At 39.5% G+C, this 105,629-nt stretch overlaps 2 protein-coding genes across 13 annotated transcripts; one reads left to right on the top strand and one right to left on the bottom strand.

The window, feature by feature from the left end:
* Window positions 1–7,203: 7,203 nt before the first annotated feature.
* LOC122656726 (probable inactive patatin-like protein 9) lies at window positions 7,204–8,579 on the bottom strand. Its single transcript, XM_043851356.1, has 2 exons — window positions 7,623–8,579; window positions 7,204–7,508 (listed from the first exon to the last, which is right to left on the bottom strand). Exons 1-2 carry the CDS (start codon window positions 8,562–8,564, stop codon window positions 7,284–7,286), a joined length of 1,167 nt encoding a protein of 388 aa, XP_043707291.1. The 5' UTR covers window positions 8,565–8,579; the 3' UTR covers window positions 7,204–7,283.
* A 10,774-nt stretch (window positions 8,580–19,353) lies between these two features.
* Window positions 19,354–91,628, top strand: LOC122671883 (chloride channel protein CLC-d-like). Of its 12 annotated transcripts, none has more exons than XR_006334412.1 (25): window positions 19,354–19,617; window positions 19,723–19,795; window positions 23,958–24,179; window positions 24,259–24,305; window positions 24,395–24,493; window positions 39,597–39,671; window positions 40,939–41,027; window positions 41,136–41,276; window positions 41,405–41,475; window positions 41,632–41,711; window positions 41,886–42,035; window positions 42,947–43,006; window positions 43,114–43,188; window positions 61,351–61,502; window positions 62,559–62,694; window positions 69,691–69,822; window positions 69,925–70,002; window positions 70,140–70,195; window positions 70,326–70,412; window positions 70,490–70,646; window positions 70,750–70,851; window positions 70,934–70,980; window positions 86,557–86,609; window positions 86,668–86,723; window positions 91,340–91,489. XR_006334412.1 is itself a non-coding variant. In XM_043869358.1 (23 exons), the coding sequence occupies exons 1-23, from the start codon at window positions 19,438–19,440 to the stop codon at window positions 91,422–91,424; spliced, it is 2,394 nt and encodes a 797-aa protein (XP_043725293.1). In that variant the 5' UTR covers window positions 19,354–19,437; the 3' UTR covers window positions 91,425–91,628. The 12 variants fall into 12 exon arrangements, 7 of the variants coding, with proteins under 7 accessions (XP_043725293.1, XP_043725324.1, XP_043725309.1 ...); XR_006334410.1 differs by lacking the exon at window positions 91,340–91,489 and adding an exon at window positions 89,426–89,575; XR_006334416.1 differs by lacking the exon at window positions 91,340–91,489 and adding an exon at window positions 89,426–89,575 and having other exon boundaries at window positions 70,934–70,975.
* Window positions 91,629–105,629: the final 14,001 nt, after the last annotated feature.

Consider the following 105,629-nt stretch of genomic DNA (forward strand, 5'->3'; position numbering starts at 1 on the left):
CCTTTCATGATATAAAATTCTCGTACATATGTACATTGGATGCATTAAAATTTAAACCATGGTCATTTATTGGACGGCCTTTGATAGAGGATCAAAAATAAATAAATAAATAAATAAATTTTATTTGTCATACCAAATTTAAAGGTCAGATTTTATTTTATTTTATTATTATTATTATTATTTTTTGGGTAAAGAGAATTTCGCCATTAAGGTGTCAATATTATACCCTTACTATGCAAAGATATCTTTGAAACTGTTGGTGAAATCATATTTAACTATCAGAATTTATGAATTAAGAGATTTTCTTTTCACCAAGTCCGAAGGAAAACTCGATTTGATTGAAAATCCTTCATATATAATGAAGGAAATTATCTTTTTTCCATCATTGGTTGTATCTTATGCATGAGGGTGTGGTGACAAGTGTCAGAATTGCGGAGGGTCATTATAATGAATTTTCAATTACAATTGGGTTATACCAAGGATCAGTTCTAAGCCCTTATTTGTTTGCACTAATCATGGATGATTTAACCAGGCAGAACCAAGATGAGGTCCCTTGGTGTATGTTTTTCATTGATGATATTGTTTTGATAGACAAGACAATAGAAGGGATTAATGTGAAGCTAGAGTTTTGGAGATCATGCTTGAAATCAAGAGGTTTTAAGTGAAACAAAACAATGACAGAATATATGATGTGTAACTTTAGTCAAACCAGGAGAGGCGATGAAGTGGTGAAACTCGAGGAGTGAGAACGATCACAAAGTGAATGTTTTAAATATCTGGGGTCAACCATTAACAAAAAGGGTGAATGCTATGGATGAAGTGGAGGTCATTAGGAGTTTTATGTGACAAACGCATGCTTATTAAGCTTAAGGGGAAATTCTACAAGACAATAATAAGACCAACGATGATTTATATGACAAAATGTTGGACCATTAAGAAGAATAATATAGATAAGATACGTGTAGTGGAGATGAGGATGTTGAAGAGGATGTACGGCAAGACCAGGAGAGGTAGAGTAAAGAATGATTGTATTATAACCGAATTGAGAGTTGCACCAATCCAGGACAAGCTCCATGAGAGCCACTTGAGGTGGTATGGTCATGTCCAACGGAGACCCATGGATGCACCAATAAGAAAGAGTGACCAGATTCAGTTTAAATGAGCAAAAAGAGGTAGGGGCAGACCTAAAATGACTATTGAAAAAGTGGTAAGAAAGGATATACATGTGGTAGCGCTCGATCCTAGTATGACCGCGAATAGAGTTGTTTAGAGGATGAAGACTCGTGTAGCCAACCCCTTGTAGGGGGATGTTCCTGAGATGCTGTTTTGACTACTGCTTAGACTTATTTTTTTAGTAATTTTATTTTATCTTTTTTACTTCTTTTTATTTTTTTTTTGCTTTTGTTACTTGTTTTACTCTCTTCTACTTCGATTATTTCTATTACCGTTATGACCTCTTTGGATCCATGTAGTCGATCCCATTTGATTGGGATAATGTTATGGTTGTTGTTATAAAAATTTCATTTCGAATAGAGCCCAGAATGATGGACTTGGTGTACATGTAAGTTAGTAGACAAAGGCAGTTTTAATCTCTCTGAACTGTGTTATCTGTTATAAGCTTATTTTAGTTTCATCAAAAAAAAGGGGGGAAATTTCTAAGAATCACTAGATAATTAAGAGCGAAAATTACAAGATAAGTACGTTTCAAATTTGTTTTACATCCAATACATCTATTTTATAAAGATTTACTTAATAAAGTTGGTTATCTTATACATTTAAGCTGCATGGATACTTTGTCCACTTGACTCTCTTCTCATATATCAAGTTTCAATAAGCCCAAATTATACATGTTGTATTTAAGTAATGACCTTAAATATGATTATAAAGTAAATTTGTTTGAAAAATATTGACAGTTTAAAATAATGCAAATGTTTTTTTTCTAGAGATACTTCTCGACTTGTCAAACTAGGAAAATATCTCTCTAAAATAAAAATTAAATTTTTGCCTACATTGCTAGCCTTACAGTTGCCATATTCCACTAAAAAAAATCACATATGACTAATCGAAAAAATATACTGCATATTCAATAGTCAAAATGACCAAATCAACCATAATGTGAAAGAGACACCAACGATGAAGAGAACCTCTCTCTCTCTCTCTCTCTCTTATTATACCCACCCTTTCGTTTGTGATTCTCTATTGAACCATATCTCCTTAATTTTTCTTTGAATAACAATTTTTAGTATGTCTACACGGACTAATATTCATTGGATACCCTAACCATTCACCATTGTTTTGTTTCAATTGTTCACACCTTGTCACCATTTAAGCCAAGAACATCTAATGCCAAAAAATCTTAGTGTTACTTCTTCTGTGTAGTTTTCACTTTAGTGCTCTTACATTCCCACATTGTGGTTTGAAATATGAACACTTTCATTTTATTGTAGTAGTATCTTTAGTAAGACTCCATTTGTTTCCGAGTAAAAATCATGAAAGAAGAAAATACCTACGTAAAATTAATATAGAATACACGATTTTACTTGAATTTTTTTCCTTTTCACAAGGTTTATACTTTGAAATGAAATGGATCTAAGGAGAACCTAGCTTGGAGAGGGGTTGTTTTGTTTTTAGTTTTAGGAGAACTTCATGGGGAAAAAAAGCCCCTACTTCCATGATGATGCTTATAAGTCTGACCGTTGGATAGATAGCTAGGTCAAAGTCTAAATTGGTCATATTTCAAATTTCAGCCTCAAGCCAAATTTCAATCATACACACCCTTTAACTGCATCATATTTTAGATCCGGATTCTTTTAGTGGTCTGTTTTGTTCTCCAATCAATTTGAATTGGGGTAAAACTTGATATGTGGGCATAGAAACTTGGGATCAACTTATTCATAAAATTTAGGGTCGAGTTTCCCTCCACACATGGTGAATGGGATCTCATTCACGAGGGACGGGAGAGGGCAAGAATGGATATCCAGAGGGTATTTTGGAGCATAATAAAACCCTAGGATGGTGGATGAACCGTCCTCTATGGGTGGAGGATTTTGTCCTAAAATTTAAACCGATCCAGGTGTGTCCCATAACAAGATTCTTATATTCTTATATTTTATTTTTGTAGAAAAAGGGCAATTTAAAGCATGCATTTTACATGAGAGGTCACACCGTTATAGGGATTGGTATATGACCAACTGAATCGTCCAATCTGTATTGGTATTGGCGGTCGATGATACCAATTCTGGGACGATCCCATATCAGTGGATTAGTATAGACCCAAGGTAAAAACATTTTTTTATTAAAATCAAGGGCAAATTTGTTCAATATCCATACCTAAAACGAGTAGGAATCAACTCCTCACATGAGAAGCAATGAGGACAGATCTGAACCTTCCATGGGATGTGGGACCCATGCCCCATGTAAGGTTCAGATCTGTCCCCCTCTTCTCCAAGTAGGGAGCAGATCTGGACTCACCCAATGACTCAGAATCTAACTTCTTAGGCTTTGATAGCATTCCATCATTCGCCTTCCCATAGGATCGTCCTCTCGTTCAGTGGTTAACTGTGGATGAAACCAGTTGACAGTAAAGACTCACACAGTCCCACGACATTTTACATCAACCACCACAGAGACAGAGAGAGAGAGAGATTCTAAAGCATTGGATACGTAATAAAGTTACCAACATTAGGTAGGAAGTGACTTTGTCATTATATATGTCAATATCTTGACAAGAAATTACTTTTACTTTTACCCCAAATGTAACTTTCTTAGTTTCTTGTACCTTTGGATCAAATCGTATATCGCAGTATACTTTGGTCTTCTAACTCTTTAAGAGTTTAATTTAAAAGATTGGCCATAATCAACAAATTTGAATCCATATATTTTTTTGGGGAAAGTTTTCATACACAGTTGTGTAAATCGTGTATGTGAGACGGTCTCTCACAAAGAGTTGAACAAGTCATAAATCCCCACCTATTAATTGATGCCTTGAAACTCCCACCCTCACATATACACGGTTTACATGACTGTGTATGAAAACTTTTTCTTTTTTTTTTTTCAAAAAATATTGGGTTTTCATTTTTATCTCCAGTTATTAAAAAAAAAAGATGGGGGGGGGGGGGGAGAAGAAGAGGATTTTTCTTATGAGATATGAAAGGACTATAGTACATAAGTTGCAAGGGAGTTTAAGAAAAATAAATTTAAATTTTCTTTCACCAAGAAGAGAATCTCTTCTCCACCGGTGATGTAATTAATCTTGTGATTGAATTCTTATGGCATCATTAACTCCCATTTCTTATTAAATAAAGATAAAACTAAATAATATTAAAAATGTTCTTTCTCATGTTAATCAAATAGTTCAATTCTCCATGTTTTGAAAAATTGAGTTATGGACACCGGCTTTGGTCTGGTGGTTGGCGTTATTCGTGATAGTGATGGCCTGAGGTCCGACGTCTCAAGTTCGAGGCATTCCTCCCGTATGTCATGCTTGACATGCACCCATTTATTCGTTTTCTGAGAAGGGGAACCCATGTGGGTACTCTATATTGATCCCTTGTGAGTCTTGTCCTTGCCTCCTTGTGGGGCGCTATCCCCTTAATGGCGACTTTACACCTAACAAAAATTCACATCCACTTTTTACTCAGAAATAAATCCCATTGTCAGTGGTACCTAGTGGAAAAAAAGGTTGTTAACTAATTATTCATTTATTTGGTCCAGGTCCTCCATGGACCTATTTTTAGAAGAGGAACTGTTCTAAACTCTTTTAAAGCCTAAGCTTTGGCATTTTCATAACCCTGCAAGTTGACAAGCTTCAAAGTTGAATCTGAAGTCTTACTAAGGTATGCATTTTGAATCCAAAATTTAATCCGAAAATATATATTAAATACGACATAATTAAGTTTCAAAGCTCTTTCTAGATCCATTAACACAATGGAGTTGAATTTTTAAGTCTTTGCCCCACCACGGATGAAGGCTTCTGTAGAACCAAATGTCTAAAATAAGGTTTCGCCCAAAAAAAATCTCAATGAGTGTTTACACTCAAGAATCAAAAGTGTGTACGTTGCTCAACAGTTTTAAGGACAAATTGTGGTGAAGGAACTGTGAAATTACACATTTCATGGTCCCCATACTCCCGGATTCAGATCCTCTACTGCCAAAGTCTTGGCAGCCATCGCGCTGCCATGCTCCCATGGTATAAAATACCATCTAACGATCCATTTTAAAACAATTCAAATTTTAAAATGTAGACTTGGTTATCTCCACAATCAACCCCAACCAGTCCGAGTTGACCAAAACAAACTGAACAATTTTCAGACCCTCGTCTTCTTCACCCTGCCGTTGCGGTTGCTCTCCTCACCGTGAGTGATGGCCGCAACTCACCTGCCTGTGTGGTTCCTCTCCTCACCGTGCCTCTCTTGGGGAGCATTGGCCCTTAAGCATAATAAAATCCAATAAAGACTGCAACCCTTATTAAGCAACCCATGTTTCACAAGCTCATACACACCAACCCTGGAATTGATGAATTCTCTTCGTTCGCTATAACGACTGCAACCACACTCGACTTCAACAATCAGTTGTTCCATGGCCTTGAAGTTTATCCCAATGGATCAAAATCCTGAAACAGAAACATATTAATAGAACTTTGTGATTTAATCCTTAAACACCATTACTCCAAAACCCCAATTGAGAGAAGAAAAAACTTCATTCTACAAGAAGAATCTAAGAAGTAGTAAGCATGAATTTGATTAGAAACTTGAAATGGATACCTTCAAAATGAGGAAAAATATTGAAGTAAAACCCAGAAGAAATCATTGCAGAAAAGAAAGAGAAGACGATGTAGCCATTCATCAGGGTCAACAATAATGTTTCCTCTGCCCTGAAGGCCTGAATATAGGTGATATATTTCACAATCAAGGAAGACGATTTTGGTGAAAAATAAGTAAATGCAAGGCCCTTTTACGGAGGTTGCAAAGCCCTTTCACGACTGGGGAAGAGGAAGAAGACGACATTGGTTGTGTTTCAGGTCGGAGATAAGGTGAAGAGTGGCTGAAGAGCATTTTGGTTCAGAGAGAGGCACAGTGAGGAGAGGAAGAAGACGACCTTTGGTTCCTCTTCTCATCAACTTAGGGTTTTTTTGAAATCATTTCGGTTCGGTCGATTTTGGTCAACTCGGACCGGTCGGGTTGGTTCTGGAGATAACCCAGTTACTTCCATGAAACTTGAATTTTTTTTTATAACTTAACCGTTTGATGGTAATATCTTCATGTGTCGTTCCCATGGGCGTGGCAGGGGATGGCTGCCAAGACTTTGGCTGTTGACGATCTGAATCCCATACTCCCCCACTACCAATTACTACTAAGCACCAAAAGCATTAGAAAAACCTTCAAGATTAAATAAGTTTTGTTCGGTTATCACCATTGAATCCTCAAAGATTTCGCATGCACAAAATCCTTTCAATAATAAATTTTTTCTTTTTGTTACCAAAAAAAATTGAACTTCTTTTTTTTTATACAAGTATTGACACATGAACAGATTATATTGACGTCTTATATGTCAAACCAACGGGGGGAAGGGATAAATTATTTCGACATCGTTATATTAGGAGACCTACATGATTATCTAGGAAAAATAGTAATATGCCCATCTTTTTCCCTTTGCATTTTGGAAAATTCAAATATTCACATTTTGGTGATGACCACAAGTTTTTGTTGATACCATGTAAAGCAAGAATTACCAAGATTTTAAAATTAGATAGATTGATTCATATTGGAATCAGTGAAGGTTGATCTTGATTCTCATCGATCCAGCTCAGCCTATTCTCTTCCAAAAACTAGGATTCTGACATAATTTTGTTGATTCTTATTGATTTCTCATCTTGATCGTCAGATCCGATTCAGATTCCAATTTCGGATTTTTAAGCTCTAAGAATTGCAACACCAATTGACAACAATGCAGCCAAAAAGCAATATAGCAATAGAAAGAGAGCATGATTTTAGGAATCAGGATCGGATCGAGTGTATTGGTATCGATCATGCCTGATACCAATACAGATCTATAGTGTTGATATGGTCAAAGGGTAAAATGGTCAAAATAATGTTGGGATCAGTATCTAAGGGCAAAAACATCCGATTCAGGCCGATACATATATGATACAATAAACTAAATCTGAGAGAGAGAGAGGATTAAACATTCTTTTTCCCATTATTATTAGACACCACTTAACTCATGGACTAGGATAGTTAAACTTTGGGTTAAAACAAAAGCATGGTTAACTAAGAAAGACGACACTAACGGCCACTTGCCAGAGGGCTAACGGCTGTTTCCTTACAAGGGCTTGGCGGTAGACTACACTTTCCCGAAGAAGCAACAAAGCGTTGCACGAAGTTCTCGATTCTCTGTCCGTTAGTCTCTGTCAGTAACCGCTTCCCGCCAAACGGTAACGATTCCACTCCTCGCTCTGTCAGCACCCCATCCATCGTCGGCTCCATATCTTGAGAAATGAAACCGTTGGCCTGTACCATTTCACCGTTAGTAGCCGTCAAAAGAAGAAATATTTCCTTCGCTTTCTTAAAAATGCAAAATGATAAAAAGGGCCAAAAAAAAAAAAAGAGCAAACTTCACTGTACCTGGATTCTCATGTAGTCCGTTCGATTCCAACAGAAAGCGTTCCCGAGCATTTGGTCGACGGTTTCCGAGACGCCGTCAAGGACAATGTCAACGACCAACGGCGTCGAACATTTCCCGTTACGCTGCAGTTGCCGCCGTGACGGTGACTGTGAGGGACCACTCAAAGGCCCGTTACCTAGTGATAGAACGAGCAAGTCTTGGACGCCGTTTACGGAGGGGAAATCCCGTTTGTTATGCAAGGCATGAGTAACGGCAGCTCCCGTGGGGTTGTTCATGACGAGACCTCCGTCAATAGCCAGACACGACGTTTTGCCGTCAATGGAGGTCAGATGAAACGGTTTGAATAAGCTTGGAGTGGCTGACGTGGCACGACATACCTTCCAGAGTTCGAAATCGAAGCTCGGAGTCTCCGAAGCATCGGCACGGGAGAAGACGAACGGCGCAGAGCTGTTCAGATCGTAGCAAGGAACGAGGAGAGGTTTGCAAGTATCCTTCAAAGTCAACACCTTACCGTCCTCTCTGCTTAAAGCCTCTTTCAAGGTTTTATCGATGCTCTTACTCGAAAACCTGCGATTTCGTCGGAAAATCCCTCCATGCTTGACCTTAAACATCTCCGACTGTTTTTCCTGCAAAAATTTAACAGCGTCTCTGGCGGTGAACAACGGGCGACCGTTACCGGCGTCTGCCGTCAGCATTGCAGAGAAAATGGCGCCGATTCCCGTTCCAGCGAGAACGTCGAAGAAATCGATTATTCGAGATTGAGGATCTCCGGTTTTGGCTTGGATCTGGTCTTCTAGATGGATTAAGGCTGCTCCGGCAACAAGGCCTTTTGTTCCACCACCGTCAATGCTGAGAATTCTAGTTTTCTTGTCTTCACAATGCGATAGCCATTTCTGCTCCAGTCTCGAGAAGATCTCCTGCGTTATCTTGCTAAGCTCCATTTCTCTGTTTTTACAGAAGAAGCGAGAAAAGAAAGAGAAAAGAAGTAAGAGATACTTTAGCTTTGGTTCTTGATACAGAGATGTTGAAGCTGACGATGATATACTCTCAAGTTTCTGAGAAGGTATCCCTGAAAAAGAAGAAAGCTAGGTCACGCTTTCTTCCTGAGAAGCATTAATGGTGGTGGGAATTGCTTCTCTATGTCCTGTTTCACTCCAACAATCTGACTTTCTTCTGTTCAGGGCTTAGGCGCTCTCTCAGTCTCACTCACTCACTCACTCACTCACTCTCTTGGCCTCTGTCCCCAATGAGTGTGATAGTGTTGTTGTTGGTGGTACCTGGGTGCGTGCCGCGCTATGTGTGAAGCCCAAGTATGAGACAACGCGTGGTTCTTTATATACACGATTGACGATTCCCTGTCTCTCTCTTCGGGTTGTTCTCCTTTCTTCCAATTTTCTTTTTTTTTTATTATTTTGGTTGGTTCAATAGTAGTACAGTACTATAGTTAGTTTTTTTTACAGTTTCACTTTTTACTTGGCAGCACGTGTGTATGGTTCTCTATGTCGCAGTCGCATGCACGTGTATCTATACGTCGTCTAATTGGCTGGCAGAAGCGAGAGATTCGGCTTCTTGATCGGCTCGGCGCGAACATTTTCATAGGGATGAGAAATGGGAAGTTTCTTTTCTCACTTATTTTATTAGATTACCAATTCTAAGGTTCTGTTTGCCTAAAAAAGCCAAAATGTAGTCACATAAAGCACGGTTAGGGATTTCTAATGGAAGAACTTGTTTTGCAATCACGTAAAGCACGGTTAGGGCACATCAGGGTGTCAAATTAGAACCAGAACCAAAACAAAAATAAAAAACAAAAATCGGATCGAATAAGTCAAACTGAACCAACCGAATAAAATATGGATAGGTTTGATTATTAGATTTTAGAATTGATTCGGTTCTCGGTTCAATTCTGGATCAAGCATAGGAATCAAATTCCATAACCAAAACCGAACCGAATTTTTGGATAGGAGTATATTATAGTATGTTATTTTATTATAATTTAATATATTATAATATATTAATACATTATAATACTACTATGTTATAGTATATATTATTTATGTTAATATTAGATTTATAATACTATTATACTATATTCCAATATTATAACATGTATATAATAGTATATATATATATGGACTGAGTAGAGGAATCGGAACCGAACCATTTAAGAACCTAATAAAACCGAATGAGAACCAAAATCGAACCATAGGTCCAGTTTGAGTATTGAATTTCATAATTGATTCGGTTCTAGATCACAACAACACTATTTGGAATCAAATCGAAATCGATCTAATTGACACCCTTAAGGGCACATATTAAATTTAAGAATAAATTACTCCTCCCTCCCCTCGATTATGCTCTAATGACAAACTCCTCCCCTGGGTTTTGGGTAATGACTATCCCCTCCCCTGCATTCCTTAGATTCTATCAACTGTACCCATTCCGTTAAAAAGGGCTGTTAAGTGTTATAAAAATACCATATTACCCTCTGACCCCTTCTTCTTCTTCCTCCTGCAACTCCGCCTGCAACTTTGTCCCCAATCGGTTGATTCAAAAATAGAAGATATAAAATCATTTTTCATTATAAATTGATCATCCCTACCCATTTAAAAGGAACGCTACCGATCCATAACTCATCGTCTCTCCTCTTCCTACTTTCAGATGTCCATTAAGGATTTTATGTTATCAGTCTCTGTTTCTTGTCAAATCTTTACTAATCTCAACAAATCCTAGCTAATTCGAACAAACCCAGATTAGATTCTTTATAGGGTCTTCTTTTTTTTCTTATTTATTCCTCAATTGCAGATCACTCTGTAGTCTTTATAGATGGAATTCTCTTTCATAGTGCAGCATAGAAGAATTCCACAACCACAGGGTTAGGAATTAGAACCAGATTAGAGAAAGTTGATAGTCGGAACAAATCTGGTTGGGGCTGAACCTGGTCGATACGGTCTAATTAACAGGGATAATATGAGAGTAAAATTTGATTACAATGCAGTGGCTTATTTGAGACATATTGAGGTTTCCTGTTGGAGTTAGGAAACTTGAAAACCCAGATGGAAAACAGAAATTGGTAGCAGTGATTTAAGGGCTCAAAACAATGAACTAATAATGGTATGATCTAGTGATTTAAACAATAATATGTGCAATTAAAGCAATAACTGAAACCAGATTCAGAAAAATCAGAATTGAAGAAGTAGCCTTGAAGTAGACTTGTGGAATATCAAACAGAAACCTGAAGATTATACAGAAGCGGAATCCTTGATTAAAGAGGCAATTCAATAGCTGGTTGCGAAGGAAGAGAGAGAGAGAGTTATGATATTGGAGTAACCAAAAGTAGGGCTTAGCTTCCAGTTGTGATTGGAGTGACCTAAACTATCTTCCTCACTTCACCTCATCACCGTGACCCACTCCCTTTCCAAGACTCCCAAAAATGAAACCCATCTTCCTCACTTCACTTCACCTCAACTCAGATGATCTTTATCCCTTCTTCTTTCTTATCTTTTCTGGGTCTCTTCTGTTTGTCCAAATTCACCATAATTCTTCTTCGTTGGGAACACCCAAATCAAGAATGTGGTGGTTTATTTCTCCGGTGACCTTTCCGAGGAGATTCGTCAGATTCGGGAAGCCATTGAAGGTCTGGATGTTGGCATTCTCATTAACAACGTCCACGTTTCCTAACCCTATGCAAGGTTCTTTCATGGTGGCAGCGGTGGCTACGGAAGTGAAAGTGGTGGTGGTGGTGGATACAGCCATGGTGGCGGCGGCGTTTCGTAGAGATGTTTTTAGGGTTTTGATATGGTTAGAGGGTATTATTAGAATATCACAAATATATGGGCATTTTGGGGGTTTATTGAATATATTTAAGATGATGTCACCACTTAATAGTCCTTTTTAGCAGAATAGGTATGGTTGATAGAATCTTAGAAATGCAAGGGAGGGGAGAATCATTACTCAAAACCAAGGAGAGAGGTTTGTCATTAGAACATAATCAAGGGGAGGGGGGAGTAATTTACTCTAAATTTAAAGAGCTCTCTCAATTATATGCCCTAACATGTAGAGTTAGATTTGTCATTTGTGTGCCACCAAATATTGTCCCTAATTCAAAAATGCATTTTTTCTGTGTTGTGGATTTGCATGTAGTCAAAAACTGCAAGAGATCGCTATCTGGTCATGTAGTCCATGCACCAATACGGAAGTCAATGAGAGCCTCTACAATAGCATCAACATGGGTGGGATATTTAATTTCATGGAGGGTGGGGTAGTAATTTCACCCGCTCTTGTGTGAAGGTGCAAGGACCACGCGATTAGGTGGCATTTTTTTCCGCAAAATAAATAAGGTTAAACTTGGTGTATCTATAAATGGATTGGCTTGGATTAATCAGAATGGTGGTACCTTTCGCAATTCCAATCCATTTTTTGCAGTTCTTTTGAATTGCCTGTTTCTTTTTCGGTCATTGTTTTCTTCAGTAAAATAGTAAAAAAATAAATTTAAAATTTTATTTCTGGTTCCAAGATCCTCATGTTTATTGAATTAAAAACTCCAAAAAGATGAAATTTTGGAAGATCTTTTTTCTTCCCTATTCCAATTTGTAGGGTTTTAACGGATTCTGACCCAATCAAAATCAGAATAGGCGGGAACTAATCTCATACAAGAATACGGTTCATTGAGAGTATAATATATATAAGCTTAGGACAAAGTTTTCTTCACCCGTGGAGAAAGAAGAATGCCTTTCATCACTGGTGATAGATCTTATAATAAAAAAAACTCCAATCCCTACTAGCTAATTAGGCCGGAATGTTAGTGGTGAGGGGATTCTTTCTTCAGCATGGGTGAAGGAAAACTATACTTCTAAAAATTAGATTCTGATGACCAAATAGGAAGATCCAACTAAAATACCTGATTCATAATTTTTACCTCATAAATAGCAGGAAGTCTATTACCGAAAACAAAAAAAACAAAAAAAAAAGCAGGAAGCCTAGAAGCCCATATTTCCTGGACCCCTTAGCGTCTGTGCTTCTAAGGCGATAAAGATTATGAACCAATGCCATTTTTTGGACCTGCTTTTTTGTCACCTGAAAGTTAGTTTCTCAATGCACTTAAAACACTTTTTTTTTTTTTTTTTTGAGTGAATAATGTACACCTAAACTTCTTTTTTTTTCTAGGGCAAGGGTGAAACATGGCCGGATTTTTTAAGACCCCAGCCCAACCCTAGATCTCCTTAACTCAGCCCAAGCCCAAGCCCAAGCCCAACCGGCCCTAGGTCGGGTTGAGATATCTCAGCCTAGACCCAACCTTGCTGGGCTGGGCTGCCCTGATTGATCTTCATTGGGCTGGGCTAGGCCAAATTGGCCCTGATTTTTGCCAAGGGTCGGGTTGGTCCTGATTGACCCTATTTTTGCCACCCTAACTAATCTTTCTTTTTTTCCATTTGCGTCGTCCTATGCATTAAAAAAACATGAGAAACATGTGATTGGGTATTGGTTTGTTTCATACTCAATTGACTATTAGATTTTCCTTTGGTTAAAAAACTTAGTCCAATCTTAAAATTTTAAATACTTTCGTTCGATAGATAATTATACTTTTTTTTGATAAACCAATAGATAATTAGATATTAAACAAAAATTATAATATGTAAACACTAAATGGTAAAGCATAACCTAACATAGGGTTGGACTCACCAAGAGGTGTCAACCCTAGCCCAGCCCGACCCTATCCCCGGGCTTGAAGATTCTAACCCTAACCCGCCCTCAGGGTTGAAAAATCCAGCCCATGCCCTGTTCGGGCTCAAGGCGGGCTTAGACTAACAAGGCCAAACTTACACCAATCTAGGGTGAATAATGTGCACTTAAACATACTCAAGCAATGAAGTGCTTCCAAACTTAAGCCCAATATCTTGTGTATGGACCTCAAGTGAGGGTGTGTTGTCCAAGAAATCCAGTAATTTCAAATATTAGTTTGTTAAAAAAATTGTAAAAAGATAAATGAAAGAATAATTTTTGGGACAACTTTCCTGCATGATCTTTTTAGGAAGCCTGTTCTAAATGATTCTAAAAATTTCTCACATTGCAAATCAAATGGGACCTAGATTTTGTACGCAGTTAGTTAGACCCTTTGGTTTGTTCATCTGTCAAGTTTCAGTTCAATTGGAATTTATCAATTGACAAAATAAAGCTTTGATAAATCCAAAACTATGAGGGAGTACATGGAGTACTAGAACTCTAGACGTGCATCAACATACATAAGGATGCATACTGAGATTTAGGTCTCGATAGTGTATTAGTTGTATTGACCGAAACGTTCAAAAAATGATTTCTTACTGGATTGGCCTGATATGAACCGATACAATCGATCCATATTAGTATCAGTATTGATATTCCCAAGTTGACACTGAGAGGGGGTGAATCAGTGTCTCCAAATTTCACCCAAAATTATTCTCAATACTCTATCAAACACTCTTGGTATTTCCAACACCGATGACAATATCACAAACAAAGTTGACGACACGACACTCACAATTGGCACACACATGTAGTTGCACAACCATGAATATTGAAATGCACTGGCTGGGGTACCCCAATTTTACCATTATACAATTTCGTATGCCCTCTTGCCTCACAACCACAATGGTCAGGCTAATCAGGATTTGCACACCCATCTTGTCACCACCATAGCACTCCAGGAATAATGCAAACTAGAAACACACATGATATAATGTGGTTTGGCGGCCAGTATGCCAACATCCATAGAGTAATGGTCAATCTAACCTTAGCAGTTACTCACACTGGTAATTTTTAACTGCAAGATATAGCTTAGGAACACCCTATCCTGCTTCAATACTTACCTACACAAGTGCAAGGGTTATAACCCAAGTGATTTGATTCAATCACAACAATGACTCATGAACACCATCCTACTTCAACCCTTGACAACGCAAAAGCAAGGACTCCAATCCCAAAATCCTAGACAAGTCCCCACTTGCTAGGTTACAATATTCAATGCAAATAATACATATAAGTTCCTCCCAATTACATAGGCATTCTAGGTTTAATTTCTCAACAATAAACAAAACCCTAGAAATAAAAATAGAAACTTGTTGGATATGGATTACCTCAACCAATGTAATCCCACTGATGATTCTCTCCCAATATGTAGAAATCAATACAAGTATACTACGACCATCAATGTAATCATCTCAGTCATAAAAAAAAAGGTAGGAGAAATGTTTTCTAAGGTGTTGCAGTAGCTATGTACTTTGAGTTCTTCAATCAACTGGCATACATGCAATGGCAATATCTCTTGCTTAAACTCAAATCTTCAATAGACTGCATCAATATAGCTTTAAGAACAGTAGGAACAACTACATGATCTCATATATTTCTCTTTTCTATTCTCTTCTTGTATTGTTGTGACATCAATAAACAACTCCAAATTTGCCCAAAAAGAATCTCTACGATTGCTTATTCTCAGATTTCTCTCCAACTACTGTTAATAGTCTCTCTCTCTCTCTCTCTCTAAAATGTGACTCATGGCTCATTTAAACTATACATATATGTCCTCTTTCCAATAGTCAGAGTTGCCATATCATTTGTTCGGGTGGAGCAAAATGGTGGACCATTTAAAAATCCCTTCTTAGATGCGGTTGTGCAAAGAAAAGTAAAGTGAACTAAAACCTTAGATGCATAGCCATGCATTAGACTGTAATTGAATTAATTTGAGTATGGACTTTGACACGTGGCACATTTAGATCATTTGCGCTCTGTCCAATGGTTGGAGTTGCCACATCATTTGTCCATGTGAAACAAAATGATAGATTGGTGCATCAATGAAAATATGATAGATATCGGGGTGTAAATGAATAGCCGAAATTCGTTTCCGTACCCGTTTAGCACTATTTGAATCCGTCCGAAAGCTAAACGGATGCAGATACGGATAGGCTATATATAGCTATCCGAAAAACTATATTTACATGTAAACGAATAAAATATCTGATCCGTTTTCGTGTCTGGAACCATTTAGCATTATCTAAATCCGTCCGAAAGCTAATCGAATGCGGATGCGGATATAGCACTATCCGAACAGAATCCGATCCGTTTACCTTCCTAGATAGATACCACTACTGGGAGTACACCTAGAGATTTGAACGGTAAAACAATAGGATTGGTGAGTGGGGGAGACAAGTGGAGTGATTTGTTGCATCTACATACCTATTCACCATCTCCATCTAGGGGCAAATGCACGGACTGTCTTCTTAAAAGTCATAGCATTTCGATGCTTCCAAATTTGCCACAATATATGACCGCATGAGCAGTGGAGCATTCCTTTTGTTCTATTTTTGTTATGCCTAGATGCTGCCTCCAATTTATGACTAATCTGAAATAGACCAGTTTGGGTGAGCCAAAGACCCCATTGAAAAATAAGAGGCAAACTAGGCTTGTTGGGCATGAGGCATTCTTGAGATATTGACTTCATTTTGTAAGGAGTCATTTTTTACATTTTCTAGAGTAAGCAATCAAGGTTTAACTTTTGATACACCAATATGAGTAATATTAATATGGGAAATTATTCTTGCCCGGGTTTGGAGGGTGTTCTAGCACCTCCTGCTCTCACTCTCTATCTCTATCCTTGGGGTAGACTACACCAGCGCTCCTATGTGTGTGTCTCTATCCTCTCCACTCCCACGAAATGACCTTTCTGCCTCCTAAAATGATTCCTGCTTTTTGGAAACAACCATTGGGTGTTTCTTGTCGGCATAGGCTACGCTCTCAAATGGAAAACATTCTCCCTAATATATATCATCACTATAGAAAAGGATAATACTAAGGGACCACCCCTTGAAATAGGTCCTCCCTCGTCCAATGATTTGCTTTCTTTTGGAATCAAGGCAATCCTTACAATATTCTTAGGGCTTTTCTCTCTCACATGCATTATGCATGTTGCATATTGCATCCATGGGGCATGAGCCATGAGGTCCTCTCGCGATCTTCTTGAGTCAATGGCTAATGATGTTGACTATGGATTTTGTTTTTTAATGGGAAGAGAAAATATATATTAAGCTAGCAAAGATAACGATTGTACAATATTGTCTGAGAGCATTATCTGCTCTTTGTTAATATACACATATTTAGCCAGTGCATAGAGAAGAGGAAAGATTAAAACATCACATTTGAAAACAAAGTGACTTGATTCGGAGGCCTTATGAGCTTTGAGTAGAAGATGAAGCAAAGGCAAATGTCGGACAATGTTCTAAGGATTTGATCATCTCCACGATACTCTTGTTGTTGCACCATACCTCCTTGATGTTGTATCCATCCTTTGTAGCATTTTCCAAACACTGAATAATGTCAAAGAGTTCCATTTCCAGAATATCATTAGTACCCAAAAACTTGCAGCTATTAGTTTAATCTCTCCTTGCAGCAAATTGTAAAAACCCAACCAAATCTATTTAGTTTGGAGGCGGCAGTTTTTGTGCATAACAAAATTGGGTAATGAAGCATTAGCAAGTTATTCAAGGAGGAAAATAAGTGGAGTCTATTAAAGGAACATGAGAAAGAATCAAATCTATTGATAGTTGGGGGGGGGGGGGTGTTAAACCGAGAGCTCACACAACCATTTGTTAGACATAGTGATGACCCATAACGAATCAGGTTTAATCTTCTGAAAAAAGATTTTGTTTCTATGAAACCATATAAATTAGCATGTTATGATGAAAACTGAGAAAAACCAACTAATTTTAATACTAACACACTTCTCCAACTTTTGTTGGTAAACTGTCGTATGTTATATGGGAAGCATTATCTGAGCCTGCAATATTTTCTACACTCTTTCATAATTTAATTTTATATTCAGTTTTTTGGAAAAGGAGAAAAAACAAAAAAAAATTCTTTGTGAGGGGCGTAGAAAATGCCACACTTTCCATGTTATTTATTAGGGATGATGTCTCTTGTCTTAGGGTGTGACCTATGCTAGGGCACCCTAGCTCTCCTCCCCCAATCGGGAACACAGATGTCATTTCATAATGGGGAGGAAAGAGATCAACACAGGGGAGGCTAGCATAGACTATGCTCTAGTATAGAAAACATTTTCCTTATTTATTATTAGGGAGAGGGTTCCCATCCTGATCTGTAGGGAGGGGGGAGGAATCTCTTAGCCCACATCAATCATGATTCATGACATGGGAAACAGTTTCGTCGTATAATGGCTCACATGGTTAAGGAGGAGAGAGTGAGTGTAGAATACACATGGTTAGGATGTAAGAGGGCTTAGAAAACCATCCCCACATTGTTGGCCTTTGTATCTTTTTCATGATAAATAGTTTCATCCAGTATGGGGTTTATACAGAGAAGAGGGAGTGATAATGTGTCAATGCGAATCCCACATGATCAAGAAGTATGAGACATAAGAAAACATTCTCACACATTCAAGATGAGGATATTTTTCACTTTTTTTTGGACAATGTTCTATGTCCGAGAGTGAATCTAAGCTCCAAAACCCCTATGTCTCTCTCTCCTCCTCTCTCAAATGACCTCTCTACACCTTAGTGTAGGTTATATTATCGAATAAAAAAATACTCTTTGTTTTTTTGGGAGGGGGTTCTCTGAGCAAGGCAACAACCAAAGACTTTACACCTATCTCACATTCTTCTTTAAAAAATAATGGGAAGCAGTTTTCTGTCCGGGAGTGTGGCCTACGTCAGTACTCCCATGTGTCTATCTCTCTCCTCCTTAAAATAAAGGGGCAGAGATGTCCTTTTACATGGGAAGGAGAGAGATAGATTTATGGGAAAGCTGACATAGGCCACACTCCTGGAGAGAGATCTTTTTCCCAAAAATAATATAATTCCTCATTGTGAGAGGGCACAATGTAGGCCTTAGGGTAGATCCTTTTACTTTATTTATTTATTTGTATGATAGGAATCTTTTTCACTTATATTCTTATGGGGAATGGGAAAAGACATGGTGGCACAAGGGAAAAGAGCCATTTGTCAAATAGGTTTTTTTTTTGCTTATTTCATTTTGACCCCCTTATGCTTCCACCTTTGGCTTATTCTTATTATTATATACGAAGAAAGAAAGCTCTTTATATCTAACGCAGTAACGCTGCACCAAATCAGCGAACCCAGATCGTCTATGAGTATGCAAATCGAAATGTGAAAGTCTTTAGATGCTTTATCCTTTGCACTTAACCGTGGTATATAGGGTTAATTCCTGTGATGCGACTCACAGAGAACTCGAGCTGAGCCTTTCTTTTCACTATCCCAACGGCCAATCACATCACGAGTCAACAGAATGAAAGCCCGGGTTTACCGTCACTCCTTCGAAAGTGGCCTCGCCGATATGACTCCCGTGGACCTTGTTCGACCTTCGACATCATTCGTTGCAAAGCAAAAAAGGAAACCAGAGCGATATAACAGTGACACTAATAAGAGAAAGAGAGAGAGAGAGAGGCAGAGGCTGAGGCTGAGAGTGGATGGGACTGTGATTCGTGCAATTGGACTCATCGTCAGCCTCCACCGAAGTCAATTCCAGTCTTTTCTCTTACATTCCCCACAGCTCTCGTTCTTGAGCAATTCTCCTTCAACTCATCCCTGTTTTATGCAATTTAACGAATCTCTCCCATGTTGCTTCAGTGTCAAATATGATCTAAGCTCAGACTTTCAGTTTGTAGAATCTCTTCAATGTTATCCGGACCGAGAGACCATCGGGCGCTCTTCTTGGGCACGGGACACGGAAGCTCGGATTCTTCTGGGAATTTGGGATTTTACTTCTGATTCAAGCCGGTTCTCTGCTGTAAATCTTCGCGGAGGGTCTTGAATTATGTTGTCCAACCATATTCAGAACGGCATCGAAACGGCGAAGCTTGCCTGGTCTCGATTGCCGAACTCAGAGGAAGCTGAAGTTCATGATGGAGCAGACTTAGCGAGTACGAGTAGTGGTAACGGTGCCGAGAGCCTGGACTATGAAGTTATCGAGAATTACGCCTACAGGGAAGAACAGGTTGAGTTTCCAGCTTCCTAGAATGTGTGTGTGTGACAATTTTTACTAAGTTTTGAAATTTTGCGTTATTATTCTTATTTTTGTCTGGTATTTGAGATCTGATAGGCACACAGGGGAAAGCTTTTAGGCGGATACTATGTGGTCCTGAAATGGTTCCTTGCGTTGCTGATTGGTATCGGTAAGGATTCGCCAATATCTGTAGTCGTTGTGTTATTATGATTTTAATTTGAGTTTCTGTGTGTCCTTTTTCTACCTCTTGCTTCTATCGTGAAATTAAATTCCTGTGAAATTCTAATTTTTGACACCTTTGTTTCTGTTAGCTTAGAGAGTCATGCTGTACTGTTTGGAGTTGAGAATTTTTTTTCTCCTATTAACTCCCCCCACCCGCCTTCATTACAATGGTACTGGTTGTACTTATGGTCAATGGCTTGATGGTACTGCGTCAAACTTGTAATGGTTCCTTTAATAATGTAGGTCAAGAAACTGTAAAATTTGTCAGTTAAGCATGATTTTTCTTACCTCCATCTCAAGGCAGCATTTTTGGGTGTCAATTGGTAGAATCACATCATTGTGTTGATTATGCTAGGGGATTGACCTTTGAGATTGCTCTAACTTTTCGAAAGAACAAAAAATATGATTCTAGATCGCAAGATCTACCAGTAACTGTAATCGCAAGTCTGGAAATCTCAAAAAAGCAAGATCAAGAACTAGGAGGTCATTATGAATAGTGGAATGTTTGTAGCTGACAAAGATCAAAAGAATGATGTGGTGGTTGTTAAAATATTTGGAGATAGGATTATATCCATCAAGCTTGTGTTGGAGAAAGAGGTAGTCAATATAATCAGCGCTTACGCACCCCAAGTAGGATTGGATGAAAATAGTAAGTTACAATTTTGGGACAAGATGGATGTATTAGTGCAAGGTTTTAGTCAAGGAGAAAAGATTATTATTTGGGGTGATTCTAAACGGACATGTTGTAAGAGATCGTAGAGGCTAAGAAAGTGTGCATGGAAGCTATGGATTTGGAGAGAGGAATGAGGAGGGGATCTCAGTTTTAGACTTTGTGGTAGCTTATGATTTATCCATTGTGAACACTTTTTTTTGAAAAGAGAGGAGCATTTAATTACCTATAGAAGTAGGCATTATATCTGTCGAATAGATTTCTTCCTAACAAGAAGGTCCGACAAATTGTTTTGTAAGGACCGTAAGGTTATACCTGAGGAGAGCTTAACCACTCAACATAGATTGGTAGTCTTGTATTTGTGCCTCATTACATAGATTCCTAAGAAAGGGGAGCCTATTTGCCCTAAGATAGGATGGTGGAGCTTAAAAAGAGATTCCTTGAATTCATTTACTGATAAAGTGGTTAAACAAGGAAAGTGGGACTTTTAGGGAAACTCTAATACGATGTGGAACAAGATGATGGCTTGTATTAAGAAAGTTACTAAAGAGGTTCTAGGGGAATCAAAAGGTATATGTCATGCCTCTAGGAAGACTTGGTGGTGTGGTGATGAGGTCCAAGCAGCCATTAAGATTAAAAAAGCTAGTTTTAAGACATAGCAAAAGACTAAGGAGGTAGAGGATCTACAAAGGTATAAATTTTCCAGAAAAGAAGCTAAGAAGATTGTGGGGAAAGCAAGGGTGAAGAAATATGAAGATATTTATAATAATTTGAACATAAAAGAAGGGGAAAAAGCTATCTATAAGATAGCTAAAATGAGAGAAAGGAAGAGTAGAAATTTTGACCATGTTAGATGTATTAAAAATGATGATTGTGGAGTACTTATAAGGGATGAGGATTAAGGAGAGATGGAAAGAGTGTTTCTACAATCTACTTAATGAAGTCTTTTTGAGTAATAGGGCACCAGAAGGCTGCATTACTCATCTTAACACCACATGGCGTAGACATAGACGCAAAATTAGGGTGTCTAAAGTAAAATAAGCTTTAATAAAAATGAAAGTGGACAAGGCACTTGACCCAAACGGGGCCCCAATAGAGGTGTGGAAGAGCTTAAGAATCTGTGGTTTATCTTGGCTAACAAAGCTGTTTGACAAGATTATGAGCACAAAGAAAATGCTAGATGAATAGAGGAGAAGCATTGTGGTCCCGGTTTACAAAAATAAAGTTGATATTTAGAACTACAATAACTATGGAGGCATTAAACTAATGAGTCATATAATGAAGTTATGGCAGAGGGTTATTGAAACCCACATGAGAAAGGAAACTACTATTACGGAACCAATTTAGTTTTATGCTAGGAAGATCCATGATGGAAGCTATTTTCTTACTTAAGAGACTTATGGAAAGATATAGAGAGGGCAAAAAGGATCTCCATATGATCTTTATTGACTTAGAAAAAGCCTATGACAGAGTCCCTAGAGAATTAATCTGGCATATACAAGAGAAGAGAAGGGTGTCATGTAAATATGTGGACATAATTAACGATATGTATGATGGTGTGGTGACTAGTGTAAGAACCGTGGGGGTCAAGGTAGTGAATTCCCAATTACAATTTGGCCACATCAAAGATCAGCCTTAAGCCCTTATTTGTTTGTACTTATCATGAATGAATTAACCAGAGGCATAAAAGATGAGGTTCCTTGGTGTATGCTTTTTGCTAATGAAATTGTTTTAGTGGACGAGACAAAAGCATGGATTAATGCCAAGTTGGAGTTATGGAGATCAACCTCGGAATCAAATGGTTTTAAGATAAGTAGAACAAAGACGGAATATATGTTTTGTAACTATAGCCACACTACGACGGTTAATGAGGTGATGACTATTGATGAGAGGGAGATTCCACAAAGTGATTATTTTAGATATCTGGGCTCAATCATAAATAAAGAAGGTGGTATAGAGGATGATGTTTCCCAGAGGATTAAAATAGGATGGATAAAGTAGAGAGGTGCGTCCAGAGTGTTGTGTGATTGACATATTCCTAAAACTTGAAGGAAAATTTTATAGGACTGTCATATGACCAACTATGATGAATGGTGTGGAATGTTGAGCAGTTAAGAAGCGTCATATAGATAAAGTAAGTGTAGCGGAGATGAGGATGTTGAGATGGGTGTGTGGAATGACCATATTAGAGCTGAGTTGGGAGTAGCTCCGATTCATGATAAGCTATGAAAGACTCATTTGAGGTGGCATGGCCATGTTCTACAGAGGCCTTGGGATGCTCTAGTATGGAGGAGTGATTTGATTCAGATTAAAGGAACTGAAAAAGCCAGGGGCAGGCCTATAATAATCATAGAAAAAGTGGTGAGGAAATACATGCATAGCTTAGGCCTCGTATAATGTATAACTTCGAATAGAGATGATTTGAGAGCAAGGATCCATGTGGCGGATCCCATTTAGTTGGGATAAGTCTATGTTGTTGTTGTAAAACATGTAATATGCGTCAACAGATAAAAATCTTCAATACAAAACCATAACTGCATGCAATAGATGTTACGTATTGAAAGGAAAAAATGTTTTAGATGTTCAGATTAAAAAAACCTTATATTAGTATCTGATGACCTACCTGTGATTAAGTCTTGTAAGTAGCCACCAAGAAATTTGAAACATGAAGAAAAAAATAGAATAATGATAGTAGCAGTAGATATCTACAAAACAGGAGCAATGAAAGGTCGATAACCATGGTTGTGATCTATTCTTCAGGGAAATCATTAACTCTATTTAAAAAATAAAAACCAAGGCTATCATCTGTTTTATAATACTATACATTTCCGAAACCGAAGAGGAAAGAATCTGAGAAAACCATCTCAGACATGGGACCTGATTTCGACTCCTGATAAATTTTGTAAGACTTGGGTTTCTATTTAGTCTAATTGCCAACGACCAACAGGACCAGACTTAAAGAAGTGAGATCACTTTGTTAGAAGTCTCAAAACACTATAAAGAAAACCAGCCCATGAGTCCAAGATTAAAAACCCAATAGTTAAGCCCAACCTTATTGACTAAAACAGAATAAAGAAAACTGACTTGAGTAATTAATTAGACCACTGTGAAGCTTCTTATCTTCAGCCTTCTTCACTGGATTGCATCTCAAAGTACTGCAGTTGTTTGGTTTCTCCTGTCAGGTGGGCATATTCCAAGGATACATCCGTAGCCATTTTTACTTGCGATTTGACCATGAGAATTGCACAACCAAACAATAGGAAAGTCGGGTTTTATGATTCTTTCTCTTTTTCCTCTTTTCTTTTCCCTCACTTTCCATCAAACAAACCCAAGTCTCAAAGAAAGCATTCTATATTCTCTATGTTGCCATCCTGTTCATTTTATTGTGAATTTTCATTGTCTGTTTGATCATATGCTTTGCTACTTTGTTTCTTCTCAGGAACTGGGTTAGCGGCTATTTTTATTAATATTGCTGTTGAGAACTTTGCTGGATGGAAGTTCTCTGCAACTTTTTCCATAATACAAACTTCGTACTTGGCGGGATTTGTGGTGTACATACTACTCAACTTGGTTTTAGTCTTTTCATCTGTATTTATCATCACACAATTTGCTCCAGCAGCAGCAGGATCTGGTATTCCTGAAATTAAGGGGTATTTGAATGGTAAGCTGTACTAGCTAATCATATATTTTGAAGGACTAATGCATGTTGGGAGAATTTTGATAGTCACATAAATGTGCAGGAATTGATACACATGGTATCCTTCTTTTCAGAACATTGATTGGAAAGGTCTTGTTTCTTTCCCAGAAACTATTGTATTAATCACATTTTGTAGCATTTGGTTGTTTCATGATCTTTTCTCCTCTTTCTTGTTATAGATACTTGGAAGCATTGGTTCGGTGGGAGGCGGTCTTGCTCTTGGCAAAGAAGGCCCTCTTGTCCATACAGGTGCTTGTATTGCGTCTCTGCTTGGACAAGTAAGCACATGAGCACATCCTGGTTGAAATTTGAATTGTATTATGGATCTTTTGGTACTTTTGTAAGTTATTTTCCCCCCTTAATATCATGTTTTCACCTGAACATCGCAGAGGGAACCATTTTGACAAGTAGAATCGTGAAACAACAAAGAATAGAATAATTGCACCTAGCGATAGTGTTAGTACAATTAATTGTTATAACTGAAATGTTACAATGTGAAGTTTCAATTTCCTGCTTCTACCCTCCTACTTCGTGCAGCTAACTGTCGCTTGTGGAATAATTAGTATGTGGTTCTCAGGTTCTCATAGATCACCATTACATAAATCATTACCATAGGAATTGGTCCCCCATTCCAGAATTATTAAAAGAAAGTAATTAACAATAAATGTGATCTCCATTTTCTGGCAAAACCTAAGACCGAAAAACTCTAAAATGGAGTGAACACGGCGTCACGGGGTCTGCTCTGTTACCACATGTTAGCTGTGATCATACAATGGCAGCGGAAACAGAAAAGATGATCACCTACCTCAGGTCCAAAAGTCGTCTCGAGACGCTGCTGCCTAACTCCGATGTTGTCCAGCAATCACTGTGTGCTGCGGCGACTTTCGTTGGAGTTCAACAATGGCCGTTCAAGAGGATTGCAGTCTAGTCTTTGTCAGTCTCTCAACTTCACAGTGTAGATGGTGATGATTGTGAATCTTATGCGAGACTAGAACCCTCACTTGGTAGTTGATATTATTCCATTTCCTTCCCTACCATCAAGGGGAGTTATCTTTTAAATTGGATAACCACCATAAAGCAATCCTTAAGATGATGTGGTATTTGGGCCACATCAACCAACATTTGCTATTCTCATCTTAAAAGAAGTCAAGGATATGTTTACCAACTGATAGGTACCATAGTTCGAGAACTCGCGAGATCTCGCCAAGTTTCTCGGTTTTTCGAAATCCCGAGACGAGATGGGGGTCGAGATCTCGGTTTGACATAGGAAAATGCCCATGTAGGTCCTTTATATGAGTGGCAAATCTCGAGATCTTACTGGAAAATCTTGGTATACAGACACCTATCTATGCCAGGAACCAAGACATACAAGACAGACACTTATTTATCCACTTATTTATCCCTAATATCATTTAAGTAAATGATTTTGGGTCCTTTATATGAGTGGAAAATCTCGAGATCTTGCTGGAAAATCTTGGTATACAGACACCTATCTATGCCAGGAACCAAGACAGACAAGACAAACACTTATTTATCCACTTATTTATCCCTAATATCATTTAAGTAAATGATTTTGTATTTGTATTTCATTTACTTGTATTTGTATTTCATTTACTTGTATTTGTCTTTCATTTACTTGTATTTGTCTTTCATTTACTTAAGATATTATTCATAAATAAGAAAATACCCCCCTATTTGAATCCAATAAAAATAGTTAAAAAATCAAATTCCAAAAGGAAAAAAAGTCAACCCCGGTTCGAGGACAAAAACTAGATTTTTCGTGAATAGGTGCAATTTTCAACTTTCTAATGTTGGGGTTTTCTCAAATCTAAAAATTCCATAAATCTTATTATGGTAAAACATTGCTAAAAACCAAAAGTGCGGTAAAATATTCATTTGTTTTGATGTCCAAAAAACTATTTTCATTCGGGCGATTTTGTGACAAGATTCGCGCACGAATTAAGTTTGACGGTACATAACTCTTTCAATATAAATCAGATTTTAGCAATCTTGGACTTGTTGGAAAGCTTTGTTTTGAAAGCTTTCCAACAAGTCCAAGATTGCTTAAATCTGATTTATATGAAGGAGTTATGTACCGTCAAACTTAATTCGATTGTGCTAATCTTGCCAAAATCGCTCTGAATGAAAAATATTTTTGGACATCAAAACAAATGAATATTTTACCGCACTTTTGATTTTTAGCAATGTTTTACCATATTAAGATTTATGGAATTTTTTAATTTGAGAAAAACCCCAGCATTAGAAAGTTAAAAATTGCACCTACCGCCGAAAATCCAGTTTTTGTTCTTAAACTGGGGGTTGACTTTTTTTCCTTTTGGAATTTGATTTTTTAACTATTTTTATTGGATTCAAATAGGGGGGTATTTGCTTATTTATGAATAATATCTTAAGTAAATGCCATTTACTTAAATGATATTAGGCATAAATAAGTCTGTTTGTCCTGTGTCTGTCCTGGTTTCTAGCATAAGTAAGTGTCTGTCCTGCTTTCCCACTAACTGAAACTCCTATTTGGACTTTGTTTTTGCAAAATCTGATAGTGCCATTGTGTTTAAATGGCTTAAAATAGGCTGAGTACCAACTTTCAGACCCAAAAGAGGTCTAAAACCCACCGAGATGAGCTTCCGAGTCGAAAAAAAAAAAATTACAAAAGAGGCTCCGAGACCCGAGTTTTTGGGCTGGGCTGAGATGGCTCCGAGACCCGAGTTTTCGAACCTTGATAGGTACACTTCTTAGGGGATGGGGGAGGGAGTTTGCTGAATTGTTGCTTTTTGGAGTCTGAAAATATGTCTTTAATATTAATGCGGAACCCGGGTCACAAAACCTATTTGGGTTTGCTATGTGCCCAGCCGATTCAATAAAAGTCTAAGCACTAGGGGTAATGGCATACTTGTAAAAAACCAGATTTTCCAAGGGTTCACTTGGTAGGTAAATAAAAGAGGACATTACAAGGATTAATAATTTAGTATATATATTGTTCAGGGACAGGCTAGGTATAAACTTCAAAAAAAAAAAAAACAAGGATAATGACTGAACTAGACATAAAGGGAGGGGTATTTATGGAAAGGGGATGTTATGGTGACAAATCAAATATTGTCACCGGAATCTCACAAAAAATAATAGAAAACCATCGGTAGGAGGATGGGTTTGAACAACAGTACTCTCTCGTACAAGGTCGATTCGAACCAAAATTTCAGGGAAGGATTCCTAACCCATTAACCTATTAAACCAACCCAACAAGCACCCAAATCTTCCACCCGAAACCAGCTAACCAATCTCTGAAGTAAGGCCTTGCGATAACTGTAGGTTCAGGTTCAACTCTCCTTGGGGCCCAACTATCAAAAAAAAAAAAAACTGTAGGTTCAGGCCTGAAACTTGGCTTCAATCGCCAGATGGGCAGATGGAGGAAGGCTTAGGAGCTGGGACTTGGGGGCTAGATTCTCCTATAGGAGGATGGCACACACCCAGAATAACAGGCCGAATGGATCGATTACAAAGGAGATCGATCAATCTTATGAGAGCTGCAACTATCGTCCAGAATAGAAGCAAGGAAAGTTTGTGACAAAATTGCAAGAAAGAAGAGAGGGAAAAGGGGAAGAGAACAAGTGGTGTAGATCAAGGCATGAAGAACAGGATCAAAACATAATTCAGGAAAAGCTACTGTTCATGAGTTACTGTCCACGTGAACAGTACCCCAGTTATTGTTCACATGAACAGTGGCATGGGCCCCATATGGACAGTTGGTGTGAAGATTAGATGCTGGATGTTGGTGGAATATTCTATGAGAAGCTGCTATTAATTTAATTTCTATTTCTGTACTAGTTTCTTTATTAGTTTAGTATCCATGTTTGTTTAGAAGGCTGGATTCTATAAAACCTTACTAGTTTCTATTTTCAGTTTTAGAAGGTAGACTTTCCATTTTATGTAATTGCTTGGGGAACAAGCTACTTGTTTCTTCCTTTGCTGTAATTTTTTTATTTTTGGGAAGTTAGAGCTATATAATGTAATGGACCTGCTGGTCCTCCCACACGATTTGAATGAAAAGAAAAAAGAGTTGTTTTAGAACCATGTTGCTGTGAGAGACAGTTGCTCTGGGAGCGAGTGTGGTGTGAGACCAAAACACGGTGATAGCCCGTGGTGAGAGACCCATCCCTATCCCTTCTTAACTTCTTCTATTTTCTGTTTTATTCTTAGTTTCTATTTTATTTTCTGTGATTCCAACCTATTCCTAAGAAGCATTCAAAGGCCTGTTGCTACCGCTGAAAGTTACTGTTGGACAGCCTATTGATCCGGACTGTAGGATATGTTAACAGTGCCCTATTTCTACATTAACAAAAACAGAAGAATAATAGAGATGAGTAGAGGCAAAGAAGAACAAACCTGAGAAGGGTATCCCAGACCTGAATTGTAGAGCACCACTCACAACCTGTGAGAAAAATCCCAATTTTCATTCAATATTCCATCTTCAAAACTGGCTTTCGTGAAATACAACCATGTATTTAAAGAAGATAATAAAAGACTCCTAATTCTTAGCAAAATTCTGAATTAAACTCTACCACTACCTAGCCTATTAAAAGTAAAACAATGGACTACAAGATAAATCCCAATAATAAATCTAAATAAATAAATAAACTATAATATCCTACTGGACCAAAACTAAATTTGGACCCGGTTCATCTCCGTCTCCCCGACGGGTTTGGGATGATCCATGGAAGTGCTCTTGCATCTATTCTCCTGGTTTTGACAAAAACTCGCCCTCGAGCTTTGTAAAATGAGAGAATTAGCACCAGTCGATCGGCATCCGTGATCATCGGCTTTGATGGGGCAATGATCCGACGCATCTCACGATCAGCTGTCACGATTTTTCTGACGATCATTTGCAAACAACATCTCTCTGACTGGAACTGATTGTGGGGTTTCTAGTGTGAACCCGGGTTGGAATAAAACTTATTGGGTCGCTTGTGGGCCCACCAACAACGAGACACTTAAGTCCAAAGTTAAGTGACGAAATGATAAATAAACCAATGTTTACAAAGAGGGTGGCAATTCTGTAATTAGGTTGAAGTTTATAAGAGAGTGGCTGGGTTGTACTTAGAGAGAAACCTAAAGGACAAAAACGTGGTTAAATGGAGGAGGGATATAAAGGAGATTGGAAATAAAGAACAAGGGTATACTTGGAACCAAAATTAACTAAAGGATTAAATAGTATAAGAGGGGCAAACCTGAAAAAACAGATATATCAAAAATTTAGAAGCTCAACCATGACTCCATGAGCAAGGTTTTAAGTATCTTAACGTATCCGTCGATACTAACCGAGACGTCTCATATCTTTACGGTGCCGATACCATACCTAAAAAAAGTATTGACTATATTGGGTTGATTCATGACCTGATATGGTTGATACTTATCGATACGCTTGATACATCTCTTATAAACTATGTAACATGATCAATGACTGCAAAACACTTACCGAGAGCTCCTGTAAGGCATTCTAATCTATTTTGTTTTGACAAAATCAACTTGATTTCTTGCTTCTACTGGCAAAAGCGATTCTAGTAGTGCTGATTTCATCATCATTTTGTGGTTAAATAGCCTGGAATCAAGGATCGAAACCAGTTTGTGCACAAACAATTTTTTTCCTCAAAATTGTTTTTTGGTGTCGTTTTTGCAATGGATCACTAGATTAGTGAAAAAAAAAACCTAAATGAATGCATCAAACTAGGTTTTTTTTTCTGCAATGATGTGTACTTCTAAACCCTAAATCTTCCCCAAACTGAAAATGACATTTTTTGTTGGGTATTAGAACATGTAAGAAACCTCATCCTTTATACATAATCAATTGAATGCACTAGTCTCGTTGTACTTTGTTCTCCTCTTTATACATGATATATATACATATTACTTATTTATAGTGTTTCAAGCTTCAAAATTGTATTTCACATGTATCCTAAGCATTTCTGCGTAGCTTTAGTGTATCTTGCGTCTCTCCAATACGATATGATATTTCTCTTAAAATCACCTTTTCAATACAATACCGAATACCAATCCTTTAAACCTTGACGGTGAGGTTGTCTTCAACTTCGTGATGGGCAGAAAAGCGGAGAACAGGTTGGAGTTGCAGACAAGATTTCTCCTACACTACCGATCTATTTCCTATGCAATTCTGGGCGGAGGATACAATTAGAAATCAAGCAAGGATCGATTCAAGAGAACAAACAAGAAAGTAAGGACTGGGAAGAGAAGAAGTGAAGGAGAAGAGAAGAAGAGAGAAGAAGAGAGAAGAAGAAAGAAAGAAGAGATGTGCTACACTTGGGGAAGAGAATCAATTTCTCTCCCCTATATTCTTTACTAACATATTCCATAAGAATTACATACACCTCCATAGGAACTTAAAAGGTAAAAAGGTAAAAAAGAGAACAATTACAACTTAAGGTGACAATACAATAAACCAGTGACTAAAGTACCCCTATTACATAAACTCTAACACTCCCCCTCAAGTTGGAGAATAAATGTTATACATTCCCAGCTTGCATAGAAGGGTATTGAACTGATGAGGAATGAGTCCTTTGGTGAAGATATTTGCCAATTGATCGTCTGTCTTCACAAAGGGAGTACAAATGTAACCAAAATCAATCTTCTCCTTGATAAAGTGTCGGTCTACTTCAATGTGATTTGTTCGGTCATGTTGCACGGGATTATGAACAATACTTATAGCAGCCTTGTTATCACAATAGAGCCACATAGGTCCCTCAGTGTCAAATCCCAACTCTTGGATCAACCGTCTCAACCATATGAGTTCACATACTCCATGAGCCATTGCTGTAAATTCTGCCTTTGCACTGGACCTAACCACAACGAGTTGTTTCTTACTCCTCCATATAACCAAGTTACCACCTACAAATGTACAATAACCTGGCGTAGATCGTCTGTCAGAAACTGAACCAGGCCAATCGACATCAGTGTATCCATCTATCCTCAAATGATGGTGCCTGGCATATAAAATTCCCTTCCCTAGAGAGGACTTCAAGTACCTAATGATGCGATAAACAACAACATCCAAGTGCCCACTCTTGGGGGCATGCATAAACTAGCTCACTGCCCCAACTACATAGTTGATGTCTGGGCGAGTCAAAGAGAGGTAGATCAGCTTCCCCACTAATCTTTGGTACTTTCCTGCATCAATAAGGGATGTACCACAATCTTCACCAAGCTTATGATTTTGATCAATTGGAGAGTTTGTTGGTTTACACCCCAACATCCCTGTTTTTTTCAACAAGTCCTGCACAAATTTCCTTTGACAAGTATTTATTCCCTCCTCTGATCTTGATACTTCAATCCCCAAGAAGTACTTCAAGGGTCCAAGGTATTTAATCTCAAACTGTTGGCCCAAGTACGATTCAGTCTATTTATCTCAGCCCTGTCATTCCCAGTCACAAGAATGTCATCAACATAGACAATAAGAGCTATGATAGTACCATTACCTCGTCGGATAAACAAAGTGTGGTCGGCTTAAGTCTGGGAATACCCATTCCTTAGGATGGCCTATCTAAATCGCTCAAACCATACCATAGGAGACTGTTTGAGGACATAAAGTGCCTTTTTAGGAGACACACTTTCCCTTCAGTTGAAGGAAACTTGAAATCAGGTGGAGGTTGCATGTACACTTCCTCTTCTAGGTCACCATAGAGAATCATTCTTCACATCCAACTGATACAATGGCCAGTCTCTATTGGCTGCCATTGATAAGAGGACTCTTATCGAGTTGTGTTTGGCCACAGGAACAAATGTCTCTTGATAATCAATCCCATACACCTGACTGTACCCTTTGGCCACCAATCAGGCCTTATATCTCTCCACAACACCATCTGATCGGTATTTAATTGTGTAGACTCACTTGCATCCAACTAGAACTCTCCCCCTGGGAAGATCAACTAGTTTCCAGGTACCATTCTTCTCAAGGGCCATCATTTCCACAGACATGGCTTCCTTCCACTTTGGGTCAAACATGTCCTCAGTAACATTCTTGAGAATAGAAGAAGAGGAAAGAGCAGTAGAAAAGGCAATAGCTATAGGAGATATAACATCATAGGAAACAAACTTGGCTATGGGGTTAGTACAAGCTCTCTTTCCCTTTCGAATGGCAATGGGAAGATCTAACTCGGAGGGAGGAAAAAGGAATGTTACCCGACTGAGGAAGGTGGAGATCAGGATGTGGATCCAAAGATGACTCTTGTCAGGTCTTCTTTTCTTTATTTTGTATACAATTAATTCCTTCTCATTGCCAATACCAATACCTGGAGGATTACCAATGTCAACCACATCCGCTTCTTTGCGTTTCCCAATATCAAGCAGGAATGGAGAGATAGGCAAGGTGGAAGAAAAGGGATGACATCAGCAACCTTTTTACTCCCATTAATCTCCCCCTGAAGAGGATGCTGATGAGGAGTAAAGAAAGGTATAGATTCAAAGAAGGTGACATCTTTCTCCTCACGTCCAATGCCAATAATCCTCTTCGTCACCAAATCCTGAAAAAGACAATAAGAAGGGAAGAAGGTGACACAACAATTCAAGGATTTGGTTAGATGACTCACAAATAATAGATTAGTAGCAAAGCTAGGAACATGAAAGACAAAGTCAAGGGAAATAGAAGAAGTGCCCTGAACACCTACCTTACCAGAAATAAAAAAAGGGAACCATCAACAACCCGAACCTTATTCCTACCAGAGCAAATAGAGTAGAACTCATGACACTGAGTCATACCAGTCATGTTATCGGTGGCACCAGAGTCAATGACCCAAGGAGCAGTGGAAGGTACAAATGTAGAGACCTGTAAGGCTGAGGCCGAAGAGTTTGACACTGTAGTAGAAGAGCTGCCCAGTTGGGCATCATCTTACGGAATGCTGCAATATCCTCTCTAGTAAGGGAATCATGATCTGCCTGAAATCCAGATGAGTACTCCATACTTCCATAGGCTTACTCTTAGTCGTCACGGTGTGGGCTCTAGCTCCCCCTCTCTTGCCACCATGCATATTGGTGGATCCACCATGCATGCCAGGTGGATGGCCGTGAAGTACCCAACACCTCTCTCTAGTGTGCCCAGATTTCCCACAATGATCACATCCGGGTCTGTCTCTGTCATCTCTACGGGGTGGCCCTAGGCCTCTCCCTCCACCTCGCTAGTTTCTGTGGGAGCTAGAGGCAAGTGCAGATCTCTCCAGGATTGGTGCAGTGTCCATGGCTACTCTTCTGGTCTCCTCACTCTGTAAGTAGCTACATACCTTATCTAAAGATAGAAGTGGTGTCCTTCCTAAAATCTGCAGCCAAATTGGCTCATATTCTGGATTCAGTCCACCAAGTAAAATAAGAACACGTTCCTTCTCAAGTGTTCTATAAACCTTTGCCTCATCCTCGGGGTTGGACAGCTGGAGGTCCCTATGATGATCATATCCTCCCAGAGACCAATAACAATGTTGTAGCATTCAGAAATACTCTTGTTACCTTGCTTCATGGTGATGACTTTATGAAGGAGTTGATAAACCTTTGCCGAGTCACCCACTTGGTCAAATGTCTTGGAGACACTGTCCCAAATATCCTTGGCAGTCTCCTTCCTCATAAACCTTCTACCAATCTCAGGTTTCATAGAGAAAATCAACCAAGTCATAACGGTTGAGTTCTTGGTCTCCCATTTATGGTACGTAGGATCAGTTGACTCAGGAGCCTGAATGGAACCAGTAATGTACCCTAGTTTCCCCCGACTTTGCAGAGACTTCACAGAATGAGCCCAGTCCAAATAGTTGGTGTTGTCCAACTTCACAATGGATGGATGGGTATTGAGGTTCTCAAAGACAGTCATACTAGGGTTGATACCACCCAAACCTCTAGCCGAAGCTTCCACCGGTCCACTAACCTCAGACCCAGACATGATATGCAATCACATTTAGTGAATCAGTGTAATACTTAATAAAATGGGGAGTACACTCTACCCAAAAAACAAATGCAGCAAGTGTGTCGAACACACATCACAAAAAATCAGCTCAAATGCACTCTTCAGGGTGCAACATCTCATAGTAACTCGAGGTACAAAAAAACTAGAGTTCACAACACAAGGCAGCTGAGACCCATCATAAACAACCTTTTGAAAGAAAAAAACAGAACCAAGAAGCTGGCAGTACCTTTAGAACAGTAGAAAACTGAGTTGTGGCTCCGCAGCCCTTCTCTTCAAGAATCGAGGGCTTGTGGAAGTGATAGAGGGGCCTAGGCGATTCAAATGAACCCTACCCGAGCTTCATCAACAACCAGATGTGTGTGAGAGAGAGAGAGAGAGAGAGAGAGAGAGAGAGAGAGCCATTCCAACACCAAAATCACTGTTCACATGAACTGTATTTTGAGCTCCTATTTCTTCACAAACCTGCTTTTGATGTTCCTATGACCCTCGTCTAAGCCTATCTCATGTTTCCTTTGAGTTTTTCACACAATGGTCTCTTCCTTTGGAACCCCTTTGTAACCTAGGGTTCCAAAGAGAGAAATGGAAGCGTAGTACCGGTAGGACAACTCTCAAACCAAAGACCTGCTCTGATACCAAGTTGGAGATCAAGCAAGGATCAATTCAAGAGAACGAACAAGAAAGTAAGGGCTGAGAAGAAAAGAGGAAAGGGAGAAGAGAAGAAGAGAGAAGAAGAAAGAAAGAAAGAAGAGATGTGCAACACTTGGGGAAAAGAATCGATTTCTTTCCCCTATATTCTTTACTAACATATTCCATAAGAATTACATACACCTCCCTAGAGAGGTAAAAGGTAAAAAAGAGAACAATTACAACTTAAAGTGAAATAAAATAAATCAGTGACTAAAGTAACCCTATTACATAAACTGTAACAGATACTACTCCAAAACCTTCCCGAATGCAGGCTCTAATGGTTCCAATATCAGCAACCAAGGGATATATAACTCTCTGAAATCAGGCCTGGAGGTAAATCGAGAAACAAGTCCTTGTTTCTTCTTGATCCTCACAACAAGAGGTGATTTGGGAGATAAAATCTTTGGGTTAGGGTTGCCTAGGAGAGGACTGCTTTTGATCTGGATCGCAGGCTAAACTCAAAGTACACCAGGGAGTTTGATCACTTCCTTTTCAGTCTGGTAATGTCGACAGTGGCAGAAACTGAAACTAGAATGTGATAAAATAAAAGAATATGATAGTGAAGAAGAATAAGAGATGAGAGGAGAAAGATGTTGTGAGATTGCAGCCAAAGAAAGGAGTCGGAAGAATGTCACGGTAGAGAGGGAAGAAGGAAAGAGGGGAGAAACTCACATTAACCCGGTACAGCAACTCTGCCGACCCTTCAATCAACTCAAAATTTCATTCACACTCTAATCTGCAATGTTCAACGTAGTACATGAATATAAAGGAAAATTTCTAACATAACAATTGAAACCAACTAAAAAAAGGAAACTAAGCAATCTAGGCAACACCTCAAATAAAGAAAGTACCAAATAACTCTTATGTAATCTACCCACCCAAATAAAATAAATTAAATTAAAAGATTGCATCCTTAATAAAGTAACAACCCCCTTTAGACCAGAAAATAAGGTTGGGCCAGTTCAGTCTCAGGTTAGGCCCGCAAAGAGGGCTGTTCCGGTCCAGCCAAGTCAAGGCAACTGCATCAGCTCCCCTCCTCTAAAAAGAACTCAACTCTGTCGAGTTCTAATGGGGAGCAAGGAGGCCATCTGAGTTAACACACTGAAGGAGGATGGATCCCGTTACCTTCTTAAGCTTAATTTCGGGGAGATCTTTAGTGGGAAGAAATTTCATTTCTTTGTTTCCGTGCTTGAAAGAGTAGGTATTCGCATACCCACAATGTTGTGCCTTCTTATCAAATAGCCACCGACCAAGAAGAATGTGACACACCTTTATTATAGGGAGGACGTCAAATTGCACTATATCCTCAAACTCACAATAGAGTATGTGAGCAAATACCTATCAGGAATCTTTATATTGGTGTTGTTCACCCGTGCAACTTTGTAGGGACATGGATGTGGCTCTGTCTGCAATCCATGCTTATGAACAGTGTCTTCAAAGATGGCATTCGTGCAACTACCCTCATCAATCACTAAGCTGCATAATTGGCCTTTGCACTTCATGCAGGTTTGGAAGATGTTATTGTACTGCCAATCTTCATCCTCAGAGACTTTGTGAGTGATCAAAACAGGACGAAGAACATAAAAAGGTTGCTGCTCCCCATCACTGTGATTGCCGTTGACTTCACCTGGCTCACACTTTGCCTCCAAATTATTGTCTCAAGGGTTGGTCCCTCTTCCAAGGCAATAGGTATAAAAGAGTCCTTATCAATGTAAGCTACCAAACGGTTGGGACCATGAGCAGTAATATGTCCATACCCCTTACACGTAAAACACTGAATGACAACCTTTAGCATCACAGGGGGTCTGTCATAACCACGCCAAGGTGGAGAATAAGGCCTGTTTGAACCTCGCCGAGGTGAGGAGAAAGGATGGACCGGTCGTGAAGGTGCCATAGAAGAACCACTAGTCTATGGTTTACTAACCAAAACCGATTTTTCTTGAAAAGAAGACTGTTGTTGGTGGGAGCTATCACCTCTGAAATATGTGTCAGTAAGAGCCCGTTTGTTTGTTTGAAAAGAGTGGAGTGGGAAAAAAAAGGTAGGTTTTCCATATTTTACCAAAAACTCTGTTTGTTTGTTTGTCGGGGTGGGAGAAATGAAAAGAAAACCATGCGTTAAATAAGGACTACTGTCGGCTGACGTGGCAGTCAAATTTTCCCACCCCATCCCTCTCCATTAGCCCACCCTTCTGGATAGGAATTTGCGGGGAAGGGAGGGTAAAGCTTCTTCTAACCAACGGTACAACGGACCGTCAATCAACTCTTTAACTACAACTTTGATCAGACCGTGCATTTGTGCTTGATCGCCACTTTTCTTGTCAACATTTTCTATCACCACTGATCCGTCCTCTAAGGCTTCTAGTACTGTTGGAATATGTACTCCAGAATACTGTGGGGGTATTCTGGTCCTTTTGAGGTAGTTTTTATATTATTAAGTTTAAGTCGGCTATGTGGGTTTTAGTCCCACATCGCCTATTTCAGTCTCTGGTAACTTTCTCCTCTATTATAAATAGAGGGGCTTACCTATCAATGAATCTAAGCAATTATTCTCTCATTCTCTCTGTTCTAGCCCACGATTCTTCCAACATGGTATCAGAGCAGGTCTGATCTAGGTTAGAAAAAGAGGAAAAAACCCTACTCCTTCTCCTCAATCGACTTCTCCCTTCTTCTCCCTTTCTCGGTTTCTCCTTCTTCTGGTTTTCTTCTTCTCATCCTTGTAAGGGGCAGCACTAATGAGGTAAATAAAGTATCCAATGATTTAGTTGCTGCCCTCCTCCATTATATCTATTTTTTTCATTAAAATTCTGCTAGAACCATCTCTGCGATTTGGAGTTTCCCCCTTCTTTGAAGATCAGATCCCTATCACCATTGAAGGTTGATCTTCCATTATTGGAGCCTCCTATGCAATCCATAGTGGAAGAACTTCGACTCCTTGATCGGTTCCATGTTAAGCTCCGACTCCTTAAGAAGCATATCAGCGCTAGGGTTCCTGTAAAGCATGAATTCCTCTCTCCGTTCTTCAATGTCACGAATGCTAATTTCGTCCTCGCATTCAGGTCGAAGGTCACTCCATCATTTTTTGACACCATTCTTCTTCAGGATATCTACCAACATGTGCCCGAATTCATCGTCCCCTACCTGCAAATTATCAAAAAAATTTAAATTTAATCTTGGATATTTGGGGCTGGGAATGGCAATATCAACCCAGATTTTGAATTTCAGGTGTTTGGATGCACCAAAATCAAGATTGGATTGGTTACCAAGGTTTATTGGAGCACATTACAGACATTTGAAAACTAAAATTCTATTCATATTTCGGATCCAATTGTAGGTGTGTTTTGCTTTCAAACGATCAAAGTACTCTAATCCTACCCGGAATGGGGTTCAATTTAAAAGTTGCAGCTTACCAATGAACTCCCTCCCTCTCTCTCTCTCTCTCTCTCTCTCTCTCTCTCTCTCTCTCTGACCTGATTCACAGTTCAATTTTACCTCCGGAATGGGGTTCCATGAATTAAAGTTTCGGGATAAGGTTACGTGATTCAAGTTTTCAGGTCTTAAATTTCATTTGTTAAGGTTTTACGGTCTCTGTGAATTTCTGCTAAGTAATTAACATGTGTAATTTTGTTTAAGGTCATTGTTGAGTGCATTATTCTAACATATCTTACTCTTATATACACTGGGCCTCCACTGGTTCTTTACTGAAAAATTAGCACCTGTTTTAAATGAATTATTATAAATTGTTAGCACTTGTAGGTTAGGGCCACAAATTTGACACCTGATAATAGAGTACTTTTTTCCCATTCAACAGTAAGGATATCTCCACCTAGAATCCCATGTTTTAGAAAATTTGGGGGGGGGGGGGGAACGGGAACCTATATTCCCTGTCTTCACAGCCTGTTGCACATCCTTTCCCCCTGGTTGCATGCAATGTGTGTGTGGGAGAGATAGAGGATGGATGTTTGGGCTGGATGGGGGTGTGTGCCATTGGATCGAGGGATAAGGATTTTAGTGGGAGGGAAGGGGGGAGTATCTTTTGAGAGAGAGAGAGAGAGAGAGAGAGAGAGTTTGGGTTGGGTGGGGTTGGGTGCCATTGGATCGAGGGATAGGAATTTTAGTGGGAGGTAGAGGTGGGAGTGTCTTTTGATTGTGCGTGATTTGGATGGGGGAGAGGGATTTTAGGGCAGGGGAGGGGGGAGAGAGTAGCAAGGATATGTGAGGATAATAACTTTTAGGATTGGAGTGGAAAAGAAGGAAATAAAAGATTGGAGGAAGGGATTAGATGTCCTAAACAAAAGGAGATATTTATTTATCTTAAAAGAATTATTAAAAAGTTGACTAATGAAAAGCAATAAAATATACTCTTGATATATAGAAATTGAAAACCCCAAAAAACGTGGTCCAAGCAAGGGACCAGTTCACCTGTGGCTTCACAAACATTCCATGTGTGTCTACATGCACACACACTCTTATAGTATTTCTTTTTTTGAATTCCTCATGTGTGCACATAGTTCTTTTTTTTGTGCCATGGCCTTTTTTTTTATGTAAGCTTGAATAGGGCTGATCTGATCTCTTTTCATTGTTTACTTCTTATATTTAACTTCCTATATAATCCAGATTTGTCTTCATACTTTCAGATTGCAGTCAACATCATATGGTTAACTTGTCTTTTCCGGGCATGTCTTCCTACATACTCAAATTTTTCTTTTTCATGGTGCTGTAAATCAACTTAGGTTGGATCTACAAAACATCATCTAAGATCAAGGTGGCTACAAATATTCCAGAGTGATCGTGATTGTCGTGATCTTGTGAGTAATTTTTGCTTTATAATTTATGTTCTATACTGAATCTTCAACAAATTTTGTAGATTCTGTTCCCTACCAGATAATTGTCTCATAGACAGAATTACCCTTTCACTCTCATTGCAAACGGTTGTCAGGGAGTCAAGCAAACAAGCAAAGAGACTGAACATCTTCTGCTGAAAAACATTCTCATTCCGCCTCAGATTCATGATAAACTGGATCTCTTGTTTCGAGAGAAACAGAATATGTTGGCTTTCACCTCAACGGTGTCATGATTCCCTTAAAGTGTATATGCAATGATAGACTCCTGCAACAATGCCATATTTTGCTTAGTTGAACAGAATTTCTTTCGAAACAAAATGGAATGGTTAATTCCATGAAAGAAGTCTTTTTCACAAGGTACATTTTATGGAAAGACCTAGGGAGTGCTGGGGGTCCTCAAGTCAGATTGGGGATGTCTTTCTTTTCCATTTGAGTTGTTTGAGAATGCTAATAATAGGACCAGTAGTGCATGGCTCAGGTCTTGCTGCCATGCACATGACTGATTAAGAATTTAAGATGTGATGCCCTTCTTGTTGGGATGTGCCTCCTTATTGGCACATCAAAATCTGCAAAAATTGATTGGAAAATGGCTGGTGGCATGTTTATTGACTTGCTCGACACACATTTGAAATTCCTATTATTAGATCTGGAGCCAGAGCCCCTTGAATGCTAAAGCCCCAATCCCAACAGAAGGGTAGAGGAGCACAAAAGACTAGAAGAGTGCAACAGAGCATGAAGGCGAGAGACAAAATGACCCAAATAGGCTTTTCCCTGTTTGATTGCTAATTGCCACTTTGTATACAAAATTTCCAGAATAATTTAAACATTATTGATCCCAATTGACCAGTTATATTAGTTTGGAGTTTGCATCTTGTATGTTGATGGTTATGTGTAGCGTCTTGGGGAAATTTTATATGCTAAGAACCGTCTTTGTTATAGAGGGTGGACTTTGGTGCAACGGTAAGGCTGCTCCATTGTGACCAAGTGGTTACGGGTTCAAGTCTCTGGAAACAGCCTCTCCGCAAAGCAGGGGTAAGGCTGTGTACCTCCCCAGACCCCGCAGTGGTGAGAGCCTCGTGTACTGGGTACTCCCTTTTTTTACCGTCTTTGTTATCTTTCATATGGAAAATATTAGAGAGCGCTAAATTTACTATTGCCCATTTTATTATAATCAAGGCACAATTACTGTTTAATTGTACTCATTTTCACTGGTTTCTAATGTTTTCGAAAGGTAACCTGTGGATGTGCTGCTGGAGTTGCTGCTGCATTTAGGGCTCCTGTTGGTGGTGTGTTATTTGCACTTGAAGAGGTTACATCTTGGTAAAAGTTTCTTGTTCTTTTGATAAGCACATTAGTTGTATGTTCATTCGACAATTGAGGTGGTTTAGACACCTATACATAATACATAATTATTCATTTTTCTTGAAGGTGGAGGAGTCAACTTATGTGGCGTGTCTTTTTCACATCTGCTGTTGTGGCTGTCGTGGTTCGTACTGCAATGACCTGGTGTGGCAGTGGAAAGTGTGGACATTTTGGGTCTGGAGGCTTCATAATCTGGGATGTTTCTGGGTTAGAATCAGAACCTGTCGTGTATTTAAAATTCTTATTTTTCCTCCCTGCTGTATTTTATTTCCATGTTTTTATATTGAGCTATTCTTTTACATTTCCATTTCTAACTCATAGTACTCCTTTTGTAGTGGTCAAGAGGACTACTCGTTTGAGGAATTATTGCCTATGGCTTTCATTGGGGTGATTGGAGGTCTTCTTGGTATGTTCTTTTCTTTGCTGAGATTTTATGACAGCGTCACTTTCTTTTAATAAAAAGAAATGAAGAAAGAATGATTTTAACAGTTTCTGAGTATGTGTCTTTGCATCCTTCACTGATCCACATGGGTTGCTCAGTTGCTTTTCTTAATTCTTTCAGGGGCCTTATTTAATCAGCTCACTCTTTACATAACTCGTTGGCGTCGACAATATTTACATAAGAAAGGGAATAGAGTGAAGGTAATTTGTGTCAGTTTTGTTGTGGACTTATGGTTAGAAAAAGGTCATCGGAAAGAACTACGACAATTTTGTAATTGAAAGTTTTGCTTATCAATTCATTTTGTTTTCTTGGCATATGCTTGTTCTTTCATGATTATCTATTGCTAATTCCAGTCTCTACATTGTGGGTTGCAGATTATTGAAGTCTGCCTTGTCTCTCTGTTAACATCTACCATTTCCTTTGGATTACCACTCCTAAGAAAATGCAGTCCATGCCCAGAGTCAGAAGCTAATTCTGGTATAGAATGCCCACGCCCACCAGGAATGTATGGAAATTATGTGAGGGTAAGCTTCCAAGTTCCAACTGGCTTCCTCTGTCTTTTATGTAAAGGGTAAATGCTTGAGATCTGCATCCACATGCAGCATCTATTTATGCCCTATTTTGCATAAAAACAAGTAATATAACACGTGCAAATATTTTGGTTTTGAGTTTTTTATATTGGAAAAGAGTATTATGATGAAAGTGCAGGATTATAATGTTGCCTTTAATGAGTACAGCAATTGGCTCCCTTTAAGAGTGTGGAGGCTCACCTATGTATAGGTTAACAACCCATGACACCTTTAGGTTTTCCACCGCATTGCTCAAAATTCGAGAGTAACACGGTGAAAAAAATTTTACAAAAAATTTATAGGCCAAAAGATGTTTTAAGGTTGAGGAAAATCAATAACTTGATCATTAGCAAATCAAATCATATGAACCTTGAACATAGAAATACACCATGCGCCTTGTGTAGGAAAGTTCCCTCACAAAACTTATGGTGGCAGACTTGTTAGTTTATTGGACACCCAATTGTTGGTATCCTGTAGGTTGTTGTGGGGTATCAGGAGGTCAAGGGATCCACCCTCCTGTCTTCACTCTGCACGAAAAAATTGCCTCCCCTTGCTCTCCCTCTCCCTGTCCCCTCTCTCTTGTAACACATCCCCTCCATGGTGTAAGTAGTGCAGGAGCACTTCATGTACAACCCACACACACACACACACAAAAAAAAGCTTCTCTTGACTTATTTGAATGAATTGTGTATGAAACTATACATCACTTCTGTTGATCTCTATGGCGCTAACAGTTGATGTTGTCAAACTTTGTTTTGATAAATCCATATCTTCATTATGGAATTCTTACTCTCTAGTTAGCAACCAAATATGCTTCTTATATAGTCTTTCATTATTCTAATTATTATTAACTTTTGTACTTGCAGTTTTACTGTGCCAATGACAATGAATACAACGATTTGGCGACTATCTTTTTCAACACTCAGGTTCTCATGAATTTAGTTGACCTTTAATCTTCTATTCTTTAGCGTTAAAAGTTTACTGTTGCCTTCTAAAGCTGTTCTTTTGATGAAGTCTATATTTTTGGTTGCAGGATAATGCCATACGCAATTTATTTAGTGCAAAAACATTTCATGAGTATAGTGCTCAAGGCCTTCTTACCTTTTTGGTATTGTACCTCTCACTGTATTCATTTGGTTGTTTTATTTGCAAGCAAATCATTTATATCTACTATAGAGCATGGCTGATGCTTATCGTGCACCTAGAGCATCTGTGTTCACCACTTTGATGCATTTTGTGTTCTTGGGGCACTGACAACTTCATAAAAGCATTTATTAGGATGGATTGGCACATGAACTTCAGTAAGAATATAATGACATACATTTCTCTGGTCAATCATGGCTTTCGGATGCATCTACTTTATTAATTAAAGAAATGGCTCTAGTATCATTCTTTGTTCCATAGGAGCTCTGAATCCGAAACTAATTCTATGGCTTGCTTCTCCATATTTTCCACATGGGTTTCAATGATTTTGAGTTGATTCTGCAAGGGAAAAATCATCATATTGGCTATAACTGTTGAAATTGTCGGAATTCTGTATTTTAAAATACTATAATTCTGAAAAATAATTGGCTATTCGCCTATTCCATTCTAAAGCATTCTGAAAAAAGGCTAGGATTGGGAGGAAGGGAAAGAGTTGAGTTTCAGATTAGGGAAACAATGGAGAAGGAAGGAAGATGTTAGAGAAGAAGGAAACAAGAGAGGGAAGAAGAGAGAGTTACGGTTGAAAGTTGTGTGTGTTAGAGAGACTTCTCCAACCCACCTATATTGCTCAAATAGAATTACTAAAAGTATTACAATCACCTCCCTAGGGAGGTAAAAGGTAAAAAGACATAAAAAGTTAAAAATACATAAAAAGGGAACTAGTTAGAAGTCTAGTTCCTGAACGACCCTTGATACATATTTACTATCAACTCTAACACTCCCCCTCAAGCTGGAGAATATATATCATGCATTCCCAGCTTGCTTAGAAGGATATTAAACTGAGGAGAGCCAAGAGCTTTGGTGAGGATATCTGCCAACTGATCACCAGTCTTCACAAAGGGAGTACAAATGCAGCCAGAGTCTATCTTCTCCTTGATGAAGTGTCTATCAACCTCTATGTGCTTGGTTTGGTCATGTTGAACAGGATTGTGGGCAATACTGATGGCTGCCTTGTTATCACAGTAGAGTCTCATAGGACCTTCAGTGTCAAATCCCAGTTCCTGAACAAGTCTTCTCAACCATATAAGTTCACAAACTCCATGGGCCATAGCTCTAAATTCTGCCTCTACGCTAGATCTAGCTACAACATGCTGTTTTTTGCTTCTCCATGTAACCAAATTACCCTCAACAAAGGTGCAATAACCGGAAGTGGATCTCCTGTCTGTAATGGAGCCAGCCCAATCAGCATCTATGAAACCTTCCACTTTCAAGTGGTTGTGTCTGGCATACAACAATCCTTTCCCTGGAAAAGACTTCAAATATCTAAGAATAAGGTACACGGCATCCAAGTGGCCACTCTTGGGAGCATGCATGAATTGGCTCACTACTCCCACTGCATAGGAGATATCTGGACGTGTCATGGCAAGATAGATAAGCTTCCCCACTAGCCTTTGGTAATTTCCCGCATCAACTAGAGAAGAACCACAATCTTCTCCTAGTTTATGATTTTGCTCAATAGGAGAATTGGTTGGTTTGCAGCCCAACATTCCAGTCTCTGTCAACAAGTCAAGAACAAACTTCCGTTGACATATATTAATTCCTTTCTTGGTCCTTGATACTTCAATGCCTAAGAAATACTTCAAGGGACCCAAGTCTTTAATTTCAAACTATCGTGCCAAGTAACTCTTCAGGTTATCTATCTCAACTATATCATCTCCTGTGACCACAATATCATCAACATAAACAATAAGGGCTGTAATGGTACCATAGCCCCTCTTAGTAAAGAGAGTATGATCAGCTTGGCTCTGGGAATATCCATTCTTCAGAACGGCTTGCCGAAAGCGCTCAAACCATGCCTTTGGTGACTGTTTGAGACCATATAATGCCTTTTTGAGGAGACACACCTTCCCTTCAGCTGATGGCATTTTGAAGCCTGGAGGAGTTTGCATGTACACTTCCTCTTCCAAATCCCCATGGAGAAAGGCATTCTTCACATCCAACTGGTATAATGGCCATTCTTTATTGGCAGCCAATGACAAAAGAACTCTAATTGAGTTGTGTTTGGCAACCTGGAGCAAATGTCTCCCGATAGTCAATTCCATAGACTTGATCGTATCCCTTAGCCACCAACCTTGCTTTGTATCTCTCAACACTCCCATTAGATTTGTACTTGATTGTGTAGACCCATCTGCATCCAACAGGACACGTCCCTTAGGAAGATCCACCAGTTGCCAAGTACCATTCTTCTCAAGTGCCATCATTTCCTCGACATAGCTTGTCTCCATTTTGGGTCGACATAGCATCAATAACATTTTTGGGAGTAGAAGCAGAGAGAGGGCAGAATAAAGGCAAGACTGTAGGAGAAAGAGCATCATAGGAAACAAACTGGGCTATAGGATTAGTACAAGCTCTTTTCCCTTTGTGAACAAGAATAGGGAGGTCTAAATCACATAAAGAAGGAGAAGGAGATCACCGAGTTAGAAGAGTGGATCTCGGGTTGTGGATCCGGATCCAAAGAGGACTCTTGGTAGGTCTTCTTTCTTTCATTATGCAAGCCTTCACCTTTTCTCGTATGTAATGTGGTAATCTTTCTCCTTACTAGACCATCGGCGTTCACAACCACCGAATCAATATGCACATCATCCGATTCACGACTTCCGAATGTCAAACATAAAGGGAGAGATAGGTAGTGGGTAATGGAGAGAATCAGCAGCATGTTCATTCCCACAATTCTCCCCCTGAAGAGGATGCTGAGATGGGGCAAAAAAAGGAATAGATTCAAGGAAGGCAACATCTTTAGAGGTAAAGCACTGGCGAGAAGAAGCATGGTAGCACCGGTAACCTTTAGAAGTAGAAGAGTAGCCAAGAAAAAGACACTTGAGGGCTTTGGGATCAAGTTTTGTGCGATGTGATTTGTTAACATGCACATAACAAATACAGCCAAAGATTTTAGGAGGAAGAGAGAAAGCAGAAACCTGTGGAGATAAGATGTCTAAGGGAGATTTGAAACCAAGAAGTTTGGTTGGCATGCGATTGATGAGGAAAGAAGCAGTGAGAAGAGCAGCAGTCCAAAAAGTCTTGGGAATATGCATACCAAACAAGAGACTACGGGTGACCTCCAATAAATGGCGATTTTTCCTCTCAGCAACCCCATTTTGTTGGGGTGTGTCAACACACGCTAACTGATGGAGAATGCCATTCTTAGTAAAGAAAGCTTGGAGACCACTAAACATATATTCTCCCCTTTATCGACCGGACAACTTTGATACGAGTATCAAACTGAGTAAGGATCATTTGATAAAAATTCTGAAATGCCTCACAAACATCACTCTTATTTTTTAGAAGAACAGTCCAAGTGGCACGAGAAAAATCATCAACAAAAGAGACAAAGTAACGAAAGCCAAATAAAGAAGTAGTGGGAGAAGGTCCCCAAACATCAGTATGTATAATATGGAAAGGAGCAGCAGTTCTATTACCATGATATAGATAAGAGGAGCGACAATGTTTGGCCAACATACATGGTTCACATTCAAAAACATGGGAAGATGCAACAGAAGAAAATAAGTGAGGTAAATGTTTCCTCATTACAACAAAAGATGGATGGCCTAGACGCCGATGCCATAACATAATGACTCCGCTGAACTATGTCATCACGCCCACACACATAGGACTCGAGCCGTGGGTACACTAGGATAAAAAAGGTAAAGGCCTTTCTCCTCACGTCCGCTACCAATAATCCTCTTCGTCACCAAATCTTGAAAGAGACAGTGAGAAGGAAAAAAGGTGACACAACAGTTGAGGGATTTAGTCAAGTGACTTACAGATAAAAGGTTAACAGCAAGGTTAGGAATATGAAGAACTGAGGTAAGGGAAATAAAGGAGGTAACAGGGATACTACCTTTACCAGATATCGAGGAAAGGGATCCATTAGCTATCCTGACTTTATCCTTACCAGAACAAATGGTATAGGAATCATAAGTAGAGGACATACCAGTCATGTGGTCAGTGGCACCAGAGTCAATGACCCAAGACTGGGCTATAGTAGAGGTTGTAGCGGAGACTGCAAGGCTGAGGACGAAGATGAGCTGGCCACGGTAGATGCAAGAGATGTGCTCAACTGGGCTATAATCTGGCGGACTATGTCAACCAAGATAGGATCATCCTGTGGAGCATCTGCCTCAGTCGTCACGGAGTGAGCTCGAGCTCCCCCTCTACGACCACCACGACTACGTGTGCTAGGGGGGCGACCATGAAGGGACCAACACCTATCCTTGGTGTGCCCAGTTCTCCCATAGTGATCACATTTAAACCTGTCTCTCCCAACTCCACTGGCACCAATTGTCTCTACTACACTGGCTGCCTCACGATTGGGCCCTTGGCCTCTACTACCCCCACGGGTGTCTCGAAAAGAACTGGAATTGAGAGCTGACTTGTCATGAGATGATGCTGATGTGGAGTCCATAGTGACACGGCGAGTCTCCTCACTCTGTAGGTAACTACAGACCTCACTAAGAGATGGAAGAGGAGATCGGCCTAAGAGTTGGAGCCGGATGGGTTCATAGTCTGGGTTCAGACCACCAAGTAAAGTGAACACCCGCTCCCTTTCAAAGGTCTGATACACCTTCGCTTCATCCGCCGGGTTAGTCAAATGGAGGTCTCGGTAGTGGTCATATTCTTCCAAAAGACTAAGGAAGGCATTATAGTACTCAGAGATAGTTTTGTCCCCTTGCCTCATGGAATGAATCTTTTGGTGCAGCTGATACACTTTGGCAGAGTAACCCACTCTGTCATAGGCCTGAGAGACACTATCCCAGATGGCCTTGGCAGTCTCCTTTCTTATAAATCTTCTCCCAATCTTAGGCTTCATGGAGAAGATCAACCATGTCATGACTGTAGAGTTCTCAGTCTCCCATTTCTCATAAGTAGGTGCATTCGGCTCTGGAGGCTTGATAGCACCTGTGATGTACCCAAGCTTCCCTTTGCTCCTAAGGGAAAGCTTCACGGAATGTGACCAGTCCAAGTAATTTGTCTCATCAAGTTTCACAAAGGAAAGCTGAAACTGTGTGCTTTCATAGGCAAATTGAGGAGAAGGGACAGGCTGTGATTCAGCTATACCAGGTCCCGAAATCTCAGAATCAGCCATTGTTCAAGTGGGGAGTACACACTCTACCCAAATAATAAAAAAAAACTTCCAAACAGTCCGATAACACGTAACCAAGAAGTAAAGGCAGCCTGTAGAGGCTCAAGTAAAGGAAAAAACAGAAAAAGGGGCTTCACCCTAGCATTCACCAAGAAATAACATATCTCGAAACAATCTTAAGGCCCACACAAGTGATGTTAAACATTTCTCAAGAAAGGCAAAGAATACATACCAGTCCAGAAACAAGAGGAGCAGAGAAATTGCAGTCCCGATATTACCTGGGCAGAAACAGAGATTCCACGAAAGAGAGTACTGCTCAAGCAGTAGTGGAAGATTGAAACCAAGGCCAGATGGGATGAAAAGAACACCCTTGGGCGATTCTATGGAGCCATTCCACGGCCGAAACCAAGGCCGAGAGAGAGAGAACCAGGGGCTCGAACTTCAAGGGCGGTAATAGTTGCAGTGATGGAATGGCTTCAAAACTTCATAATAGCTTCTACCAAGCTCAAAGAACACCTCCAAACAGCTGAGTAGGTTATTTCCAACCTATTTCATACTTCTATACCACAGATTTTTTACATTGGTAGCTTCTCTTTGAAACCCTTTGAATCCTAGGATTCCAAAGAGAAGAAAAGAATAGAGAAGAGCAACCAAATACGACTCTCAAACCAACCTGCTTTGATACCAAGTTGAGTTTCAGATTAGGGAAACAATGGAGAAGGAAGGAAGATGTTAGAGAAGAAGGAGACAAGAGAGGGAAGAAGAGAGAGTTACGGTTGAAAGTTGTGTGTGTTAGAGAGACTTCTCCAACCCACCTATATTGCTCAAATAGAATTACTAAAAGTATTACAATCACCTCCATAGGGAGGTAAAAGGTAAAAAGACATAAAAAGTTAAAAATACATAATAAGGGAACTAGTTAGAAGTCTAGTTCCTGAACTACCCCTGATACATATTTACTATCAACTCTAACAGAAAGGGCATCAGAAGGGGGGGCTATGTTGGGGCTTAAGATGCTGAGCCTGATGCAGCTAGGTATTGGATTCATTAGGGATTATTTGTATTTTTATTCATGTTAGGAAGGTAAAGTACAATTAGAGTTGAATTTGTTTTCTGTTTTAGATTACGATAGAATTAGAGTTTGTTGAAGGATTTGGGATTGACCCGGTTCGGTTCGGTTCTCTTTAGGTCCCTTGTTGAAATGTGTAATGTAACTAGGTACACTAGAGTGTCTAGATTCATTATGCACATGTTGCACATGTTAATTGTGTTGAGTAGATCTTCCATATTTATAATAGTCCTAGATTATAAATAAAGTGGTGGCCTCTGTCATTTTGACAAGCCAATATCTTCTCTCTCTCAACTTGGTGTCACACCCCACCCAAACTAACCCGGGTTATGTGACTGAATGTCCCCTGACATTCCCAAAACCACCAGGATCTCAGTTCTGTGGCCTACCTCACAGTTAATAATCAAATAATCATTAAGAGATTCAGAGTAATGCAGCGGGAGATTAATACTATAATATAAATATCATTAAAAGGGTTCTATGTGATAATAGTAGAGTCTATGTACTATACAGTTGTTCAAGCTTTACACTCATCCTTGTATACATAATATTCAAATATTCAAAAAAATTAAATACACAAAAAGTAGTTCAAAAAACTGATCAAAACATAAACCAACGGCAAACTTCATCAAACCATAGCCACTGAAGGCACAACTGACACAGGCACATGCATCACCGTGCTCATCCTACTCAGCTCCTCCAGTATACGCCCCTTGTTCGATATCGAACTGAGATGAAGGATCCACATCCATCATCACCACGCTACTTATCATGTCTAAAAAAGAGATATATCGAGGAGTGAGCTCCACTGAGCCCAATGAGTGGAATTACACAAACAAACACATATAGTCCATGATTTATTCATGATTCGATATTAACATCATCAACAATGCCTATCAAGCATAATGCCTAAGTCTCATGATAAGCCATATACTACATCAACTTTTGTTGCAATGGAAGCCTACCAGATACATGTACGTCTTGCTCGGCAAACCCCTTAAGTCAACCCTAGCTCTCCTTTAGTTACGGGCAACTCCGTCTGTCATCTGCGTTCAAGAATAGTACACCATTCCGTCGATATCACTATCGGTTACCAACACCTTTCCCCCTGTTGGTAAGGGGTATAGTATAGGGTACGCTTTAGCCACATGCATTCTAATCATGATGTAATGCCCATGATTGAAGGTATGATCGATGCCCATACAAAGTCATACCAACCCTCATACAATGATCAACATAAATGATTTTTTATGCATAACCATGCCATGCTCATCTCTAAATCACAATCACATTCAAGGCTTCTCATTATCAAACTAAAGATCATTATGCCAATGTAAATATATGAATTATATCACACATGATGCATGTTTCAACATATGCTTCATACATAATATAAAATAAATAAACACTCCATACAAAGAAATCACTTCCCACTCACCTTCAAATATGTGAGAGTTCCCGCAAACAATTCCCGAAGTCAACTCTCGTGAGGCCTCGCCGTAGTGTTAATCTCTAAGAAAAATAGTATTTATTAGCTTAAGAGACTAAATGTTCAAACCCCAAGATGCCTAAACCAATTGGGGAAAAACAGAGTCAGCAGAGAGGAACCGGATGGTCAAGCACACAAGGACCGGACAACCACAGTGAGCCCAGCTCCACCATCCGGTGGTTACTGCAGTGCTCGAATTTGAGTCTAAAACTCAATTGGTTTTGCCCACACACCAAACCAAAGAGGAAAAAACAGAGGGGAAAGGTTCCTAACATGATACTAAGCATTTGTGAATTCACCTAAGCCTCAATTAGGAAGAATAAGGCTCACATAAGTTTACATTTGCTCAGATTAAAGATTGGAACATAATTAGCCTAACCAAGAATGGGATTAAGGTCAAAATTGTTGAACATAGTTCAGATTAGTCTAAAAAAGTTTAACCTAGTAGGAACAAGGCTGAATCATCATGTTTGAGCTTATATTGATTCAAGTAAAAGAGATTTTAAGTCAACTCATTTTGTTAGAGCTCAAGACATGAGATAGAAGGTAGTCAAGTCTAGGCTTGGGCAAATCTAGCAACATGCATGATGATCCATGGATCAAAACATATAACCCAAGTCCTAAGACACGGCAAGCACAACAAACATGGCCATGTATGTAAGACCTAACAAGTTTATAGGTTTAGAACAAGGCATACATGAATATAGAATATCAAAACATACGAGATTTAGGAACAACAGACCCTACCTTGTGTAGGATAGCAAGGAAGGCAGCTGGGCAGCAGCAAACTAGAGGAATTCTTTCCAAAATCCTCCTCCTCTTCTTCTTCTTCTCCTCTACGATTTGGTTGAAAGAATGAAAGAATGAAAGAATGAATTAAGAAGCTCGTGTCCTATTTAAACACATAAGCTACATTAAGACTTGTGTGGCTGGCCTTATAAGAATTAAACACATAACTTATTAGGGTTTGTTTGGTTGGCTCTAGAAGGATCAAAATGAATTAAATGACTGATAGGCCAGGTGGGGCCCACAGGCATGACTCAAAAAGGTATTTCGGAATATAGATGGAAACCCGATCAAATTGGTGTACGGGTAGCTAAACACAGTGGGGTTATGTGGGACCCACATTATAAAAATAATTATTTAGACCCAGATTTTGGGCACGAGTGTAATACTTGGTATCAGAGAGCAATCCCCTTGAGGATTTTTTAGAGTATGCCGCTGTCACTACCACTGTGAGGCTTCAGGTCTTGGTTCAGCGTGATTGACTAAACATGTGTTAATGCATGTCGCACCATGCTAACTATCGCTGACTACTAACCACCACCATGCTACCTACCGTTGCTACCCTAACGTGTACCATTGCTGCCACCCCCACGGCCCTTTTTGCCCTCCTTTAGGGCATCTTTTTTGCACCGACATGTCAGCCTCCTATTGCTACCATAATTGTCATGGCGTTGCCATATCGGGCGCCGCCATGGCGTCCTGGTGCTGGAGAAATGTGCATATCAACCTACGCCATGGCGTCCTGTCTCTCTTTCCCTCTTCGATTTCTTCTTCTTTAATTTTTTGTTTCTTCCCAACCTTAGACCCACTCCCTGTTTCCCTAAATCTCCTATTTTGGCCTTAGTTTCTGAGTTTTTTCTTTCTATCATGTTATTGCAAGGTTGAAGAAGACATATTAAGTCTTTAAAATTGCAAGTAAGGACAACTTATATTATTTAAATTAAACTCCCTATATTCTCTATTGCTATTCTGATTAGCCCATTCAGTTTTCTCTTTAACTCCATTAAATTACAATTTTGCCACTCCTTTATAACTTCAGATTAATTACAATTCTGCCATTGCTCTTATAAATCTTAATTTATCTACTAGTTTGCCATTCAACTTTGGATTTAATTACAATTTTTCCATGGTCGACATGATCGCATAGCGGGCGACGTGTCGATATATCGATCAGACACCCCTCCACCAACTTGGATCGCCGTGACGCTGTGACAACTATGATTGCTATTGCCTACCGGCCACCACTAGGCCTTCCAACCCCTGCCGATGCCTCTCTAGCCCTTGTCGGTGCCTTCCAGCCCCTGCCTACGCCTGCCGGCTCTAATTTTGGGTCTCTAGCTACAGTGGCTTTTCTTTGATGCTTCTTTGAGGCGGTTCTGCCATCTATATGATGCTTTAGCTCTTCCAATCTTGTGAGTAGCAACTTCTTTCCAAACTCCAGTGCATTTTTTCGGTTTTTAATGGAGGGTTCGAGCACAACCATTGGTATTGGGAGCGGTGACCTGAGTCGCCCTACTGCTCCTCACCGTCATCTATCTCTCCAAACTTGACCCACTAAGTTGAATGGATCAAATTACCTTGCATGTCTCATGCCTGTTTACTTACCATTCATGGTAGTCATTTTCTGGGATATATTAATGGTGACACACTTATGGCCACTAAAACTCCAGCAATGGATAACTGGTTAGCTAATGATGCCCTGATCAAGTCGTTCTTGTTGAACTCCATGGAGCCTTCCATTAATTCCAGTTTTGTCCTCCTAAGCTCAGCCAAGGAGTTATGGATGTTGCGAAGCATACTTATGGTCAAGCCAACAACTATGCCCAAATCTATGAAATTCGTCATCAGGCTCAAGAAACTAGATAGAAGGATCTTTCAGTGTTTGCCTATGACTCTACGCTTACGACATTATGGCAACAATTGGATTTCTATTATCCTGTTACCATGACCAGCCCCATTGATGCAGCCACTTTTGCAAAGGAACGTGAGATGGAACGAGTGTATGCTTTTTCCTCATTGGCTTAATCTTGAGTATGATCATATATGCATTCAGGTTTTGAACAAGAGCACATTCCCTACACTGCTTGAAGCCTATAAAAAATGGGATGGGATCTTCAGCAGTTGGACGTGAAGAATGCCTTCCTCAATGGTGATGTTGAATTAGAAGTCGGCAAGGACATTCCTCCTGGCTTTGAATTATCTTCTATAGCTGGCAAAGTATGTAGAGTCCGGGACTCAGTTTATGGGTTGAAACAGTCTCCCCGTGCTTGGTTTGGCAGATTTCAGAAGGCTATGCAAAAGTTCGGCTTCAAACATAGTAATGTTGATCATACCCTGTTGATCAAACACAAAATTGGCAAGGTCACAGGACTTGTTGTTTATGTTGATGATATAGTGATCACTGGAGATGATGAGGAAGAAATCTCTCTTCTAAAGACTCGACTGGCAACCGAGTTCGAAACTAAAGAATTAGGTCATCTCAAGAACTTCTTGGGAATCGAAGTAGCCAGATCCAGTAAAGGGATCTTCATCTCCCAAAGAAAATACGTTCTAGATCTTCGTGAAGAAACCGAGATGCTTGGTTGTAGACCTGCTGATACTCCCATTAAAGTTAACCACAAACTTAGCAGCACCGATGGTGATTCTGTGGATAAAGAGTGATATCAACGTATCGTAGGAAGACATATATTTATCTCACACCAGGCCGGACGTTGCCTATGTTGTGGGAATTTTTAGTCCTTTCCTACATCATCTGAAGACTGTTCACCTTTCTCTTTTTGGTAAATGAATATATTACCGAACCCCAAGGGGGGGCAGGGAAAGAGAACCAAGAGAACCAATATACAAGAAAGAAAAAGGAAAAAGGGGAGAGAGAAAAGGGGGGGGGAAGGGGCGACCAACCAGCCTACGCAGAGGAGGTAGGCGGTAGGCCGCAAAAGGGCAGTATCAAGGCCCCAAAAAATCACAATGTGCCTGTTCTTACGGTTATCCATGGAGGGCCTCTGACGGATGCAGCTGAGCTTGGAGGAAACGTCGAAGGAGATGGCTTTCCAAATCACGTCGAAAGATCTAGAGTTAGAAATCCATTTCCTTAGGTTTCTTTCCAACCAGATCTGGTGAATCACAGCGCTGAAAACTAGCTTCCCAATAGTGTCACAGATAGAGTTTCCAGGAAAAATCTTTAGCAACCAGAGCCATCCACGGTCAAAATTCAGGGCCCTTCTGCTTCGCGGCCAGATGGATGACAAGGCTTTTTTCCAGATGGTGGCGGTGAAGGGGCAGTCGAAGAAGAGGTGGGGGATGTCTTCTCGGCCGATCCAACAAAGGTAGCAAGAGGGGGGGGGCGGGGATGGTGCGGTAGATGAGGAAGGCTTGGGTAGGCAGGCAAAGTCTGAGGGCTCTCCAAATGGTGAGGCTATGGCGGGGATATGGCTAGTGAACCAGACTAGATTGTGCCAGGGGACAGTAGGGCTAGGATCTCTAGAAAGGTTCCAAGCAGAGGAAGCGGTGAAAAGACTATTGGAAGAGGGAAGCCAGATAACCTTGTCTGCTGAATTGGGGAGGGTAAGCTGCAAGGGGGGGAGAGTTACCCAAATCTGGGAGATGATGACTAGGTCGAGATGAGGGTGGGGACTCCAAGAACCAGAGGAGATGAGGGAGGAGACCGGGGCGTCCTTTGGGAGACCAGAGTAGTGGATGGCTCTAGGGCCAAGAAGATTATAGAGGATCCTAAGGGGGTGCCAGGGGTCGAGCCAAAGGGAGGTGGAAGTGCCGTCCGTAATGGTAGAGGAGATTCCACGAAGAGCAAAGGGGCGAAGAGAGAATTTTGCGCCAAATCCAAGAGGAGTCAGCAGGGATGGGAACTGTCCAGATGGAATCAGATTTGAGGAGATGAGATTGGACCCAAGTGACCCAGACCTTAAGGCAGTTTAGAATTCTTCGGTACTTAAAGTCAGCTCCTGGAAAGGGTAATCTATTCTCAAACAATGGAAGTCTGAAGTTAGAATCCTTTACTAATGCTTATTGGGCTGGATCCATTGATGACTGCTGCTCCACCTTTCGCTAGTGCATATTCCTTGGAGGAAACCTAGTAACCTGGAGAAGTAAAAAACAGTCTGTAGTTTTCGGATCCAGTGACGAGGCTGAATACATGGCTATGGCTCAAGGAGTATGTGAATTTATTTGACTAAAAATGCTTCACAATGATCTAAAAATAGCTCCTGAGGGACCTATGAGGCTCTACTGCCACAACAAAGCTGCAATCAGTATAGCCCATGACCCAGTTCAACATGATAGGACCAAACATGTTGAAATTGATCGACATTTTATCAAAGAGAAAATCGAAGATGGTCTGATATGCACTCTTTTTGTTACTGTAGAGAACCAATTGGCTAAGGGTTCGCAATGATCCAGTAAAGTGTTTGTCTTTACTAAGGGTTTGTCTGTGAAGACCTTCCATCCTATTGTTTCCAAGTTAGGCATGCATGACATCCATGCACCAACTTGAGGAGTGTTGAAGGATTTGGGATTGACCCAGTTCGGTTTGTGATACAGGCACAGCCAACATCATGAAGAACAACCCACATCTTGAAGACCCTGTCACAAAATCAGCCCAAGATCAACAAGTGCCTTGCTAGGGAGCCTTTCTAGTGAAGAACCTCTACAAAGCCTTTAATGGATGATAATGTGGAGAGCTTATTAGTAGATGATGATGTGACATCTACTATCAAAATATCTTTGACTAAGTTCTTCTCCTCTTGACTCTTCTCTTGAAGGTAACATCAAGACTTCTCAAAACAATAACCAAGGTTCTTTGGAAGTTGGAACAAGTATCAACACCTTGAAACAAGAACCTAGACATTGTACTTATTTCTTAGAGCAACCAACAAGAAAGTGGAGAAGAAGCTTTAGAGTTTTCCCAATTCAAGATGTAATCTCAACCCTTGAAAACCAATGGCTGAGATATTGTAGGAACTTTTAGGTTTTCGTTTGCTTTGCCTAGAAAAGGCCTACTTATCTTATTTGTAATGGAGACTAGAGATTTGTGAATGAAAGTTGCTATAAGCATTCCCTGAACCAAGATGTGTTCTTGAGCCTTGAAGAGTTTTCACCAATCACCATCCTTAAAGAGTTGGTGCTTTCCATTATGTTATTTGCATCCTAGAAGAGTTGCAACAACACTCATGATACTACTACACATCCTAAAAGAGAGGTGTTTCAGTCCCATATTTATCCCTTCACAAAAAATCCACAAATAAATACTTGTTGTTTTCAATTTCAGTATTTGGATTTGCAGAAGGTCTGTATTCTCAGCTTATTTTGACCAATCTACATTCAGAATCAGAGAAAACTTTCTTCACAAAAGTTTTAGTCCCACGAGTCTTCTTTCAGTAGGATTTTGAATCATATCATTACGATTTATATTGAGAAAATTGTCCTCATTTTACTGAGGTCACACATTTCTGAAAATTTCTGTCCGAATTTTGCTTTCTTTGTTGTTTGTTCTATCACTCTCCCAATCCGAGTCCAACAGCCTATATTAAGGCCTGCATTATTCTGTCCGAATTTTGCTTTCTTTTTTCTCTCTCTCCCGAATTTTGCTCTGATACCAAATAATGTAGGCCTCAATATAGGCTGCTGGACTCGGATTGGGAGAGTGATAGAACAAACAACAAAGAAAGCAAAATTCGGACAGAAATTTTCAGAAATGCGTGACCTCAGTAAAATGAGGATAACTTTCTCAATATAAATTGTAATGATATGATTCAAATCCTACTGAAAGAAGACTTGTGGGGCTAAATTCTCTGATTTTGAATGTAGATTGGTCAAAATAGGCTGAGAATACAGACCTTCTGCAAATCCGAATTCTGAGATTGAAAACAACAAGTATTTTTTTTGTGGGTTTTTTGTAAAGAGATAAATATGGGACTGAAACAACTCTTCTAGGATGCAAAGAACCCAATGGAAAGCACCAACTCTTCAAGGATGGTGAGAAACTCTTCAAGGTTTCAGGAATTTCAATTGCGCTTATATTCATCACTGTAGGAATTGGGTTCAAGCTTTCCCTAGCCCCTTCTCATCAATGGACTCCTGACGTATACGAAGGAGTGCAGTTCGTTCGAGAAATTCGTACCTCTATATCTATCTCTGAGATGTTTGGATTTTTCAAAACTCCATGGACATGCAGAAGAGAAATGCTATCCCCACTCGGACCAAGATAACTTTTACCAAAAGTTTATTGTGATCTGAGTGAAATAAATACCTCGACTTCAGTCTTTTTCAATAAAATCATCACGTAGTAAATCAACAAAGCCCAAGGTGATTTCTTTTTCCCCTTAAAGTTTACCTACTACGGTATTAGAGTAAATATGATCTCCACTGGACATACGTGGAGCGAAAAAGGGACTATATTGGATCTGCACGGATCTCCCGATAATATCCATAAATGACTTGTTTTTGGTAAGAGATGCACATTACCGTATGTATATTCAGGCGCATGGTACACGTCGGTACTCCAGTGCATTTCTCCCTCTGAGTCAAAAAGGGATGAACTCTTCAAGGTTCAAGAACACATCTTAGTTTAAGGATTGCTTATAACAATTTTCATTCACAAATCTCTTGTCTCCATTACAAATAAGATAAGTAGGCCTTTTATAAGCAAAGCAAAAGAAAACCTAAAAGCTCCTACGATATCTCAGCCGTTGATTTTCAAGAGTTGAGATTACATCTTGAATTGGGAAAACTCTAAAGCTTCTTCTCCACTTTCTTGTTGGTTGCTCTAAGAAATAAGTACAATGTCTTGGTTCTTGTTTCAAGGTGTTGATACTTGTTCCAAAGAACTTTGGTTATTGTTTTGAGAAGTTTGTATGCTATCTTCAAGAGAAAAGTCAAGAGGAGAAGAACTTAGTCAAAGATATTTTGATAGTGGATGTCACATCATCATCCACTAATAAGCTCTCCGCATCATCATCCACTAAAGGCTTTGTAGAGGTTCTTCACTAGAAAGGCTCTTGTTGATCTTTGGCCGATTTGTGACAGGGTCTTCAACATGGGGGCTGGTTCTTCTTCATGATGCTGGCCGGGCCTGCATCAGTTCGGTTCTCTTTAGTTCCCTTGTTGAAGTGTGTAATGTAACTAGGTACACTAGAGTGTCTAGATTCATTATGCACATGTTAATTTTGTTGAGTAGATCTTCCATATTTGTAATAATCCTAGATTATAAATAAAATGGTGGCCTCTATCATCTTGACAAGCCAAAATCTTCTCTCTCTCTCAACTGAGTTTGTTTTGGTTGAGTCCAAGATAGAGTTGATTTCTGATTTAGACTTCGACAAGGATTATGGTATTTTGAGTCTGTATATACTCTTTGTAACCATCGCATTATTCAGATTTGGGAATTTGAAATTGAATAAAATGTTTTGACGTTCCTTGCCTAGTAACCTTGTTGGCGCACAACAACATTCTTCTAGGGCGACCTTGGCAACGACATGATGGTATTCTCTACGATGGTGCATGGAACACCATCAAGGTGAAGCAAGGAGAATGTACATACTTAATGACACCACACACATTATCAGACATGCCTCGCCGGCGAATGTCTCCTCCTCCACTGATACATCAGCCTACTCTCCCTTCTCTTGGAGGTACGCTCTGGTCATCTACCTCATGATATGTGCCACCTTATTGATGAGCGATTTACAAGGGTATCTTGGGTTCACTACCTAACTCGACGGAGTCAATTTCTTTCAAGACCAGGAGAATTGATGCAAGTAGATGTTTGATTCATTAGGGATTATTTGTAATTTTTATTCATGTAAAGAGTTGTAGGAAGGTAAAGTCCAATTAGAGTTGAATTTGTTTTCTGTTTTAGATTACGGTAGAATTAGAGTTTGTTTTGGTTGAGTCCAAGATAGAGTCGATTTCTGAATTTAGACTTCAACAAGGATTATGGTTTTATAGTCTTTATATACTCTTTGTAACCACCATATTAGTACGATTTGGGAATTTGTGAATAAAAAGTTTTGGGTTAATACCTGCTGCCAAGAGCTGCGCATCGCTCTATCTCCTCTCTGATATTCTCTCCCATCTCAGGTAACATCTCCCTTCTCATACCTTTTATTTTCCTATTCTTCTTATTTCTGGATTCATCTTTTATCCATTCTCTGTCTGGTCCCAATAGCTTCCCACGATGGCGAACTAATCTCCATCACTCCTTTTATTTCCCCCTATCTTCAAAGCGTAAGACCACATGTACTGGTGATCTGATCCCCAGAGTCTTGAGCCCTATTACCTTTCTTGCCCTGAGTTAGAGCTTTGCAAACAAATCTGGTTTTCTCTCCTACCGCTACCTGCAATTTCTGGAATGCTTCTTCAACTTGTTAGTGGCTGTTTCTGGTGGCTACCTCTTTGAATCAACAGGGGTTGGGGTTGAAAATCTGGTCCCAAAGTTGCAGAATCATCAGAGTCCTAATGATTTTTCCTTCGTATTGCCGCTGTTTTCTGCCCTGGTGTTCTATCGAGAGGAAGAAGAATGGTTTTCTTCTATTGCTTGTGACCTAATTTCTGGTTATTACAATTAAGCCCTCTAGTCCTTAATTCTTTTATTAAATTTTCCCTTCTTCTATTAGTTTTTAGAATTACCTTTACTTAACAATTTAAATCCACATTGTCCCCAAAGCATCTTGTCTTTTTCTGAGGAACCCTTTATTGTTCACTTTATTTACAGATTGCCATTCCCTTTATAACTCCAATATATTTACAGAATTGCCATCACCTCGTATATTCATGCTGTTTAATACTTGTGTGGGCCCATTAGCGAATCCATCTAGGGTTTCGAACCCTAGATCCACAGCAATGCCTTAGAATAGACAGAAAGGAAAGAAATTTATCTGGACAGACTATAAAATATGGGAGAGGGATGGCTACAACGCCAGAGTGCAGTTTCCCACCAATGAGGGGGTGGGAAATCGAATCGTCCAGTAGGGATGGATTTTAATGAGGAGAGAGTGTGTGAGGTCCATGGGTGGGACGTGAGAGGGCGTGCACAGGAATCTGCACACTGGCATCGTGGCAATCTTTTTCCCATAAAATATTACCTTCAAATATGGTCACATGATGAACAAAATGTTGACAAGTTGTCGACCCCCTTTAGTGATTCTAAATAATCTCCTACTGCTTTTCTTCTTCCAAGCACCAGTGCTTTACGGGTCAAATGAGGGAATTTTGCTGTAACATCCTATTCAAATTTGTTATTTAGCAAACGTGGCTTATCTGTACAAAGTGATAAAGGTTGGTTAGTATCCTCAATGGGTCATGCCTGTTCGCTTGAATCTTTACTACTTCAATTGGTTAGTTTTTAATATTTCCGAAGTGCTAAAGAACTGGTCATATGCATGGTATTTTATTACACTACAGAAGACTAATTGTTTATTACTCCTCAAGTTAATGTTTTCTCGATGTGATTGTGTCTGGTCATTTGTTTGATCAAGAGAGAAGGGCTTTGTCATTTTTCATTTCTTAGCATGGAATTTTGGCCTACATTTCCATGACAATTCCCTAATTTTTATGCCTAATAATGAGTTTGCTTGACCATTTCCTTACTCCTCGCATTGAGTTTACTTTTCTTTCGGTTGCATGTTTTCAGATTATGTTTTATACCTTGGCGGTGGTTACTTTTGGTACTGCTGTTCCTGCTGGTCAATTTGTACCCGGAATAATGATAGGTTCAACATATGGACGGCTTGTTGGCATGTTTGTGGTTAACTTTTACAAGAAGCTCAACATTGAGGAGGGAACGTAAGTCTCTTTATTTGTTTGGTTCCTACATGGTTCATAGGATTTTTATCATCCTTGATACCAGAGCTATGGAAATCATCTTGTAATAGTCTTATGGCGGATTATGAATCATTGACTTTGCTTGGGCCAAAGTTTGTGTAGCTTGTCTCAGAGGAACTGTAAACACCGAAAACAATGCCTGACTTGTTAAACCTTATGCGGGGAAGTCAAACATGTACTCAATTTGATGGAAGTGCAGTGACTTGTCAATGTCATGAGTGTCAACAATTGCAATTAAATATAAAGTGGGTGGGAAAGAAAATTTTACCTGTGTTACTTGGACATTAATTGCCTGAACCTCATGACCGAAAAAAAGGGGCATGGTTCTACTGTATTCACCTTTTACATTGTTTTTATTTTCAGTTATTTTCTTTTGAATGTAGAACCTTTCACCATATTAATGTATATGACTTTTGCCATCCATGAATAAATAAATAAATAAAAATGCATGTTTTTTTCTTTTCCATTGATTTAGCTAGATATAACTTGTTAACTCACTTTATTTCCTTTAAATAGTTTCATTCTTGGTCTTGGATCCAATTTCTTTTGAATTGTGGAAAAAGTCTTTGTTCTCCATAAATCCAGACTCATTTAGACCAGGTAAGCCAAGAATTGTCACTAGGGTTTTACTAACAGGGGCATGTACGAGATGCAGGAGAGTTTAATGTTTTCGTTTTTTTGTTTGTTTATTTGTGAGGAATCAGTCATTTTTTATCATTGTGCTGATATCTCCCTCTGTGGAACTCGAAGTTAGTCTTTAATTTGTATTCCTCCAAAGCTCATTAAGAGGCAATGCTCATCTGTTTTTCTTGATATAGTTAGTTAATATTCAGTTCAATTGGGGCTCCCACTCTTGCATCTATGCTCCATTTTCACATGAGGACAAGTTTTGATGTTCCAATTCACTGGTTGATTCCCTTTGCTTTATCTCCCCACCCTAGCTATGCGCTATAGTTCTTGATGTTGCTGTCTTCAAGAGATACTATATGTTTGCCTAAAGCGTTGGGGTCTTTTCAGGTATGCTTTACTTGGTGCTGCTGCTTTTCTTGGAGGTTCAATGCGGATGACAGTATCCCTTTGTGTCATTATGGTTGAGATCACAAATAATTTGAAACTTCTACCTCTTATAATGCTTGTGCTCCTAATATCAAAGGTACTTCGTTGCCTTTAAATCATAATTCAAGGTTTTGCCAAAATTTTGTTAAAATTCTTGAAATTTTTCGGTTTTTTACAGATGTCGAAATGAAACCTTGAACAATATGCAAAGAATGCAAAATTTCGGTTGACATTTCCCTGTTTCAGTGAAATTTCAATGAAATATATCGTTTCGGTATCATTTCGGTTGAAATGATAAAACAACAACAAAATAGTCTTATCCCAACTACATGGGGTCGGCTAAATGGATCCTTGCTCTCCAATCAGCACTATTCAAAGTCATACAAGAAATGAGTCTTAAGCTATGCATGTCTTTCCTCACCACTTCTCCTAGGGATATTTTAGGCTTACCCCTGGCTCTTTTATACATTTCAACTGAAATGTTACATTTCGTTAATATAAAAACCCAAGTTTCGAATGAATTCGTGAACTTCGCTGGTTTCAACAGAAAGGGCTGGGGAAACTTGGTTTTTGTGATTTTTTGGCCAAATCACTCCCATACAATCGTGGAACAAGTAGTATTTTTTGCCAAATCACTTTCATACATGGATTTTTGTAATGAAGCATGTGTAATATTTGATAATTATGAAATGGTTTATCATTTTATGTTTATTCATTCTTAATGCACATTTTAGTTGTTTTAATTGAATTATGTGTGTTCTAGTACTAAATTTTGTGTGGAATAGGCCATAGTAGATAATGTATACAGCAGCGTACAAGGTATACTACTAACCTAGCATTTGAAGTCAAACTACCATTTTTTTTTTAATCTAAGGGTTCCACTATGATTAAAGGGCCTAAAATAAAATGTCCTAGAAGTTTTGAGACCTAATTTGGCCATTTGAGCCTTGAAACTAGTAGGGGCCAAGGGTGGATTTTCACACCTCCGTCCCTACCCATAGGGAGGGGGATTTGATTGGGGTATTCTATTCATGTTAAGGAGTTGCCACCTAGATAAGGGTCTAGGACCTGTACATGTCTTGCCTTTTGGGGAGACTTTTGACTCACAATAGATAAGGCAGGGGTCTTCCCAGATCTCTGGGTAGGTTCAAAGTTGCATGTTGGGAAGCTTTTACACACCCAACTGGTCGGTCTCTTTCTATGGAGAACATTCATACATATACTATTTATTAACTTGCATGCATCGTAAAAACAGTAAATCTCGTCCTAGATTAGGTAACTAGGCTGATTATTATATATGTAAAAGGTGGAAAAAGAGAAGGGGGAAGAGATCGCTGAACCTAGGCATATAATATGGCTTCTCAGACTGCATACGTACCCTCACTAGGGATCAAGCTGAACATAATTCGTATTTTGAAAACTGATGGATTTTGGGAATTGAACTTATGTCGATGTGACACAAGTCCTCTTTATTCATAATAAGACTTATAAAGTACAAGTTACAATTATACCCTTAGGGCAATACCAACTAAACCCTAATGGACAAATATACCCTTGTACCCATATTACAACACTCCCCCTCAAGTTGGTGCATAGATATCAATCATGTCCAACTTGCGAACAATAGAAACAAAATTCTTAACACTCAGTCCCTTAGTAAACACATCAGCTAACTGACCATCTGAATGGGGTCGCTACATGGAATCCTTTCAAAACAAATTAAAGGAAACTGAGGTCCTCACAAAAGGAAAGGAAAGTAAGAGGAATGAAGAACAAAAATGAAGAAATGAGATAAGAAAAGTGAGAAGTGAAAATGAAAGTAAGAGGAAAGAGGATAACCCAGGAAATCAGGAAAATCTCAGCTACATGGTGTCGACACCATGGATTCTTGCCCTCCAGTAAGCTCTATTTGAGGTCATACTTGGCACAAGACCTAGACTATGCATGGCATTCTTCACAACCTCACCTATGGTCATTTTAGGCCTGCCCCTAGCTCTTTTAGCTCCTTTAATCGGAATCAGATCACTCCTCCTTACTGGGGTGTCCCTAGACCTCCGTTGTACATGGCCAAACCACCTCAGACGACATTCTCAGAGCTTGTCCCTGATCGAGGCAACTCCCACATCAGTCCTAATACATTCGTTCCTCACTTTATCCTTCCTAGTTTTGCCGTACATCCATCTTAATATCCTCATCTCTGCAACACTTAGCTTCGCTATATGGCACTTCTTAACTACCCAACATTCTGCCCCATACATCATAGCTGGTCAAACAACAGTCCTGTAGAACTTTCCTTTCAGCTTTAAAGGATTATGTTGGTCACTCAGTACTCCGGTTGCACCTCTCCACTTCATCCATCCCACTTTAATTCGTTGTGAAACATCATCACCTATTTCACCTTCTTTGTGTATGATAGACCCTAGATATTTGAAATAGTCACTTGGCGGTATCTCTCTCTCCTCAATTTTCAGCATGTCATCATCCATCATAGTCTGACTAAAGATACACATCATATACTCCATCTTTGACCTACTAATCTTAAAGCCTCTTGTTTCCAAGTTTGATCTCAACAACTCTAACTTAGCGGTAATCCTTGCTTTTGTCTCATCCACCAAAATGATATCATCGGCCAAGAGCATACACCACGGTACCTCGTCTTGGATGTCTTGGTTAATTCATCCATGATAAACGCAAACAAATAAGGGCTTAGGGCTGATCCTTAATGTAACCTAACTGTAATTTGGAATTCCTTGCCCTGGCCTCCCACATATCTAACACTGGTCACCACATCCTCATACATATCTTTAATTACCTTTATGTACTTACTCGACACACCTTCTTCGCAAGAACATGTTGGATTAAATCTCTAGGGACTCTGTCATATGCTTTCTCCAGGTCAATAAAGACCATATGCAGATCCTTCTTGCTAGCTCTACATCTTTCCATGAGCCTCCCCAGTGGGTAGATTGCTTCTATCGTGGATCTATCTGGCATAAAACCAAATTTATTCTTAGAGAGTCTCTCTTCTCAAATGGGCTTCAATAACCTTCTCCTAAAGTTTCATAGTATGACTCATCAGTTATAAAGTGACGATCAATCTCAGCATGCTTCGTTTGATTGTGTTGAACCGGATTATGGGCAATGTTGATTGCTGATTTGTTGTCAGAGTATAGGCGCATAGGCAGTTCAACTAGGACTCCTAGATCCCGAAGCAACCCTTGAAGCTAGAGTAGTTCACATACGCCATGAACCATAGCCCGAAATTTTGCTTCTACACTAGATCGAGGTACTACTGCTTGCTTCTTGCTTCGCCAGGTAACCAGATTACCACCTAAAAAGATGCAATATCCAAAAGTAGACTTTCGATCATCTGGGCAGCCAACCCAATATGCATCTGAAGATTCAATATGTAGGTGATTATGTGAAGAGAAGAGGATACCTTACCCAAGGGCTGATTTCAAATATGTTAAGATCCTATACACAACTTTCAAGTGTGATGAGTGAGGATCATGCATGTACTGACTAACCACACTAACAACAAAGGCTATATCCGGCCTAGTGTGGGACAAATATATCAATCTTCCGACCAACCTTTGACAGCTGCCCCTGTCGACTGGTTCACCATCTTTGCTCTTGAGATGGGAATTAGGCTCAAATGGAGTGTCTACTGGCTTACAATCCAACATTCCTGTATTTGACAAGAGATCAAGGGTGTACTTCCATTGAGAGAGAAAAATCCCTTGAGCTAATGAGCCACTTCTATACCAAAGGAAATATCTCAATCTACCCAGGCCTTTGATTTCAAACTTTGTTCCTAGATAATTCTTCAGGCGAGATATCTCATCAATACTGCTCCCAGTAATTACGATATCGTCCACGTAGACAATCAAGATCGTACTATGGTTGTCTGTCTGAGGTCTCGAGCCAGGACATCAGACTACGTAGGGTGAGTAGCTCATTCGAGGAGAGAGAGGAATCTGTAGGAGTATCATCAGTGGTAGAATGATGGGCAGCAGCACCAGTGGGATGACCCTGCCCACAACCGCGAGAAAGTGGAGGACGCCTATGTAACTTCCAGCATTTGTCTTTGTTATGGCGTTCTTTCCCATAAAAACCACATTTCACAGGACCTCTCTCAGGAACAAAGTTATCAGCAATACCACAACTAACAGCCCTGGGAAGAATTCCCACTAGGAGGACCAGTGTAAAGGGACGAACGCTCCATGGGTACAGGATGATGCATAGCAGTACGGCGGCTGTCCTCAGATTGCACCATAGCATAGGCTTGCTCAAGAGTAGGAAAAGGATCTCGATTAAGGACATGAGCCCTAATTTTGTCAAACTCCATATTTAGACCAACAAGAAAGTCATAAACAAGAAACTTGTCTTCCAACTTTCTGAAAGCAACAATATCTGTATTGGAAGTAGCAGAAAAACTCCCATGCCACATACCTTTCATAGCATAGTAATACTGGGACAAAGAAAATAACTCTTTCTGTTGCATGGTTGGATCTTCTTCCTGAGTTCATTGCATTTTGCTTCATTACCAACTTGGGAATAAGTTTCCTTCACGACCTTCCAGATTTTGCAACAGTGTCAAGGAGAAGATATCCCCGCGCAATGGTAGGATCCATAGAGTTGATGATATACGACATAACTAGGCAGTTGTCAGTATCCCATTTAATTTGAGAAGGACCAGCATTAGTAGGCTTGACAGAATCCCTGTAAGGTAGTCAGAAAGGCCACAGGAACCACAACAAGAGTATAGGAACGGGACCACATCAGGTAGTTACTCCCATCTAATTTGATGGAACTCATAGGGAACGAAGGAAAATCGCGCTCACATTGCAGGATTACTCCTTCCTGTCTAGTAGATGCAGTCCACATGTCCGACATAGTTGTTGATCACAAAGGGAACGAGAGATCCTACCACATAGAAATATCTCCAAACATAGACAATGGAGATTTAACACATAATAGGTAACATAGTTGTCAAGGTGTCGCCTTGGGCGCCTTGATTTTGGACCCTCTCCAATGCCTTGGGCCACCTAGACGCCGTGACAACTATAATAGTTAAAGAACCCCTTGGTGGGAAAGAACTCACCACTAAGGGAAAAAGGAGGGCAACACGGAAGTAGTGGTAGCTAGCGGCGACGGTAGAAGAGTGTGGTGATGGAAGTGGTAAGACCGAGAGAAAGAGAAGTGCGCGAGGGACTGTAACCAACGGCTTGCGCTAGCGATAAAACTGAGAGAGAGAGTGGAGGCTCTGGGTGTGGCGAAAAAACCAAGAGAGAGTGGAGGCGGTAGAGGTGTTGAGTATTGGCGGCAGTGACTTCTATGGTTTCATGAACAATGCCATCAGAGTTCAGATCCCAAGGTTGATCCTCACTCTGATACCATGAAGGATTTGGGGAATTAAACTTATGTCAATGAGACACAAACCCTCTTTATTTAGAATAAGGCTTATGAAGTACAAGTTACAATTATACCCTTAGGGCAACACCAACTAAACCATAATGGACAAATATACCCTTGTACCCATATTACAACAAAAATAGTTATATGTTATATTACACATGGCAAGGTACTGAAAATAAATAACATAAACCTACATACCTCTTTTGGAAGTCTGGAAATGTAGGAAATATCTTGATCATAAAACCATGGCAAAAGATTTCTTTTTGGCCTTATTCTGTCGGCAAAGTGAAGCGTGTTGGAAACATTGTTGTCACGGCGTCTAGGCGACCCAAGGCATTGGATAGGGTCCAAAATCAAGGCGACACCAACAAGGCGTCAAAGGTGCCCAAGTCGACCAAGGCGCTTGGACCTCTTGACAACTATGGCTGGAAATCAGGCATGGATTCATACATTTCAGGAGTTATCTCATTTACTATGGTGATCGAGGGAATCTGTTGACAATGACCATGTGTCTAACGGGATTCCCCAAAAAGATTCCTTTTGGGACCAGGGTTAGTAACTAGAGTGTATATTTTCATTTGAGCAGTACCATGGCATATGTAAGCATAGCATTATTTTGAAAACTCTAAATTGACATTATAATGGCATAAATAAGGGACTTGAAAAAAATTCCTATTTATGGCAATTCTAGCATTATAACGGCATATATAGGGGATTTTGGAAAACTACTGGAAAGGATATCCATACTATGGCATTTAAAGTAATTAAATAAAGGAGGGTTAGGAAACTTACCTGTTTGGCCTAAAGGGCCTAACTTAGCTGGTTGGATGGAGTTACGGTGTTTCTACGACGATTCTTGCAAAATTCTGACTCCGAGGGCATTTTGGGGGATTTTTAGGGGAAATTCCCGAGAACCCTCTCTCTCTTACTTTTCTTTCTCTTTCTTCTTTTTCTTTCTTTCCTTTTTTGCCTTCCCTTATTCTTTTCTTCCTATGGCCTTCTATTTATAGGTGTAGAGGGGGAGGAAATTTAGCCGACAAATAGAGGATTCACTGGTTAAAAAGAGGGTATTTCACCGGCGAAAGCCCGATTTCGCCGGTGAATGACTCTTTCACTAGTGAATTTGGCAACTCGCCGACGAAGAGGGGGGGTTTTTCTCCGGCGAAATGCCTGATTTGCCAACGAATTCTGACTCTGTCAAAATTCGCCTTTTTAATGCGATCTTGTGTTTTTTGGCGGGAAAACTTCAGGGAGTGATATCTTCCAATCCAGTCGTTGGAATTTGATGATCCAGGTACCATCGGAAAGATTTTCGCACGTACTATCCAATGACACTAATATCAGAGGTATACTGGATATGAGATTGGAAATTTCCCGGAAGTGGACCTGTAATGTGATTGCTTGGTAAAGGTAATCTTTGGCCGTACCCTTCTTGATGGGTACGCCCACGTTTTGTTTGCAAGGATTGGTCGAGAGTGGCAAAATTCAGTGTCTACAAAACCCTTACTCAAAATCAACCAACGAAACCTTCTAGGTTTCGACCGAAATTCACAGTTTCGCGAAATATTCCAGTTTCGAGCCTGGTTTCGCCAAAACCTGAAACTATGCTTTAAATATGTGGTTTGTTTCTTCTTGGGTATGCACTTAGCTGATTACACAATCTTTTCTATGACAGGCTGTTGGTGATGCTTTCAATGAAGGTTTGTATGAAGTCCAAGCTCGATTGAGGGGCATTCCTTTACTTGAATCAAGACCTAAATACCATATGCGGAGAATGACAGCAAAGGAAGCTTGCAGGAATCAAAAGGTCAGTCTCATAGGAATGCTTTCAAATTGCTTCTTCTTCTTCTTTCATCTCCTTTCTATTCCAGTTTTCCACTTACAGCTAGTTTCACTTCTACCTCCTTAGGTTGTGTACTTCCGTCGTGTTGTCAAAGTCGCTGATTTAGTTTCCGTTTTGCGGAGCAGCAAGCATAATGGCTTTCCTGTGAGTTACACTTGTTCTTTATATTTCTATAAAGACACACACATACACCAATGATACATGCACCTGTCAACCTATATAAATTTTATTCTTCTGAATTCTGATAACTTGCTTATGTTTCATGTCACATTGAGATCTAGGTGGTAGATCACCCAGGGAATGGAGAGACACTTGTTATTGGTCTCATACTTCGTAGGTAGAACTTGCTTAACTCTGTTTATTTGATGGATTTGTCATTTGTTTATCAAGTAGATGTGCACAAATTTGTTTTTTTTGTTCACAAATTTTGAATAATACTGAACATGGGTAATTGGTTCTTGATGCAGTCATTTGTTCGTACTTCTGCAGTCTAAAGTTGATTTCCAGCATAGCCCTTTGCCATGTAATATAAGAGGTGGATCCCTACCAAACAGGTATGCGGTGGTTCATATTAATCTTAGTCCTGCCTTGGTCAATTTCCAGAGTTTAATGAATTGGCTGAACTCCACAGATACAACTACAGCGAGTTTGTGAAACGTGTCTCCAGTAAAGGAATGTCCGTAGATAAGATTCATCTAAGTCCTGATGACTTGGAAATGTACATAGATCTTGCCCCTTTTCTAAACCCCTCTCCATACATTGTCCCTGAAGATATGTCTTTGACAAAGGTGATCATCTCCCTTCCATTTAGCAATAATATGCTCTTTATTTGATTGCTATTGCAAGTATGATCACAGATGTTTCTATTCTTACCTGTTATTGGTGGTACAGGTGTACAATCTTTTCCGCCAACTGGGATTGAGACACATATTTGTTATTCCTCGTCCCTCTCGTGTTATTGGCCTGATTACTAGGAAAGATTTGTTAATTGAGGTACTTAATCTGAATGTGCTTTTTCTCTGTTCTTACACAATGGTAGTGCATGATGGATTGAAAGTTTACTGGCGGTTTGCAGGAAAACGAGGATCCAGGCACTGTGGAGCTCCAATCAACTAGTGTAAGGTCTTGATGCAGCTATTCTAATGTTATGTCTCTTCAATATCTTTGGTACTCATGCTCTATTGGAAGTTACTTTAAATAATCATGTACTCTTACATTGTGTTTGCATCTGCTCTAAAATATCAAGTTTTTTAAATGAAGAATCATCCCAACAAAGAGATATGTACAGTTGGCATGTAAAACAATGTTATTTAGTCTTTTGCACCCTGGATTCTTTATGCCTGTGAACTGAGAAGATTGTGATACTGTTCTTTGTCCCCGGGTATGCTGAGTACCAGGAACCTTGCAACCTTTTTGTTTGACTTCGTTTTGAGAACAAGCACAAACCTATGTTGCAATGTGTTAAAAGATGAGAGAAAGAGTTTGGAACTGAAATGCTTGGTTAGTCTATTAGACCATCCAAGCTTCTATTATAATAGAAGCCTCAAAGAGGAAAATTACACTGGTACCCCTACTATGACTAAAAGGAAAAAAGTACATAGTAAAGTACCAATATACCCCCGCAATATACACCATACAATTTAACACTCCCCCTCAAGTTGGAGCATAGATATCTATCATGCCCAACTTGGATACAAAAGGATGAAATAGTTTTTCACTCACTCCCTTAGTGAACACATCAGCGAGCTGATCTTCAAGTTAAAACTTAAAGGTACATCGAATCTGGTTAGAGAAGAAGTTTACAGCAAGAAGAAGAGGGAGAGAAGAGGGAGGAAGAGGGAGAAGAGAAGAGAATGGGAGAAATCAATTATGTGTGTTGAGTGATTCTCAACACACATATTAGCTTCATTAATTAAGTCTTCCAAATTACACAAGCCTCCCTAGGGAGGTAAAGAGAAATAAGACAAGAAAGTAAAAATACAACTTAGTCATGTCTTATAACTAGACAGTGACAGAACTACCCCTATACAAGATATTCTAATAACTCTAACACTCCCCCTCAAGCTGGAGAATAAATGTCATACATTCCCAGCTTGCACAATAGAGTACTAAATAGACTAGGAGAGAGACCCTTGGTGAAGATATCTGCTACTTGATCACCTGTCTTCACAAAGGGAGTACAAATGCACCCAGAGTCCAGCTTCTCTTTGATGAAGTGACGATCAACCTCAATATGCTTGGTTCGATCATGTTGAACCGGATTATGGGCAATGCTTATGGCAGCTTTGTTGTCACAATAAAGTCTCATTGGCCCTTCAGTTTCAAAGCTCAAGTCTTGAAGAAGTCTTTTCAGCCATATGAGCTCACATACTCCATGGGCCATGGCCCTAAACTCGGCCTCAGCACTGGATCGAGCAACAACTGGTTGTTTCTTGCTCCTCCAGGTAACTAGATTACCACCCACAAAGGTACAATACCCAGAAGTAGATCTCCTGTCAGAGACTGAACCAGCCCAATCAGCATCTGTGTAGCCTTCAATCTGCAAATGGTCATGCCTGGCAAATAGAAGACCTTTTCCTGGACAGGATTTCAAGTATCTAATGATGCGATACACTGCATCCAGATGTCCACTCCGGGGAGCATGCATGAACTGACTCACCACTCCAACTGCATAAGAGATGTCTGGTCGAGTAAAGGAGAGATAGATTAGTTTCCCAACTAACCTTTGGTACTTGCTTGCGTCTATAAGAGAAGAACCACATTCATCACCAAATTTATGATTCGGATCAATGGGGGAAGTAGCTGGTTTACACCCCATCATCCTTGTCTCTTTCAGAAGATCCAAGACAAATTTCCTTTGGCAAATGTTGATCCCTTTCCTTGATCTAGATACCTCAATACCCAAGAAGTATTTCAAGAGTCCAAGGTCTTTGATCTCAAACTGTTTAGCCAAATAAGACTTCAATCTATTTATCTCAGCAACATCATTCCCAGTCACCACAATGTCATCAGCATAGACAATGAGGGCTGTAACTATACCAATACCTCTCTTGATAAACAAGGTGTGGTGAGCTTGACTCTGGTAATACCCATTCTTCAGGATGGCTTGTCGAAATCTCTCAAACCAGGCCTTAGGAGACTGCTTTAGGCCATAGAGAGCTTTCTTCAACAAACACACTTTCCCTTCAGCTGAGGGACACTTAAAACCAGGTGGAGGCTGCATGTATACTACTTCTGCTAAATCTCCATGAAGAAATGCATTATTTACATCTAATTGGTACATTGGCCAATCTTTATTGGTTGCTACTGAAAGAAGAACCCTGATGGAGTTATGCTTGGCTACAGGGGCAAAATTCTCCTGGTATTCAATGCCATACACCTGACTATACCCTTTTGCAACCAGCCAGCTTTGTACCTTTCCACTGTACCATCGGATCTATACTTAATTGTATAAACCCATCTGCATCCAACTGGAGTTCTCCCCCTGGGAAGATCAACAAGTGTCCAAGTATTGTCCTTCTCTAGAGCCACCATTTCCTCAGTCATTGCTTGCATCCATTTTGGATTGGATAAGGCCTCTGTGACATTTTTGGGAATGGAAGAAGACTCAAGAGCAGTGGAAAAAGCAACACCTGTAGGAGAGATGGAGTCATAGGAAACAAACTGGGCTATGGGGTTAGTACAGGTTCTCTTCCCCTTTCTCATAGCAATGGGAAGATCTAGTTCAGAAGGAGAGGAATTACCTAAGTGAGGATGAGACTGAGGATGTGGATCCAAAGAGGGATTTTGGCAGGGTTGCTTATACCATGGTTGCTTCCCTTTTCCATTCAACAAGGATTCACCTCTTGTGAATACACCATCTTCTTTGAATCTCATACCCTTGTATTCTGTTTCCCTGCTAGCATCAATATCAATAACATCCACTTCTTTGTACTTTCCAATATCAAATAGGAATGGGGAAGTGGAGGTAGGCAAGGGAGATAGGAAGGGAATGACATCCGCATTCTGGTCACTGCTAGTACTCTCCCCCTGAACAGAATGGCAAGGGGAAGAAGAAAAAAAAGGAATAGACTCAAAGAAGGTGACATTTTTGGAGAGAAATCGCCTTCGGGAAGGAGGATGGTAGCACTCATACCCTTTGGTGGAATCAGAGTAGCCCAAGAAGATGCACTTGAGAGCTTTGGGATCAAGTTTGGTGCGGGCTGATTTGTTGACATGGACATAACAAACACAACCAAAGACTCGTGGAGACAAGGGAAAGACTGAGGATTGAGGAGAAAGAAGAGCCACAGGGGATTTGGAGCCAAGGAGTGGAGTTGGCATCCGATTAATAAGAAAGGCAGCGGTAAGAAGTGCATCAAACCAGAAGGTCTTAGGCACGTGCATACCAAAGAGAAGACCCCTGGTGATTTCCAACAAATGGCGGTTTTTGCGTTCAGCCACCCCATTTTGCTGTGGGGTGTCAGCACAAGCCAGTTGATGGATGATGCCATTATCAGAAAAGAACTGTTGGAGCCCCCCATACATGTACTCACCCCCCTTATCAGATCTAACAATTTTGATGTGAGTACCAAACTGAGTATTGATAAGTTGATAAAAATCCTTAAAAGCATCACAAACATCACTTTTTTGTTTCAACAAAACAGTCCAAGTAGACCGAGAATAGTCGTCCACAAAGGAAACAAAATAACAAAATCCAGATAAAGAAGTAGTAGGAGAAGGCCCCCAAACATTAGTATGAACAAGGGAAAAAGGTGCAGTAGATCTATTACCACGATAAGGATAAGATGCGCGACAATGTTTAGCAAAAATACAAGATTCACACTGAAAAACACAAGATGCAGGAAAAGAAGTAAACAAGTGGGGTAACTGTCTCCTCATAACAACAAAAGAGGGATGACCCAAACGCTGATGCCAAAGCATAACAGACTCCAAAGTACTACGGTCATTCCTACCACAAACATAAGCTGCAGTAATAGATTGAGCAGGTAACCGTGGCTCAAGAAGATAGAGTCCTCCTTTCTCAGTCCCACTTCCAATAACCCTCTTTGTCTCCAAATCCTGAAAAACACAATAAGAAGGAAAGAAAGTAACACAACAATGTAAGGATTTGGTTAGATGACTCACTGATAATAGGTTAGTAGCAAAGTCGGGAACATGAAGGACAGACTCAAGGGAAATAGAAGGAGTAACCCGCACATTACCCTTACCAGAGACAGAGGAAAGGGAACCATCAGCAACCCTTACCTTGTCCCGGCCAGAGCAAATGGAATAGGAATTATAGTACTGGGACATACCAGTCATGTGATCAGAGGCTCCAGAGTCAATAATCCAGGTGGGTACAGTAGGGGTAGCAGATGAGGCCTGCAGAGCTGAGGCAGAAGTAGTAGACCCTCCAGAGGTAGAACCAGTAGCTGACCCTCCAAGGTGAGACATCAACCGACGTAGGGCTGCAATATCATCCTGTGAGAGGGAATCAGGAGTCGGCTGTGGTCCAGGTGGCTCGAACTCAGATGTCACAGAGTGAGCCTTAGCTCCCCCTCGCTTGCCTCCACGGGCACTAGATGAACCACCACGCATACCAGGGGTCTGCCCATGAAGATCCTAGCACCGGTCCTTGGTATGTCCAAGCTTGCGACAATGGTCACATTTGTATCTCTCACGGTGATCGCCACGAGATGGCCCTTGGCCTTTCCCCCCACTCTTCCAGTCTCTGTGGGAACTAGAAACAAGAGCAGACCTCTCTGTTGATGGTACAATATCCATAGTGGTCCTCCGGGTTTCCTCACTTTGCAAATAACTGCACACATCATCCAAAGATGGAAAGGGAGATCTCCCTAAGATTTGCAGGCGAAGAGGCTCATATTCAGGGTTGAGACCACCAAGCAAAATAAGGATCCTTTCCTTTTCTTGGCTCCTGTAGACCTTTGCCTGATCATCAGAATTAGACAACTGGAGATTGTTATAGTGATCATATTCCTCCCACAAGCTAATAACAGAGTTGTAGTACTCAGATATACTCCTATCCCCCTATTTCATATGAATGATCTTTTAAAGAATTTGATACACTTTTGTTGAATCTCCAACTCTATCAAAAACTCTGGATACACTGTCCCAAATATCTTTTGCAATCTCCTTACTCATAAATCTCCGACCTATCTCAGGTTTCATGGAGAATATCAGCCAAGTCATCACAGTGGAGTTCTCAGTCTCCCACTTGAGATGGCCTAGATTGGTTGTAGCAGGAGCTGTGATAGACCCAGCAATGTACCCCAACTTTCCCCTACTGCGTAGGGACAACTTCACAGAACGGGACCAATCCAAATAGTTGGTATTGTCCAACTTCACAACCGAGATCTGGGTGTTGGGGTTATCAAAGGAAGCCATGGTTGAGAAACCACCACTTGGGCTGCTGGCTGTAATTGGTCCACTGACCTCAGAATCTTGTCCAGACACAATGGACATAATATGCAAACACTTCAACAATCAAGATAAGTTGTTTGCGCAAGTGGGGAATATACTCAACCCAACCAAGGAGGCAAACCAATACACAAATGGTACTCAATCAACCAAACCACTAGGCTAAGACCAAGCCTAAGAAACAAGAAGCATAGAAAGAGCAAAAAAATTGCATAACTCAAACCAAATTCTTCTAGCAGCCAAGAACCTTTAGTTCATAACACCCAATAAGTGCATCAAGATGCAAAGCATTCCATTCTCAATCACATTCAGTCATCCAATACAGCAAGCCTCAAAGAAGGCAAAAAACAGAGCAGCCGATACCTGTATAGCAGCAAGGAAAAAATCAGTAGCAGTCCTCTGATCCTCCACCTTCAAGAGCAGGCTCTTGGGGCTTCAAAAATGCACTCCCATACGACATAAATGGGACAAGTTCCAAGGCCAGCCAAGCTGCCAATGGTAGGATCGAATCTGAGACAGTCCAAGGCTGGCGGAAAAACAGGGTCTGTTTCCAAGATTTCAAAACATCTGGAAGCTAAGTAGCATTCCCTTTCAACAAACAAGAGATTTGGGGTCTGAAACAACACCCCTAGACGATGCAACTCCAATAGGTCTCATGCCAAGATATGGAGAAGAGAAGGAGAACCAAGAAGAAACTTCACAGGCTGGCGGTAACTTGGCAGTCTTCTTCCATAGCTTCAAATCACCCTCAGCAGCTCCTAAACTCTCTCCAACTTAGAGAATACCACTCCCAAGACTGTAAGGAGTATAGTATCTCACATATACAGCCTCTAATGGAACCCCCTTTACATTTATAGGGTTCCAAAGAGAGGAGAAGATGATCATTGAGCTCAGCCAACTCTCCAACCAGAGATGTTGGCTTTGATACCAAGTTAAAACTCAAAGGTAGATCGAATCTGGTTAGAGAAGAAGTTTACAGCAAGAAGAAGAGGCAGAGAAGAGGGAGGAAGAAGAAGAAGAGAAGAGAATGGGAGAAATCGATTATGTGTGTTGAGTAATTCTCAACACACATATTAGCTTCATTAATTAAGTCTTCCAAATTACACAAGCCTCCCTAGGGAGGTAAAGGGAAATAAGACAAGAAAGTAAAAATACAACTTAGTCATGTCTTGTAACTAGACAGTGACAAAACTACCCCTATACAAGATATTCTAATAACTCTAACACAAATATGCCCCAGGATTTTAAGAAGATTCTCCTTTGACCAGTCAATTAGGATTGGTGCACTTTAGTTTCTACTTTATGACTGCATCCTTTTAGTAGTTACTATATTTATTAGTTTCTAATTTTGTTATTTGCATGTGGCTGAATTATAAAACCAAGTAGTTAAACTTAGTTACTTTCTATTTTAGTTAGGATTTAGTAGTTTCTATTTTAGATTAGTTATTATTTTTAGAAAGTTTCTATTTCATTGTAAGCTTGCCTAAGCTATTAATAGGCATGATATCTTAACAAAAAGGCAGAGTTTTAGTAAAAGATTATCCTGGCCACATTAGCCATCGATTATGGGATCCTGCTCCTATGTGCAACGGCTGAGATCGCTGTGGGTGAGAGATCCAGGGTGAGAAGCCCATTTCCCTATCCCCCTCTCTTCTTCTATCCTCTCTTTCCCTTTTCTCCCTACCCTGATCAATCCCTGATTGCTGCTGTGTTATTGTGACTGTTCCAACCATTGAGAAGACCATCTGAGTGCTACTGTTGTTCTGCAGATCGCTGCTGTTCTTCATTCGGGTGAGGTTACTGTGCTCCTGCAACCCAGTTCTGCTGCTGCAATTCCAAGTGAACATATCTCTGCAACAAAGGCTCATCTTCAATTGAGTTTTGGAGGACAAGATTATACCACCTAAGGCTTGACTCGATTCCAACCCCAGCCCCTGCTGTTGGCTGGATTGCTCTGCAGATTGTTACCTTCTAAATCTGAACCAAGCCTTCTAACTTTGGAACCCCTCTGCAACTCACAATTCTGCCATCAGAATTGCTTGGAATTTTCAGCAAAGGTTCATCCCTATTGGACCTCTACTCGATCCAAGTTCTGGTCCAAGCCAGTGGCTGGTTTGACTTCTACAGTTAAACTTCCCTAAACCTTCTAATTTCTGGCCTAGTTCTATTCTGAATTTTGTGGGTTTTTGGGACTGGTTTCTGTCTTACATTATTGAGCTGATATAGAATCTGGCCAAAGAAAGAGACACAAGAAGGCCCATCAGACCAGGCTCCTTTATGGGCCCTTTTATAGCCCAAAGATGGACCAGGCCAGGCCCCTTCTTGGGCTAGAAGACCCAAGTTGAAGACTAAAACACTGTTCACGTGAACAGTGTCAACGTCAAATATGCCCCAGGATTTTGAGAAGATTCTCCTTTGACCAGTCAATTAGGATTGGTGCACTTTAGTTTCTACTTTATGACTGCATCCTTTTAGTAGTTACTATATTTATTAGTTTCTAATTTTGTTATTTCCATGTTTCTGAATTATAAAGCCAAGTAGTTAAGCTTAGTTACTTTCTATTTTAGTTAGGATTTTGTAGTTTCTATTTTGCAAAGTTTCTATTTTAGATTAGTTCTTATTTTTAAAAAGTTTTTATTTCATTGTATGTTTGCCTAAGCTATTAAGGGCTTGCATGATAACACTTCTGTTTCTGAGCCATGTTTCTATTCCAAAAATGACTTTTTGTATTTCTGTTATTGGGACAAATTTCTGGGCAAAAAAATGCATTTGCTAATGCATAATAATTTCTATTTCAGGGCCAGAAAAGAAACAGAAACGTGTTTGTTATGAACAATCATTTCTTTTTCTAGAACTTCTATAAAATTTCCTAAATGCCATTGAATTACCAACAATTTGTTGGAGGTGGAGGTGGTGGCGGTGGTGGTGGTGTAGGTGGAGGTGGTGGCGGCGGTGGTGGTAGAGGTGGTGGTGGCGGAGGTGGAGGTGGAGGTGGAGGCGGAGGTGGTGGTGGTGGTGGAGGTGGTGGCAACGACAGTGGTGGAGGTAGTGATGGTGGCGGTGATGGTGGTGGAGGTGGCAGTGGTGGCAGCGGAGGTGGCAGTGGTGGCAGCGGAGGTGGCAGTAGTTGTGGAGGAGGTGGTGGCGACGGCGGTGGCGGTGGCGGTGGCGGAAGTGGTGGTGGTGGTTGTGGTGGTGGTAGTGGTGGTGGTGGTGGTTGAAGTTGCATTGGAGGTGGTGTTTTATTTTGAACAAGAAATTACTGCTTTACCCATCAAATTAACCATGTGCTCATTAAAGAGTAACTCCCCCTTATTATTTTCCTTTTATTTCTGGGACTGAGAAGCTTCAAATTGGAGCTTCTTTTTTTCTATTTCTTAGCAATTTTTTTGTCTCGGTTCATTCCCAGGAGCAAAAAAATGAACCGGTGTTAACAAACGGATTTCTCTTATTTTTTTGTTCCCAGGAACACAAAAACAAAGAAGTAGAGAAACAGAAGTGTTATCATGCAGGCCCTAATAGGCATGATATCTTAATGAAAAGGCAGAGTTTTAGTAAAAGATTATCCTGGCCACATTAGCCATCGATTATGAGAGCCTGCTCCTATGTGCAATAGCTGAGATAGTTGTGGGTGAGAGACCCAGGGTGAGAATCTCATTCCCCTATCCCCCTTCTCTTCTTCTATCCTCTCTTTCCCTTTTCTCCCTACCCTGATCGATCCCTGGTTGCTGCTGTGTTATTGTGACTGTTCCAACCATTGAGAAGACCATCCGAGTGCTACTGTTGTTCTCCAGATCTGTTGCTGCTGCTGTTCTTCATTCGAGTGAGGTTACTGTGCTCCTGCAACCCAGTTCTGCTGCTGCAATTCCAAGTGAACATATCTCTGCAACAAAGGCTCATCTTCAATTGAGTTTTGGATGACAAGATTATACCACCTAAGGCTTGACTCGAATCCAACCCCAGCCCCTGCTGTTGGATGGATTGCTCTGCAGGCTGTTACCTTCTAAATCTGAACCAAGCCTTCTAATTTTTGAACCCTTCTGCAACTCACAATTCTGCCATCAGAATTGCTTGGAATTTTCAGCAAAAGTTCATCCCTATTGGACCTCTACTCGATCCAAGTTCTGGTCCAAGCCAGTGGCTGGTTTGACTTCTACAGTTAAGCTTCCCTAAACCTTCTAATTTCTGGCCTAATTCTATTCGGAATTTTGTGGGTTTTTGGGACTGGTTTCAGTCTTACATTATTTAGCTGATGTAGAATCTGGCCAAATAAAGAGACACAAGCAGGCCCATCGGACCAGGGTCCTTTATGGGCCCCTTTATAGCCCAAAGATGGACCAGGCCAGGCCCCTTCCTGGGCTAGAAGACCCAAGTTGAAGACTAAAACACTGTTCACGTGAATAGTGTCAAAGCCAAATATGCCCCAGGATTTTGAGAAGATTCTCCTTTGACCAGTCAATTAGGATTGGTGCACTTTAGTTTCTACTTTATGACTGCATCCTTTTAGTAGTTACTATATTTATTAGTTTATAATTTTGTTATTTGCATGTGAATGAATTATAAAGCCAAGTAGTTAAGCTTAGTTACTTTCTATTTTAGTTACGATTTAGTAGTTTCTATTTTAGATTAGTCCTTATTTTTAGAAAGTTTCTATATCATTGTAAGCTTGCCTAAGCTATTAATTGGCATGATATCTTAATGACAAAGCAGAGTTTTAGTAAAAGATTATCCTGGCCACATTAGCCATCGATTATGGGAGCCTGCTCCTATGTGCAACAGCTGAGATAGCTGTGGGTGAGAGACCCAGGGTGAGAATCCCATTCCCCTATCACCCTTCTCTTCTTCTATCCTCTCTTTCCCTTTTCTCCCTATCCTGATCGATCTCTGGTTGCTGCTGTGTTATTGTAACTGTTCCAACCATTGAGAAGACCATCCGAGTGCTACTGTTGTTCTCCAGATCTGCTGCTGCTGCTGTTCTTCATTCGAGTGAGGTTACTGTGCTCCTGCAACCCAGTTCTGCTGCTGCAATTCCAAGTGAACATATCTCTGCAACAAAGGCTCATCTTCAATTGAGTTTTGGAGGACAAGATTATAAGATTATACCACCTAAGGCTTGACTCGAATCCAACCCCAGCTCCTGCTGTTGGACCTTCTAAATCTGAACCAAGCCTTCTAATTTTGGAACCCCTCTGCAACTCACAATTCTGTCATTAGAATTGTTTGGAATTTTCAGCAAAGGTTCATCCCTATTGGACCTCTACTCGATCCAAGTTCTGGTCCAAGCCAGTAGCTGGTTTGACTTCTACAGTTAAGCTTCCCTAAACCTTCTAATTTCTGGCGTAGTTCTATTCTGAATTTTGTGGGTTTTTGGGACTGGTTTCAGTCTTACATTAGAACCATTTAGCCACAAGTATTGCCTTATATCTGTCTATGCTATCATCAACTTTCTGTTTTGACCATAAACACCCACTTGCACCCAACTGGTTTCTTTTCTAGAGGAAGAACTATAATTTCCCATGTGTTATTTTTCTTTAAAGCCTTTATTTCTTCTACCATGGCTGCTTTCCACTTTGCATCTGCAAGAGCCTCTTGCCAATTGTGTGGAATGCAAACAGAGGAAAGAGAAGAAACAAAGGTACGATAGGAAGTTGATAATGCATCATAAGAGACAACATGAGATATGGGGTGTTGAGTGCAAGACCTAGTTCCCTTACGGTGAGCAATAGGTAAATCAAGATCAAGAGAAGGCTGAGGAGAAGAGGTATTACCAGTGGAGCTCAGATCTGGCTCAGGGGACTCCAACTGAACAGGTTCAAGTGCTGTTGTGGTGGTGATCTCAACTTGCTTTTTCTTTGACTGCTTTCTATAAAAGACTTTGAGGTTTGGAACATCAATCAACCTTCTAACCTGAGAAGTAGGCTCCCCCTGTGTTGAAATATCAATGACCACAACATTGTCACCGTGGTGAAGGAATAGAAATAGGGAGAAAAGGTTCCTGGACAGCCACATCTTCACTATTACACTCCCCTGAAGAGGTGGCGAGGAATAGTAGGGAACTGACTCATGAAAGACAACATCCATACTCACCACAGTACGGCGAGCAGGAGGAAAGTAACACTTATAACCCTTCTGTGTGGGAGAGTACCCAAGGAATATACACCGTAAACCACAAGGTTTGAATTTGCCAAGGCAATGTGTGTCACAGACATAACACACACAACCAAAAGTGCGGGGAGGGACAACAAAAGAGGAAGACCCCTCCAAAACCTCAATAGGAGATCGAGCACTCAAAAAACGAGTAGGCATGCGGTTTATCAAATAAGCAGCAGTGAGGACAACATCACTCCAGTACTGTGAAGGAACATGACGAGCAAACATGAGTACACGAGCGACTTCCAAAAGATGGTTGTTGTTTCTTTCGGCCACCCCATTTTGGGCAGGAATGTCAACACAGTTGGTTTGGTGAATGATTCTATGATCAACTAGATATTTCTGAGACTGGCCCTCAGTGTATTCAATACCATTATCACTACTAAGAATTTTAATGGTAGCTTGATACTGGGTCTAAACCATTTTATGCAATAGTTGGAAACAACAGAACACTTCACTCTTATGTTGCATCATATAAAACCAAGTAATACGAGAATGGCAATCTATGAAAGTAACAAATCAACGGTGACCAGAAATGGAAATACGACAAGAAGGACCCCACACATCAGAATGAACCAAATGAAAAACAGCACTGCTTCTTTGATTAACTGGAGAAGTAGAATGAGTTTGTTTGGCCATAACACATGCCTCAGAATAAAATTCAGTTTGATTACATTCTTTAGCAAGTTTAGGAAATAAAAGAGACAAGATCCCTAGAGGGGGATGGCCCAAGCAGCAATGCCATTGATACAAAGTAGCAGAAGAAGCTGAAAGAAGCTGAGAAGGCAAGGCTGTTGATGTAGAAGCACCCTCAAGCAAGTAGAGACCACCATGCACCTTACCCAATCCAATCGTCCTCCCATGCTCCAAATCCTGGAAAATACAATGATCAAGGAAAAAGGTTACTTTACAATTCAAATCTCGAGTCAATCTACTACTGGAGAGAAGATTAGTAGTAAAATTAGGAATATGCAGTACAAAAGACAGTGTAAGAGAATGAGAGCAGCTTATGGAACCCTTCACAGATACAGGGAGACAGATCCATCCGCTACTTAAACTTTGTCTTTTCCAGATGAAGGGGTATACTTGTGAAATAAGTTGGAAGAACCTGTCATGTGGTCAGTGACACCGGAGTTAATGATCCACGGAGTGGAAACAACCGATGCACAATGACTACTGAAAGGAATACCTGACTGAGCAAAATGGGAACCAGAAGAGGCCGGTGCAGAGGTAGTGGAGGATGTAGCGGAAGCAGAGGAGGCCCTCAGCATGCGACGGAAGGCTTGTAGCTCCTTCAGAGAGAGACCCCAAGTCGGTAGGGGGTGTAGTGGCAAGTGGCAACTATCTCTGTGTGATGAGCCTTGGTCTTGGGTTTACCCTTGGTTGCACATTTGGCTTCAAAGTCAGTAGGCTTCCCATGGAGCTTCTAGCAAGTAGCGTTTATATGGAATGGCTTGTTGCAATGCTCACATCGAACAACCTCTTTCGAAGAGGCACCCAAATGAGAGGAACTATCAGTAGCGGGATTAGGGCTGGCCCCAACCTGGAGAGTTGAACAATCAATAGTAGGAGTGTGTAGCATGGTACCTCGGCGACTCTCCTCTGTATGGACCAATGCATAGGACTGCTCCAAGGAGGGAAAAGGAGATCTGCTCAAAACTTGAACTTGAATCTGATCATACTCGACATTGAGACCAGCAAGGAAATCATACACTCGAATCTTGTCTACATGCTTGCAATATGAAGCAATGTCTACAGCATTGGTAGGCTGGTAGTCAGAATAATGATCAAGTTTCTGCCATAAGCTTCGAAGGATAGCCCAGTACTGAGAGACAGATTGTTCCTTTTAGGTGGTGTCATGGACCTTCTTACGGAGCTCATACACTTGGGCATCATTCCCAACCTGACCATATGTCTCCTTTGCACCAGCCCAGATCTGGGCAGCAGTATCAAGCAACAAGTACCCACTAAAGAGATCAGATTGCATAGAGTTGAGCAAGAAGGACATCACCATGGAGTCATTGGCAACCCATCTTTCCTGAGTAGGACCTTCCACAGTTGGTTTCACAGTAGTGCCAGTGATGTGTCCAGTGAGGCCTCAACCTACAATAGTCAAGTAGGTAGATCTGGACCACATCAAATAGTTGGTACTATCAAGCTTAATTGCAGCTGCAAAAGGACGATAATCACTCCAAGGTTGTCCATCAGAACCAGAGGTAGCGGAGGTAAGGTCTGAACCAGTCATGATGACCCACAAAAATCTGCAGAATCAGCAACAACATAGAAAAGATTTCTGAAAAATAATCACAGCAGTAACTCCTAAAATATCCGGTAGAAAGAGCTCAAATCTGGATCGAGTACTTCTATTGCTGAGGTGAAACACTCCTCCAAAAACAAACTGTTGTTGATGAGAGATGAGAGATCGATCTGCCCAGGGTTTTATGAGAAAAACCTAAAACATGGAAATAAGGTTCACACCAAAAACTGGGCAGAAAGGGCTGAAACTGTGATCGAGTTCCCCTTTTATGATGCTGAAGGACTCCTCAAAATATTGGCTTGATCTGAGAAGGGAAAAGCTAAAATCAAGGAAGGGGGGGGGGTTTGAGCAAAACCCTAAAATCTGAAATCGAAAGTTGAACTTCACTCTTGCAAGCAATGACGGATGCTTCCATAGGTGCAGGACTTGATCTTCAAAAAGAGGAGTATGATCTTCAATGTTGATGTAGACTCAACTCCAAGATAGGAAGAATAAAAAAAAATCGTAAAAAGGTGGGAAGGCTCTCCAATCGATTCTTACAGAAAGTGGAATGATGTTTATCTCATCGAAGTGGGTGTACGGCAGCAACTAGATTCATAAGAATCTCCTCATTAGTGCTGCCCTGTCATGGTTTAGAAGGACAAAAGGAAGAAGAGAAGGTGGAAGAAGAACTGTGATGAAGGGTTTGCGATAGAATGGAGGAAGAAGGGCTGGAAAAAAAACTAGATCAGATTTACAGCTCTGATACCATGTTAGAAGATGAGAGAAAGAGTTTGGAACTGAAATGCTTGGTTAGTCTATTAGACCGTCCAAGCTTCTATTTAAAATAGAAGCCTCAAAGAGGAAAATTACACTGGTACCCACTATGACTAACAGGAAAAAATACATGATAAAGTACCCATATACCCCCACAGTATACACCATACAATTTAACACATTGTATTAACTTTAGCTTACTTAACTGGTCTCATTTTGTAGTTTATAAGTTGCATGGATTGCTTGGTGAAAGCTTCACAAATTCTCAGTTGGTCTCTTTATTTATAGAAGAGGACAATTTCATTTCTCTGCCACTGAATTACTGAAATCCGTATGCTGCTACCCATCCTATCGCTAGATTGGACCAAACTAATTGTCTCGATGCCTAGATGTGTAATTATTGTGTTATGTGCTAGCATGGGTCCCACCTGGGGGCTAAATAAAGGATAGTGTTCGGTCATGTTGGTTGATGTTCAGTTATCTTCTTTATTAGATAAGAGTCCATCGTGATTGTAGGTAGTTATCATGTTAGTTTTTAATGTGTGATAGATGTTGTGTTAATGGGCCTAGTCTTTAGGAGATTTGGTTGCCAAGTAGACTGGGCTGGTTATAAATATCATGTAATGAGTTGTTTTAAAGGAGGAGAAGAATTTTAAACCCAAATCGTGTCTTTGCACGTGTACGAGGAGAGACCCTTCCCTCGAAGTGGGTCAAGAGGTTAATCTTCCCTCTAAGAAGATTGAATTTTGTTGCGAACTAATTCAGGTTCGTATCGTATTGCCTTGTCAGTTCTTACGAAAAAATATATCAAATGACACCCCTGCTCAAAATATGAATAAAACAGCACCTGCTTGCAATCCAATGGAAGAGTCCCTTCTATGAGACTGTTGCTACAATTTTCCAATCGTTTGAGGTGGGTTTTTTCATTTGTTGGGTAGGGAGATTGTACAGGCATGATGCTGCTCGTATTGCCACAGATGGCGAAGTTTGTCATGGAAGATTACTTTTCCATGACTTCTTTAGTCTTTTCTAATTGTTAGATTATTTGATGAATTGCTATTCTAGATTTCACAAAATTCTTGTTTCAGCATTTTTAAGGCTCATTTTATTTGCAGGAAATATGAAGTTACAATTTCGATGAAGAGAAAGTAAGTATTCCAATATAGAGAAAAGATCTCCAATAAAAGAATAATGGGATGAAGAAAGTAAGTATTCCAATATAGAGAAAAGGGCTCCAATAAAATAACAATGGGATGATGGGAAGGTACAAGCTCTCAAAAGTGTAAGCTCTACAAGCTTTTCCAGCGCTCTAAGTCATGGACAATATTGTCTTGACTTGGGGAGAAGTAGCAAAGCTTATGACTCTACTTACTGTAAGAGAAAAATAGTTAAGCTTAATCCGTTCAGGGGATCTCCTTGGAACATAAATGAAAATGTACTAGACTAACTTGTGATTAATTAATAATTTATGAATTTTGACACCCTGTGCAAACTTAGATCTTTTGTTTATTATCGTGAATCTTGTGATTTCTCAAATCTGGGAATGTTAATGTTGTCCGTTAAAACCTCATGGCCCCTAATTTTTTGGACAAATAGTTAATTGAGAGCCTAAAGGTTAGAAAACTCTGGGAAAGTATTTCATATGGATATCTTAGGTATAATGGCTCTCTGGTGGAGCATTATCCTAGATTATCTATTTTCCTATCTTTATTTCACTTCTTTTTGACAATAATTGCTGATCACTAGCCTTTTTTGATTGTACTGTTAAGTGGTTGAGGTGATTACCAGGGATGAGGAATGTTTACCCTTACATGGGAGGGTCGGCCCACCTTGTCTAATCTTCCTAATGTGTTATATGGCTGATTTTTAAAGTTCCTGTTGTTTTCTGAAAAGAGAAAAAGTGGTTCCTATTAAAGTGAACCACCTGATTTTAGCCTTTTCTGGAAGCCTGGTGAGGAAAGGAAAAGCATATTTTCATGGGAGATTGTTCTGTTAATCCAAAGGAGTTGGTGGTCAAGGCTTCAAAGATATACTTTCATAGAATGTGGCAAGCAATTTGGAGGTTTCCTAGGGACTGCTACATCATGGGATAGGATAACTGGATCCAATAAATGGAATGAATGGGAGTGGTTGGTATTCAGGCCAATGCTTCTGGGGTCAATTGAGCTTGCCCTCTTTCTCTTCATCTTCTCAATCTCTGTCAATATGTGCAACATTATTTGAATGGAGCTCAATCTGATTCTGGTGAAATAATCTCTCTCTCTCTCTCTCAACAGGCATGCACACAAACTGAGCCTAGTAGCTGGACATGTGTCATATGTCTAGCTGTTCATATATAAGCAATTACAATCAACAAAATAGATAAGCCATCCGTCTGGATCTGTTAGACATCCTCATTTCCACTTTTTACTGACTGGTAAGAGAGAAAAAGAAAGACCCAATTGCTCAGGAAATTTGCATTTGAGGAAGTCATTGCAATCATGGATCTTTTAAGACTAAACCTGATTTTAGAGTTTGTTCACTCTTTGGTGGGATGTTCCCTATGAATCTTATTTCCTGTCCCTCCGTACTCTTGACCATCAATTTCACCTATGCTTATTAAGATTCATGCTTGTTCTAAATATAAGGCTTTTTTGTGGGAGGTTAGTCTTAAGAAGTTTGATACTTATGTTGCAGACAATGAAAAACTATACTTTCTCTTGCATGTTTGCCAATTATGTTATGGAGAACTAGTCAATCACCTCTTCATCCATTGTTTTGTGAAGTATGTCTGGAGTCATTTTCCTTGTGCATATTGCATTCTCCAGATCGGTCTTAGGGGTATCATTGAACATTTTTTGGCTTGGTTTGCCAGCTCCTTTTGGCACTAGCTGTTATAGAGATTCATTCATGCTGAGGACATTCTGAGCTTTTTATCTGATTGTCATAACGGAATGTACCTCTGGCTTTGATTCCCAATTTTACGCAATGTTGCAAAAGCAGGGGTAAGGCTGGGTACATTATGACCCTCCCCAGACCTGCAGTGGTGGGACCTCGTGCACTGGGAACGCCTTTTTTTTTTAATTCAATGATAATGATGGCATCTTGGGAGGAATTATTTAGGACTCCATTCTTCGCACTTGAAGTCAAGTCATCATTTCTCTTTCTGCTTCAGCCATCTGATGGCTTCCTCTCTGGCAAGGAGCACCTGGAGGGTTTCCCATGTTGTCAGGCAGGCTGGGTCCTTCCTCTTCCTTGAACTAATTCAGTGAAGGCCTAGGTTTTCCCATTCTCTTAATGATGAATTAGCCAAAAGTGGTGACAGGGACTCTTATGTAAGTTGTGGCTTTTCCTTTAGTGAAGCAAGATTAGTATTGCCTTTGTAATTCCATAACTTTGTTGTTGTGATTGTTATGTTTTTTTTTTTCCATTCAATTGTTTTGCCATCTTGGCCTCCTTGCTTTCTTTTCTCAATGAAGTCCATAATGAACAAATTCTTCTTTTAAGTTCATTATTTTAGATGCAGTCATCACTTGCTATGAATGGGCAAAATAAATCAAGGATATCTATGGCAATAAATGTAGAGAAGTTAAAAGAGTTATATTTTGAGTCATTGTTCCATAAAACCATCATCCCATGTTGACTTTTTATTAAGAAAAGTATTTTGACTAATATTGCGTTTGGCATGTACCACAACATGACTACATGAGATGGGCTTCAAGACTTTGAGGCATGATGCATGCCTGTTATGTGATTTTAACAAGTAGTAGTTATGACTTTTGTGAGCAATTTAGTAGTTCTTCCGTGCATTTTTCATTTGAATTCTGAGACATACATCATGTTCCATCATCATTTACCATGAGTAGTTTTGTGGGACATCATCTTTTTAGCAGTGGAAACAACTGCATTTGAAAGAATCTGTTGTTATGAAAATTATATGTTTCTCCCTGAGAAGTCCATTGATGTATGGTCTGCTTGCTGATTGTTTTTATTTTTCTGTGGCAGACCATGTTGGCGTGATAGAAGAGTTCTTGGGAGGGATTCAGATGTAGAGCATCCACTTCTTAATGGTCTTTTGGTCCAACATTGAAGATTAGACACACCAATATGTTCAGGAAACATGGTTATTTCTTCAAGTTCCACTAGTTCTACTGTGTGGTTCCTTCCCCATTTTGCATGCCGGGGAACTAATTGCATAAAATCATGTATTTCATCCAATTAAGAAACAGGAGGTCTAGGGCAACATAGAGTCTAGGGATAGTAGAGAGTTGAATGAAAAGGGAAATCATTGTATAAGGTTCCACTCCCCCCCCCCCCCCAAGCAGTTTTTTTTGTTGTGTGTGTGTAGGGTGGGGGGGAGAGAGAAGGGGTTGTTTGGTGAAATGCATGCATAACCATAGTTGTCTACTAACTTTCATTATACTCATACTAGTGAATCGAAGATTGAAGTGAATTCTTCTCATGGAGGAGTTTTTGCCAATCAAAATTGGAAGAGAGAAAGAGCGGGACCAAAGGAGCTTCAGTTTGCATAATTGTTGGGGCTTGGAAGATGAAATTTTGTAACCTTCATTGTAAAATTTATGTATTATTTTTAAACTTACTAACATCAAAAGAGACAATGAGTTCCAGACGCATTGGTTGCGATCGGATGATGAGTGGAAGTCATTCTAAGATTATTTTTGGTAAGTTGTTTTTCACAATAATTGTCTCACAAAAATGGTGGTTAACATTGTTGAGGAATATCACTCAAACTGTTCTTGGTTTTCGAAGTACAATCAAACATTATATATGAAAAGTCTGTACCTTCTTTTTTTTGTACACAAAATAAATAAAGGAATTGTAGCTTCTAGTCTTGGGGAGTTTATTTCCTCGTGCACCATAGAATGTGACCCATGGGCCAATGTTATGTATGTAATGGACAGGTTATTAATGTTGTAGTTAGTGTATTACATGGCTAAATAGTTATATGTAGTGGAGAGAAGTGTTATAGTTAGAGTTAAATTATGGATAGCTACTATTGTAATTTGATTTTTATAAATAGCAACATAACGAGTTAAGAAAGGATTTTTGAAATCCTAAATTATCTCTTAAGATTTATCATGAGAAGAGAATTGGCTGCCTCCCAATTTGCGCTAGTACTTTCGATCGCTTCTCCGTAATTTCTCTTCTTTTTGTTATTTTATTTCTAGATTATCTTGCATGTAACAGCCAATAAATCAAATAGCCTCAGCGTGTTTGACAACTCTGGCTACCTAGGATTAGGATCATAGTTGTTAAGGTGTTGCTTAGGCAGACTGGTGCGCTCTTTGCTAGAAGGGTGCCTTGATTGCCCATGCGCCTTGTTGGTGTTGCTTTGACGTTCAAGTTCTTTGTAACGATCAGGATCGTCTAGATGTTGTGACAACTATGATTAGAAAACAATTTGAGTCGCATTAACCTGCTCTGTAGTGCAGATATTTATGCACCATTTTTTCAATGGTGTATCATGCATAGTTGTCATGGCATTGCTATGGCGTCATATCGCTGGAGAAGTGGGCATATCGACCACCGATATGGATGTAAGAATATCAACCGATATGGCCTACATGTCATTGCCATGGCACCGCCATGGACGCCATACCACGACATATGGTCATATTGGGCGATATGGTTGTTTCAAATTATAAAACTTAATTTTTTAACCATTTTTTATTTTAATGTTTGTTCCTTAACATAAAAAGAATTTAAAAAAATGAATTCTGAGACATACATCATGTTCCATCATCATTTACCATGAGTAGTTTTGTGGGAAATCATCTTTTTAGCAGTGGAAACAACTGCATTTTAAAGATTCTGTTGTTATAAACATTATATGTTTCTCCCTGAGAAGTCCATTGATGTATGGTCTGCTTGCTGATTATTTTTATTTTTCTGTGGTAGACCACGTTGGGGTGATAGAAGAGTGCTTGGGAGGGATTCAGATGTAGAGCATCCACTTCTTAATGGTCTTTTGGTCCAACATTGAAGATTAGACACACCAATGTGTTCAGGAAACATGGTTATTTCTTCAAGTTCCACTAGTTATACTGTGTGGTTCCTTCCCCATTTTGCATGCCGGGGAACTAATTGCATAAAATCATGTATTTCATCCAATTAAAAAACAGGAGGTCTAGGGCAACATAGATTCTAGGGACAACAGAGAGTTGAATGAAAAGAGAAATCATTGTATAAGGTTCCACTCCCCCCCCCCCAAACAGTGTTTTATTGCTCTGTGTGGGGGGGGGGGAGAGAAGGGGTTGTTTGGTGAAATGCATACATAACCATAGTTGTCTACTAGCTTTCATTATACTCATACTAGTGAATCGAAGATTGAAGTGAATTCTTCTCATGGAGGAGTTTTTGCCAATCAAAATTGGAAGAGAGAAAGAGCGGGACCAAAGGAGCTTCAGTTTGCATAATTGTTGGGGCTTGGAAGATGAAATTTTGTAACATTCATTGTAAAATTTTTGTATTATTTTTAAACTTACTAACATCAAAAGAGACAATGAGCTCCAGACGCATTGGTTGTGATCGGATGATGAGTGGAAGTCATTCTAAGATTATCTTTGATAAGTTGTTTTTCACAATAATTGTCTCACAAAAATGGTGGTTAACATTGTTGAGGAATATCACTCAAACTGTTCCTGGTTTTCGAAGTACAATCAAACACTATATATGGAAAGCCTGTACCTTTTTTTTTTTTGTACACAAAATAAATAAAGGAATTGTAGCTTCTAGTCTTGGGGAGTTTATTTCCTCGTGCCCCATAGAATGTGACCCATGGGCCAATGTTATGTATGTAATGGACAGGCTATAAATGTTGTAATTATTGTATTACATGGCTAAATAGTTATATGTAGTGGAGAGAAGTGTTGTAGTTAGAGTTAAATTATGGATAGCTACTATTGTAATTTGATTTTTATAAATAGCAACATAACGAGTTAAGAAAGGATTTTTGAAATCCTAAATTATCTCTTAAGATTTATCATGAGAAGAGAATTGGCCGCCTCCCAATTTGCGCTAGGACGTCCGGTCGCTTCTCCGTAATTTCTCTTCATTTTGTTATTTTATTTCTGGATTATCTTACATGTAACAGCCAATAGATCAAATAGCCTCAGCGTGTTTGACAAGTCTGGCTACCTAGGATTAGGATCAAAGTTGTTAAGGTGTTGCCTAGGCAGACTGGTGCGCTCTTTGCTAAAAGGATGCCTTGATTGCCCATGCGCCTTGTTGGTGTTGTTTTGATGTTCAAGTTCTCTGTAACGATCAGGATCGTCTAGATGCTGTGACCAACTATGATTAGAAAACAATTTGAGTCGCATTAACCTGCTTTGTAGAGCAGATATTTATGCACCATTTTTTTAATGGTGTATTATGCATAGTTGTCATGGCATTGCCATGACGTCATATCGCTGGAGAAGTGGGCATATCGACAACCGACATGGATGTTGTAAGAATATCAACCGATATGGCTTTCATGTCGTTGTCATGGCATCGCAATGGACGCCATACCACGACATATGGTCATATTGGGCGATATGGTTGTTTCAAATTATAAAACTTAATTTTTTAACCATTTTTTATTTTAATGCTTGTTCCTTAACATAAAAAGAATTAAAAAAACATCAAATAGAAAACACTAATACACTATTGACTAGTACACAATCACATATTCACATCAGCAATTTTTATTTTTTTTTAGATGGGTTGTTTATTAGCTTTATTCACTCAATATAAATTACGTTCTTGTAATTTTTTTTTGGTTTTGTTACTTTTGTAGTCACTTTCATATGAATCATATCTCAACTTTCATGATTTTTCAACTTTATTATCAACAAGACTATTGCTATCAATAATTTGATAATCCGTGATTTCATATATACTAATGGATATTACACTTTCATGAATAAAACCATAGTAGATTAGTAGTACATTTTCATGTTAATTTTTTATGTTATAGGGTATATATTATAGCATACTGATTGACATTAAAAATAGAAAAAATAAAAATTTAAAAATGGCCGATATGATCGCGGGCGACATGTCGATATATCGACATGACACCCCACCACCGACTTGGATCGCTGTGACGACGTGACAACTATGGTATCATTTGTATGTGTGGTTGAGGATTCACCCAAAAAAAAATGTTGTGGTCAAGGAAATCCTTTCTCATTTTCATGAACAAAAAAAAAAAATACTATTATTAATTTAGTATTCTTAGTGCAGAAAGTGGGAAGATGAGGGTATAGTCTTTAGACATGATCATACTTGAGGAGACTACAAAATAGTACAGAAGGAGACCCAATCAGGACAAAGTAGAAGCTCTCTAACATTGCATGAGAGAAACAACATATGATGTAAAATCTATTACCCTCATTCATAGTAGTAGTGACTAATGGTATCCTGCAACCAACTTTAAAGGGATTCAGTATTAGAAAGCACAACAAACTATTTTTGGAAGGAGTATCATCTTACGTAAGAATCCATATTAGAAAGTTTGTCTTTAATTTGAAAGAGTGACCTAGGTTGGATTTAATAGCATTCATGCATTGTCAGGAGAGAACAATGAAAATAAGAATGTGAGGTGGAAGAGATTCAAGGATCCCATCTTCCAGAATAGATCTTCTAATCTCAGGGATCCAATTGCAGTGTCCCAATCCATATAATCTATTGGATTCCCTTGGCTTCCAAGGAAGTCTGGTTGTCAAGAACCATTGAACCAAGCCTCAATGGCCAAAGCCACCAGTGACCCTAGCTCTTTATACTTTTATAAAGATAAGATGATCATTATAGCAATTTCATATAAGGGCATTTATATAATATCCTTTCATATGTTTTAATATAATTCTACTTGTATTAAAGCTCGGGCTGTGAGGGGCAATCTAGTAATTAGCTCATCTGACCTTAACCCTTGTTTTTTTATAAAACTAGTTGGAGGAAGTAGCCTGGGTATTCAAAACTCGATACTCAGGGTGTAATGCTTTAAGTAACCTTGTGTTTAAACCTTAAACCCTAATATTATGTTCTTGAAATGTAGACCTCAATTCCATTAGAAGCTTTCGTTGGGCCATTCATGTGTAATGCATAGTTGTCGAGGCGTCACTTAAGCACCACCTAGGCGTCCAGGCACCTTGTTAGTGTTACTTTGATTTTGGACCATCTCAAGTGCCTTGGGTCGCCTAGACGCCATGACAACTATGGTGTAATGTGAAGATTGGAATGTCAAGATTGTTACTCTAACAGTGAACTATTAGAGATATATTAGGAATATATTATTATTAGAATAAGAGAAGGATCTTCCATCCTGATCTCAACAGCACATTAGGTAAGTAGTTCAGTTACATTAGGTATCAATATCATAATCTTATGCAATCTTCAATGTATCTCTCTCAATCTTCCATGATTAGTACATATCATATTGTAATCCTTATAGGTGATTGAGTTTCCAACATGTGGATTTCTTCACCCATATATACACCTACTATTATAGGTAAGTAGTATCTCTTATGCTAGGTAAGTAGTTTCTCTTAGGCCTATATATATGAGGCCCCTTCTTTGTAATCGTAAGGTATGCAATAATAATGAAGATCAGTTTAATATTGTTCTCCTTCCATGTTCCATAATTTATGAGTTCTAATATGGTATCAGAGCCTCTAGCTCCATCGAGCAAGAGATTCATTTCTTTTTTTTTTCTTCAATCTTCTCATCTCCAATGAGCACTCGATCCACCATATTCCCTCTTCCAGTTTTTCGTTTTTACTCCCTTCCCTCTTGAAATCTCGCGTCTGCAACCGCAATTACATCACCACCTCATCCCTCATGGCTTAATTTTGAATGTTGCTGTGTGGGCACAGGAGCCACGCAATCAGACAACACTCTTTTTTTCCTAAAATAAATAAATAAAAGGGAGATTTTAACGATGGGCATCGGTGGGTCCATGTTATTAAGATTCTTGTGGGTTGTGGGAAATGACATTTTAAACCTAATAAGAATATATATAACGTAGGTCAAATTACTGTTAAAAGTTCTAAAAAAAATGAGAAGAATGACAGAACTTTAATATGTAATGATGGAGGTTAGTAGCATGTTTACAATTTTCTACAACTTTGAGACCCTTTTAATTCATACAGCATTCTCATGCTCATTCTCTGTTAAAAATTAGTCAATGAGATGTGTGAAGAGTCCTTTATAATATGGACCAAATCAAATATCAATTTATTGCTTGCCAAGTGGCAAGTTGTAAACTAGGAAAGCTCACCAACCCTTTAGATAAAGCATTAAAAGTAAAGCCCAGAACCATCAGGAATCAAGATTATGTTTACTTCTGCTGCATATAAAACCATCCAATTAGTATGTTTTCAGGATTTCAGCTACCTACTAGCCCTCTTCATCTCCTAAAGTTGTTACATTCCATATAGGATCATTAAAAACATTTCCCAAGTAGTACGATCTTCGAAGCTATGAACCATGCCTTATTTTACCCCACAAAAAAAAACATACATTATGGAGTGGAAGAGAAACACCATCTCAAAGTTAATATCCCTAATGGCCTGAAACAATGAAGCATTTCCCACAATAGCTACTAATCCCTGTATATAAGAGACTACAATGCCAGAGAAATGGATTTCATTAGCAGACATAGGTTGGGCAAAACAATGGTATTGTAAGAGTCGATAAACAAAGTAGAACCTAACTTCAAAGATCCAATAGTTTCTTTTGGTCATCGGGATATCGCAACAAGTTTCTTTCGCTGGCAAACTCCATTAAAAGAATGATAAATGGGATCATTTACTTAGGCTGATAATTGAACTGCTTACATTGCATTACTCCCAATACCATCCAATGAGACAAACTTTGATAAATCAGCCAAATCCCTTAATAATATAAAGACAAAACAATCAATAAAATCTTGTTTTATTTTTCTTTGTTCCTGGCTACTGACCTGCCTATGCAAATGGATAAGCAAAATTAAGCACTTCAAAGATGAAGCATTTGAAATAAAAGGTTCTAAGCACTAAAACAAGCTAAAACCACTATATCTTCCATGAACACCTCATTACCAACGATTTGCCAACTTCATAGTCCAAGCTCCAAGTGGAGTCCAAAGATATGAATTGTACCTTGGCCCTCCCATTCATTATGAAGGCAGGACATGAGTTACCCACAACAAATTCTCTCTTTAATGTCTATACTATGATCCGATTTTATAATAAAAATCATTTACCAAAGAAATCTAAATAAATTCTTAATTACCCAATCTCCTAAATTTCAACAAAAGTGAAAAATTTTGGTGTCAACTAATGAAAACAGAATGGGTGATCGGTCTTTGGAGGATTCTGCTTTTATCCATAAAAATTATGTTTTATGACATGTGGATTGATCATAGCAAGAAGATTCTCAAAACTTGTTCTCATTTTATTCCTGAAATTATCTCTATAGAAATAGTTATCTTTGCTATTCCACCTTAGGTCATCTCGAGGGAAATGTAAGGTCAAACATATCCAATGCAACAGAAAACTTATTCAGAAACTAGGAACTACAAATCTATGACATCCCAACTTTTACCTAATATCCTAAATTTCAATAAAAGTAAAAAGGATTGATGACAACTCATGAAAAGAGAATCTGTGATCATTTCTGTGGTGGGTTCAGCTTTTATCCTCAGAAAGTTGGTTATGGTATGTGGATTCACCATAGCAAGAAGATTTCTAAAATCTATAGTTCACACTCCTTCCTGAAAATCTCCAAACTGATCACAGCTTCATCTTTGATAACCCCCTCAGATAATCCCAAGGGAAATGGAAGATCAAGTATTTCCAACACAACAGACAGAGAACTTATGCAGAAACTGGGAACCAGAAATCTATACTTTCTTCCATGTATTAGTATTTGCCAAAGGATTCCCCTAAAAAAGAGATAGGTAACTCAGGATATCATTGGAATCTTATCAGTGCTCAATTAATTGCATTATCCATGGTACACTTCCTAGTTCTGCAATCATGCATGAATTACAAGGAATAGGAATAGACATGGGCCGAAAGTCACATAACCGGATGGCCGCATAAATATCATACTGCAACAGATTTTAAATAGGTCATGGAAAGCAAAACAAACTTTATAATCAACCAACCGTCGTAGAAACTTTTGTTTTTTTCACTTATATAGAGCTGTATCAACTATCAACTAAAAGAGACAAGTCGATCACTAATAGGGATGTAAATGGATATTCGTAAATCCGTATTCGATCCGCGTTCTTATCCGTTTTGGAGAATCCGAATCCGTCTGAAACTAATCGGATACGAATATGATAATCCCCCTATCCGATCGATTATTATCCGATTCGTTTAGCAGTCCGACGGTAATAAAATATCTGAAATATAACTCTGTGTTTGTCTATCCTTTTAAGTTACCTCATTGGATTTTGTTATCTTATTTTTATAAATTTATAAGTTAAGATAATGTGATTCTTTTTCTAGATTTGTTGTTGGTTTATATATATTGTTTTATGCAATGTGATACATGGAATTACATATCTATTAAAAAATCAAAAGTAAAAAATGTAAGAGAATAAAAAACTAAAAAGAGTAGAAGAAAGGGTAATTACTGAACTCTTAAGTCTCAACCTCAACCCTCATCATAAAAACGGTAAATAAGTCAATGGATAGTCGAAAAATCGTATTCAATTCGTATTCATATCCATATAGGAGAATCCATATTCAAAAAATCACTATCCGAAAATTATCCGAATCCGTTCGAAAACCGATAGAATATTATCCGAATCCATCCAAATATAATTGGATACGAATATGATAATGCCACTATCCGACCGAATTCGATCCGTTTACATCCCTAATCACTAACCAGCATTTTATTAGCCTTTTCTTGTACATCTCTCTACGATGCCTTGCCACTGAATAAGATTATCCCATCCCATAATACATCATGGCAGATATCTTATTGTCAGCCTACACCAAACCACCAGCTTTGCCTTCACCACATTAAAGTTGGGACACAAATGAAGCCAAGGAGTTGCTTATGGAGCATAGTCATAAAATAACAAGACTTTAGGGATAGGAAAGCACTAGACATTGTGTATGATGATAGAAAACACTGACATGGGGTTAAGATAAACTCCCCCCACCCCCCCCCCCCACCCCCACCAAAAAAAAGAAATTATTAAGGCTCTCTTTGGTTCAATTTCAATTTTGCATTTAGGGGGTGGTTTCAATTTCTTAGGGAGTTTGGTATAATTTTTATACCTTGTTTTTATTCCATTGTTCATATTATTTGGTAACTTTTATGATTTATTTGACCAATTATTATGGCAGTAATAACCAAAGTTTAAAGGTAGTAATAGTCACAGGCGGTTTGCCAAAGTTTCAAGACGGTTTGCCAAAATTTAAAAGCGATTTGCTAAAGTTAAGTATTAACAAAAGTATATGATGGTTTGGTCAAGTAAAGGTTAATATCAAATTTATTGCTAGAAGGGCATTCATAAGCAAGCTGATCATAAGATCAAAGAAATGACCTACATGAAAATGTTATTTTCATGGTAATATCTCAAGGCGATTCATATTAGTAAGTAGACATTTGCTTGTAATGACAGATAATTGTTTGTCGTATATTGAGGTATATCTTATGTTGTTGTTCGACATGAGTAGATTAATTGACTATTTTGTGATGGTTATTTGTAGTAAGATTCCATGGCCACACTAGCTGATGGTAATCTTATAATTAATATAGCCCAAACGGAAGACTGTTAGAAGTTTTTATGTGGGCTTAATTAATTATTGGGTTAGTCAGTTAGTGGGAGTCTATGCATGAACCAATTTGCTTCGTCACACACTGAGATAGGCTAACCTAACTCACTGTTGAACTATGATTAGGGTTGGGACAATATTATATATACTAGTCTTGGATCCTTGTAGCCTCCATTATATTTTTCCCCTCTTTCCCCCTCCAAGAAAAGATGTCTAGAGTGACAGAAGGCTGAAGAAGACTCAGATCTAAGCTATAATTGTATTCAAATTGTGGTTGTTAAGTATTCGAAGAATGTTTTTTTGATTATTCATCACCAACATACGCATGGAGCAAGGTACATTCAATCCCTATATTGTGCATATTATTTATTGTGTTCTAGGTTTCTGTATGAAGTTAGGGTTCCAACCTATGTAGCTTTTTTTATTTTTTGTTTCCATACCATTTTTTCAGAGAATTGTATGATCATCCGATTCTCCACTTTTTCCCCTCTTTTTTCCTAGACTAGTCCGATTCTCCACTTTTTTTCTTCAATTACCCCCTTCTCATCTTTCCTTAAAATCCCTTTTATCTCCTTTTTTTTTTAACACTTTCAAAAGGTAACCTGAAGGAAGCCTTGCGTTTCATTATTTTTCTCCTAAAAAATCATAGTTATCACGACGGCATTGGAGAGGGTCTAAAATCAAGGTGGCAGGCGCCCACCTGGACGACAAAGGAGCCTAGACGCCTAGGCATCACCTTCATAACTATGTTGAAAATGTTTTTTTTGGCGTGCACTAATTATCCTCTATTTATCTATCCTCCTCCCATCAATCTAATCACTTCAATCCTGATACTGCTCGCATCCTGCTCTTTTTCCTTATTTTTTGATTTAATTACAATCCTTTCATGGGTTCTGGATTAGAATCCTAACTCCATACAGAAACCTAGAACACGATAAATAATATGCACAATATGGGGGTTGAATGTACCTTGCATTGTACGTATGTTGGTGATGAATAACCAAGAAAACCTTCTTCGAATACTCAATAGCCACAACTTGGATACAATCACAGCTTCGATTCGAGTATTCTTCAGTCTTCTGTCATTCCAAATATCTCTTCTTTGTGGAAGAAAGAGGGGGAAAATATATAATACTGTCCTAACCCTAACCTCAGTTCCACAGTGAGTTGGATTAACCTATCTCAATGTGTGACGAACCGAACAGGTTCATGCGTAGACTCCCACTAACTGACTAACCTAGTAATTAATTAAGCCTACATAGAAACTTCTTACATTCTCCTATTTGGGCTATATTAATTACAAGATTATCATCAACTAGTATGGCCATGGAATCTTACAACAAATAACCATCACAAAACTTTGATTTAGTCAATAAATCTACTCATGTCAAACAATAACAGAAAATATGCCTCAATATACGACATACAATTTTATGTCTTTACAAACAAAAGTCTACTTAACATGAATCGCCTTGAGATACTACCATAAAAATAACATTTCCATGTAGGTCCTTTTCTTTGATCTTATGATCAGTCAGCTTATAAATGTCCTTCTAGCATTAAACTTTCATATTAACCTTTACTTGGCAAACCGTCATATACTTTGGTTAAAACCTAACTTTGAGAAATCGCCTTTAAACATTGGCATATCGCTTTGGCAAACTGCCTTTGGCTATCACAACCCTGAAACTTTGGCTATTACAACCTTAAAATTTTGACAACTATCGCCTTGAAACTTTGGCTATTACTATCTTGAAACTTTGGCTATTATCCCCATAACATTGGTCAAATAAAACCATAAAGAATTATCAAATAAAATGAACAATAGAATAATTCTTCATAAAAATAAACACCTTAACCAATGTTAATCAAAAGTGTGCCCAAACAAATAGGCTAAGGTTCTAAACAAAAATAAAACAATCAATAGGATATAAAGCTCCCACTAACCAATCATATCAAAAGACTAAATTATATCAATTTTAGAAACATGACCTTTGAACACTACCACTGGCAAAGCCTTTATAAGATCTATCAACATTCTGTCAGTCACAATGTGTTTCACCATGATATACTTCTTATTAACCTTTTCTTTTACTAGGAGATGTTTGATCTTAATGTATTCGAAACTGTTGGATTTCTCATTCTTCAAAAAGAATATAACTGAACCGTTATCACAATACAACATCATAGGCCTTGGGATAATGACCACAACTCTCAACTTAAAAATAAAACTTATCCTTCATGGCTCATCTGTCAAAGCAAGATTAGTAGGCAAAATAGTTATCGCGGTGTCTAGGCTGCCCAAGGCACTGGAGAGGGTCAAAAGTAAGGCGACACCAAGTAGGCAACCAAGGCGCCCAAGTCGACCAAGGCATCTGGACGCGTAGGTGTCCCCTCAACAACTATGGTAGGCAAAGCTGGCTCATAAGGTAAATCTAGAACCGCCTCCATTATATCACCAGCAGGATCTGGCAATGCAATTCCAGTAAAAAATAGCGACTCATCTGAGTGAAGTGTCTCAATAGGAATTTCAATACTCATTTCCTCGAACACTAGGTTATGAAGCTTTGAAGATTCACCAACATGTTCACTAAACTTAGCATGACTAGTTTCAACAATCCTATAATAGAATTAGTATAGTAAAACATGTAACCTTTGGATCTCTTTGGATAGCCTACGAATAGCAACTAACGATTCAAGGGTCACAAACTTTTCATGTAGATTATATAATCTAATTAAATAAACCAAATAAGAGTTACAATCGTTACTACATTCCTATCCTTTGGGCTAAGAATGCTCTGGTCCTCTTATTAACCCGTATTTACCGCGAAAAGAATAACTTTCAGAAATCTCATCACCTTTAGGCAGAAGGAACCTCTAAGTTATTGTCCTCCCCAATATGTGTTTCCTTAACTTAGATGACATCACCTTTGGGTAAATGTCACCAAGTTTGCTACTGAAACGTAACCATAAAAGAATAGGATGTGCCACTTTGGTGGATTCCACCCAACCCTTTTATGGTTTCCCATAAAATATACGATGCAGCTAAACATGTGCAGAAACTCTTATTATACAAGACAAACACATCTTTTAGTTTCAATCTTAATGGGTGTTCCAAATATGGCATGCAAGCATAAAATGCATGAATTTTCTACAGGAAAGTTCTAACAACCCTAACCATGCTCCGTTAAGTGCTACTGATGCTCTTGCCTTAGTTGTACGACAGTTGACAAAAGGACTTGCGACCATGAAGAGAGAGACGCAAGAGATGAAGTAATCTACTAGGCAACAAACATTGGAGAGGAATACATGTTATCCTCCTCGTCCACCTTAAAAAGTTCCTCGTTAACCAAACCTGTAGGAAAACAATGCTGCTAACTTTGGTGCTAGACGATAAGATGACAAGCACAAAGTCAAATTGGACCTTAAAGAATATAATGGGAAGGCTAATCCCATTCTCTTTTATGACTGGTTATGTGTGATGGATGATTATTTTGATTGGTTCAACTTGACTAAAGAGCGAATGATAAAGTTGGCCCATGCAAAGTTGATTAGGATAACAAGAGAGTGGTGGCAAACTTATGAAGAAAAACTATGTCGATATCATGACGAACCTACTACTTGGGAGGAGATGGCTAAATAGAGGAAGAAATGTCAACAATTGTTGGCGCTTGGTTTGGGCAGCCGTCAATTTTAGTGTCATGGCTGGCACATTGAGTGGATTAAATACCAATGGTTTTCCCTTGAAATCAAAGAAACATTGGTTCTTAGTCCCTCCCACCAGCACATTATTGTCATACATCCACGGTCGTCCAAGTAAGACATAAGTCAATACCATTGGGTATGATGTCGCACCAAACATCTTCATATTCTCCCAATTTTCCAGTGGTACCGAACATCGTTGATTTACCTCCAAAGTGTTGTTGAGGAGGGAAACTTTATAAGGTTGTTGATGAGCCTCTATTTCAACTTTCCTGTTATGACAATGGCTTGAGATACAACAATTACATAGCTTCCACTAACCATGATCACTTGTGATGTCAAAGGTCCATTACCCATTTAAGAATAAGAACTACAATGTCAGCACCAATCCTCACCTTTTACTTCTGCAACTAAAATTCTTTTCACCACATTGACTTCATAGAACTCTCCAGTATCATCATACAAGAGGTTATCATCATTGTCACCATCAAGGGCTGAATTGACTGCCTAATCATCATCGAACTGAGGCTCCCAAATCTGTACATCGGGGTTAACTTCCATACCAACAATGACTGAATTTAGTGTCTTCATGGCTGGCCATGGTAGGCTCTAATACCAAATAATGTAGGATGAGTTCAATTAAGAACCTCCCTATAGCAGGACCGATGATAGGTTGCAGCAGAACATCTAAATAGCAACAAAATCAGAATTAGTAACTTAGAGAATAAGAACCAAACCATCCAGTAAATCTTCACCAAACTTGGACCAAGTGGAGATGGTGTTGAATGGATCTTATGCTCCAAAATCAGCCAATTCTGGTGGTTGAAGGTTGAGATATGAGAAACCAGCCTTCAAAATAGAAGGTTAATGTAGAAACCAATCTGTCCAGTAGTTGGGGAAGCCAAGTACAATCGAATGGAGGGCAGAAGGTACCCTCAAGATGCATCTCCAAAGGATCAAAGGTTGCTGAGTTCTGGAATCTCGAAGTTACAGCAGGTTCTAATGGAGAAAATAGAGCGGCAGAGGTTGTAGGCCCTCAGTTGGTGATGTAATCGACAACAGCAGTGATGGTTGTTGATCAAGGTTGCAATCAGACCTTCACAGATGTAGAACCAGCAAGGGTTTGCACTCACACAACAATAATAGCAGTAGCGGATCGATTTGAGATAGGAGGAAGAATATAGAAGAGAAGATAGGATAGGGATAGGGTTTCAGCTCTCTCAGCCCTTCATCCTCTCACCAAGACAATAATAATGCTCAAAGCAATATTCGATTCATCATCATAATCGTTAGGGGGCTCCTAAGAGCTCATACATATTTATGTGCAGCGATTGCTTGCCTTACAAGTGAAAGAAAATTAGAAACTTACAGGAAAAGGAAACAAACTGAAAATAGAAACTTACACCTACTTTCTAAATCTGAAATTAAAAACTAAACTGAGCTAATGTTGCCTAATAGACAACCACAGAATATTTAAGGGAACAATTCTGAAAATAGAAACAACAGTAAATGCAACAACAAAAAACTCAGCCTTATCCCAACTTAATGGGGTCGGCTACATTGATCCAAACAAACAAAGTAGGTAAAACTGAGGTCTAGACAAAATAAGGGAATGAAGCGATGGAAAAAGAGGGATGGGGAAATGAGATGAGAAGTGGAAAATGGAAAATAACAAATGAACAATGGAAAATAAAAGAAAAGTGATTGATAAAAGTAAGAGGAAAGAGGCACAGCCCATAAGTCAGGAGAATCTCAGCTAAATAGGGCCTGCAACATGGACCCTTGCGCTCCAATAGGCTCTGTCCGAGGTCATGGTAAAAGACCTAAACTATGCATATCCTTCCTCACAATTTCTCCTATGGTCATTTTAGGCCTACCACTCACTCTTTTAGCTCCTTCAATCGAAATCATATCACTCCTCCTTACTGGGGCATCCCTAGGCCTCTGTTGAACATGACCATACCACCTCAAACGACTCTCTCTGAGCTTGTCATTGATTAGAGCAACTAATGTAGTCCTAGAATAGGAGATAATCCTACTAGGAGCCAGGTAAAATCAGGTTCTGGTCAAGTCTGCTGTTTGGAGCAGATTTGGGGCTGTTTAGGGAAAATTTAGGGTTTAGGCTAGGGTTAGGGGTGAATGTGATATATGGTAATGATCAACAGGCCTAGGGGATTAATTTGATATAAAACAAATAGGATTTGATTAGGTTTTATAATTCTGCAGATTTAGGGTTAGGGTTTCGGGTTTTAGAAATTAGGAAAACACTTGAATTTAGGGTTTGTAGTTGGAGATTGGAGTAGGGCTTTTGGTCGAGTATTAGAGGAGCTAGGGGGAAGGTTCGATTGCAGCAAGGGGGTTTCTGATGGCTGGTTATGCCTAAACAAGAATTTAGAGTTTTTAGGTTTATGGGGGATGAGGGGATTTTAGGGTTTTGAACTAAGGATGGGGGCAGCAGTCTGGATCGAGTGTAGGACTGATGGAGGGGAAACTGTGATCAGAATATGATAAGGGTTGTTGCTGGATAGGGCTTAGATGATCTAGGGTTTTTAAAAATTCAAACAGAAAATAAGAGGGATCGAACGGGGAAGGAGAAGGAATAAAAAAATAGAATTAAAACTCAAACTCACAGCAGGAATCCACCGGCAGCGGCCTGACAAGTGAAGAAACCTCCCGATCGTCTCGATGCAAGGAGTCGCAGGAATCCACCCACCCTATCCACTTTG

The sequence above is a fragment of the Telopea speciosissima genome, chromosome 1 (assembly GCF_018873765.1).
Source record: "Telopea speciosissima isolate NSW1024214 ecotype Mountain lineage chromosome 1, Tspe_v1, whole genome shotgun sequence".
Taxonomy (NCBI): Eukaryota; Viridiplantae; Streptophyta; class Magnoliopsida; order Proteales; family Proteaceae; genus Telopea; species Telopea speciosissima.

Coding starts and splice junctions, on each gene's coding strand:
- LOC122671883 (XM_043869358.1), top strand. CDS start 19,438: ATGTTGTCCAACCATATTCAGAACGGCATCGAAACGGCGAAGCTTGCC. Junction 19,618..19,722: donor ACGCCTACAGGGAAGAACAG/GTTGAGTTTCCA, acceptor GAGATCTGATAG/GCACACAGGGGAAAGCTTTT. Junction 70,003..70,139: donor GCAAGCATAATGGCTTTCCT/GTGAGTTACACT, acceptor ATTGAGATCTAG/GTGGTAGATCACCCAGGGAA.
- LOC122656726 (XM_043851356.1), bottom strand. CDS start 8,564: ATGGAGCTTAGCAAGATAACGCAGGAGATCTTCTCGAGACTGGAGCAG. Junction 7,509..7,622: donor CGGACTACATGAGAATCCAG/GTACAGTGAAGT, acceptor GAAATGGTACAG/GCCAACGGTTTCATTTCTCA.